At 51.4% G+C, this 144,179-nt stretch overlaps 5 protein-coding genes and 2 long non-coding RNA genes across 9 annotated transcripts in view; 4 read left to right on the top strand and 3 right to left on the bottom strand.

Moving 5' to 3' along the window:
- Positions 1–18,870, top strand: part of LOC144729797 (homeobox protein six1b-like) — a 19,600-nt gene extending 730 nt beyond the window's left edge. Inside the window, exons 1-2 of the mRNA XM_078610300.1 lie at positions 1–463; positions 18,264–18,870. The exon at positions 1–463 is cut by the window's left edge and continues 730 nt beyond it. Of these exons, the coding sequence (XP_078466426.1) occupies positions 1–463; positions 18,264–18,816 (1,016 nt within the window). The 3' untranslated portion in view covers positions 18,817–18,870. The remainder of the gene's footprint in view (positions 464–18,263) is intronic.
- Positions 18,871–59,311: 40,441 nt separating this feature from the next.
- Positions 59,312–75,623, bottom strand: LOC144729799 (homeobox protein SIX6-like). The gene is made up of 2 exons (XM_078610302.1): positions 75,052–75,623; positions 59,312–59,558 (listed from the first exon to the last, which is right to left on the bottom strand). The coding sequence occupies exons 1-2, from the start codon at positions 75,621–75,623 to the stop codon at positions 59,312–59,314; spliced, it is 819 nt and encodes a 272-aa protein (XP_078466428.1).
- Positions 75,624–80,936: 5,313 nt separating this feature from the next.
- LOC144729535 (uncharacterized) lies at positions 80,937–86,086 on the top strand. Its single transcript, XR_013587720.1, has 9 exons — positions 80,937–81,059; positions 81,985–82,107; positions 82,724–82,780; positions 83,852–83,978; positions 84,097–84,186; positions 84,508–84,689; positions 84,840–84,873; positions 85,720–85,819; positions 85,946–86,086. It is a non-coding gene; the product is annotated as an uncharacterized LOC144729535 (long non-coding RNA).
- A 1,030-nt stretch (positions 86,087–87,116) lies between these two features.
- LOC144729792 (uncharacterized) lies at positions 87,117–93,754 on the top strand. Its single transcript, XR_013587765.1, has 9 exons — positions 87,117–87,233; positions 87,936–88,036; positions 88,287–88,411; positions 89,546–89,598; positions 89,829–89,896; positions 90,734–90,843; positions 91,205–91,355; positions 92,414–92,465; positions 93,178–93,754. It is a non-coding gene; the product is annotated as an uncharacterized LOC144729792 (long non-coding RNA).
- A 4,029-nt stretch (positions 93,755–97,783) lies between these two features.
- On the bottom strand, positions 97,784–117,479 carry CAMKMT (calmodulin-lysine N-methyltransferase). Its single transcript, XM_078610294.1, has 11 exons — positions 117,360–117,479; positions 114,684–114,859; positions 111,670–111,734; positions 104,612–104,672; positions 102,549–102,603; positions 101,810–101,873; positions 101,477–101,543; positions 101,221–101,295; positions 99,137–99,200; positions 98,511–98,642; positions 97,784–98,341 (listed from the first exon to the last, which is right to left on the bottom strand). Exons 1-11 carry the CDS (start codon positions 117,417–117,419, stop codon positions 98,264–98,266), a joined length of 897 nt encoding a protein of 298 aa, XP_078466420.1. The 5' UTR covers positions 117,420–117,479; the 3' UTR covers positions 97,784–98,263.
- A 97-nt stretch (positions 117,480–117,576) lies between these two features.
- On the top strand, positions 117,577–134,858 carry LOC144729788 (prolyl endopeptidase-like). 3 transcript variants are annotated; one of them, XM_078610291.1, is made up of 14 exons: positions 117,577–118,457; positions 120,853–120,990; positions 121,908–121,971; positions 122,492–122,752; positions 123,184–123,313; positions 123,439–123,658; positions 125,578–125,769; positions 126,398–126,643; positions 126,845–127,026; positions 127,639–127,855; positions 128,055–128,204; positions 129,686–129,821; positions 133,093–133,193; positions 133,657–134,858. In XM_078610291.1, the coding sequence occupies exons 1-14, from the start codon at positions 118,347–118,349 to the stop codon at positions 133,705–133,707; spliced, it is 2,199 nt and encodes a 732-aa protein (XP_078466417.1). In that variant the 5' UTR covers positions 117,577–118,346; the 3' UTR covers positions 133,708–134,858. The 3 variants fall into 3 exon arrangements, with proteins under 3 accessions (XP_078466417.1, XP_078466418.1, XP_078466416.1); XM_078610292.1 differs by having other exon boundaries at positions 120,850–120,990; positions 133,105–133,193; XM_078610290.1 differs by having other exon boundaries at positions 120,850–120,990.
- On the bottom strand, positions 134,144–141,590 carry SLC3A2 (solute carrier family 3 member 2). Its single transcript, XM_078610293.1, has 9 exons — positions 140,957–141,590; positions 137,873–138,046; positions 137,177–137,262; positions 136,978–137,052; positions 136,039–136,109; positions 135,415–135,598; positions 135,071–135,202; positions 134,884–134,937; positions 134,144–134,722 (listed from the first exon to the last, which is right to left on the bottom strand). Exons 1-9 carry the CDS (start codon positions 141,405–141,407, stop codon positions 134,378–134,380), a joined length of 1,572 nt encoding a protein of 523 aa, XP_078466419.1. The 5' UTR covers positions 141,408–141,590; the 3' UTR covers positions 134,144–134,377.
- Positions 141,591–144,179: the final 2,589 nt, after the last annotated feature.

Here is a 144,179-nt window from a genome sequence, read left to right as displayed (position 1 = left end):
TCCTGTGGTCGCTGCCCGCGTGCGAGCACCTGCACAAGAACGAGAGCGTGCTCAAGGCGAAGGCCGTGGTGGCCTTCCACCGGGGCAACTTCCGCGAGCTCTACAAGACGCTGGAGAGTCACCAGTTCTCGCCGCACAACCACCCCAAGCTGCAGCAGCTGTGGCTCAAGGCGCACTACACGGAGGCGGAGAAGCTGCGCGGGAGGCCCCTGGGCGCCGTGGGCAAGTACCGGGTGCGGCGCAAGTTCCCGCTGCCGAGGACCATCTGGGACGGCGAGGAGACGAGCTACTGCTTCAAGGAGAAGTCGCGGGGCGTGCTGCGCGAGTGGTACGCGCACAACCCGTACCCGTCCCCGCGCGAGAAGCGCGAGTTGGCCGAGGCCACGGGGCTGACCACGACGCAGGTCAGCAACTGGTTCAAGAACCGGCGACAGCGCGACCGCGCCGCGGAGGCCAAGGACAGGTAGGGCTAGGGTGGGGGTCAGGGGTTAGGGTCCAGGGTCGGGGTCAGGGGTTAGGGTCCCGGGTCGGGGTGAGGGTTGTTGGGGGGGGGGGGTTGCGGGTAAGGGGGGTGAGGGTTTGGGGTGAGGGCTGTGCCGAGGGGAACAGGGAGTATGGGTGAGGGGGGTTTTGGTGGAGTGGGGGTCGTGGTTCGTTTTGGTGTTCGGGGTTTGGGGATATTCGAGAGAGGGAAGCGAGCGGCGGACAGGTCACGAACACGACTCCCTGAACAGGTCACGAACACGACTCCCTGAACAGGTCACGAACACGACTCCCTGTGCAGGTCACGAACACGACTCCCTGAACAGGTCACGAACACGACTCCCTGAACAGGTCACGAACACGACTCCCTGTGCAGGTCACGAACACGACTCCCTGAACAGGTCACGAACACGACTCCCTGAACAGGTCACGAACATGACTCCCTGAACAGGTCACGAACACGACTCCCTGAACAGGTCACGAACATGACTCCCTGAACAGGTCACGAACACGACTCCCTGAACAGGTCACGAACACGACTCCCTGAACAGGTCACGAACACGACTCCCTGAACAGGTCACGAACACGACTCCCTGTGCAGGTCACGAACACGACTCCCTGAACAGGTCACGAACACGACTCCCTGAACAGGTCACGAACATGACTCCCTGAACAGGTCACGAACACGACTCCCTGAACAGGTCACGAACATGACTCCCTGAACAGGTCACGAACACGACTCCCTGAACAGGTCACGAACATGACTCCCTGAACAGGTCACGAACACGACTCCCTGAACAGGTCACGAACACGACTCCCTGGACTCGTCTCGTGACGCGCCAGTCCACGTGAGCCATCTTCGAGAGCTCCGCGCCGTTGGCTTGAGCCGCGATGGACGTTCACGCCGATGAGCAGGAGTCGAACTTGGCCCTTTCGGGTCGAGCGGCCGCGATGCCCGGCAAAAACCCCAACACGGCCATTCGTCAACAACACCGTAGCCATGAATATGATACACGTGCAAGAGGCGACGTTTCGGGAAACTGTCCTTCTTCCGAGTAGATATCTCTTCTACGAAGGGGCATTGCCCGAAACGTCGCCTGCTATATTATATAAACACGTCCTCTGCTGAAGGCGGCGTTGAGGGCTGTCGCAGCAGCCGCACCGAGGGTCGATGCTAGATGACGGGGGCCACGCACACTCCCCCCTCTGTTCCACCACCGTCTCTCTCTCTCTGTCTCTCTGTCTCTCTCTGTCTCTCCCTGTCTCTCTGTCTCTCTCTGTCTCTCTTTGTCTCTCTGTGTCTCTCTCTCTCTGTCTCTCTGTGTCTCTCTGTCTCTTTATGTCTGTCTCTGTCTATCTGTCTCTCTCTGTCTCTAGCTCTCTCTGTCTCTCCCTGTCTCTCTGTCTCTCTCTCTGTCTCTCTGTGTCTCTCTGTGTCTCTCTGTGTCTCTCTGTCTCTCTGTGTCTCTATGTCTGTCTCTGTGTCTCTCTGTCTCTCTCTGTCTCTAGCTCTCTCTGTCTCTCCCTGTCTCTCTGTCTCCCTCTGTGTCTCTGTGTCTCTCTGTCTCTCTCTGTCTATCTGTCTATCTCTGACTCTGTCTGCCTCTCCCTGTCTGTCTTTCTGTTTCTCTCTGTCTCTCTCTGTCTCTCTTTGTCTCTCTGTCTCTCTCTGTCTCTATCTGTCTCTCTGTGTCTCTCTGTCTGTCTCTGTCTCTCTCTGTCTCTCTGTCTATTTGTCTCTCTCTCTCTGTCTCTTTGTCTCTCTCTCTCTGTCTCTCGCTCCCAGCTGGAACATCCGCGGTCACGCATGCGCGCATTTTCAACACGAACTTGTTGTCACTCGCACATATTCTGAATCTGATCTGTAGAATTCCGTGTATTTGTAAACACACAAAAACGCCATCATCACAACCATCACCACCACCACCAACTATCATCAGCCATGGTCAATCCACCGCTGGATGGAGACCTCCCCCAATGAAGGCGCAAGTCCCTGTTGGTAAACAACAACAACAACAGCAGCAGCACTACCACCACCACAGAGGTCTGAACGCCACCGCGTCCCAGGTCCGCTGCTCGACGAGGATTCTCGCTTGCGAGCACCGCCAACGAGGTGGGCCTCCCCCCCCTCGCCCGTCAACCCCTGGCCCGTCAACCCCGCCGCGAGTCGTGGCCGCGCGGGTCTCGGGCGATGGGCCCGAGTGGTCAGCTGCGACGCAGACGCCACCTCGGTGTGTGCCTGGCGAGAGTGCCGATGCTGCTGCTGATGCTGCTGCTGCGCATTGTGAGTTCGATTGATTGAATCGCTCAATGTATCCGGTACTTTAAACAAACATAAATACACACACACAGAGACATGTGGGGAGCGGTGGTGTAGCGGTTAGCGCGCTGCGCTGTGAACCCGGCGACCCGAGTTCGAATTCCCGCTCACGGCCAACACCAGTGGTGACGATTATTTGAACGAGTCCTAGGCCTCCCCTAGGTCGACTCGGCCTCAAATGAATACCTGGCGAGGTGTGTAAACATCGCCATTGGGGAGACAAAGGTGGTCGCGCGTGGTGCTGGCCACTCACCCGTTCCGGCATTCGTCGGTGCTTGCGAACAGCGCTTGCCCCAACAGTCTGTCAAGGTTATACGGGGCATCTTGATTTGAAGTTTTCGTAACTGCAGGAATCCATACTCGTTGGTTCTTTCGGGAAAGTCACGTAGGTAGAAACTAAAAGAAATCACGACGTTACGGGCGCAACACAAGCGCCCATCATCAGGTGGGAAAACGTGGTCCGCTGCTGCTGCTGCTGCCGAGGCAGACTGTTTTAAAACAGTGATTTATTTTCTTTTATACCTATACGTGAATTTACCGAGAGAACCATGGTTGTGTTTGTATCGGGGAGCGATTGCGTCGTGGTGAGCACAATGCGATGCGAAGCCGGCGAGCCGAGTTCAAGTGATGCGGCTCTGCTCAGGGCACGGCGGATCTGCCGTGAGAAGTTTGACGCTGTCCTGGGCCTCCGCTGGTCGACTCAGCCTTAAAATTGAGTACCTGGTGAGGTGTGTACGAGAAATATCAGTAATGGGGAGACAAAGGCGGCCGGGCGTGGTGCTGGAAACCCGCCCCCTCGTGTGCCCTACCGCACATCATAGGTTGGGTGCTACTCGCTAACAGCACTTGCCCCAACAGTCTGTTAAGACGACACGTGTGGTGTCTGTGTGGGTTATTCTATATCTGTGTTGTAAATATGTGTCACTCTGTGCCCACGTGATAGCATGTGTTTAGTATGTGTGTGTCTTACTGTGCGCGTATGTGTTTACGTGTTGTGTGTTGTTATTATATATGTCTGTGTTGTATATGCTACTGTGTGTATGTGTTTTATATATATATATATGTGTTGTGTATATATATGTATGAAATTAATGTGTGGACATGTGATATATTTGTGATTATCGGTACGTGTTGTGTGTGTGTGTATGTGGGTAACTCTGTGTGATTATGTTATATCTGTGTTGTGTGTACATTATCGTATCTGCTATATATCTGTGTTTTGTGTGTCTGTGTTAGTGAATGCGTTTATGTTATTACACATCTGTGTTGTATGTGTATATATATACACATCTGTTGTTATGCGTGCATATGTTCGTGGTTACGTGTGTGAGTAGTAGTATTATCTGATGCTATAGAGGCCTCCTGTATGTGTGTGAATGTCGTTGTTGTTGCTACGTGCAATGTGTCGTTATTGTTGTTGTGTGTGCGTGTCAGTGTGTTGTTGTGGTGTGTGCGTGTCAGTGTGTTGTTGTGGTGTGTGCGTGTCAGTGTATATGGGGAGCGGTAGTGTAGTGGTTAGCGCTACGCTGCGCTACGAACCCGGCGACCCAAGTTTAATTCCCGCTCACGGCCAACACCAGTGACGATTATCTGAACCGTTCCTGGGTCGCCTCTAGGTCGACTCAGCCTCAAATTAGTTCCTGTGTAAACATCGCCACTGCTGGAGACAAAGGCGGCCGGGCGTGGTGTTGGCCACCCACCCCCACGTGTGCCGTGCCGGCCTTCATAGGTGCTACTCGCTAACAGCACTTGCCCCAACAGTCTGTTCAGGCTATACCGGTGATCTTTGTCTTAGTGTGTATTTGCAGTGGTGAGCGGTGCTCGCAAACAGCACTTGCCCCAACAGTCTGCGCAAGGCTACACGGGGGAGCTTTGTCTTTGTGTGTTGGTGTGTGATGTGCGTGGTAATCGATATGATGATGCCGGACACCCAAGTTCGATCCCACCCACCCCCTCGTGCCGCGGCGTCGATACTCGATAGAAGAGCTCTTCTGAGTCTATGAACAAGAGAGATACAAAGTCGTGGGCAACGTGAATGAGAGTGAGCAGGGGGTGTTTATGTGTGTGCGTGTGTGTGCGACAGACGGTGTGTGTGGATATAGTTGCCGTTAACGAGCACCTATTAAGGCAACCGTGGCGAGGGGGGGGTGACCAGCACCACGCCCGGCCACCTTCGTCTCCCCAATGCTGATATTTACCCGCCCCCTTCTGGTATTGTACTCATTTAAGGTTGAGTCGACCTAGGTGAAGACCCGAGACCGGCAAGGATTTCACTCGCCGCTGATTGCCGCGGCCGGAAATCGAAATCAGCGGATGCAGTGCGCTAACCACTGCGCCACCGTTCCACATCTCGCTAGCAGCACTTGCCCCAACAGTCTGTTGAGGCTATTACGGGGGTGTCTTCTTTGTCTTTGTTGCGTGTCGATGTCTCTTCACGATGGCCCACTCGGTGGGCAACTTCAGAAGTGCAACTTGAACCCTCGACGACGACGACGGCTCAGCGCTCATTATATACATTTAGGGGAGACAAAGGCGGCCGTGCGGGTCTCTCATCGGTGCTCGCGAACGGCACTTGCCCCAGCAGTCTGCTAAATGCTATACGGGGGATCTTCGTCTTTATGTCTGGGGTGCGTTGTGGGCAGAACGACTCTCGTGGTTTAGCGCGCTGCGCCACGAACCCGGCCACCCGAGTTCGATTCCCGCTCACGGCCAACATCGGTGACAATTACCTCCACCTGTCCTGGGCCTCCCCCTAGGTCGACTCAGCCTTAAAATGAGTACCTGCTGCGGTGTGTAAACATCATCACTGGGGAGACAAAGGGGGCCGGGCGTGGTGCTGGCCACCCAATCCCCTCTTGTGCAGTTCCAGCCTTAATAGGTGCTCGCTAACAGCGCTTGCCACAACAGTGGGTTGAAGGCTACACGGGGAGGATTTTGTTATTGAGTCCGGTGTATATACACACATACACACACATATATGTATATGTGTGTGTATGTGTGTATATATGTGTGTAGATACAAAGACAAAGATTCCCCCGTATAGCCTTAACAGACTGTTGGGGCAAGTGCTGTTAGCGAGAACTTGTGAAGGACGGCACGGCGCGTGAGGGGGTGAGAGGCCAGCACCACGCCCGGCCGCCTTTGTCTCCCCAGTGGCGATGTTTTACACACCACACTAGGTACTCATTTAAGGCTGAGTCGACCTAGGGGGATGCCCAGGACCGACTCAGACCATCGTCGCTGGTGTACACATAGAGACACGGGTCACTGTCGCGGGCAACATGGCTCGGTTCACTTCTGATGGAGCGCGAATATCGAAGTGCTTCAAACGCGATGTCTCCATCGGGAGGGTCGCCCCTGCCCCCCCCACCCCACGAGTGAAGCCCATCAACATCGCAGCAATTTCTGTGGCCCAGATCGGAAAACCCCGTGCCTCTGAATTGTTCTCGTCAAATGAACACCGGCACGCAGCTCTCTCTCTCTCTCTCGCTCTCTCTCGCCCTTGCAGAACATCCCTGGCGATTCATCTTCTTGGTTCTGTCGGTAAAGTCTACGTGACTTTACCGACAGAGCCAAGAAGATGCATCCCTGCAGTCACGAAAGCTTCACATCGAAATCCCTGGCGATGTACAGCACTCACAATATGGACAGCGTATGAAGCTGTCATACAAGAAACAAAATAATGGGCCCCCCTTCATGGGCCCCCCTTCATGGCAATGGCCATTGCCCGAAACGTCGCCTATTGTATATTTGTTTTCTCCTTAAGCGCGCAGTTTGTTGTTGTTGTTGTTGTTAACCGACGTGTTGGGTGTTGGTGCTGAAGTGTTCTTGTGCACCGCTGCCAACGCAGCAGCAGCAGCAGCAGAGCATCTGTTGAGTCTCCCGTGCGGCATGGCGCTGCCGCGCTCACGTGTGGAGCTGTGCGGTGCGCGGCTCATGTCGACGGTGTGGCAGACGCGCTGCCAACCTCGCCACCCGAGTTCGATTCCCGCTCACGGCCAGTACCAGTGACGATTATCTGAACCGTTCCCGGGCCTCCTCCCCTAGGTCGACTCATCCTCACATGAGTACCTGGTTGCGGTGTGTAAACATCGCCACTAGGGAGACAAAGGCGGTCGGGCGTGGTGCTGGCCACCCACCCCCTCGTGTGCCGTGCCGGCCTTCATAGGTGCTCGCTAACAGCACTTGCCCCAACAGTCTGCGTAGGCTATACGAGATATCTTTATATGTGTACGAGTGTGTAATCCGAATGCGTATAAGTGCGTGTGGGTTTAGTACTGCATGGTGATGTTTAGTATACACACACATACCACGACTGAGGCTCAAGCGATGCCTGCTTGTGTGGGTGGTGCTAGTGTGCACAGGTATGTGTGTATACACGAGTGGCGTGTGCGATTAGAGACGTATGTGTGTATACACGAGTGTCGTGCGTTTGTGGGTCGGCATGCGTATTCGTAAGCGTGCGCTTGTAATTACTCAATAATAATAACAGCCTTCATCTATCCACTGCTGGCTTGCCCGAGCCACCACCATCTCAAGCGACCGGGCTGCAGCCATCCACACGCACCCATCAGAGAGCTGCGTCACTCACAGCTGCTGGACACGTTGAAACATTACGGCCGCTTGGGGAGGCCTATATCCAGCAGAGGACCGAGCTTGGCTGAAGAGGATTCACATATTTAGGGCGTTTATAGTTTTGCTCCGCCCTCCTACCGCGGTTGCGTCATCCCTGGATCCCTATAATCATCATCTTTAGCCATGATCAATCCACTGCGGGATGAATGCATTGCGGTCATCCTTGCAGCGGCTTTTGGTTGAGCATCGAACAAAGACGGTCACTGCATCGCGCGCTTTCAGATGCGCCTCTGCGGCCGTCTGGAACGCTCTTCCTTCCGATATTAGGAGGCCACTGGAGCTATGCACGTTTCAATCATCTCGATTGAAAGCTCTTTTCTTGAGAACTGCTTTTTGCGTTTAGTTTGTTGTCCTTCCCCCGCACCTCCGAGTAGCACGGTTGACTACGTAAGGTGCGAAAGAAGTTCAACACACGTACATTCCCAAACCGTCGTCATTTCTCAGTTTCAACAATCCATCTCGCTCCTGCTCCATCTCCCCCACCATTGGCTGCCACTCCGTCCATCAGTCTCGAGCCCACTTCGCCAGCCCGTCTGAGCGGTCCGTGCGATCAACCCTCGTCTCTTCTCACATCCACGTCCTCCCCTTGCCTTTATCTCCCGAGAGAAAATTCCAACCGCGCATCTCACTCCACGCTCATCCGGGCCACGTCTTCATCCGCCGTTCCATTCTCTTCGGCAATGTCCCCCCACTCCCTTCCCCCCTCCCCCTACGTTTCTGTTCCGTGGTGTCACGGCAAGTAGCAGGACGCTGATTATCAACGCCGATTATCAGAGCGCATTTCTTTTACCGTCGGGGGCTTCTTTTGCAACAGCGAGGCCGGCCGAACCGAACTTTACATTCTGAACACCCCAACAAAGACCTCCGGACCCACGGGGCTTGCCGCATCGCCGTGGTCTCTTGAAAGCGGCCGAATGTGAATGCGGATAGGAGTCGTGTAAGGGGGTGCGGTGCAGACCCTCAACGATATCGCGAGATGGGGTCGACTTTGAGTTTTTTTTAAACCAGGAATTGTATAGCAGTGGACGTGTAAACGATACTTGGAGACACAACAAGAAACCGCTCTACCTGCCCGCGTCGGACGTGCCGAGCACGGGGTCATCTCGGCGACCAGCGGACCTTCAGCAAGGGGCTCGGAGGTCGAAGGGAACGGAGGGATGCGAGGTGGGGGGCTCGCGAACGTCACCGCGTTAGTGCACACGCATTCTTATAATCAGTCGTGTGCTGTGTGTATGCACACACACCGACACGCAATGTCGGTCTCACGATAACCGTGAGCAAGGCGTGAGAGCGCGGTGATCGTGCGTGCTCGCACTCACGTGAGCGCACGCACGATAACCACACGCGCGAGCAGGTGTGTGAGCACACACACAACAACAGTCTGCCGAGGCGACACGCGGTGTCGCGGTGTCTTGGCTCACTGCGGCAGTGCGACGGGGAGCGCTGCGACACGAATTCGGTTGCGACCCGAGTTCGATTCCCGCTCACGGCCAAAAAACAGTGACGATCATTTGAACCGTTCCTGGGCCTCCTCCCCTAGGTCGGCTCGGCCTCAAATGAGTAGCTGGTGCGGTGTATAGACATCGCCACTAGGGATACAAAGGCGGTCGGCCACGCACCCCCGATTCTACCGTGCCGGCCTTCATAGGTGTTACTCGCTAACAGCACTTGCCCCAACAGTCCGTTCAGGCTACACGAGGGTTCTTTGTCTTTGTGTTCATACAGAATCCACGAGGCCTGCTGCATTGTATCCGTGTGTACGTCGTGCTGTTATATACAATGTAATATATACCACAAGGGTTGTTAAAATTGGTAACCGCATGGAAAACCGGTAAAACCCGGTAAAAACCGGTTTACCACACAAAATCTCCCGCAACAAACGTGACTTTCGAACCGCTTTACTTGAGCAAGCTGTCAGCAGCGGGCTCGACTCGCCATGCAGAGGCCACCGGTCCGATCCCATCTCCCTCGCGCGGCAGTTGAGCCCAGTGCAGGCGGGTTTCTCAAACTCCCCACCACGCCTCTGTCCACCCAGCCGCGATGTTCACCTGCAGATTCCGTCGTGGGGGTAGAGTGCGGAGCACGCCCACCACAGCGTTGGTGTACGGCGCTTTTTTCTGGAAGACTTTGCAGTTTTTTCCTGGATTTTTTTTCTGTTTGCGCATAGTCACTTTAAGATGTTTCTTGTTCATGTTTTTAGTTTTTGGTTTTGTTGCGGTTGCACCCGATTCAGGAACCGAATGGCTCGCAGAGCTATACCTAATAAATGAAAATTTAAAACTGAAACTCTTGCAAGATGTCCATGCGAGCGCGGAAGAGAAGGCCAAATTCCCTCTAGAGCGGCCCTCTAGTGGAGGCCCCCTTCTGGCAGCGGTGGCGCGAGCGCAGCACTTGCAGGTGCTGTGCCTTCAACATTTCAACTGAGAGGCGATGGGCGAATGTTGAACCCCGCGGTGACTTTGGCCGCCGTGCGGTTTGTACGTTCCCGCGTCCAATCAGTGCGTTCGTGACGAAGATTGCACTGGCATCGGTTACCGGTTCGCGACTTTCGGAAACCGGTAACCGGCTCTGAACACGGTTATCGTTGAGCAGTCTTAGTTAGTAGGCGTACTGTGTGTGTGTGTGTCTGGGTTCGATTCTCTGTGTCTGCGGTTGTGTAGCTGCGCTATGAACCCGGCGAACCGGGTTCGATTCCCGCTCACGGCCAACAGCAATGACGATTATCTGAACCGGCAATGAGCCTCCCCTAGGTCGACTCAGCCTCAAATGGGTACCTGGTGCGGTTTGTAAACATCGTCACCGGGGGAGACAAAAGCGGTCGGGCGTGGTGCTGGCCACCCACCCCATCGTGTACCGTTCCGGCCTTCATCGGTGTTTGCTAACAGCACTTGCCCCTACAGTCTGTTAAGGCCTTACGGGGGATCTTTTCCTTTTGTGTCTTTATGTCTGTACAAATAACAAATACAAACTCACCACATCCATCGAGAACACTGTGGCCCTGGATGTGGGAAAATACACATATATATCTATCCGGCGACGTTTCGGGCAACGGCCCTTCTTCGTAGTTGTCTGTGCGTACGTGTACGTCTGAGTAACATACTGGATGCAAGTGTGTTCATAGTGTACGCATGCAACTACGTGCGTGTGCACATTTCGTGTGTCTTGTTATTGCATTAGGCTGCATGTGCATGTTTGTGCATGCGCGTGTCTGTATGCCTGTGGGAAGCGGTGGTCTCGAGGTTGGCGCACTGCGCTACCAACTCTGCCTACCCGAGTTCGAATCCTGCTCACGACCAACATCGGTGGCGAATATTAGGCCCGGTGCTGTGCATTTGCTAGGTCCACTCAGCCTCAAATTAGTACCTGGTGCGGTGTATAAATATCAGCACTGGGGAGACAAAGGCCGCCGGGCGTGCTGCTGGCCACCCACCCCCTCGTGTGCCACAGTGCGCGCCTTCAAAGGTGCTCGCTAACAGCACTTGCCCCAACAGTCTGTTGAGGCTATAGGGGGGATCTTTGTCTTTAGTGAGTGTTAATAACACGTGGGCTGCCGCTGTATTATCTCATGATAGTGTCCTTGACACATCACATCTCATCGTGGGATGTTGTGATTTGCTGTGCTGCCCGTGTTGCATAGTCCCCCCCCCTCCCCCCGTGGTTTACTCCACGGGAGGGGGCGGGGGGGGGGGTGAGATCGTGATTGACGTGGCAGCCTGTGTGCATGTTGTCAGTTACACAAACATGCTGTCAGCTATTATTATTGTAATTATCTCGGATTATTCAAAATTAACAATTACAAAAACGTAATTGCATGCGATTCGTTGTTGTGTTTGTCGGGTGAGGCCACGTACACAACGATCGAGCCAATGTGTATGTCGTATGCCCCTCCATCATCACTCGATATAGCTAAACAAATACAGTTAGCACGTGGTGTAGAGTCAACTACGACAATGATGAGGCCATACACTCACAACTGCCAATGCCTGGGGCAAGGCGTATTGCAAAGCACGAAGTTCATTGCTGTTGTGATTTCAGAACATATATCTGCAAATATATTGTGCAGAGAGTAAAGTAAGAAATTACATTTCGCAAGGTTACGTCGGGATGTGACGATACCCTGATGAGAATGTTTGCGATTATCGTGAACCCCCAAATCGTGGTGACGTCACATCGCGGCCACCTCAGCATTAGGATTGGTAGCGCGTTGGCCGGGTGGTGCGTACACACAACCACACAACAACCAGACACACAACACCATACACAACAACCAGACGCACACACACACAGCCAACACACACACAGCCAACACAACAACCAGACACACAACAACCAGACACAACCACCACACACACAACCCCAGACACACACACAGACAACACAACAACCAGACACACAACAACCAGATACACAACAACCAGACACACAACCACACGACACACAACCACCAGATACACAACAACCAGATACACAACCACCACACACACAACCCCAGACACACACACAGACACACAACCACCAGACACACAACCACAGGCACACACACAGACACACAACCACCACACACACAACCACAGGCACACACACAGACACACAACCACCACACACACAACCACAGACACACAACCACCAGACACACAACCACCAGATACACAACTCCCACAATAAACTATTTCCCTACGTTTACAACTCCCCCCCCCCCCGCCACTCTGGCATTGACCAGCGCGGTGAAGTATGGTCACCTCCATGACGCCAATACGACACGGGGGAAGGTGTTTGCTTAGTTTAACCCACGCAGCAGCGGATAGAGCAAGGCGCTGTGAGTGATCCGCTATTATCCACGTGCGCGCGTGTGTGGATATAAAGACAAAGGGGAGCGGTGGTGTAGTGGTTAGCGCGTCGCGGCGCTGCCACTCGGGTTCGATTCCCGCTCACGGCCAACACCGATGACGATTATTTGAACCGGTCCTGGAGCCTCCCCTAGGTCGACTCAGCCTCAAACGAGTACCTGCTGCGGCCGGCGGTGGTGTTGACCCCCCGCCGCCTCGTGTGCCGTGTCGGTCTTCACAGGTGCTCGCTAACAGCACTTGCCCAACAGTCTGTTCAGGCTACAGGAGAGGGGGGGGGGAGTCCCGTGTTAGATATTAAGTCGGGAATGCTGCTGGGAATGTCTCGAATCGGGTGCTCACGCCGAGTCGCAAGCGATCCTCACGCGCTCCGTGGCGCGTGGACCACCGGGGCCCAGCGACGACGCGCTCGGGATCAGGGAACGAAACGTGCGCTCGGGGTGAGAGCCATCGCGTCGACTTTCACGAGACGCGGACACGCGCGCAGGACGCGTGGTGACCGTCGATGGATGAGACTGGCGACGGAATGGCAGTCACAAGGAGTGGGGGGGAGGAGGTAGCGGTGAGGCGCACGCCCCTCGAGAGGACGGGGCCCCGGCGGCAGCGGCGCGGCCTCCATCCAGCAGTGGATAGACCATAGCTGATGGTGGTGGAGGCTTGGGGGGGGGGCTTCATCCAGCAGTGGATAGACCATATCTCGCGTCAAATGGACTCGACGGAGGCAGACGCACGCTCCCGCCTCATCAACACGACGGTAGCAATGCCACGCTGCACACTCACTCCGTGCCGGACACGTTTGAAGCACTGTGCACAACACACACGTGCAGTGTACAACACACACGTGCAGTGTACAACACTCACGTGCAGTGTACAACACTCACGTGAAGTGTACAACACTCACGTGCAGTGTGCAACACTCACGTGCAGTGTGCAACACTCACGTGCAGTGTACAACACTCACGTGCAGTGTACAACACTCACGTGAAGTGTACAACACTCACGTGCAGTGTGCAACACTCACGTGCAGTGTGCAACACTCACGTGCAGTGTGCAACACTCACGTGCAGTGTACAACACTCACGTGCAGTGTGCAACACTCACGTGCAGTGTACAACACTCACGTGCAGTGTGCAACACTCACGTGCAGTGTGCAACACTCACGTGCAGTGTACAACACTCACGTGCAGTGTACAACACTCACGTGCAGCGTGCAACACTCACGTGCAGCGTGCAACACTCACGTGCAGTGTGCAACACTCACGTGCAGTGTGCAACACTCACGTGAAGTGTACAACACTCACGTGCAGTGTGCAACACTCACGTGCAGTGAGCAACACTCACGTGCAGTGTACAACACTCACGTGAAGTGTACAACACTCACGTGAAGTGTACAACACTCACGTGCAGTGTGCAACACTCACGTGCAGTGAGCAACACTCACGTGCAGCGTACAACACTCACGTGCAGTGTGCAACACTCACGTGCAGTGTGCAACACTCACGTGCAGCGTACAACACTCACGTGCAGTGTACAACACACACGTGCAGCGTGCAACACTCACGTGCAGTGTACAACACTCACGTGAAGTGTACAACACTCACGTGCAGTGTACAACACTCACGTGCAGTGTACAACACTCACGTGCAGTGTACAACACTCACGTGCAGTGTACAACACTCACGTGCAGCGTGCAACACTCACGTGCAGGGTACAACACTCACGTGCAGCGTGCAACACTCACGTGCAGTGTACAACACTCACGTGCAGTGTACAACACTCACGTGCAGTGTACAACACTCACGTGCAGTGTACAACACTCACGTGCAGTGCACAACACACACGTGCAGTGTACAACACTCACGTGCAGTGTACAACACTCACGTGCAGTGTACAACACTCACGTGCAGCGTACAACACTCACGTGCAGTGTACAACACTCACGTGCAGTGTACAACACTCACGTGCAGCGTACAACACACACGTGCAGTGTACAACACTCACGTGCAGTGTACAACACTCACGTGCAGTGCACAACACACACGTGCAGTGTACAACACTCACGTGCAGTGTACAACACTCACGTGCAGTGTGGAACACTCACGTGCAATGTGGAACACTCACGTGCAGTGTGCAACACTCACGTGCAGTGTGCAACACACACGTGCAGTGTGGAACACTCACGTGCAATGTGGAACACTCACGTGCAATGTGGAACACTCACGTGCAGTGTACAACACACACGTGCAGTGTGCAACACTCACGTGCAGTGGAGTGGCCAGGACCACGCCCGGCCGCCTTTGTCTTTCCAGTACCAATGTTTGAGGTTGAGTCGACCTAGAAGGGGGGGGCATTCAACAGACCCTTGGGGCTAACCACTGCGCCACCGCTCCCCATTTAAGAAAACAGCCACACACGCACCCACACACCCTCACACACACCCACATACACACACCCACACACACCCACACACACACACCCACACACACACACCCACATACACACACACCCACATACACCCACACACACACACACCCACACATCCACACACACACACCCACACACACACATACACACACCCACACACACCCATACACCCACACCCACATACACCCACACACACACATGCACCCACACACCCACATACACACACCGACACGCACGCACCCACAACGGCAACCGCCATTTGCCACTAAGTGGCGGTGACGTCACCACGGCGCTTGTGCCAGGCTATGTGCACCTTGAGGCCACGTGGAGTGTCGAACGCCCGCTGGCAGGAGGTCACGGGGCAGACCCAGGTGCCACGGGTCGACTCACTGAGATGACCGAGATGACTGGCTGATGCACCACCTGTGCCCCCTACTGTATCAACTTGCTGTGCTTTACTCACCCGGCGCTCCGCTCGTTGTTGTGAGCGTCGCTCCTCTGCCCTCCGTTGTTGTTGGAGGGCGACTGCCTCCAACTGCCCAGTAGCGTCCTTCACGAGCCTCCTCCACAGAGGCCGATCTTGACACCGCTGGTACCAGTCATCGGCAAGTCCACTCAGCTCCACGTCCTCCTGTACCACATCACTCCATCTCTTCTCTAGCCCGTGCCGCGCCCGTTTAGCCCCCTCGATCCGGCCGAACAAAAGCTGTTTAGGCATGCGGTGGCTGGGCATGCGGGTTACATGACCCAGCCAACGCAGCCTTGCCTGCCGGAGGAGCTCACGCACCCACACATACGCACCCACACACACGCACACACACACACAAACACGTACCCACACACACACACGCACCTACATATACCCACACACACTCACACACACACACACGCACCCACACACACACACACGCACACACACACACGCACACACACACAAACACGTACCCACACACACACACACGCACCTACATATACCCACACACACGCACACACACACACACGCACCCACACACACACGCACACACACACACGCACCCACACACACACGCACACACACACGCACCCACACACACACACGCACCTACACACACCCACACACACGCACACACACACACACACGCACCCACACACACACACGCACCTATACACACCCACACGCACGCACGCACGCACACTCCCAAAAACACACACCCACACGTACGCACCCACCCACACACACGCACCCACACACACGCACCTACACACGCACCCACACACACACGCACCCACACACACACGAACCCACACAGACTGCTGAGGCGAGTGTTGTTAGCGAGCACATGTGAAGGGCGGCACGGGACGTGCACCACGCCCGACCGCCTTTGTATCTCCAGTGGCGATGTTTACACACCGTACCAGGTATTCGTTTGAGGCTGAATCGACCTAGGGGAGCCCCCAGAACCGGTCCAGATAATCGTCATTGGTGTTGGCCGAGATCGGGAATCGAACTCGGGTCGCCACGGGGTTCGTAGCGCAGGGCACGAATCGTGACACTTCCGCTGCCCACATACACTCAATCCACAAAGACAAAGATCCCCCTATAGCCTTAACAGACTGTTGGGGCAAGTGCTGTTAACGAGGACCTGTGAAGGCCGGAACGGAACACGAGGGGGCGGGTGGAGAGCACCACGGCCGACCGCCTTTGTCTTCCTAGTGGCGACGTTTACACACCACACCAGGTACTTATTTAACGCTGAGTCGACCTAGGGGAGGCTCCAGGACCGGTTCAGATCATGGTCACTGGTGTTGGTGGCCGTGAGCGGCAATCGAACTCGGGTCGCCGCCGGGTTCGTAGCGCGTCGCGGCGCTGGCCGCCGCTGCCGCTCCGCACAGCGCGGCGAGCCGCGACCCTGCGGGCCCTGCCGTGGAGGAGGGAGATGGAGGAGACGGGCACCTCGCGTCCCTCGCGTCCGCGTTTAACCCCCCCCCCGCCCCCTCCCCCGCGCCCCGTGTGTACGCGCTTGAATGGGGGAGCGGTGGCGCAGCGGTGAGCGCACTCAACCACAATACCGGTGAAACCCGAGTTCGACCGATGACGGGTGGCGGATATTCTGACCTGTCCCCCTCTTAGCCTTAAAAAACGAACGCGTCACCTGGTGCCGTGGGTGAACATCACCACTGGGGAGACAAAGGCGTCCGGGCGTGGCGTTGCCTTGCACCTCCCCCCCGAAAACCTCCCTGGTGTGCCGTTGCCGGCCTTCATCAGTGCTACTCGCGAAGAGCACCTTGCTCCAAGGGTGTGTGGTTGAAGGCGACACGGAGGAGATTTGTCTGCGTCTATAAACTCGGCGCGCACGCGTGTGCTCACCCCACGGTGAGCGTGTGTTCATCCACCGCGTGGGGCGTGTGTTCATGCACCACGTGTGTTCATGCACCACGTGTGTTCATACACCGCGTGGGGCGTGTGTTCATGCACCACGTGTGTTCATCCACCGCGTAAGCCACAGCGCGGTTCGCCGCTCTTTAAAGCAGAGGATCCGCGATGCGAATTCCAGTGGCAGCCCTGGTTAATACCGTGGGTGAATTTTTTACCTTTACAAAATAATACGTGGCACGTCACAGCGGCGTCATTCGCTAGAGCATTGTAGGCCACATTGATAAATTGCCCACAAATTACTCAATGAGGTTACCCCCCACCCCCCCCCCCCCCGAACTGCGAAAACCGGGGCACCATCCTCCTGAAAACCGAGCCATGAGGTCCAGCGAGGATTTCCTCGGCTGAAGCGTAACTTGAGCAATGGGTCAAATAGAACCGATGAGAGACGGGTTTGTCCAGGTGTGTGGTGGGGGTTTCGTGTGGGTGGGGTGTGAGTTGTTAGATCTAGGGGTGGTGTGCGGTGCATGTTGGTGGGGCGTGATTCGTCTCGGTGGGTAATGTGTTGTGTGTGGTGTGTAGTGTGGAGTGTGTGGTGTGTTGTGTGTGGTGTGGTGTGACTTGGTGGGGAGTTTGTGGTGTGGTAGGAGCGGCTAGAAAGCGGGAAGCGCGTTTCGCTACGAACCCGGCCAACATCGCCAGTGACGATTATCTCAACCGATCCTGGGCCTCCATTAGGTCGACTCAGCCTCAAATGAGTAGCTAGTGCGGGGTGCAAACATCGCCACTGGGGAGACAAAGGCGTCCGGGCGTGGCGTTGGCCACCCACCCCCTCGTGCGCTACTCGCTCACGGCACTTGCCCCAACAGTCTGTTGAGGCTACACGGGGGAAATTTGTCTTTGTGGTGCGGCGCGTCACGGCGCGATGCATTCGACGGAGGAGTGCGATTTGTGTGCATTTGTATCGATTTGAGTCGATTTTTAATCGATTTGTATAGATTGTTATCGATTTGTGTCATCGCTTTTTATCGATTTTTATCGATTTGCGTCGATTTATATAGATTTTTTAATCGATTTGTGTCGATTTTTATCGATTTGTATCGATTTGTATCGAGGTAGAATGAGGACCGGGCCCCTCCGTGACGAATCCCGTTCCATCTCCTCCCTTCCCACCTCTCCCCCAACTCCCCTTGCCTCCCCGCAGAGAGAACAGCGAGAACGCGCACCACCACCACTCCAACGCGGGAGGGGGCGCGGGCGGTGGGGGGCCGGGGGGCGGGGGGGGGCTGCTGCTCTCCCCCCTCCACGGGGGCCGCGGCCTCCTGAGCTCGGACGACGACGAGAGGAGTCCGGGCCCCTCCCCCGCGCACTCCACCCCCGACGACACCCCGCCGCGCCTCCTGGGACATCACCCCGCAGCAGCAGCAGCAGCATCGGCAGCAGCAGCAGCAGGGCACGGCGAGCACCACCAACATCATCACCATCAGCAGCATCAGCATCATCAGCATCATCATCATCATCAGCAGCAGCAGCATCACGCCAGCGCGTACCAGCAGCAGTACGTGGGGGGCACCCTGATGCCTCTGCCGGCTTTGGCCTCTAACTCTGCGGGGGGCGCCCTGGCCGGGCCGGGCCCCCTACTGCAGCAGCAGCAGCAGCAGCTGCAGCTGCAGCAGCAGCAGCAGCAGGCGGCACACGCCCTGCAGGACTCGTCGCTGCTGCAGCCGCTCTCCTCCAGCCTCGTGAACATCGGGTAGCGAGCTGGGGGCGCGGGGGGAGGGGCGTTCCCCCACCTCCTCCTCCCCTGCCCAGCTGGGTGAAACACTGCGGGGGGTGGGGGGGGGGGTCCCGGGGGGGGGGGGGGTCCTGGGGGGGGGGGTCCCAGGAACGGGGTCAGGGAAGCGGGGAGACCCGGCCCCGTTGGGGTCAAGACGCCCCGCGTCACTCTGCCCCCCCCCCCCTTGCACAAGGGGGCCCCCCACCCCGTCCTTCGTCCCCATACTTCACCACCCCTGGGCCCGAAGGTGCGGCTCGCGCCGGCTCAGCTCAGCAAGCAGAGACGTCCTCAGGGGCCCCGAAATTCAACCCGAACCTCACCACAACCTCGCCACAACCTCGCCACAACCTCGCCACAACCTCACCACAACCTCGCCACAACCTCGCCACAACCTCACCACAACTTCGCCACAACCTCGCCACAACCTCACCACAACCTCGCCACAACCTCGCCACAACCTCACCACAACCTCATCACAGCCTCACCACAACCTCGCCACAACCTCACCACAACCTCGCCACAACCTCGCCACAACCTCACCACAACCTCGCCACAACCTCACCACAACCTCGCCACAACCTCACCACAACCTCACCACAACCTCACCACAACCTAGCCACAACCTCGCTACAACCTCACCACAACCTCACCACAACCTCGCCACAACCTCACCACAACCTCGCCACAACCTCGCCACAACCTCATCCCTGGCGCGAGACGCGGCAGGACTCGCAACCGACGATGTCACAGCCTCGCGTTTCAATGTTGCGACGTCTGATAGACGAAACCTCCCACGCGTACAGAACCTCACCGCACATGCCCCCCCCCCTGCACCCCCAACAACTCTCCCAGACCCCCACCCCTCCCCCCGCTCGCTTCTTCACTGAACCCTCGCGGCGCCTCGCGATCATCCGCGGCTCAGCCCCTCGGCTGGGACCGCGGCAAGGGTCACGGTTCAACACCGGGGCCCGTTCCGGCGTTCCGGCTCCGCGGCAATAAACGAACTCAAATCGTGAAACTACAAGCGGATCGATTGCGCAACGTGAGCCGCGGCGGGGAGAGGTCACAGAGGTCGAGTCACGGTCCGGGGGTGGGGGGGAGAGGTGGGGGTGGAGGTGGGGGGTGGAGGTGGGGGGTGGAGGTGGGGGGGTGGAGGTGGGGGGGTGGAGGTGGGGGGGGTGGAGGTGGGGGGGGAGAGGTGGGGGGTGGAGGTGGGGGGTGGAGGTGGGGGGTGGAGGTGGGGGGGTGGAGGTGGGGGGGGTGGAAGTGGGGGGGGGTGGAGGTGGGGGGGGAGAGGTGGGGGGTGGAGGTGGGGGGGGTGGCGGTGGGGGGGTGGAGGTGGGGGGGGGGTAGAGGTGGGGGGAGAGGTGGGGGGTGGAGGTGGGGGAGAGAGGTGGGGGGTGGAGGTGGGGGGGTGGAGGTGGGGGGCGGTGTTACTCCGCTCTCCGTGTGCAGTCAAAGAGCCGCGCTCCTGCCGCCTGCTGAGAGGCGCGTCCAGCTCCCTGCTCCAGGCCCCCAGCCCGTGTCTCCCAGCCCATGTCTTCCAGCCCATGTCTCCCAGCCCGTGTCCCCCACCCAGCCCGTTTCTCCCAGCCCGTGTCTCCCAGCTCCTGTCTCCCAGCCCGTGTCTCCCAGCCCGTGTCTCCCAGCCCGTGTCTCCCAGCCCGTGTCTCCCAGCCCGTGTATCCCAGCCCGTGTCTCCCAGCCCGTGTCTCCCAGCCCGTGTCTCCACGTAGCGTGACCAACACTCCCGCTACGTTTGCTGCCGCCGCTCTTCTCGAGTGCTGCGCGCTGCGGTGCTGGCAGCGGTGGGCGCCATGGTTAGCGCACCGCGCACGGGCGAGCCGACTTTGCCATGAGCGGCGAGCGATATCCAAACCGGTTTCCGCACCACCACGCGCCCTTCCACTTCACATATCCGCATTGAGAACGAGTGGTGAAGTATGGTTAAACAGGCGCCATGGTGGCCGACACGGTGTGGTGGGTGTGTGGTTTCTCTCCAGCGCCGGGCTGTGATGCACAGTGCACGACTCAGATTGTGGTTGGTGTTGTTGTTATTTATTGCGGATTTCGTGACTGCCGATGAGGGTGTTACAGCAAACTCGTCGCGACACAAACAGCGCCACGGGGCTTGGATCGTGGTGCTCGCCTCGATTGTACATCCCGCAGTGACGGTCCCTCCCGGTGAGCCGAGTGCGTGACAGCGTCAGACGTGGAGGGACGAGACGTGGAAGGGTGAGTGGTGGAGTGGTGGAGGTGGAGGGGCGAGAGGTGGAGGGGTGAGTGGTGGAGTGGTGGAGGTGGAGGGGCGAGAGGTGGAGGGGTGAGTGGTGGAGTGGTGGAGGTGGACGTGTGAGTGGTGGAGTTGGCCACTCCCCGCGTGACTCGTGACAAGAAGCAAGAGAAGACGTCTCGAGCCGACATCGCGAGCAGCTTCGCTCGGCTCCTTCCTGAGACCGGCTGCGTCCGCTCTGCACATCACGAGCACTGTGGCTGACGTCATCACTCGTCATCACCACCATCATCATCATCATCACTATCGACATCAATCACGCACCGTCATCATCATCATCACATCCTCATCCCAGCCACCGTCTTTGCGGGAGGCACTTCATTTCTCCACCCGGGCTCTCGGGAAGCCGTGGAGTGGATCGCACAAATCGGACATCGAATCGTCGGCTAGTCCCTCGCCATCGCCACGATCGCCACCCCGGCGCATTCATCATCAAGCGAACTGCGGTCATCCTCACAGCAGCGACCTTTGCCTGACAGCCATCGAACACAGACGGCGGTCACCGCATCGCGCGCTCGCAAATGCGCTTCTGCGGCCGTCTGGAACTCTCTTCTTCCGAAGCTTTGCACTTTTTAAATCATCTCGATTGAAAACTCATTTCTCGAGAACTGCTTTTTGTGATTATGTTGTTGCCCATCCCCCGCACCTCGGATGAGGACGGGTTAGCTCCGTACGGCGCCAAAGACGTTCAACGTACATACATGATCACAACCTCGCAGTCATCACCCATGTGCTATGAATGAAGGGCCATTGCTGGAAACGTCTCCTGTTTTAAGACCGCTGACGCAGTGTTGTTGTTGCTTGTGCACCACTGCCAACGCAGCAGCAGCATCGCCAACACAATCTACCTGTGCTCAAAACGTACCGACAGACCACGTGCTCACCTGAGATGATGTTTTAGTCGTGGACTCACTCGGTGATGTGGGGCGCAAAGGTGAGTGTCGGTGGCCGTGCAACCCAAACGACGACCCGTGCAGTCATCCCACTGCGGATTGCGCTGCTTTAACGAAGCAACAGCAGAGCGACACGAACTTTCTCTCTCTGCTGCTGCTGAAGCCCTCTCGTCATGGCCAGCAGCAGCAGCAGACCTCAACGTCGGCGTCTGGCTCCTGAGCCAGGTTGAGCCGCGGGGCGCCCGGGGCTCGCTCGACTCCACGCTTCGAGTGGAACCCGAACCATCGTCACCATGAATTGGGTCGATAAAGTGTCCAACAATCTCGACATCTCGTCGCAGTGAGAGCGCCTGTAGTGAGTGAGCAACTGGCGTCAAGACACCATGATGCTGATGATGATGGAGACAATGGTGATGATTATGGTCATGACAGTGACGATGACATTCTTTGAGGTTGATGGATGGATGACGAAAAGTGTATCATTTGATGACGATGGCTGGATTAATGGAAAAATGAAGGATGGATTTGTGATGGACGTATTGACGGTGGTCGATGTATTGATGGTGGATGTATTGATCGTGATGGATGATCGATGTATATTTGATGGAATGATGTTGATGGATGACGGATGTATAAATGATGGTCGGATGATTGATGAATTAATTATGGATATATTTTATTTCATGTAAGGTTTGATGAATGATGCGTGGATGGATTGATGTATTTATATAAGCATGGATGATATAATGGAAGACGCATGGATGGATGGATCATGCAATGGATGGATGGATGATGCATGGAGTGATGGACAATGCATGGATTGATAGATTTATATATATACATTGATCGATGTATGCATATATGTATTGATTAATCGATGGATTGATGGATGGATGGATTCATCTTCTTGGTTCTTTCGGTAAAGTCACGTAGAAGGGAAATAATAAAATAATAAAAATTAAACATAATAAAATAATTCTCACGACGTTTCGGCCACAACGCAAGCAGCCGTCCTCAGGTGAAGAATAGGTCTGTCGGAAAGACGCTGTCCCTTCTACGTGACTTTACCGAAAGAACCAAGAAGATGAATCCCTGCAGTCACGAAAGCTTTAAATCGAGATGGATGGATTGTTGAACGGACGAGAGAGATAGTGCATGGGGGAAGGTATGGGTGGATGGTGAAGCCGCCCTGCCACTGGTTTCCAGGCGAGACGCCGACGTGACAGCTACCGAGAAGCAGCAGCAGTAGCAGCAGCGGCAGTAGCAGCAGCGGCAGCAGCAGTAGCAGCAGCGGCAGCAGCAGCAGCAGTAGCAGCAGCAGCGGTAGCAGCAGCGGCAGCGGCAGCAGCAGTAGCAGCAGCGGCAGCAGCAGTAGCAGCAGCGGCAGTAGCGGCAGCAGCGGCAGTAGCGGCAGCGGCAGCAGCAGTAGCAGCGGCAACGGCAGCAGCAGCAGTAGCAGCAGCGGCAGCAGCAGCAGTAGCAGCAGTAGCGGCAGCAGCGGCAGCAGCAGCGGCAGCAGCAGGGATCGTGCCTGGGCTTGGGGGTCAGGTGAGCGGCGTGACCGCTTTTCCGTCCCGTCCACGGCAAGTGACCTCCAACCCGGGGTCATACCGCGCCGCCAACACCAACCCTTCCCCCCCCCCTACTGGACATCTGTGAAAAAGAGCTTTAGAGCTCATCGGATTCCTCCAGCATATATATAAATGTTCTGATTCTGAACCCCTACACCAGCGTGAGGAAGTATATTCATTCGGTCACGTGCGTGTACATATAAACACACTGTATTGTATATAACTGCGTCGTAAAAATTAACTGTACACATGCGTGCATGTCCTGCGACCATTCGCGCAGCGAGTTTCACCTAGCCTCAAAAGTGCACCTAGCCTGGCACAAGCTCCCGTGGGGTGAAGTTACCGCCACGAGTGTCAATCCACTGCTGGATGAAGGCCTCGCCGCGCTGTGTCGGTCGCGGGCGTTGTTTGACCATACTTCACCACGCCGGTCAGAGCGAGTTGGTGACATCAGGGAGTCCATAACCTGTTAAGATATTCTTCGCCGATGTTAGCCATGGCCGGGAATCGAACTCAGGTCTCCGGGTTCACTAACCGCTGTGCCACTTTGTTTACGTGTGTATAGACGGAGTAAGGCAGGGTGTCACAAACTCGCTCCACGGTCAACGTGCCCGCTGATTTTGGAACACATTTCACGCGACGCACACAGCAAATTAACGCTGTCTCCGTGAATAGATCGGATTCATGTTAAGAGTGAGGTCTCAGTGTGCGTGTGTACACGTGTTCCCCGTGACGCAGAGAGCGTTAATTGCTGAGCCTATCATGTGATACGAGTTTTAAAAATGTGCAGCGTGAGTAAAATTGGTAAAAAAAATTGGCAAACAAAGGCGTAGGTAGCGGTGGCGCGTCGGGCGGACTCGAGTCGTGGACACCCTGGAGCGAGGTCGGTGCGAGTCCGTGTTCAAGCCCCAAGAGACACTGACGGCACTCTTCACTACCCACGTGTGCCTGTGTCCACGTTTGTACGGGGAGCGGTGGCGAGGCGGTTAGCGCACAGCGCTATGAACCCGGCCAGCCGAGTTCGATTTCCGCAAACAGCAGCGGAATATTTGAACCGGTCCTGGGCACCCCCTAGGTCGACTCAGCCTCAAATGAGTACCTGATGCGGTGTGTAAACATCGCCACTGGGGAGACAAAGGTGGCCGGGCATGGGGCTGACCACCCGACCCCCTCGTGTGCCGTGCCGGTTCTCATAGGTGCTACCCTCAACAAGTCTGTTCAAGGCGAGACGAGGGATCCCACGCACCCACACACCCACGCACGCATCCACGCACGCAACCACGCGCCCACACACCCATGCACGCACCCACACACCCACACACCCACACACCCACGCACGCACGCACCCACGCACACACCCACGCACAATGTTAATTAGCCGGACACGTTTGATGCGCGTGGCACAATAATTGAGCGTAATTAGCGCGCGTGCACGGCGAGCCGCGTGTGCGCGTGACAGCCACGCAGCCCGGGCACATCAAGGGGTCACCAAAGGTGGGGGGGGGAGTCAGGTACCCCCACACATCCTCCTCAACATCCCCCCCCCCCCTTACAAAGACCCCCGTGTGGCCTACACAGTCCTCTGCTAGGCAGTAGCACCCAAGCCGTCGGCCGGCACGGCGCACGAGGGCGGTGGAGCGGCCAGCACCACGCCCAGCCGCCTTTGTCTCCCCAGTGGCGATGTTTACATATACATACACGCTCACTCAAACACAGGCACCGCGTACGTGAAGACACATGTTCACACGTCATGAAGACTTCACACTACAATCCATACTTCACAGGGACCGGCGTGGGGAAGTATGGCCACATTCACGACCCGCACGGCGTAGGGGCGGGCGAGGGAGGGAGGCCTTCGTCCAGCAAAGGGCCAAATGGGCATGGACTCGTCGACCTCTCTAGCATCTAAAGCCTCTGAACGTCCTTCCCAAGTTCCATTAAAACAATAGACACATCACTGACACAATAGACACATGACTAACACAATAGACACACCACTAACACAATATACATAATACTAACGCAATAGACACACCACTAACACAATAGACACACCACTAACACAATAGACACACAACTAACACAATAGACACACCACTAACACAATAGACACATCACTAACACAATAGACACACCACTAACACAATAGACACACCACTAACACAATAGACACACCACTAACACAATAGACATAATACTAACACAATAGACACACCACTAACACAATAGACACATCACTAACACAATAGACACACCACTAACACAATAGACACACCACTAACACAATAGACACACCACTAACACAATAGACATAATACTAACACAATAGACACATCACTAACACAATAGACACACCACTAACACAATAGACATAATACTAACACAATAGACACATCACTAACACAATAGACACACCACTAACACAATAGACACAATACTAACACAATAGACACACCACTAACACAATAGACACACCACTAACACAATAGACATAATACTAACACAATAGACACACCACTAACACAATAGACACATCACTAACACAATAGACACACCACTAACACAATAGACACACCACTAACACAATAGACATAATACTAACACAATAGACACACCACTAACACAATAGACACACCACTAACACAATAGACACATCACTAACACAATAGACACATCACTAACACAATAGACACACCACTAACACAATAGACATAATACTAACACAATAGACACATCACTAACACAATAGACACACCACTAACACAATAGACACAATACTAACACAATAGACACACCACTAACACAATAGACACAATACTAACACAATAGACATACTACTAACACAATAGACACATCACTAACACAATAGACACACCACTAACACAATAGACACAATACTAACACAATAGACACACCACTAACACAATAGACATAATACTAACACAATAGACACATCACTAACACAATAGACACATCACTAACACAATAGACACACCACTAACACAATAGACACAATACTAACACAATAGACATACTACTAACACAATAGACACACCACTAACACAATAGACACAATACTAACACAATAGACACACCACTAACACAATAGACACAATACTAACACAATAGACACATCACTAACACAATAGACACACCACTAACACAATAGACACACCACTAACACAATAGACACACCACTAACACAATAGACACACCACTAACACAATAGACACACCACTAACACAATAGACACATCACTAACACAATAGACACACCACTAACACAATAGACACACCACTAACACAATAGACACATCACTAACACAATAGACACACCACTAACACAATAGACACATCACTAACACAATAGACACACCACTAACACAATAGACACATCACTAACACAATAGACAAACCACTAACACAATAGACACATCACTAACACAATAGACACACCACTAACACAATAGACACACCACTAACACAATAGACACACCACTAACACAATAGACACATCACTAACACAATAGACACCACTAACACAATAGATACACCACTAACACAATAGACACACCACTAACACAATAGACACATCACTAACACAATAGACACACTACTAACACAATAGACACACCACTAACACAATAGACACATCACTAACACAATAGACACACCACTAACACAATAGACACATCACTAACACAATAGACACCACTAACACAATAGACACACCACTAACACAATAGACACACCACTAACACAATAGACACATCACAAACACAATAGACACATCACTAACACAATAAACACATCACTAACACAATAGACATACCACTGATACAATAGGCATAGTTAATTAAATAGACATGCCATTAATAAAATAGACAAACCCATAAATACAATACAATAGGCCAATATACCTACACACATACAATGTATACGTACCACTGATACAACATACATAGTAATAAAACAAGACACATCGTTATTGAAATCGTGGAGATAAACGCATGCATACCACTCATTACTGCTGCACGTTGCCACTGCCGTGGCCTCATATTGATACCTGCACTGCTGCAACTACAAAGACAAAGATCCCCCCCGTGTAGCCTTAACAGACTGTAGGGGCAAGTGCTGTTAGCGAGCACCTATAAAGGCCGGCACGGCACTCGAGGGGATGGGTGGCCAACAACCACGCCCGGCCGGTGTTGACACACATCGCACCAGGTACTAATTTGAGGCTGAGTCAACCTACGGGAGGCCCAGGCCCGTTTCAGATAATCGTCACTGGTGTTGGCCGTGAACGGGAATCGAACCCGGGTCGCCAGGTTTGTAGCGCAGCGCGTTAACCGCAACACTACCGCTCCCCATATTGCTGCTGCAACTACCCACACCTGCACACCGCTCCTGCTGCTGCTGCTGCAGCTGCTGCACACAGACTGTTGGGGCAAGGCGCTGCGGTTGTGTTTGATGGTGTGGCCTCTCATGTGTCCGTCCACTGCGCGTAGAACAACACGAGCGTCGTCTTGACGCATCCCATCAGAGTGCCGAGCGCAGGCGGTGCGTGCCTATTGTCCGCCTCTCTGCTTTGTATCCGACTCGAAACGCTCACGTCCTTTGATCGTGACCGTCTGACCAAGCCAGTCAGCCAGCCAGACAAACTAAAAAAACTATAATAATAATAAGCTAGTATGGTATCTGCACATAACGACGCGTAATGGCGATCTGCTGTTACCGATTCTTTACACGACTGCTGCCACTGCTACTTACGACTGCAAATACTGCACTCACCTACTCACCTACTCACCTACTCACCTACTCACTCACCTACTCACCTACTCACCTACTCACCTACTCACCCACCCACTCACCTACTCACTCACCTACTCACCCACCCACTCACTCACTCACCCACCCACTCACCTACTCACCCACTCACCCACCCACTCACCTACTCACCCACTCACTCACCTACTCACCCACCCACTCACCTACTCACCCACCCACTCACCTACTCACCCACCCACTCACCTACTCACCCACCCACTCACCTACTCACCCACCCACTCACCTACTCACCCACTCACCCACCCACTCACCTACTCACCCACTCACTCACCTACTCACCCACCCACTCACCTACTCACCTACTCACTCACCTACTCACCTACTCACCTACTCACCTACTCACTCACCTACTCACCTACTCACCTACTCACCCACCCACTCACCTACTCACTCACCTACTCACCCACCCACTCACTCACTCACCTACTCACCCACCCACTCACCTACTCACCCACCCACTCACCTACTCACCCACTCACCCACCCACTCACCTACTCACCCACTCACTCACCTACTCACCCACCCACTCACCTACTCACCCACCCACTCACCTACTCACCCACCCACTCACCTACTCACCCACCCACTCACCTACTCACCCACCCACTCACCTACTCACCCACTCACCCACCCACTCACCTACTCACCCACTCACTCACCTACTCACCCACCCACTCACCTACTCACCCACCCACTCACCTACTCACCCACTCACTCACCTACTCACCCACTCACTCACCTACTCACCCACTCACTCACCTACTCACCCACCCACTCACCTACTCACCCACCCACTCACCTACTCACCCACCCACTCACCTACTCACCCACTCACCCACCCACTCACCTACTCACCCACTCACTCACCTACTCACCCACCCACTCACCTACTCACCCACCCACTCACCTACTCACCCACTCACTCACCTACTCACCCACTCACTCACCTGCTCACCCACTCACTCACCTACTCACCCACTCACTCACCTACTCACCCACCCACTCACCTACTCACCCACTCACTCACCTACTCACCCACTCACTCACCTACTCACCCACTCACTCACCTACTCACCCACTCACTCACCTACTCACCCACCCACTCACCTACTCACCCACTCACTCACCTACTCACCCACTCACTCACCTACTCACCCACTCACTCACCTACTCACCCACCCACTCACCTACTCACCCACTCACTCACCTACTCACCCACTCACTCACCTACTCACCCACTCACTCACCTACTCACCCACTCACTCACCTACTCACCCACTCACTCACCTACTCAACCCACCCACTCACCGCAACTACTTACCCAACCACTTACTCATTCACTCACCTACTCACCTACCCACTCACCTACTCACCCACCCACTCACCTACTCAACCCACCCACTCACCACACTACAGGTCCCCCCCCCCACCTGCTCCACTTGGAAATCCCCTCCTCCCATTGTCACCCTCATCACCACCATCCCCTCCGCTCATCGTCACCATCACCACCATCATCGCCCCCCCCTCATACAAAAATAGCCTCGCTCAATTCGAGACACGCTCTACACTCCGACAAGAGTGCTGCTTGTTGCTGGCCGCTTGACGTGTTGCTGTGTAAAGCAAATAGCGATTGAACTTCGCCAAACACATTCGCTTCCTGCTTGCGAACCCCACAATGAACGCATCGGCCATGGTCCATCCACAGCTGGTTTGAAGGCCTCTCCCGACGCCGTTGCCCCCCCACCCCCACGCGAGCCGTCTCCTCTCGCCAGAACCAACGCAGATGAAGGCGCAGCCCTGCAAGTGCCCACTCACGCCAACAGCTACGGCGGAAGTGCGTCCACTGGTCGACTCTTGTCACGCTGACCGGGCGTGTTGGGAGAGGCGTGGGTGGACCCACGTGTTGGGAGAGGCGTGGGTGGACCCATTTAAACTGCTGGGGTGGACAGAGGCAGAAGGTGGAGGGAGATTTGGATTTGAGAGACTCGCTCCATTGTTTAAAGTCCAGTGCGCTGCTGTTGACCATCACACCCACTGTGGCGGCAGCCCCCGACTACCAATGGTTCTATATGTATAGATATTACGACATGATTGTGAAGAAAGTCGCTAAATGTCATCGGTGACACTTCACTAAACACAAATGTTAAGCGTAAAGAGGAGCAGTTCTGCTCAGGCGACGGATGCACGTGTCGCGAACAGAGACTCCCCCACCGGGTTAAAGTGTCGCGAACATAGACCCCCCCCCCCTTGGTTACACGTGTCGCGAACACAGACACTACCCCCTTGGATACACGTGTCACGAACAAAGACCCCCCCCCGGTTAAATGTGTCGCGAATACAGACCCCCCCTTGGGTACAAGTGTCACGAACAAAGACCCCTCCCCCTGGCTACATGTGTCGCGAATACAGCCCCCCCCCATTGAGTCACACATGTCGCGAACAGAGACCCCCCCTCCCTGGTAACATAACGTGTCGCAAACAGAGACACCCCGCCCCCGCACTAAAGTTACACCACGTGTCGCGAACAGAGACTCCCCCGGTCACAACACGTGTCGCGAACAGAGACTCCCCCTGTCACACCACGTGTCGCGAACAGAGACTACCCCTGTTACACCACGTGTCGCGAACAGAGACTCCCCCTGTTACACCACGTGTCGCGAACAGAGACTCCCCCGGTCATACCACGTGTCGCGAACAGAGACTCCCCCGGTCATACCACGTGTCGCGAACAGAGACTCCCCCTGTCACACCACGTGTCGCGAACAGAGACCCGTGCGCAGTTGCGCGCGTCACGCGGTCGCGGCCCGTAACGCGGGGGTCGCGCGTTTGCGATGACAGGAGGGGCGGTGGGGGTGGGGGGTGAGGCGGTGGGGGGTGAGGCGGTGAGGGTGGGGGGTGAGGCGGTGAGGGTGGGGGGTGAGGCGGTGAGGGTGGGGCGGGGGGGTGAGGGGGGGGCGGGGTGGAGTGAGCGCGGCAGCGTCACAGGTGAGAGATCGCGACCGGCGGAGTCGCGGCGCAGGTAACTCGAGCCGTGCCGGCGAAACCCGAAGGCATCCGGACCGCTCACCTCATCCCTCCTCACCCGCACTGCTCCCCACCCCTCACCCCCATCGTCACCCCCCCCCCCCACTGCCCCCCCCCCCCTCAGCTTCCCGCGACACAGAAACCCGAGACGCGTCCATTGTGAACCGCGCCGCAGGGGGGCGCGGGAGGGGGGTCGGGGGTCTGAGGGGGGGGGGTGAAGAGGTGGGGGGCGCGCACACCGAGACGAACGGAGAGAAAACTGTTTTGAAATTACTCGGTAACGCACAAATAATTACACGGGGCCTGGGGGTGGAGCGGTGGCGCAGTGAGCGCACTCGAATCTGGCGAGCCGAGTCCCAAACATTCCGGGCCTCTTCTCGAGCCCCAGCGGGGGGCGACATCCGAAGCGCACCACAGGATCTGGTGATGGTGCACCACAGGCGCTGGTGATGGTGCAGGATCTGGCCATGATGCACCACAACGATCTCGCGGTGCATTGGCAGCAGGCCACAAGCACAACCGAAAAAGACTCGTCCGTCAGCCACGACACGGTGTGGCTTTACAAGAACAAAAACATCTAAAATCCGAGTATTTATTTCAAACTGGAGGAGGAATTCTAAGAGCTTTGATGATTTTTTTCACGGCATGGCAGGAAGTTACAGTGGGTGACGTTACGGGAAATGTGATGTGAAGAAGGGTCAATGCCCGAAACGTCACATTGTATATATTTTTTTATCCTAAGTCCCCCGGTATTTCCCTCCACATTTAGAATCAACGTGCGTTTAGAGGAGTTGGCTGCTCGACATTTCTGCGTGATGAGCCACTTCGTTGAGCTGTCTTTCGTTCCCAGGTCGCTTTTGAAAAAAAGCGAAAGAGTTCAGTGGGTCTTAGCTGGTAAAATAAAATAAACAAAATTGGTTTCAAACTCTTTGGTTCTTTCGATAAAATCACGTAGAAATTTAAATAAATTAAATAATAGAGTACGACGTTTCGATTGCAACACAAGCAACCGTCATCAGGTAGAACAAAATTTGAGAGACAAAACACAGACACGGAGACACACAGACAGACACAAGCAGAGACAACACAGAGACACACAGAGAGAAACACACAACATAGACACACATACAGACACACAAGGAGAGAGAGACAACACAGAGACACACAGAGAGGGAGAGAGACACAACATAGACACACAGAGACCCAACGCCTATGTGTCGAGACCTTAAATAGAGAGAGGGGGCAGAGAGAGAGGTGGATCTGCTGGGGCAGTCACGAAAGCTTCAAATCAAGATGAAAATTGGTTTCGATTCACTCAGCCAGCATTGTGACGTCACTACGTGCCGAGCTCTTCCCGGCAGCCAGCGAGTTCCAAGTCCTGCCCTCGGCTTCTCTCGAAACGTCGGGCTTCCACGGACTCCTCCTCCTCCTCGCCCCGATTGCAGCTGCGTGAGCGCTTTTCACACCGAGTCGGAGAGCGGTGATGACATCAATCGCCCACGCCACGCGGAGGAGGGAGCAGGGAGGCGGAGGGATGAGGAGGAGGGGGCAGGAGGAGGAGGGAGGAGGGAGGAGTGAGAAGGAAAGAAGAGGGAGGAGGAGGGAGGAGGGAGGAGAAGCAGCCGCCTCCCATCTCGTCCCCGGCCTGGAGTTGTGGCGCCCCCCCACGACGCGGAGCCGCCAATGCAGCGGCGCCGCCGTGAGGATGGTGGAGGCGCCGCCGTGACGATGGTGGAGGCGGCGTGATGATGGTGGAGGCGCCGTGACGACGGTGGAGGCACCGCGGTTCTCGTCCCAATCATCATCGTCGTAGCTCATCCCCATCACCTTGTCATCTCGTCCTCCATCTTCTGATCGGTGCATCAAGGAACCACGGTCGCGCCAAGGTCCCGCTGTTGGCCGGATGAGTGCCACTGGAGTCAAAAAGTCTCTCGCGGTGCCACCAACCCCACGACCAGAAGCTTTTGAGAACGTCTGGATTGTGTCGCCAGTTTACAACTTCACGCTCACCTCGTGACGCAGTGGATCGGTGGGGGGGGGGGGGTTGCTGGAGAACGTTCTTGCAAATGTAAAGGGAAGCGAGACTCTTACGGGGAAAAAATTAAAGATCAAGATCGCATAGGTGACACACACAGGTGACACATACACAGGTGACACATACATACGACAAAGACAGAGATCCCCCATATAGCCTTAACAGGCTGTTGGGGCAAGTGCTGTTAGCGAGCGCCGACGAAGGCCGGCACGGCACACGAGGGGGTGGGTGGACAGCACCAGGCCCGGCCGCCTTTGTCTCCCCAGTGGCGATGTTACACACCGCACCAGGTACTCATTTGAGGCTGAGTCGACCGAGGGGAGGCCCATGACCGGTTCAGATAATCGCCACGAGTATTGGCCGTGAGCGGGAATCGAATTCGGGTCACCGAGTTCGTAGCGCAGCGCGCTAACCGCTACGCTACCGGGTGAGGTGACGCACACACACACAGGTGACATACACACACGGGTGACAATAACAACCGCCTTCGCCACTAAGTGGCGGTGACGTCACCACGACTCTTGTGCCAGGCTATGTTTACGTTGAGGCCACGTGAAGTGTCGAACGCCCGCTGGCAGGATGTCACGGGGCAGACCCAGGTGCCACGGGTCGACTGACTGAGATGACTGAGATGACTGGCTGATGCACCACCTGTGCCCGCGATGATGAAATTCTCACTTGCAACTTTCATCAGATAGCTGAGTTCAGCCAGTGTGGGTTTGAATGGGGTCCTGGGTATACACCCACCACCGGAATGGAAGAATGGCAGGCACATCTTACAGATGACAAGTCGATGGTCATGGGCAGATCAGCTCCACGGTCCAGCATGATGTCGTGTGGATGTGCCGATGCCGGAAGAGCGTGTTGGTAATTACAAGCCCATGGGCTGCACAAAAGTCTAGCAGCCTCCTACCGTTGTTATTGAGCTGATCTGACCCATGCCTTCAAATCACTCCAGACTAGGTTCCAGCATCATGACCAACTAGGGCATAAAAGTCACCCACCAGGATGAATCTCAAGGGGCCACTTTAGCTGGCATCTGTGACAGGAGGTCATAGAAGGCATCTGAATCATCGGCCTTTCCTACATCCCTCCACTGATGTCCATCTGTAAACCCCGGGCCCAAAGCAGCCCGGGGCTGACAGCTTCCCACACCTCACTGCCACGCCCCCACGCTCCTTCATTATTTTGATCAGAAGAAAAGCCACCGCCTGTTGTTTGGCAGTCTCCTGCCTCTAGTACAGGACTGTTCACCCCATCGTGGTGGCAGGAGCCAGAGCTGGTCCACCAGACCTCCTGAATACCGCAGAGATCCAGACGGTACCAGTCCAGCTCCCGACAGAGGAGTGGCAGCCTCACCTCCACAGTGAGCGTTCGAACATTCCACGTCGCCACCCGCAGTGGCTTTTTGTTGTTTCTGGAGGAACCCCAAGGGTAATAATTCAGTCTCCTGGCTCCGCCAAATGGGGTTTGGCCAGGAGACATCATAGACGCCTGTCCCCCGAGGCTTCCGGCACAAGCTTAGCTGCATATTTTTTCCGTGGTTTTCTGGTAATTAATTGAAGGTGGAGGGGTTACTAGCCCCTCGCACCCATCCAGAGCCCCCTTTGGCTGCTGTGGTGGCTACAAACGCCATGAGGGGAATGGCCAATTGAAATTGGCCCTCCTCCCATGGCACTGCTCACCACAGTGTTGCCGTCCGGCGGCAATGAGGAGACACGCACAGAGACCCAGAGACGGAGCGAAGCTCCTCCTCAGATCTAGTGGGGGTGGGGGGAATCAGTTATGAGTTCCCCCAGTAATTTATTCTAATTTCCAGCACTGGATGTAGTTCATGTTACACCACCAACAGCATCTTCTATGTAACCATGGGATTCCAGTTCACCATGGAAGTCCAGTTCACCATGGAACTACAGTTTACCATGGAAGTCCAGTTCACCATGGAAGTCCAGTTTACCATGAAAGTCGAGTTCACTATGGAAGTCCAATTCACTATGGAAGTCCAGTTCACCATGGGAGTCCACTTTGCCATGGAAGTACAGTTTACCATAGAAGTCCAGTTTATCATGGGAGTCCAGTTTACCATGGAAGTCCACTGTGCAATGGAAGTTCAGTTCACCATGGGAGTCCAGTTTACCATGGAAGTCCAGTTTACCATGGAAGTTAACTTTGCCATGGAAGTACCGCTTACATGGAAGTCTACTTTACCATGGAAATCCAGTTTACCGTTGGAAGTACAGTTTAGCATCGAAGCCATATTTGTTTGTTGTTGTACAGAATTTGACTGTTAACTTGAATCTAAATTGTCTTATGGTTGTTATTGTTTGACTTGCATCCCACTGGGATTTTGCGCAAAGCATTGATATACGGTGCTTTTTCTGGAAGACTTTGCTGTTTTTTCCTGGATTTTTCTGTGGCGCACAGTCACTTTAAGATGTTTCTTGTTCTTGTTTTTGTTTGTTGCGGTTGCATCCGATTCAAGAGCGGAATGGCTCACAGGGCTATACCTAATAAATAAACTGAACTGAAATGAAGTCCAGTTTACCGTTGGAAATCCAGTTTACCATGGAAGTCCAGTTAACCATCCGCAGGAGTCGGCAACCTGCGGCTCTGGAGCCGCATGCGGCTCTTTAAGCACGGCATTGCGTAGTCTTCTGAGTGTTTAATCGGATTCGAAATAAAATGTCTCTTCTAGTGATTACGGTGGCCGACCCCCACTCGATCCCGTACACGGCGAGTCGGGGTTACGGCTCTTGACGCACACGAGAAGGGAGTTTCGCAACGTCCGTGCGGTCGATCGCAGGCAAGCCACGTGCTGTCAAGACACGATCCGCGCGGAGGCCTTCATCCAGCAGTGGAGTGACACGGAGCAGAGCTGCGTCCCGAAAGCGACAAGACGACGTGTCACGTGGTGTCAAAAGGGAGCTCGAAATGTCTCAAGATCTCTGCGCCTCCGTTCAGACAACACGACACGCGTGGCCACGTGGTCACGACGTGGGGAGCGGTAGCGTGGCCACGGTTAGCGCGCTGCTGCCGTAGCTACACATGTAGCTACAAATGCAGCTACGGGTCCCGCACTTTCAAGAGCCCCGCGCTAAATACATTCAATCAATTCCGGTTCAGTGATTCTGCACTTGCTCGATTACCATAGTACTATACTGCCTTCAACTTTTATGAACGACTGTATATTTAAGGGTAGCGATGTGTTGTATTATCTGGCTGTATATCAAATTTAACATACAATGACTTTACTATGCAAGTTAAAAAGGTGTGTTGTACTATTTACGTATTTATTTTTATTTAGGACCCCTTTACAACATATGCTACAGGCCCCGTGATGAGTATCTGAACCGGTCCTGGTCCTCCCCTAGGTCGACACAGCCTCAAACGAGCACCCGGTGCGGTGTGTAACCATCAGCGCCGGAGAGACAAAGGGCGTCCGTCCGGGCGTGGTGTTGGTCACCCACCCCCGCGTGTGCCGTGCCGGCCATCATAAAGGCACTCGTCCAAGTAGTCTGTTACAGGCTACACGGAGGGTGGAGGAGGTCTTCGTCCACGCGGTGCCAGTGTCGACCCGGTACAGGGCGGCCTCTGGGCGGGGTCGACCAATAAATTCACTGAATCGAAGCGATTCGACCGCTCACGATGCGCGTGGTGGAATGGCGTGCGAGGCTGCTTTGTGGCGTGGTTGGTTCACGCGACTGCATCCGTCAGACTGACGGTACGGCAGCTACTGAGCGAAGGAGAGAGAGAGGATTGATGTTGCACCAATCTCAGTCCTAACCTTGACCCCATCACCACAGCCTGGCACTACTCACCACCATAACCCTGACCCCATCACCACGGCCTGGGCCACTCGCAACCATAACCCTGACCCCATCACCACGGTCTGGGCCACTCGCAACCATAACCCTGACTAAAACAATTTTAACTCCATAGGTGGCGCCGCCAGTTGTAAACCAGGGGGCTAAACTCCGCGACTGGCAGCTGGAGTAGGTGGGGGGGGGGTCGAGGGAGCTGCGTTCTGTGCGCGCACGAGAGGGGGCGCTGTCGGCGAGGGGATCGGGGAGACGGCGGAGGACGCGCGCCTCGTGGTGGTGGTCACCGCTCCGTGTGCCGATCTCCCTCCGCTGTCGGTACAATGACGTCGGTTGGCTTCTTCTACCCCGACGTGCACGGCGACGTTGTGTGTGTTCGTGTGTGAGGGGGGGGCTGCTGCTTCAGTCTCATACTTGCCCCTCAAGGCTGCCAAGTGGGGGTGGGGTGGGGGGCGATGACTCCCCGTGCCCCCCCCCCCCCCACTGGGTCCACAATGCGAGTCGCAGTTCATTAGCGCGACCTGCGCGTCTGGAGTGGCCTGCGCTGGGCCGCCAACAGCCACGGCGCGTCCCCTCCTCCTCCTCGTCTCCCCTCGTTCTCTTCACTTCTCCCCCTCACCCCCCTCTCCACTTCTCTCCCTTCCTCTCTCCCCACCACCCCTGCCACCCAACGCCCTCACCATCCTCCCGTCTCCCCTCCACTCTGCTCCCGCTACTGCTCTCACCACCGCCACCACCCACGATTCTCCCTCTTTGACATCGTCATCACCACCACCTTCAGGAAGGACGTTCACAGGACGGGGCCCAGGACGGTCACGCCTGGCTGGCGAGCAGCAAATCCCGGAGCGCGGATCTCCACGCTCCGGATCCGGACTCCGCGCCGCCGCTTCAACTAATTGGCGATCGCCGCTAATTAATGATGAAGACCCCCTCCCCCCGCACCACGTGATGGCCGACAAGGTCTCCCTTGCCCCTGAAGCGCCTGTTCACAATGCCCCCCCCCCCCCTGCTCTTCGCGGACCCCGGGTCGGGACAAAGATTCGTGTGTGGGGGGTGGTGGGGGGGGATTAGGAGCGCGGGACGAGGGGGGCCCCCATTGAGGCCCCTTAAGGACAAAGGCCCGCGCGCCGCGCCCAGTAATGACCCCGCGGTAATGAGGCCCCCACAATGGCGCTTTGTGAGCGAGTGGCCTCGGCCGCGCCGAGAGGGGCGCTCAGGGGGGACCCCGGGCCCCTAATGGCTTCCTCTGCGCGCGGGAGGCCCGCGGGGGGCGGCTACTCGGTGACATCTGCTCGAGGTGCAGAGGTGGCGCGGTGAGTTCCCCGGCGAGTCCTGGGGTGGTCCGGTGCGGCCTAGGGCGGTGCACGGGCCTGCTGGTGGCTCCTGTGGGTGATCTGGTGAGTCGTGGCGAGTCCTGGGGTCGGGTTGGCCCTAGCGGTGCGGTGGGTCCCGCCGAGTGTTGGGTGGGTGGTCTGGTGGGCGCTGGCTGGCTTGGTGGCTGCCCGTCTCTTTGTGAGGTCATCCTGAGGTCACCTTTGAGGTCACCCACGTGGATGCTGGTTGTTGAGGATGGGGTCGTCTGCCGGGAACTCGGGGAGCACATTGGAGCAGCTCGTTCTTCCACGGTGACCGCGGTCAAATTCAGCACGGACGCCTCCTCCGTGATCGCGTGTGTGCTTCTCTCTCTCCTTCCAAACACGACCTCGGACCGTAAGCAAGTTGCAACCATCTCCTGCGTGAAGTATAAGCGCGACGCCGTGCGAGGTGTCTCCGTGCTGTCGATCAAAGTTCATTGTCGAGTAAAGTTAACTCGACGAATACGAATTCGACACCGTCTCCATGGCTCCCGTGTGCGCGCCACGTGTCCCCCTGCCCCGTGTGTATTAGTATTGTTCTCCAGGGTGCACCACGTGGCTCGTGATGATGATGATGAGTGTCATCGTGACACCGCTGGGCGCGTGACACCACCAGTGGTGTCCCGGTTGTGCCACGTGCTGTTCGGCACGATGTCCGACGGTCCGGGGACTTCTTCAAAAAAATACACAGACTACAGTGGAGTTTTACAAAGACAGTTTGCACATGTCAAAGCCATCATTATTGGTGTAGTAGAATCGCTGAGAACCGTGCGGTTTTGAAGACAAACAGCCGGTTTAAAACGCATTAAAGTTAGGTTGTTACTGATGCTCGTGTTGATAAAGGTGTGGAATGGTGGCTCACCCGTTGGTGCACCGCGCGCAATGAACCCAGCGACTCGAGTTCGACTCCCGGTCACGGCTGGCATCAGTGACGAGTGGTCGCATGAACCGGTCCCGTTCCTCGAGTCCGACTTCGCTTCAAATGAATTTGTGGTGGTGGTTACACATTAGCAACGGTGGGTTGCCCAAAGGGATATAAATGATTATGTTTATCTTATGCGTAAATCGTTACCGCAAAATGACTGTTATTTGGGCCGTTTGTAGCTGGCACATTTAACAACACATGTTACGTGTGTGTACATATTTATGTGTTTACATGTTTACTTTGCTGCGTCTGTGTCCTGTTGTATTTGTGTGTGTGCACAGTAACGAATGTGTGGATTCCTTGGGGTTCCTTATTGTCTGTCCACACGCACGTTTTACTTGTGTGTAGGTTGTGTAGGGATACATTTGTAATGTGTTTAATTCATACGTTAGTGTATACACACTAATGATTTGTGGTTCATACGAGTTCAATTCCCGCTCACGGCCAACACCAGTTTACGATTCTCTGAGCCTCCCCTATGTCGACTCAGCCTCATATGAGTACCTGGTGCGGTGTGCAAACATCGCTCTTGGGGAGACAAAGGCGGCCGGGCGTGGTGCTGGCCACACCCCCCATCGTGTGCCGTTCCGGCCTTCATAGGCGCTTGCTAAAACCACTTGCCCCAATATTTTGTAAAGGCTATACGGGGGATCTTTGTCTTTCTATATATGTACAAAGTCATTTATTTTGTTAGTATTGTATCGTTCGTGTTTTTTTATTTGTATCCATTTTGTGTTAATTTAAGAACATGGATTGTGTGTAAATGTTTTCGTACACGGCGCAATACATTCACGAATTGTGTACGCAGAGTTAATTTGGTGGAGCGGTGGCGCAGCGGTTAGCGCACCGCGCCACAAATACCCGGCGCCCCCATGATTCACGAAACCGGCGTGGTGAAGTATGGTCAAGCAACCCACAAGCCTTCATCCAGCAGTCTTCGACGAAGCTCTTACACATTGTACTAGTCATCATCATACAGTAAAGTCCTCTCTCTGCGTTGATGGACTCCAAAATGCCGTCTCGTTTAGCGTGGCGTGTGACAAGCCGTATCCTCCGAATTGTTCAGCGACGCACGATTGGTTAAAATGATTAGACACGTGAACCGTCGACTATTTGATGTCATTTTAAATGCGCGATTTTATCCGCCCGCGTGGTCGGCACTTGATTGTGAGGCCGATTGTTACGGCGAGTGGTGAACCCCGCTTGCACTGCGCAGTACTGTTGACTGTGCAGTTATTATTGTTAGAATACAAAGTACGTCCTATCCAGTAATGTATTCTACAAGTACGTCCTATCTGTGCAGTACGCAGCACTGTGTCTGCTGTGTGTAGTAGTGTGTACTTGCACGCAGCACTGGGCAAGTACACAGTACTGTGAATCAACAGCGGGTTGGTTCGAAAGCGAGGTCAGTCAACGGAGCGAGATCATTCAACAGCGAGTTGCAGCAACAGAACGAGTTAAAATATAGCGAGTTGATTCAACAGTGCGAGTTGAATCAACGGAGCGAGTTGGTTCAACAGAGCGAGTTGAATCAACAAAGCCAGTTGAATCAACAGAGCGAGTTGAATCAACAGAGCGAGTTGAATCAACAGAGCGAGTTGAATCAACAGCGAGTTGAATCAACATAGCCAGTTGAATCAACATAACGAGTTAAAATAGAGCGAGTTGAATCAACAAAGCGAGTTGGTTCAACAGAGCGAGTTGGTTCAACAGAGCGAGTTGAATCAACAGAGCGAGTTGATTCAACCGCGCGATTTGAATCAACAGAGCGAGTTGAATCAACAAAGCCAGTTGAATCAACATAACGAGTTCAAATAGAGCGAGGTGAATCAACTGAGCGAGTTGAATCAACAAAGCCAGTTGAATCAACAAAGCCAGTTGAATCAACAGAGCGAGTTGAATCAACAAATCCAGTTGAATCAACAGAGCGAGTTGAATCAACAGAGCGAGTTGAATCAATAGCGAGTTGAATCAACAGCCCTTCTATCGGCACGCATTGACAAGAGCGAACGGCATGAACCACTTCTAGTAGATGCAGTCCACAGACAGTCTGTGCAGCAGACAGGATACAAACATGATAACACTTCACACGGCTGAGTCTCGCTCAGCTGCTCGGTGTAGGGAATTATCGGCGTAAAGCACTACCACTCGATTACAAAGTACGTCCTGTCCATAATAATCCCATATTAGTGTATCCTACAATCATATAATAATGAACAGTTAACAATGATGTACTATATATATACCCATATATAAAATATAAGTCGAGATGGATGTTTGCTGGATACTAAAGTGAATCGGGTAACATCGTGTCGGACTATTCTCGCTGACACTAAACACGGGCCTTACACCACCCCGCCACTCGCTGCGCAGTGTACTGCCCTTGCTCGATCCACTGCTCGATGAAGGCCTCTCCACACAATCGCCATCCCTCGCGACTCGGCGATGTCACCATCCACCCGACGAGTTTGTAGTCCACGTGCATGGACATGCGTACACGCGCGTGTGTGTGTGCGCATAATCTAGACGCGGAGTGCAGGTGCTGTACTGCATATGCACGGACGCAGATGTTGTGCATTGCCAAATATTCTAATGGATTTTATATGAGGGCTAAAACTAAACACATTTTGTATTTTACTCGGTAAGGCCCATTGAGCTCTACAGCTGTTTTCAAAAAGCGACCTGGCCACGGATGGTTTGCCCAAATTAAGTGGCTTATCGCGTGAAAATGCTAAGCAGCCAAACAGTCTAAACAGCAGGATGATTCTAAATGTAGAGGGGGACATGACCGGAGGAAGCTTTTCTGCTTTTCGTGTTTAGTTTTGGTTGTGACTCCCCGCAACTCCGATGAGCACGGTTGGTTACGTACGGCGCGAAAGAAGTTCAACACGCGCGCAGGCAACACGTACGTGGGGGAGCACGCGACCGCTGTGGGAGCACGCGAACTCCAAATGTCACCGGCGTTCGTGTCGAGGGTCAGGGCCACGACCTCCTTGCCACCACACCAGCGCGAGGGAGTTGACGGCCTCGCCACCGCGGCGAGCTAGCGATGTTGCGATGACGTTCCTCGAACAAGTTCACGCTGCACCGCAAACACGAACGTATTTCAGTCTTGAGTTCATCCGACGGCAAGATGATGATCGGACCAAAACTGAACGTTGAACAATCAACACATTGTGCTCGGGGTGTCGATGGGTGGCGCGGCTTAGCCGAGCGTCCCACGGCCGCGGCCCCACGCGGCCCCCGTCCTCTGCCCCCCGGCTAACCGAGCAGTAGGCACCGCCGTGCAGAGTGTGACGCCGACGCCGATAAAGAGCGGGGCGAGGGCCTTCGATTGAGGAGGAGCCCCGGGGGATCTGACGCACAGCTTGACGAGCTTGAGCGCCGAACTGCATTCCTGGATGCAATCCCGGCACGCACGTGTTCTGTGTGCACATTCGAATTAATACACCGCTGCGGTAGAGCTAACCAGAGCATACTGACACATACACACACGTGTCAAATAGTTTCAGTATCGATAGATAATTATTGAATCTATCTGTGCGGAGGTTTGAGTGTCACCCCGTCGTATGTAGCAATAGCACGGTGCTGGGTAGTGTACGGTATGCAGAACTTCCTTCGCACCGTACGTAGCCTCCGGGGTTACCACAAAGCCGAACTCCCCGTGAAAATAATTCCTGGCCAAACATCCCGATGTAGCAGCAATCCTCTTGAAAATGAAGCTCAGTGAGACTCAGTGAGGCTTTCCTGGGTATATAATGGGTATATAATGGGTGTATAATGGGTATATAATGGGTATATAATGGGTATATAATGGGTATATAATGGGTATATAATGGGTATATAATGGGTATATAATGGGTATATAATGGGTGTATAATGGGTATATAATGGGTATATAATGGGTATATAATAGGGTATATACTGGGTATATAATGGGTATATAATGGGTGTATAATGGGTATATAATGGGTATATAATGGGTATATAATGGGTATTTATTAGGGTATATAATGGGTATATAATGGGTATATAATGGGTTTATACTGGGTATATAATGGGTATATAATGGGTATATAATGGATTTATAATGGGTATATAATGGGTGTATAATGGGTATATAATGGGTATATAATGGGTATATATTAGGGTATATAATTGGTATATAATGGGTATATAATGGGTTTATAATGGGTATATAATGGGTGTTATTATTGTTTGACTATATAATAATAACACACACATGAACTCACGCAAGCACGCAAGCACATGAACACACAGCGGTGTTGTAAATACACAAAGACAAAGATCCCGTATAGCCTTAACAGACTGTTGGGGCAAGTGCTGTTAGCCGGAATGGTACACAAGGGGGTGGGTGGCCAGCTCCACTCCCGGCCACCTTTGTCTCCCCAGTGGCGATGTTTACAGATCGCGCCAGGTACTCATTTGAGGCCGAGTCGACCTAGGGGAGGCCCAGAACCCATTCAGATAATCATCGCTGGTGTTGGCCGTGAACGGAAATCGAACTCGGGTCGCTGGGTTCGTAGCGCAGCGGACGAACCGCTCCACCGCCGCTCCCCACACACAGCCGCTCCCCACACACACAGCACGATATCAGAATATTTATTGATACTGCAGGAGGAATCCGATGAGCTATAAAGCTCATCGGGTAAGAACGTTACAACAAACAACAACAAAAAACACGACAGGAGTGTAAAGTACAAGAACGGTAAACACATCACCCACACGCATACAAATAGAACAAAACCATCCCCACCCTACCAGACAAAGCCCACTGAGCTCTGGACTTATTTGTTTCAAAAGCGACCTGGCCGCAACTCCAGGGGCGGTTTCTTCATTAGGGCGATTGGGCGACGCACCACCAATGTCATTCAACCACAGAGTCACGCTAGCCGTCACTGTGCCTCTGGATCTAGTCCAATCAGCGTCATGTCACGTTCTGTGGAGTACCGCCTCTTTTTGGGCGATTTCACTCCGGCTGAGAATCGCCCCGAGTGGCCCCATAGACTTACATTCAAAGATGTTTTTTTTCGAACGGGGGGCGCTGCAATGCATTCTCTATGGCTTCCGGGAGGGCTCGCACTAACGTGCTTACGTCATCATACGTAAGCACGTTTCAGTCATCAATATTTGTCGCCACCTAGTGGAATCTTTAATAAAAGAAACTTGAGTGGATTGTATTAATAGTGAGAATATAAACAAACAAGATGTATTGTAAGAGTCACTTTATTTTTCATTAATATTAAAGAAGTGAAGTTGCCTTTACATGCTTAAGCTGTTAATTTATCCTTTGCATGGGTGGACCTTATCCTTATAAATCATCCAGACATTTGCCCCCCCTGAGAGATTTTGCAGGAGCCGCCACTGCGCAACTCATAGGCCGACGATGCACGCTCGACAACAAGCGCCGTTCACCACGAAGCGGCGGCGCTTGTGACACGCTCGGTGCACTTTGAGGCCACGTGAAGTGTCGCTTCGCTGGCCGGAGATCACGACACAGACCTGGGTTTGACTGAGACGACCGGCAGATGCCCCAACTGTGCTCCTTGCTGTGCCAGCCTGCCTCGTGTTAGCCACCCGGCGCTCCGCTTGGTTTTTTTTGCGAGCGTTGCTCCTTCGCCCTCCGTTGTTGTTGGACGTCGACTGCCTCCAACTGCCCGGTAGCAGCGTCCTTCACGAGCCTCCTCCACAGAGGCCGATCTTGACACATCAGTCCATTTATTTTCTAGCCCGTGCCGCGCCCGTTTAGCCCTCTCGATCCGGACACTGGGGGAGACAAAGGCGGTCGGGCGTGGATGCTGGCCACCTACCCCCTCGTATACCGGTTCCGGCTTTCATAGGTGCTCGCTACCAGCACTTTCCCCAAAAAGTCTGTGAAGTCGACATTGGGGGGGATCTTTGTCTTGTATTGCAGCACCGACACAGCATCATAACACGATGTAACACAATTATTGTTCCTGAGTACGAAGTGTTATTTTTTCATCGCTTATGCCTAACAATTACAGAAAACGGCTATTATTCCCCACAAACTTTGCTTGTGTGACCACGTGAACGAAAGACACAAATGCACACCGAGTTTTTTCATTGAAAATGGGGAATTGTTTTTATCCATCACTGTCCTGATCACGAAAGCAAAGTTTGTGGGGAATAATAGCCGTTTTCTGTACTTTTGAGGCATAAGCAATTAGGAAATAACACTTACTACCCAGGAACAATTTTTTTTGTTACACAATGATCAGCCGTGATCAATCTGCTTCTGGATTAAGTGTACAGTGTGTATGTGTGTCACGTCCTTTGTGTGCGCAAACGTTGTTTCAGCCAGGCGAGACCCCGAGACACCCGCGTCTCCAATTAGCACGGCTGGCTCCGAACGGTGCGGACGAATTTCGACAACACCCACAGCCGCGGTGACGTCACCGCGGCGCCTGTGCCAGGCTAGGTGCACTTTGAGGCCCCACGTGAAGTGTCGAAGCCTCGCTGACAGCAATCTCACGGGACAGACCTTAGGTCCCGTGAGTTGACCGACTGAGACGACTGGCAGATGCACTTTAGCTGTGCCAACTTGCTGCATTTTATCCGCCCGGCGCTCCGCCCGTTGTTGTGAGCGATGTTCAACACGCACACACAAAGCATACAGGACGAGTCTCGCTTGCAAAAGTGACCCCGTGACCCCATGAGTAAGGGGGCGTTGCCCGCCATGCACGTATTCGTTCGGGCACATTTGTAATTAGACAACTGTGGACCCTGACGCCTGCACGCAGTGGCCCCACTCTTTGTTAATCGCCCGCTGTGAGTGACGCAGACGTCGCGCGTTGCTGTCGTGGTTATCGTACCCGCCGTAATGACCGGGGCGTCCGCTAGAATTCGAACCGCGGGCCTCTCCATCAACAAGCAGCGAGCGGTGGAAGGCGGCGGTCGCCAGCCCGCGTCGTCGTCGTCGTCCCAGAAGCGACGACCTCCATTCTCCTTCGCACCGCGGTTCACAATGGCCGAGACACCCCCCCCCATCCCACACTCTCTCCCAGCCGTCGCCATCCCTCGTGTTGCATCTCTAGCACTTGCACACACACCCCCACACACACACACATCACACACATCCCACACACACCACGCACACAGGCTCCATACACTGACCCCACACAGACACACACCCCACACAGACACACACCCCACACACAACACACATACACCCTACACACACACACCCCACACACACACCCCACACACACTAGACACACACACCCCACACACACCCCCCACACAGATACCCCACACACAACGTACACACACCCCTCCCCACACACACACCCCACACGCACTACACACGCCCCACACACAACACACACATAGACTCCACACACAGACACACACGCAACACACACGCACCACACATACACCCCACACACAACACACAGACTCCATACACTGACCCCACACACCCCACATACACCCCCACACAGACACACACCCCACACACAACAGACATACACCCCACACCAAAGGTGTGGACTCGAGTCATGTGACTTGGACTCGAGTCAGACTCGAGTCATGAATTTGATGACTTGCGACTCGACTTGGACTTGCATAACAATGACTTTGTCCCACCTATGAGATGTGGACTCGAGTCATGTGACTTGGACTCGAGTCAGACTCGAGTCATGAATTTGATGACTTGCGACTCGACTTGGACTTGCATAACAATGACTTTGTCCCACCTCTGCCCCACACACAACGCACGCACCACACACGCACCACACATACACCCCCCACACACACTCCACACACTGACTCCACACACACACCCCACATACATACCCAACACGCACACCCCACGAACACACCCCACACACCACACACATCACCCCCACACGCATGCACACCAATTCAATCGCTCCATCTCCGCAGGGAATGTCCTCTCGGGCGCGTTCCCAAGCTAAGCGTGGTGCGGCATTGTCGCTCTGGAAGAGAGATGGATGGGGATTCTATCATCGATAATAATGATAATCATCACAATCATGTACTGATTTATCTCGAAAGACACGCTGAGTCGGATGACTATTGTTTTTTCTCAAGAGGGTCCTGCTGCTGCCACATTGGGTGTTTATTTTAAGATGATTTCACCCAATCTTGATGAGCGTTCATTATGATTCACCCCGAGAAACCCCACGGCCTGCGCGAGGGAGGCGGCAACGCTCAATCCCCGTGCAGATGGACACAGATGGCGATCAGTCCACTCTGCCTTATCCTGGCGAGCCATGTGTGTTTGGCTCTCTCCCATCCTCGCGGTGACCCACCAACCCTCACCGCAGGCAGCAGTCACGTGCGTGGCTGCCCCGCTTGGCAGGCGAAACTCGCTCGCGGGCTGGTCGCGCACAACGCCACGCGCACGGCAACTGGGACGTCGCGATCGTTTGTGTTCATGCAAAACCCATTTGATGAGTTGACGGGAGCCCTTCTCTGCCAATGTCAAGAAGATGGAGGGGAAATTATGAATCGACTTGGAGAGAATGGAGGAGGTGTTTTGATGTTTAAACGCCAACTAGCCATCCACGACCACCACAAGCCTGCATCGAAAGCCGTGCTTGCGGTAAAGCATGCAAGCAAACATGCCGCGGTACTAATGTTTTACATTTTCCTGGAAACCTATTGGCCTACACCGGCGGTCGGCGGCCTGCGGCTTTGGAGCCGCATGCGGTCCCATTATGGGCGGCTTCGTCACGTCACTTATTAAGGAACCGCCGAGTCGTGTTCTCCACATGCATCGCGCCTCTTGAAATATTGAGTGTTTTTTTTTCTTCCGAATTCGAACAAAAATGGCACTACACCAGAGACACAGCCTCCTTTATATGGCCTTGTCTGGCCCGTGGTAGAGCAGAGAACGCGCACAAGGCGAATGCCAATAACGTGATGAAGATAGTTGGGTAAAAGCGAAGGTGTTACGTGTGTGTGTGATTTGTACGATTCGTGTCCATCTGCACGCACGGATGTTCACGACGGACTCGTTGCGCAGCCGTGGCTGCTGTCTGGCTGTGCGTGCCGAGTGCCGGGAGTCACACGAGTGGTGGTTGGACTCGAATGTCAAGAATCGGAAGAACGCGTGGACCAGGGGGTCGGTGTGTGAAGTGTAGGGAGCGGTGGTGCAGCGGTTAGCGCGCTGCGCTATGAACCCGGCGACCCGGGTTCGATTCCTGCCCACGGCCGACACCGGTGACGATTATCTGAACCGGTCCTGGGCCTCCTCTAGGTCGACTCAGCTTCGAATGAGTACCTGGTGAGGTGCGTAAACATCGCCACTGGGGAGACAAAGGCGGCCGGGCGTGGTGCTGGCCATCCACCCCCTCGTGTGCCGTGCAAGTCTTGATAGGTGCTCGCTAACAGCACTTGCCCCAACAGTCTGTCCTGGCTATACGGGGGAGCTTTGTCTTCGTCTCGGGTTCCCGACGTAGTTCCGATCGCCTCCGCGCGTGCCCTCGTTCCCATTCCCCGTCATCATCAGCCGTGGTCTGTCCACTGCCAGATGGATTATGGGGTATGGTGATGCTGCTGCCGTTGGCAGCGGTGCACAAGCACAAATAACCACAACAACAAAGAGTGCAACACGCTCGTCAATGGCCCTTCTTCATAGCACATGGATGTTGGCCTCGCTTCCATTGTTTGGGCGTTAAAGGATTCTCCCCTCTCGGCGATTCGATGAATCTGTCACTATTCGATGTTCCGATGCGACTGCTGCGCCGAGGGTTGACCGACCCTCTCTGTGCGTCTTGTTTGTCCTCTAGCTGTCTGTCCTGTTCGAGCTCCATTGCTCAGTGATCTCAACAGCAGTAAACACAAACACTTTTTTAAACTATATTTTTATTTTACCAGGCAAGGCCCACTGAGCCGTACAGCTCTTTTTCAGAAGCAACTTGGCCACAAATGATAGCACAACGAAGTGGCTTATCACGTGGTCATTTATATCAGCCAAATACAGCACTCTGAATGCATGTTACTAGACATGTTGCTAGACATGTTATTAGACATGTTACTAGACATGTTAATATACATGTTAATAGACATGTTACTAGACATGTTACTAGACATGTTACTAGACATGTTAATAGACATGTTACTAGACATGTTTATAGACATGTTACTAGACATGTTACTAGACATGTTAATAGCCATGTTAATAGACATGTTACTAGACATGTTACTAGACATGTTAATATACATGTTAATAGACATGTTACTAGACATGTTACTAGACATGTTACTAGACATGTTTATAGACATGTTACTAGACATGTTACTAGACATGTTAATAGCCATGTTAATAGACATGTTACTAGACATGTTACTAGACATGTTAATAGAAATGTTACTAGACATGTTACTAGACATGTTACTAGACATGTTAATAGACATGTTACTAGACATGTTAATAGACATGTTAATAGACATGTTAATATACATGTTAATAGACATGTTACTAGACATGTTACTAGACATGTTAATAGACATGTTACTAGACATGTTACTAGACATGTTAATAGACATGTTACTAGACATGTTACTAGACATGTTTATAGACATGTTAATAGACATGTTACTAGACATGTTTATAGACGTGTTTATAGACATGTTACTAGACATGTTACTAGACATGTTAATAGACATGTTACTAGACATGTTACTAGACATGTTTATAGAAATGTTACTAGACATGTTACTAGACATGTTACTAGACATGTTAATATACATGTTAATAGACATGTTACTAGACATGTTACTAGACATGTTAATAGACATGTTACTAGACATGTTAATAGACATGTTAATAGACATGTTACTAGACATGTTAATAGAAATGTTACTAGACATGTTACTAGACATGTTGCTAGACATGTTAATAGACATGTTACTAGACATGTTACTAGACATGTTACTAGACATGTTAATAGACATGTTACTAGACATGTTACTAGACATGTTAATAGACATGTTACTAGACATGTTAATAGACATGTTAATAGACATGTTACTAGACATGTTAATAGAAATGTTACTAGACATGTTACTAGACATGTTGCTAGACATGTTATTAGACATGTTACTAGACATGTTACTAGACATGTTACTAGACATGTTTATAGACATGTTACTAGACATGTTACTAGACATGTTAATAGCCATGTTAATAGACATGTTACTAGACATGTTAATAGAAATGTTACTAGACATGTTAATATACATGTTACTAGACATGTTACTAGACATGTTACTAGACATGTTTATAGACAGGTTAATAGACATGTTACTAGACATGTTTATAGACGTGTTTATAGACATGTTAATAGACATGTTACTAGACATGTTACTAGACATGTTAATAGACATGTTACTAGACATGTTAATAGACATGTTAATAGACATGTTAATAGACATGTTACTAGACATGTTACTAGACATGTTAATAGACATGTTACTAGACATGTTAATAGAAATGTTACTAGACATGTTACTAGACATGTTACTAGACATGTTATTAGACATGTTACTAGACATGTTAATAGACATGTTAATAGACATGTTACTAGACATGTTTATATACATGTTTATAGACATGTTACTAGACAATCTTAATTTTAGAACTTTCGTGACTGCAGGAATTATTATTTGTTTCTTTCGGTTAAGTCACGTCTAAAGATAAAATAATAAATTAAATTAAATAATAGAATACGACGTTTCGATTGCAACACAAGCAATCATCATCAGGTATAATGAAATAGCGACATAAAATCTAACCAGAAAACTATAGACAGACATATTAGCAGACAGATATCACCAAGATACATAGCGAGAGCAACACAGGTAACAGAGAGGGGTGATCGTCTCTGTGTGGTGGCCTTAAATAGACAGATGGGGGGGGGCGGAGGCAGAGAGAGGGAGGGGGGTTAGAGAAAAATTAGCATATCAATTGGTGCTGCAAGAACGATTACACGGCAAGCAAGCCTGAAAATCAGGAGAAAGACACACTAAAATTAAATAACCTAGTAAAATATCGAAATGTAATGTAATACCGACCCTCTGTGTTGTATTACATTACATTTCGATATTTTACTAGGTTATTTAATTTTAGTGTGTCTTTCTCCTGATTTTCAGGCTTGCTTGCCGTGTAATCGTTCTTGCAGCACCAATTGATATGCTAATTTTTCTCTAACCCCCCCTCCCTCTCTCTGCCTCCGCCCCCCCCCCCTCTGTCTATTTAAGGCCACCACACAGAGACGATCACCCCTCTCTGTTACCTGTGTTGCTCTCGCTATGTATCTTGGTGATATCTGTCTGCTAATATGTCTGTCTATAGTTTTCTGGTTAGATTTTATGTCGCTATTTCATTATACCTGATGATGATTGCTTGTGTTGCAATCCAAACGTCGTATTCTATTATTTAATTTAATTTATTATTTTATCTTTAGACGTGACTTAACCGAAAGAACCAAATAATATGTTACTAGACATGTTACTAGACATGTTTATAGACATGTTTATAGAAATGTTACTAGACATGTTAATAGACATGTTACTAGACATGTTACTAGACATGCGTTAAGAGAACAGTCCACGCGACCACGGGCAGAGGGACATGCACACTCCAAATGGGCAGGCGTCAGGGTCGGGATCGAGCCCACGACCTCCTAGACACCCAGGGGCGGCGCGTCCATAGAGGCGATGTTGGGCGGTCGCCTATGGCGCTAAGTTAAGTGGGACGCGAAACTCGAGGAAAAAATAAAATACAAATAAAATAACGAATATGTCAATTAAATTCACGTGCGCGTCGAGGCAATGTGAATACTAATTAATTTCTCAACATTTCTGAGAACGTCTTGGTTGGACAGACAGACGGACGGACAAACCGATTAATCATGACTCTGTTTAAACAAAAAATACGCTCTCAAAATGTTTCCCACAACAAAAGCCTCAGCCTAGATCTTGCCCTTTGGGTTCGGGGGGGCGGGGGGTTGCATGCTTCGCCTTCGGGCGCCAGTTGCTTGCAGCTCGTCTCGGGCCGCCCCTGAACAGAGCAGGCGAGGGAGTGAACAACTCGCCACCGCTGCGCTTGCCCAGCAGTCGCGTCGGGCAACAACCCCGATGTGCGTCTCCCCCTCTTACGTCGTATCGCAAATACGTCGTCACTTTATCATCACCACCACCACCACCTGATTTGCGTCGCCTCAACCCACACTTACGTCGCTATCCGTCGCCTCAACCTCCGTCCCCTCCACCTACCTCTGCACACGAGCCACTTTGCGTCGCGACTCTAGAAATGCACCGTAGAGTCGATTCGACTGGATTATTCACGTGCAGTGTAGTTGAGTGATTTGGGAGAGAAAACATCGCTTTGATTATACGTCGTTTCCATATTCATTGTCGCGCGTTGCTGGAACGCATCCCCGACGTTATCCGGGGTATTACTGGATGCATGTCATCGTCTCTTTCCCTCCGAGATCTTATAACTTTGCTCGATACATTTTAAAACTTCTAATCGTGATGTCTGTTGCTGGCCGCTTGGCGTTACGAGCCTTTGAGCCACTGCTCGGCAATAAAAACACATATATATATTACATATATACAGTACCTGGAGCTATATAGTAATCGATTGAAATAGAGGAAACGATTCATCGTTACGTGGTGTCTAATCATTACACAACCGGGAACGTGACGCATTGTTAATGACACGTGCCTCTATGACGAGTCAGTACCAGTACACGTGATGCATCGTTAATTACAGGCACCTCTATAAATAATTCATACCGCTACACTAATCAACTGTTAAATACAGGTACCTCTCTATTTAATTAGTAATGATGCAAGTTAATTACAGGTGCCTTTATAATTAGTACCTTATAGACGTGATGTACCGTTAATTACAGGTGCCTCTATAATTAATGAGTACCGGTACATGTGCTGCTAATTAATTCACAGGTGCCTTTGTAATTAGTAACCTGTGCACGTGATGTACCGTTAATTACAAGTGCCTCTATAATTAATGAGTACCGGTACATGTGCTGCTAATTAATTCACAGGTGCCTTTGTAATTAGTAACCTGTACACGTGATGTACCGTTAATTACAGACACGGGTGGTCCTCGGCTTACGAACGAGTTCCGTTCCTAAGTCCCCGTTCGTAAGTCGAACGGTTGATAAGTCGGGACTCACTGTTCTGTATTTAAATGCGCATAGAGGCAGTGTTCTAAAATGTGTTGCGGTTTAACAAAAAAGGAATGGAACGTCAAACTCATAAGACGAAATATTGTACATTTGCATGTAATACTGTAATACATACTGTATAGTAAATAAAACATTAAATAAAGTAACATAAATAGAAAATAGAGTTTTATTTTAATTTTACCTTGAATCCTCATGCTGGCTTGCTTATCGGAAGGGGCGTAATGAGCAAACAAAGATCCCCCGTATAGTCTTAGCAGACTGTTGGGGCAAGTGCTGTGAGCCAGCGCCTATGAAGGCCGGAACGGCACACGAGATGGTGGGTGGCCAGCATCCCGAGTGGCGATGTTTACACACCGCACCCGGTGTACAATGGAGGCTGAGTCGACCTAGGGGAGGCCCAGGACCGGTTCAGATAATCGTCACCGGTGTTGGCCGTGAACGGGAATCGAACTCGGATCGCCGGGTTCGTAGCGCGGCGCAAGGTTCCTCTACAGCCCCCCCCACTTCCACCACCACCACAACAACCATCGACACCACCACCACCATCAACACAACCACCACTACTTACACCGCCACCACCACCTTCAACAACAATACCACCACTTCCACCATGACCATCAACAACACCACCACGACGACAATCGATCGCCACGACCCCCATCACCACCGCCGTGGTGTCACGGCACCCCTCGCTGTGCCCATCGCATCTCAGTGCGCACGCGCGAACGGGCGGGCGGGGGAGGGATGGACACAGCTTAAACAAATAACACAGAGACACACAAACAAACATAAATAAACACAAACAAAATACACACACAAACAAAAATAAATAAACACAAACAAAATACACACACAAACACAGACCCCCCCCCCCCTCCAGGAAAGTAAATAAACCACACATCCCAGAAAGGTAAATTAACAAACGCCGTGACATCCAGTGCTGTGGGTTCCAGATAGGAGATCCATCCATCAATGAGTGCCCGTGTATCAATCAATCAATCGATCACTCGATCAGTCAATCCATCCACGATCAATGTGGTCTGATATCACTCATCCGTCGCCAGCCATCACCTTACCAACGCGCACATGAAGCAAGTGATGTATCCACCGACAATGTCGACCAATCCATCCAGCAATCGATTCATCCACCACCCATTCATCGATTCATAAACACGCGCATCCATCGACCGGTCAATCAGTGCACCGGCCGTGTCGCCACGGCCTGCTCGACTCGCAGTGATAATAATGCCACGTTGCAAGTTTATTTAACAAGTGGTTTGCAAATGACCGCTCTTAAGAATAATAATACTGTATTAATAGTATAGCAGTAGTCCTTGTAGGGGTAGTCGTGGTTGCCATAGTAGTTTAGTTGTAGAAGCCGTAGTAGTTGCAGCAGCAGCTGTAACAATGGAGCCGACGAGGTTAACAAGGACAGCCATCATCATCATCATCACCCCTGCCACTGGGGAGACAAAGGCGGGCGGGCGCGGTGTTAACCACCCACCCAACCACTCCCTCGTGTTGCCGTGCCGGCCTTTGTAGGCGCTGCTACTCGCTAACAGCACTTGCCCCAACAGTCTGTTAAGGCTACCCAGATGATATTTGTCTCTGTCATCCCAAATTGGATTGATAAAAAGGGCTGTTAAATATACACTTAATTATTAATTTACTTAGATTACGATTTACTTTATAAATATAGATAAAGATACCCCGTAGAGCCTTTAACAGGTAGCACTTGCCTCAAAAGTCTGTGAAGGCTATCAGGGGGATCTTTGTCTTGTGTTAACTATGTGTGTGTGTGCTAGCGCGTGTCTGGGTGCTTCTTCTGCCTGTCAACCAAATTGGTGTCCGCGTGTGTTTAACCCGTGTCACCTACAGGGTGTGTATGCCTCTCTATGTCTGTCTGTATGTCACCTGTGTGTGTTTATGCGTGTGTGTTACCTGCGCATGTCACCCGTGTCTCTGCCGTGTCTCTGCCGTGTCTCAACCGCGTCTCTCTCGTGTCTCTCTCATGTCTCTCCCGTGTCTCAACCGCGTCTCTCCCGTGTCTCCGTGTACCTCACCTACCGCGAGCTACGCGTGTATACGCGGCCTCCTTCGCGAGCTGCGAGCGAGGAGCCCTCCACGCGACGATAACTCAGTGGCACGGGGGGGGGGGCGCTGACACCGCGAGCCTCACCCCGGTCTGCGCGCGCTCGGCATCGACCTTCACCCCCGTCACGAGCCGCACTCTCGCCTCCCCACGTGTCCCTCCGCGTCGATGTGCATCTTCAAGGCAAAGTGGGGGGCGGTGGAGGGAAGGGGGGGTGGGTGAGTTGCAGGTGACGTCATGCGTGCGTTGGAAAGGTGGGGGTGAGGGGGAGGGTGCAGGAAGGTCAGCGCAATTGGCCGGGTCATTCGCTCCATTCGGTCGTCTGCTCGTCCGTTCACTCCTCGGTTGGTGGTTTCGCTCCACTCGCACTGTCGCCGTCGGGAGGGAGCAGCTTGGTCGGAACCTGCGCTGGGCGCCCCGGGAGTTTGGCTACGAAGGAGGAGGGTTCGGGGTGGGGGCCTTCTGCGCACCACGTGGTACAAAGGAAGGGATGGAGACCGATGATGTCTCGTTGGGTGCCATCGCCTCGCGAAGGAGACGACGAGAGGAGAAGGAGGAGACGAGGAGAGCCCCTGCCGAGTGGCGTTCGGCTCAGGCCACAGACAAACTCCGGCAACGAACATCGCCTGGATCCCAGCGACAGTCGCTCGCAATCAGCGAGAGACGCGCGACCCGACAATGGATCCAGGCGCGCAAGAGGCACCTCGTGTTGACGAGAGGCGCTCTCGGGCGCCGTCAGGAGCTGCCGTGAAGCCGGTCCCGACACCCGAGCGAGCGGTTGCACGCAACTTGGTCGCGTGCAACTGACTCGCTTATTATACGGACGTGTCTGCAACCGGATTGGGGGGGGGGAAGTCGTGCAATCGGTTGATGGTCACAGTCGAGAAAAAAAACCCACGACTTTTACGCGTTGGTCTATTCGGCGATTTGTAGCGACACGATTAACAACGTGCTACGCGAATTGGTGATTGGTTGTTTTACAATGCTGAATGTGGCTCTTAACAACAACAACAAAAGTGTTGCTCGACTACTCGCTCAGATGTGGACAAAGCAGTCGCGGGCAATGAAGTTGCGCAACTGATCGCTCCAGGATTGTGGCGTTCTGTGATCCAGAGCAGGGGAAGTCGATCATCTCGCCTCTGTCGCGCTTCCACCCGATTCCACTTCCTCAATTCGTACCGCGGCCCTGGCCAACTGCGGGAGCCTCCCAGGGCCCCTGACCCAGGAAGAGAAGTTTGAGTGACACAGGAAGGGGTCACGGGAGGATGGAATTGTCACCGGACGCGAAAACGGTGACCAGTCCCGCAGATGTGAAATGCCAAAGATGAATTAGGAGCGTGATTCATAATAATTCATTCGGGGGGTGAGGCCCACCTGACGATCTCACCAAATTAAAGTCGTAAGACCCCCCCCCCACCGTCACCTGACACAGCCGAACAAATTAAATCGCCCGTGAGTTGAAGAACGATCTTCACGAACGATGTTCACGAACGATGTTCACGAACGATCTTCACGAACGATGTTCAGCAGCAATGCGGTGGGAAGTAAACCGCGGATCTGTCACTGGGCCTAACCCAACACCGGCTGCCGTACGTGATGAGTTCAATCCTAGCTCACGTAAGCGCCGTCGCTCGGTCTGTTCGTCCCGTACGTTGCTATAGAATTGACCAAACATCTTAACTCGGGGATGTCTTAGATAGCGAGGGCATTGTTTCTGCTCTATGTTTTATGTTTCTGCCTTGTGTTTTATGTTTACAATGCTTCTGCAATGGACAGGTGCGTCCGGGCCAGTGTCGAAACTCCGAGAGGACGGCGCTGTATTCGTAAATATGTAGAACCACAGCGAGCGCACGTCGATTCGACGTCAACGCATCGCACGCCCGTTCGTGACTTCGAAATTAAAAAAAGTGCATCTCGAAATTCACGGAGCTTCGAACTCGCGACTGAGCGAGGGTCCCCTCGGCACGGAGCCGCGGGATGAGAGCCACCACCTCAGTTCGATTCCCGCTCGCGACCAATGGCAGTGGTGAATAACGGCACCGGGTCCTGGACCTCTCCTGGGTCGACTCAGCCTCAAATGAGTACCGAGTGCAATGTGTAAACATCGCCACGAGGGAGACAAAGGCGACCGAGCGTGGTGTTGGCCACCCACCCCCTCGTGTGCCGTGCCCACCTTCATAGGCGCTCGCTAACAGCACTTGCCCCAACAGTCCGTAAGGGGATCTTTGTATTTTTTTGTTTGACCTGTGCGTGTCACCTATGTGTGTGTGTATGCCTGCCAATATGTGTCACGTATGTATTTACATGTGCCACCTGCGTGTACACCTGCGTGTACACCTGTGCATGTATTACCTATGTTTGGGGAGGGGTCGTGTGGTGGTGAGCGGGCGACACGCGGCCTCGTCCCCTGCCATTGGGGGGGTGGCTGCCGCGGATTTCTGAAGCCCGAATCCCCCTCTTAGTGGAGGCAGCGCCCCGACATCACGGGATAGAGATGATGGTGGTGGTGATGTTGGTGGTGGTGGTGATAATGGTGGTGGTGATGATGGTGTTGCTTGTGATAGTGGTGATGGTGTTGGATGTGATAGTGGTGATGGTGTTGGATGTGATAGTGATGGTGGTGTGATGATGATAATGGTGGTGGTGATGATGATGATGGTGTTGCTTGTGATAGTGGTGGTAGTGATGATGGTGGTGGTGATGATTATGGTGGTGATGGTAATGGTGGTGGTGATGATGGTGTTGCTTGTGATAGTGGTGATGGTGTTGGATGTGATAGTGGTGATGGTGTTGGTGGTGTGATGATGATAATGGTGGTGGTGATGATGATGATGGTGTTGCTTATGATAGTGGTGGTAGTGATGATGGTGGTGATGATAATGGTGGTGATGGTAATGGTGGTGGTGATGATGGTGTTGCTTGTGATAGTGGTGGTGGTCATTACAGACATTTCACTTCAGTACCAGCAGACGCTGCTAAGTGCTCATTGTGACGAAACTACAGCGAGGTGAAGCCCCGTTTTGCTCTACTTTTTGGGTCGTGGTAGATGTATATACACGGATACTGTATAGACTGTAAGTTTATACTGTATGTGTTAGGTGGGTGGGAGATGCGATGACATCGATCGGTGCTACGCGCACGACGCACGCGCGAGCAAAACTGTTTCAGGAATCACGATCATCATCATCATCATCTACTCGCGATGGTCACGAGGATCTGGTGAAGGGTGGCGCAAGCGATGACATCGCCTCGTCCTCCTCCTCCTCGTCGGTCCCTCGTGGTCGTCTCCTCCTGCTCCCCCTCGTCCCACCTTCCTCCTCCTCTCCTTCTCGCCTCATTATCATAACCATCAGCACCCCCCCCGCCGCCGCCACTCCCGCTGGCTCCCGCTGGCTCACGCCTCCGAGTCGGAGCCGTCGCTGGACGCGGGGTGCGCCGGCGGCTCCCCGAGGCTCGAGAGGCTCGCGGCTCCGGGGCTCCCGGCGGCGGCTCCCGAGGAGCTCCGCAGGCCTCGCCCGGGTCCCGCACCCGCCTCCTCCTCCTCCTCTTCGTCATCATCGTCGTCGTCGTCGTCATCGTCGTCGTCTTCTTCATCCTCCCGCAAGCCCACGGCTCCGGGAGAGAGCGACGGCTGATGGAGCCTGCAGCCAGGAGCGCGCACACGGGCACGTGTGAGAGTGGGTGGGTGAGTGGTTGAGTGAATGGATAAGTGTGTGGGTAAATGTGTGAGTGAGTGGGTGAGTTGGTGGGTGAGTGAATGAGTGAGTTTGTGGGTAATCGGGCTATGAGTGAGTGGGTGAGTGTGCGGTTGTGTGCGCGGGTAGGTGGGTGAGTGGGTGGTTGTGAGCCATGGGTGGGTGGTTGACTAAGTGGGTGAGTGAGCTGGTGTGTCAACGCGTCTATGTTGTGAGTGGCGTGTGTGTGTGTGAGTGCGTGTGTGTGGTGTAGCAGTGACGTCACGTATGATTGACATCAGCTATATTCACAGAGCTAATGCATTAGGTGATTAGGACGACGTTTGACGCGTTCGCTGGAAGGGACACGATTGATTAAAAAAAATCTGCGCAGTAAACTAAATAAATAAATCGGCGGCACTGGCGTGGGAGCTTCCGCGAGCTTCTCCCCTCCCCACATCCCGGCGAGGTCAAGGGGGGCGGCGGGGGAGGGGGCTAAAAATCTGCGCAGCACGGAGCCTCAGAATCTACGGTGACCCAACCCTGACCCCGTTATGACCTCACCCCGACCTCACTCCCAGTTATCTCACACTCAAGCCAGACTTAAACTCTCACTGGCCTCACACCTATCAACTAAACTTTTTTTATTTTACCAGTTAATGCCCCCTGAGCTAAATATCTCTTTTTCAGAGGCGACCTGGCCACAAATGATAGCTGAACGAAGTGGCTTATCATGTGGAAATGTATATCAGCCAAAATATCTAAGCGTACGTTGATTCTAAATGTGCAGGGCCGGCCCGAGGCATAAGCGAACTAAGCGGCTGCTTGGGGCCCCCTGGCCACCAGGGGGCCCCCGAATCGTTTTTTTTTTTTTTTTTTTTTTTTTTTTACAATTAAATAACTTAAACAAGTGAAAACCTCACTGTATTCGTTTATAATATTCGCTATAACATTATAGTGTGACATTTGTGTCAATAATCTTCTAGCACAGATGAGTCTGCGTGGTGGGAGGGGGGCCCCCAAATCAAATTCTGCTTAGGGCCCCCAAGAGGCTCGGGCCAGCACTGTAAATGTGGAGAGGAAAACCGGAGTACCCGGAAAAAAATCCACACCACCACGAGGAGAGAGAGAAACACGCAAACTCAAATTATACAGCAGGCGTCAGGGTCAGGATCGAACCCACGACCTCCTGCATACCAGGCGAGGTAGTTAACATCTCACCACCACCGCTACCCTGACGTCAGCGTGACCTCAACTCACACCGACCTCACCTGACCTCTTCCCCACTTAAACTCCGCCCCTAACCCTGACCTCGCGCTGACCTCAGCTCGCCTCTGCTGCCGCGCGACGAGCAGGAGCGTGTGATCGCGTCACGTGCACGGCAGAGGAATGTGTCAAATCGCTGACGTGGTGGGTCATTGATTGAAGGCTTCATAATCAGAGGGAGGCGCCACGAGGAGGAAGCAGACGAGCGGGGAGGCAGCAGCAACAGCCACGCGGTGAGGAACCTCCCCCCCCCCCCTGCAAGCTCTGCGGTTCTCTATATATGAAGGTGTTATCGGCCAACCCTTTCCCGAGATGCCTGCAAGTTGTAGGGAGGGTGCCGTTCATCCGGTGAATCTCGGAACGCGCAAGCGGTTAGCGTGACTTTTATTTAGAGCGGCGTAGTAGTGCCGCTGTTGTTCCAGACATTGTAATCACCAACAAGACAGCACTAGATGACAGCTGGCGCCAAACTGTGCCACACGCCATCCCGCGGGGACCTTTTACTTCCGATTCCGTTCAGATTCGAGTCCGTTCCAATGACGTAAACATACGTAATCGGAACAGAATCAGAAAAAGAACGTATGACGTACGTGTCCGATGACGGAACGGGAAAGGGTGTTAATGAGCGTTTGAATGTGGCAGGAAATCGGAACGCCCAGAGAAAACCCACACGTGCGAGCGAGGGGCCAACACTATCTTTAATGGAACAGGTGGAGTCCACATTTGCTGTTACCGCCTTCTCCTGGCGAGCCAGGGTACGGGCTCCTCCTCGACGCCCACCCACGGGAAGGTAGTTTCACAACGCGCGTGTGTGCGGCGGTGATCCACCAACCCTCGCGGCTGACCTCCACAGCTCCAGGCAGCGACGTGCAGTGTAAACACCGCCACCACATCGATTGAACAATCATCGCTCGTGCCTTCGAGCGAGCTCGTTGCAGAGATGGGTGTCGGACGAACGGCACAAACCCAACTCGCCACGAACCACGCGAGCCCAACGAGGGGGCAGCCTCAATTACGCAGAGACGGAGCGGTGGCGGAGTGGTTAGCGCGCGCTGCGCCGCGTCGTTAACCAGGCCATCGGGGTTCGCGATCACGGCTAACGTGCGATGTGGTTTATAGTTTAGAACCCATTGGCAACTCGTACCGACGAGCGAGGTGAAGTATATTTAAACAACATCCACGAGGGACGTGGTATGGGGAGGGAAAGAGCCTTCGTCCAGCAGGCGATTGACAGAGGGCTCGTCGTTATATTCATTTTGCTATCCACACTCACAAGCTGTAAGCGCAGCGAGTGATGATGCTTCTCCGTGGGCTGAGCAATCGGAGTGAACGCGAGCTCCTGAGGATCGAGTGAACATTGAGGCGTTGGTGTCCATCCCCTGTTCTTTACAGCCCTGCACCGCCAGTGGTGGACATTCCACGTTCTTACGGCGGGGGAGGGCGAATCAGCAAAGGCCAACCACCGTTGACTTCCCTCCACTCAAAAGTGATAACTATTTTATCGACCCCCAGTGGGATGATGGCCTGAGTCACCCCCTTCCCCCTAAGCAGGACTTGAACCCCGTTGACTTTCCAACTGCGAGCCGCTCGGACGCTGCTCCCGAGCGGTTGATCCGCATCATCCCACGGAGCCACGCCTACCCCGCGGTGGGGGCGGGGGGGGGAGTTAGCCAATCAGATTCCCGAACAGGCGATGTCTTCATCGCTGTTGTGATCATTAGGGCACCGTTGTTGTTGTGGTTGTGTTGGTTATTGTGGTGGTTGTTGTGGTGGTTGCGTGGTTGTCGTTGTTTGTGATTGTGGTGGTTATTGTGGTGGTGATTATTGTGGTGGTTGCTGTTGTAGTTATTGTGGTGGTTGTGGTTATTATGGTGATGGTTGTTGTGGTGGTTATTGTGGGGTAGTTGTTGTGGTGGTTATTGTGGTGGTAGTGGTTATTGTGGTGGTGATTGTTTTGGTGGTTATTGTGGTGGTTGTTGTGGTGGTTATTGTGGTGGTGGTTTTGGTGGTTATTGTGGTGGTTGTTTTGGTGGTGATTGTGGTAGTTGTTGTGGTGGTTATTGTGGTGGTGATTGTGGTGGTTGTTTTGGTGGTGATTGTGGTGGTTATTGTGGTGGTGGTTGTTTTGGTGGTTATTGTGGTAGTTGTTTTGGTGGTTATTGTGGTGGTTAATTCTAGATTTGAAGCTTTCGTGACTGCAAGGAATCATATTCTTAGGTTTTTTCGGTAAAGTCACGTAGGTAAAACATCAAAATTAATGAAAATAAAATAAAACAAAAATCACGACGTTTCGGAGGCAACACAAGTCTCCGTCATCAGGTGGGACTGTCACAGCCGAATTAGCTGCATCAAGTGAGGCAATGATTCAAGAAGTAATCCCTTATAAGCAAGTTGAAGGGGGGGGGAGCTCATCAGAATGTGGTAGCCAATGAAAAAACAATGGACTACGGCTTGGACGAGGTTGCTGCTGTACACGCCAACACAATGGACAGAGAGGGGGGAGGGGAGGTCTGATACACATGATAGACAAAAGAACGAAAATGCCCATGTTTATACCAATGCTGGCTGAACAATGAAGAGAGCACTGCCAAAAAATAACTGGGGATGTTAACACTCGGTAAAGTAAAGTAAAATAGTGCCTGTCAGATAAGATGGTCCAAAAAAGTGTAATTAAGTCTTTTTTGCGTGGTTGATAACATCTTTCCAATGATCACGGTTGAAAAAAAATATATACAAACACAGACATAATTTCAACCGTGATGATGGGTACAAACTTAGTAATCATTGGAAAGATGTTATCAACCACGCAAAAAAGACTTAATTACACTTTTTTGGACCATCTTATCTGACAGGCACTATTTTACTTTACTTTACCGAGTGTTAACATCCCCAGTTATTTTTTGGCAGTGCTCTCTTCATTGTTCAGCCAGCATTGGTATAAACATGGGCATTTTCGTTCTTTTGTCTATCATGTGTATCAGACCTCCCCTCCCCCCTCTCTGTCCATTGTGTTGGCGTGTACAGCAGCAACCTCGTCCAAGCCGTAGTCCATTGTTTTTTCATTGGCTACCACATTCTGATGAGCTCCCCCCCCCTCTCCTCCCCCCTTCAACTTGCTTATAAGGGATTACTTCTTGAATCATTGCCTCACTTGATTCAGCTAATTCGGCTGTGACGGTCCCACCTGATGACGGAGACTTGTGTTGCCTCCGAAACGTCGTGATTTTTTGTTTTATTTTATTTTCATAAATTTTGATGTTTTACCTACGTGACTTTACCGAAAAAACCTAAGAATATTGTGGTGGTTGTTTTGGTGGTTATTGTGGTGGTGGTTATTGTGGTGGTGGTTATTGTGGTGGTGGTGATTATTGTGGTGGTGGTTGTTTTGGTGGTTATTGTGGTGGTGGTGGTGGTGGTTGTTTTGGTGGTTATTGTGGTGGTTGTGTGATATCCCTAGAGATGCATATGGGGCAGTGGCGATGGCTGAGCGATGGACGCGACCCATCAGAGGGTTTCTCATCACTCATTGACCCAGGCCAGATGTGACGGTGGGCGATGATTGTGACGATGTGTGATGATTGTGACGATGTGTGATGATTGTGACGGTGTGTGATGATTGTGACGATGTGTGATGATTGTGACGGTGTGTGACGTGATACCCAATGAACGAATCAACCCGCCAAGCGCCCGCTCTCGCCAGACTACGCAAGCTAAGCAGGCTTTGAGCCTGCTTAGCCCTGTTCGGTGTCCACAAAGACACCATCGGCTACTGATGCTGCTACGGGGCTACGTGGTGAGCAGCGAAACAATCCACTGTTGTTGCGCACGCCCGGGATCCCACGTCTCGGGTGCCGCTCCATCGTCACCAACCGTGAGACTCCTGCGTGCCCCCCCCCCCACTCGGAACCCCTCCCCTTTCCCCGCCCCCTTTGAAAACGCACGCCGCTCTGTGCAGCAGCGTCGAGGTCTCGTGCCCGATTCTCCGTTCCTTTTCCATCCCTCTCCTCTCATCCTCCCCGCCCTCCATTCCTTCTCTTATATCTTCTCTCTCCCGTCTCGTTACCCATTCATTACACCCTTGACTCTACTCCCCTCCCCGCGGTGGTGTAGTCTCGGGTACACAGTTGATAGTGACGATAACTTCACTTCCGAAGAGAGAGAGAGAGGACGACTCAGAAGCACCAGGAGGAGGAACCGCAGACGAGCGGGGAAGGCAGCAGCCACGCGACGAGGAGCCGGCGCCACCAACAATTGGCCCAAGCTCTGCGATCCTCTGTATATATTAAGGTCATGAGTGTTTACGTGTGCATGGAAATGGGAGTGCCCGGGAAAAATAAAATCGCACGCGGAAACCCTCGCAGTCAAGTCCTGCAGCCTCCAGCAGGCGTGCTAATAATGATTACAGACATCCGCCACTGGGACACAATTCTTAAACACAGCAGATTATAATAGTATGTATGCATGAGAATGGTTATTGAATGCACAGCGGGATCAAAATCCTCAAATAAAGAGGCAAATGAGAGTGGGGTGCAGCACTTTTAGAAAATGGATCTTGATTACTGAGAAGACACACGCACGCGCGTATATGCACACATACAAAGAAACCCCGTATAGCCTTAACAGACTGTTGGGCCAAGTGCTGTTAGCGAGCACGGCACACGCGCAAGTGGGTGGCCAGCACCACGCCCGGCCGCCTTTGTCTCCGCAGTGGCGATGTTTACACTTTGCACCAGGTACTCATTTGAGGCTTAGTTGACCTAGGGGAGGACCAGAACCGATTCAGATAATCGTCACCGGTGTTAGCCATGAGCGGGAATCGAACTCTGGTCTCCGGGTTGCACACATACACACACATACAGATACACACACGTGTACATAACTTATACTACACATGAACCAATCAATACGTGCTCGAACATGAATACGTATCGGAGGCGTGGCGCAGTGGCCCAAATACCGCGCTACGAATTCGGAGACATGAGTTCGATTCCTGGCGGCGGCCAATATCGGAGGCGAGCGAAAATCCCGAAGTTGATTTTGACTTGATGGATTTCCCTGCGGATGCTTGGTGAGGTCCGAAGCGAAACGTCGCCGGGATCCAACCGCTGATAGACGTGGCCGTGAGGATCGCTCTCTGGCCGTAGCCGGTGACACGAGCCGCACCAGTCAGACACGCGTGTCACACGCGTGGCAACGGCGCCTGTTTGGCGATGTCGGGTCGTGGAGTGTCTCACGACAACAACAAAAACCACTCGCTCAGATCGTTACGTGGCCTAAGCCTAATAGTGAATTGTGGAAGAGAATAACAACGGCTACGGATAATGACGACGACGTGTCAAGTTTATAGACACCGAGAGCACACAAACACAAAACATTGTAGACATTCGCTCATTAACACACCTTTACACACACGTAGAATAACAATTCTAATAATCCAGTTATTTATCCAGCAGGGTCCTGCTACTGCTACATTGGGTTTTGATTTTGATGTTTTCAGCCATTTAATGATTAATTGTGTTTATAAACGAATTAATATATACACCTATATATACATGGATAACAATAGCATTTAACATAGGGTATTAATACACATTAATTAACACATTGGTATAGAAATATAACGCATAACTCTTTCAATATCTTCTTAGAACTGTAATGTATGTACGTTGAACTTCCAACCGCCTTAATCGGTGGTGCGTGGGGAAGGACAAAAAACTAAATACAAATAAAATAGTGCTGTTTGTTGCTGGTCGCTGCTGTGCTGTGCCCTGTACTCAGCAACCATGATAATAGCGTGTATACATGTACACACGTGTACACACACGAGCATATACACGCACATACGAGCACATACGGACCACTTAAAAAAGACAAAGCTCCCCCGTCTAGATCACCGCACATAAGTTGTGAGCGCAAGTGCTGTTAGCGAGCACCTATCGCGGTCGGCACATCGCACAAGGCCAGTGTGCGGTGTGGTCAGTTCCACGCCCGGCCGCCTTTGTCTCCCCAGTGCTGATGTTTACACACCGCCCCAGGTGCTCGTTCATGTTTGAGTCGGCTCAGAAATGACTCGCCGCTGATGCGGTTGGCCTTGAACCAGGAGTCGAACTCAGGGTCCGCCGGGTTTGTAGCGCAGTGCGCTGACCGGCGACAGCGCCGCTCCACACAACGACACACACAACACGGCCCTTATCTACTGCTGGATGAAAGTCGACCCATTCAGGCGCACATATATACATCATACAGTATACACAAGTACGAGCGCTATGGGGAAAGGCCCATTGCGCGAAACGTCGCCCGTTGTATTTTAAGGCCGCTGTTTCGTGCCGTGGCCTTTGATACTGGCAAAAGTTATCCCGTGCTATAGCTGCTGCTCACCCCGAGGTCTAGATGCTCTGATACGCGTGGCATTGCCCTTGTGCTGTCCGCCTTTTGGCGTCCTTCTCTGGTCTGACACTGGCGGTGAGACCAGGCCCTGAAGAAGGCTGGTGCAGGCCAATCAGTTTCAAAGGCAATGCAATCTATTATCAAAGCATGTTTTGTTTATCTCTTTGGTTCTTTCAGTAAAGTCACGTAGGTATAAATAAAAAAAATATATTATGCCGTTTCAATCGCAACACAAGCGGTCGTCCTCAAGAGGAATTTTTTTTACATTTTATTTTTATACCTACGTGACTTTACCGAAAGAACCAAAGAGTATGGATTACTGCAGTCACGAAAACTTCTAATCAAGATTCATTTTGATTTAATGCTGTGTTTTTCACATCAGATGATGATTGCTTGTGTTGCAGTCGAAACGTCGTGATAATTGTATTGTTTAATATTTTTATTATTTTATTGTTTCACTTCTCCGTGACTTTACCGAAAGAACCAAGAATATGAAGATTCATGTTTTGTTTGCGTGTCCACCACAAGTCATGTGTGTGGTCAATGCAGACTTGAGTCTTTGCAACAATATACATATTTGGCGTTTGAACACCTTAACGCTTGTTCTTTAATTGCCAGAAAGGGGCAAAACCTATTCTTATATATATTTTTCCATTATTTGATGCTGGCAAATGGGTCCCCGTGACATGGTTGGTGATTGCTGTGCCCCCCCCCCCCCCCCCCCTGTCTGTTCCAAGTCGCAGTGAGCGCGCGACTCTCTCCCTCTGCCTCTCCTCGCACGGCCCAGTCGCGAATTCATCTTCACAGGGCCACGGTCCAGCCACGAGAGAATTCCGCGTCTTCATTTCTCCCATCCTATAGACGTAGTTGTTGTTGTTGTCGTTGTTATTGTTGTTGGACAACAAAAACGATTCCTCTCGAACACCGCTGCGAGTCACTGCCTCGGGTGAGAGCGAGTGAACCTAGACCCAGACTCCATCTCCCCATTGCTCTCTCGTCGTCCCCAATCTCACGCGATCTCTGCCTGCTCGCCGTTCAGTCGTCAATGTGCACGTCGTGGCGTGTGTGTGTGTGTTGATTAAGGCCGAGCTGCGTCTGAGCTTCGATGACTCCATCAGTTCCCACTGCACTAAACGCATGTTCATCGTCGACACGCACCGATGTGTGTTCTCTGTGTGTATGTTCGTGTGTGTACACGTGTGTATAGGTTTGTCTCTACACGTGTATGTGTTCGTGTGTGCACACGTGTGTATAGGTTCGTGTGTGTACACGTGTCGATATGGTCGTGTGTGTACACGTGTTTATATGTTCGTGTGGGTATGTTCGTGTGTGCACACGTATGGTCGTGTGTGTACACATGTGTAATGTTCGTTTGTGTCCACGTATGTATATGTTCATGTATGTGCACATGTGTTTATGTTCGTGTGTGTGTGCACGTGTTTATATGTTCTTTGTGTGTACACGTGTGTATATTTTCGTGTGTGTACACGTATGTTTGGGTTCGTGTGTATACACGTATACATGTTCGTGTGTTCACACGTGTATATGTTCGTGTGTACACGTGTATATATGTTCATGTGTGTGCACGTGTGTATAAGTTATTGTGTGTGTACACGTGTGTATAGGTTCGTGTGTGTGCACGTGTGTATATGTTCGTGGGTGTACACGTGTGTATATGTTCGTGTGTACACGTGTGTATAGGTTCGTGTGTTTACACGTGTGTATATGTTCGTGTGTGCACACGTGTGTACAATTTCGTATGTGCACGTGTGTGTATGTTCGTTTCTATGCAATTTAATACGGCTACGTCCCATATAGAATCTTCCCACAATGCAATGTCTCCGAAACAGTTTATAATTCTACCTTTAACATAAATTAGTTTATTTAGTAGCGATACTTTTGTCTGTTACTTGATAGCTACTCATAGTGTAACTATTCATACACATTTAAAAGCTGGCAATCAGGAAACGTTTAAAAAATGTCATTCTCACCAGGTCTTCCCATAGTGTAAACAAACGGAGTGTCTCATCACCCACTCTGTCTCTCAACTACCCTCTCGATTTATGTTGCTATGAAGAAGGGCTCTTGCCTGAAACGTCGCCTATTATATATATATTTTACTTTTAAGGCCGCACACAATGTTGTTATGGGCGAACGTGTTGAGTGTTGTTGTTATTGTGCTTGTGCATCACTGCCAATGCCGCATCATCATCAGCATCATCACACGATGATGATGATGTGCTATAGAATCGGATTGACAGCGCATGGCCTATGCTGGAAGCCCATGCTTTAGATTCCACTTGGTTCTCGTAGTGACTTGCAGGCGTCTTTGAATGTCGTCAATACTTCACGTACCTGTGAGGATAAGAGGCTAATGGGCGTGCAATTTCTTTAAATCAGTCGTGTCTCCCTTTTTAAATATACATACATGTGGATATGTGTGTGTACATGTCTGTGGGAGTGGTGGGGTAGCGGTTAGCGCGCTGCGTTTACGAACCTGGCGACCCGGGTTCGGTTCCCGCTCACGGGCCAACACCAGTGACGATTTTCTGAACTGGTCCTGGATCTCCCCTAAGTCGACTCAGCCTCAAATGAGTACCTGGTGCGGTGTGTAAACATCGCCACCGGGGAGACAAAGGCGGTCGGGCGTGGTGCTGGCCACCCATCCCCTCGCGCCCCGTTCCGGCCTTCACAGGTGCTCGCTAACAGCACTTGCCCCAACAGTCTGTTGAGGCTCTACGGGGGAGGATCTTTGTTGTTTGTGTATATGTATATATATTTGTGGATGAGGAATCAGTCTACGATGGAGATTATCAATGTCTGCGCATAACATGTCCTACATAGCTCTGCGTCGAAATGTTTTTTTTTATCCGACAGCTGATCCCCGATTCTATATATGGTGAGGATGTCCACCGTTACTCCATCTGTTCCCGGGAGTTTTCCCGTTCTTTATTTCCCTCCCCATACTGCCAAGGACAGTTGTAACAACAACAATACTAATTACATCTCCATATATATAAAAGGCAAAGTTGTGATTATGTGTGTCTGTTCAAAATGTTTAGCGTACTTCCCGACATGCAACAAACTTGAAATGTGCCATGTGGGTACTTTCCAGACTGTACACCGTGCAACAATTATAAAAAATACACTTTTTTGGGGGGGGGGGAGCTCAATAATGCATAGATTTTTTGCACGGCAAGTGAGCTGTGACGTCACAACTGTCACGTGACCCGCGCATGTGGAAGCGTAACGCATTAATTCTAGATTTGAAGCTTTCGTGACTGCAATGATTCATATTCTTAGGTTTTTTCGGTAAAGTCACGAAGGTAAAAACATTAAAAAGTAAAATAAAATAACGCATTGTAGTGTAGCGGTTAGCGCGCTGCGCTACGAACCCGGCGACCCGAGTTCGAATCCCGCTCACGGCCACCACCGGTGACGATTATTTCAACCGGTCCTGGATCTCCCCTAAGTCGACACAGCCTCAAACGAGTAACTGCTGTGGTGTGTGAACATCGTCACTGGGGAGACAAAGGCGGCCGGGCGTGGTTGATCCAAGTCCCAGCAGCAGCAGCAGGATGTGCGGTCGTTGTTGTGCTGCGGAGATCTGGAGTGAACCCGTTCACTTGTTTGTTCACGATTCTGTCTGACACGTGGATATCGGATAATCGTGCCGTCTGAGCGCTGCCCCATCTGCTATTTACGAATCGTCGCCTTCATTTTTTGCCGTTCCCACGTCTTGCTGCGACTTTGTTAACAAATATGTCGTTAAATTTCGATTTAAAGCTTTCGTGACTGCAGGGATTCATTTTCTTGGTTCTTTCGGTAAAGTCACGTAGAATGGAAATAATAACTTTACCGAAAGAACCAAGAAGAAAAAGACGTTGTTTTTTTACGTTGCGGTATCAATCTGCTTTCCATGTTCTTTTCATAATGGGTTTACACTCCTGAACCTTTTATATTCACTTCAACACGTTCGTCAATAACACTGTGGCCTTCAAAAATAGATAGAATTGGCGACGTTTCAGGGAATGGCCCTTGTTCATGTAATTTTTAAAAATGTTTTCGTGCTGTTAAGAAGTGTCAAAAAGTGCCATTGCCCGAAATCTCGCCTCTTAGTATATATAGATATATGTGTGTGTGTATATATATTTATGTTTTCCTTTTAAGGCCACACATTCAGTGCTACTGTTGGTGGCGAACGCGTTGAGCGCTGTTGTTAAACTCGCCTTGTCCACCGCTGCCAAGTGCAGCATCAGAAGCAGCATCGCCAACAGCATTTGTTTAAGAAGAGAAACAAAAACGTGTCAACTTCATCCGTGTCACGTCCTCTCCTCCTTCTTGTTGCGAGCGGTGACCTCCGCACGACACTGCTGCTTCTCTCCCACACATTCGCATCCTGGTTGTTTGGAATCGATCACGTTGCCCTTCTTCCACTGAACATCTGTCCGCTGTTGCCTGTAGCTCCTGGGAATGATGATCATTCGCTTCGCATCCCCCCCACCCCCAACCCCGTTGGCTCTGTTGAATCAGAATATGTATTTATACTGGAGGAATCCGATGAGCTATGAAGCTCTGTGTTTTGTTACAGATGTCTAGCAGGGGCGGGTACACCAACAAAGAATGCAAAACACGATAGGAGTGAAAAGTATAGGAAAGGTAAATAAATCATTTTAAAACAAATATACAAATGAAACGACATTATTTTCTTTGTCTCGCCAGGTGAAGGCCACGGAGCTTTCGAGCTCTTTTTCAGAAGCGACCTGGCCACGAACGATAGCTCACCAAAGCGGCTTATCACGTGGAAATGTACAGCAGCGAAATAATCTCAATAATCTCAATGCATGTTTCTAAATGTGTGTGGGGGGAGGAACCCAGAGGAGCCGGAGGAAAAATAATCTACGCGATTACGGGGAGAGAGACACACAAACTCCAAATATATACAAGCCGGCGTCAGGGTCGGGATCGAACCCCCAAACTCCTTGCATATCAGGCGTGGAAGATAACGTCACGCCGCTTGCATAAATGAATAAAGTATGTAAGTTCTAATTGCACCATCAATTCCCCACGTTGCAAAGCGCGACTGTGGCCACCACCCAGAAGAGACCACGGGACAAACAGCAACAACAACCAGATTCACAGACACGAATCAGGAGGATGCATCCTCGTCATCACCACCACAGCGATGATGAGGATAATGATGATGTTGTTGCTGCACCACTCCGCTACACTCCTGGCGCAAATCGTGTGGCCCATTCACCTCCTCGACGTAAGAGATCGCGGCTGTTGCTCTGCATCAACGAAAGCCCCACACAGACCTGCCCCACACAGACCTGCCCCACACAGACCTGCCCCACACAGACCTGCCCCACACAGACCTGCCCCGTGCTGGATGTTCCGCCGACAGAGAAGATGGCTCTGAGATTCGATGTTTTCGCTTATTTATTCCCTGAGAGTGAATTCAATTTCACATCTCGCCTTATCTGTTTTCGCTCCTCCGTATTCATTGTTTTTCGCGGAGGTGGTGACCTGCATAACATCTGCTGCATATACTCAAGTCTAAAATCACGTCTATAATCACCATGATGATGATAAACACATATATACACACCGACAGTCAGACAAAGACCTCTCGTATAGCCTTTACAGAATGTTGGGGCAAGTGCTGTTAGCGAGCACCTATGAAGATCGGCACGGCACACGAGGGGGTGGGTGGCCATCACCACGCCCGACCGCCTTTGTCTCCCTAGTGGCGGCGTTTACACACCGCACCAGGTACTCATTAGAGGCTGAGTCGACCTAGGGGAGATCCAGGACCGGTTCAAATAATCGTCACCGGTGTTGGCCGTGAGCGGGAATCGATCTCCGATCGCAAACAACGACTTTAAATATACATTTTTAGAGAACTTGTATAAATTATATTCGAGTGTTGTTTTTTAAACACAACAACAAAATTCGTGAGTACACGCTGGAGAAGGCGGCTGGCCCGAAACGTCGTGTACCACCGTCGATCCCATTGATGCAATATTAATGTACGTACAAGTTTTACAGTATATACAGATATATATAGTACACGTGTACAACACATACACACACCATACACGCGATATATGCCCACATGTACATGCGTACAAGATGAATACACGAGAACACACACACACAAATACTGTGTGTATATATAGACATGTATGGGTGTTGCACTTCTTTCGCACCGTACGTAGCCAACCGTGCTAATAGGCTTGACACGTAGTAGGCTGTCGCGACAAATATTATATTCATAATAAAGGGCTTTGGGTGCGATCGCGTAAGTGTAAATGTGTCGTTCACCCGCTGTGGATTTACTCTCCAACACAACGGTGGCCTCAAGTAGTAACGAATTGCCACGTTTTGTACACGTGACCACGCCGTACGTGTTGGCCGTGTCGGGTTACGACACATTTATCCTTACGCGATATAACCCAAACACCTTTATTAGGTGCTTAATCGGCTTGTTAAAATTGGTATTTTGTAATACCGGTAACCGCATGAAAAAACTATGAATAAAAAACCGGTTACCGGTTTGCCGCACATCTAGAAATGTCTCGCAACAACAAAGGTGACCAACTCTTCACTGCCCTTCACTGGGACACGGAGGGAGGCCTCCACAGAGGTCGTCTCTGCGATTCCGACTCCAGTAGCGGTCGTTGGAGCGATCTTGATTTGAAGCTTTCGTGACTGCAGGAATCCATACTCTTTGGTTCTTTCGATAATGTCACGTAGGTAGAAATAAAACAAATCACGGCGTTTCGATCGCAACACAAGCATGAGGATTGCTTGCGTTGCGATAGAAACGTCGTGATTTGTTCAATTTTATTTCTACCTACGCGACTTTACCGAAAGAACCAAAGGGTACGATGGAGCGAGTTTCTCAAATCTCACACCACCGCCACCACCGCCGCCGTCTGCCCACTCAGCCGCGGTGAGGAACGATGTTCAGCGCGGTGACTCAATCGGCGGCTCTCGTACGGCGGAGTAACGCGTGGCAGCTCTTCCACGGCGTCTGGAAGAGTAGGCCAAAGCCCCCCCCCCCCCCCGAGTGGGGGGGCGAACCACGAACCACGCCGTGACCTCGGCCCGCCGTGCCAATCGATGCGTTCAGCGTCGCAATGGGAGCGATAACCGTTTCCCAATTTTCGGTTCGGTAAAGGGTTACCGGTTTACCGGTCGTGTCGAGTCGCCACCGTAATGCGTGCAATTACGCGCACTGTATACACACAAATCACACAAACACACATGTATTGTACTGACTCGGGTCTATAAACGCACATGTAAAGGCAACATACTATATACACAATTACACGCATGCATCCATAATACACACATGTATACACACACATATATACACACATATATACACGCGTACAATATATATACACATACACAATTACTATCAAACGCACAGATTTACACATACACACGAGAGATGAACGATCACATAAAATAGGCGACGTTTCGAGTAATGACCCATCTCCGTAACTCTAATTATTTTATGGTGATGATGCTGCTGCCGATGGCAGTGGTGCACAATTAACAACAACAACAACACTCACCACGTTCGTTCAACATCAACACCGCCGATTCGCGGCATGTCCCACGAAGAATGGGTCATTGTCCGAAACGTCGCCTATTACACGCACACGTCTCATGTAAAGCCCACACAGGCGCGCTGTTATTGACGGACGTGTGTGTGTGTTGGCGGCGGCCTCTCTGCTCTGAAGAAGGGTGCCTCGCCGCTGGCCGAAACGTCGCCTCTCTCACAAGGACGCACCTGTTCTTGGCGGCGGCGGCGCGGTCCCTCTGCCGGCGGTTCTTGAACCAGTTGCCGACCTGCGTGGGGGTGAGTCCCGTGGCCTGCGCCAGCTCCCGCTTCTTGGCCGGGTTGGGGTACGGGTCCTGCAGGTACCACTCCCGCAGCACGCGGCGCGTCCGTTCCTTGAAGCAGTGCGTCTTGGGCTCGCCGTCCCAGATCGTGGGCGGCAGCGGGAACTTCTTACGCACGCGGTATTTGTCTACGGGCCCCAGCGGGCGGCCGCGGAGCCTCTCGGCCTCCTGGTAGCGCGCCTCGAGCCACATGGCCTGCAGCTTGGCGTGCGACGCCTTGGAGAAGCGGTGGCCCTCCAGGATGGCGTACAGGTCGCGGTAGTTGCCCGCGTGGAACGCGACGACGGCGCGGGCGCGCAGCACGGCCTCGTTCTTGTTGAGCGTCTCCCAGGCGCCCGGGGCCACGGGCAGCGACCAGAGAAAGCGGGCGAGGCGCTCCACGTCGCCGCTCTCCTCCAGCGTCTCGCAGACGCTCGCCACCTGCTGCGGGCTGAAGCTGAGCACGGGGAGATGGAACATTGGGCACCGCCTTCGCTGGCACCGGGGCGAGGGCGGCGGCCGGCCGGCCGGCGAGCGGGTCCAGCCGAGCGGCCCGTGGCGCTGCGCGCGGGCGCGCCGCTCGATGCTGACTCGCCCGGGGCTGCCGCAGCCGCCGCTGCTGCTGCTGCCGCCGCTGCTGCTGCTGAGACGACGGCGTGCGCAGGCAGCGTCTTCTGCACTAAGCCTCCGCGTCTAATCAGCCGCGTCTGCTCGCTGTCTCCGCCGCCGCCAGCCCCCGGCCGCCTCAGCGCTGCGCTACGCCGAGGATCATCATGGACGACGCCGCCACCGCCGCCGCGCGGTCCCCTTGCGCTCGGACCACGGAGCGCGCCGCGCTGATTGGCCGCGCACGGCGCCCATCGCCCCCCGTGTCCATGGCAACAGCGGTGAGCCCAACGTGCCGAGAGCCCCCCCCTCCCAACAAACCCCAACCCCCCCTCCTCCTCCCCGTCTTCTTCAACGCAGGACCCGAACTGCAGGACGCATTGTTCCACCCGTACGGAACGAGGAGGAGTGTTCGTCTCACGCACCCGCTCCCATCATCACGCGGCGCGTAACCCTCCCACAATGTCCTTTGTGGTGGCCGTGGTGGTGGTGGGGGGTCCTTGAAGACCCCCAGCCATTTGGGGGGCGAGGAGGAGGTGGTGGTGATGGAGAGGCTTTGCCACGCACGAGGGAAGGGGTCGCACCTCGGTGTCGGGAGAATCCCGGGGCCCGAGATGAGAGGGGACACCACCCGACTGCCCGGTGCAGGCCGCGCGCCGCGCCTCCTTTACAAATGAGGACGCGGCGCAGCCCACGGATGACAGCAATTTGCGTGATGGCTCTGAGCTCAATCTCCCTTGTCGCTTCACGGGAGAATTGAAGGCGCGAATCGCTCTGCTTTGAGCCGACAAATAGTGGCGAATAAAGGAGTCATCACATCACGCTCGCTGCGAATTCATTCCGCGCAAAACACGCGCGACGCGTTTTGTTTGCGCCGTGGTGTGATACCACCGGTGATGGGGGGGGGGGTCTTGAAGACCGCCCCCCCACTCAGCATTTGAGATCCCCCAGGGCTTTCCCCTGCCCCACGGCGCCTACCCAGCCCCTCTGGGGTAGGAGAACTGCGTTGTCACCGTTCCCATGCCGGGAACGCCGCACGCGCGGTGTTCGACATCCGCTGCACGCCGCTTCAATATTCCCACACACTGCTAGGACAGGGCCATTGTCTGAAACGTCAGAGCAATGTCATTACATGTTAATCATCAGCAGCAATGATCAATCCGCTGCTGGATGAAGGCTTCCTCCAAGCCGCCACCATCTTCTCGCGGTCCCACAACGACAAGTCACCACCCAGCTCCTGCAAACGGGCTCATCTCATCGTTGCTCCGTCTTTGTTTGTCGCACATGTATAGCCCTTTCTCAATCCACTGCTGGATGAAGCCCCCGGTCATGTTTGGAGGGCGGTGGGGGGGTAGCAGAGTGAATGGAGGAGGCGGTGGTGACGTTCGCTTGGGTTGATTGGATTCTCGGTTTTGTTCTTGTCCGCATTAACGCGAAATTTGTCGGCCACGCTCGCGCAGGGGAGGGCATCGCTCTGGCGATTTGTGGTCCATGCCGAGCATCATGTAATCCAGATGAATTCCACAGACTCCTCTCCCTCCACACCTATCTCCCCCCTACCACCCCCCACTCTCGCGCTGGAATTTAAACGCGCGCCCCGTGACCTCCACGGTCGCCATCCCCGCGCTCCCTCGCACAGCGGATTGCAGAGGCCCCTTTGCACATTGCTGCCCGCTTTGTTTCGGCCCACGCTCAGCAACAGTGGCCGATACACATTGCACGCGTGTGTACATAGATGTGGATGCCGTCTCTGTGTGTGTGTGTGGACACGGCTCGCATAGAGGCCAAACCGCTGAGATGCAGCGGTGTTTGACGAGCGCGCGCGCTCTGGGTGGAGGGCAGCGAGGGATGGCGGCGTCAAGGAGAGGATTGACGTAACATTCTGAGATGTTTTCTCAAGCGCCGATGGGAGGGTCCTTGCCTGAAACGTTGGCCCACTGTATATTTTTATTTGTTGGAAATCGGTGTAAAATGGCGAACCTTGTAGGTGGTAGATGTTTGTTGTTTAGTCTGTTCATATATTTATCAAGGCCGTAGCCATGGAGTGAAAATTGGGGGGGACCAAATCTTCCAGGGGGTCTAGGGGTCCCCCCCAGAAAAAAATCTAAATTTGAATACTAATTTCCTGCCTAAATATTCAAAAATTTACTTACACATGGGATGGACTTTTTATTTATTTTTTACAATAATGTCTAATAGTGTATTGTTTCCATTGCTCTGTTTTTTTATTTTTACCTTTTCTTGTTTCATTGTATGTAATGGCAGAGATTAGGGATTAATAAAGTACAACCATAACCACAATCATGTAAACAGAATTCTGTGGCCAAGGTTTAGCAAATTGTTGTTTTTATTTACATAGCATAGCAATTTTTTTTAATATTGTTTATAGCAATATATTGGGGGGGGGGGGGACATTTTGAGCATATTTTAATATATATTATAATTACGGCCTTGATATTTATTATATAACGCGTTGTCTGTGTTCCTGTTCATTGTGATTATTATTGCAATTAATGCGTTATTGTGATGTTGCTGTGTTAGATATGTTAGAATCATGAATTCAACTGTAGCATAATATCACACGGTAACTGCTGACATAGATGAAAGTCGGGTATACACAAACCTGTTGCGTTAAATCACGGATTCAGATTAGCACGGTATGGCTTACGTACGCACATCAACCAATAATCAAATAACAATTCTCCACCACGACGGTAATGATTATTTAGTGTTGTGTATTATATAGTTCTGCGTCCAACCAATATCCATATCTTATACTCAAATTAAACTCTTTTTTATTTGACTAGATAAGGCCCATTAAGCTATATAGCTCTTTTTCAGAATCAATCTGACCACAAATGATAGCTCAACATCACGTGGAAAGATATAGCAGCCAAATACTCTAAACGCATCTTTCTAAATGTGGAGGGAAAACCCGGAGAACCTGGAGAAAATCCACGCAACCACGGGGAGAGAGGACACGCAGACTCCAAATATATAGGCGTCAAGATCGGGATCGAATCTACAGCCTCCTGTATACCAGGCGAGGGAGTGAACATCTCGCCACCGGGCCACTATCGATAACATCTCTCAGTTGATCAGAATTAGTTCAAGCAAGCCTGGCTCTGCCGATGAAACACACTGAAGTTTTTTTTTATATATATTTGACCGATTGGTTTAAGGGGTGGGGAACGTCCGGCCCGCAGGCGTATAAGGTCCGCGAAATCATTTGGTGTGGCCCTGCCAAGGCAACCGCTGGCGGGACTCGAAATTCAATAAATCTAGGAGCAAACCTGAAAAAGCAGTTGCGAGTAGCAACATCATCATCAATACCAGCTAACGTCACACGCCTCGCCTAAGAGAAGCAGTTCCAGCCCATCACATTAGGGGTGAGTTAATTAAATGTTTGACCAAATATAACAGGCACATTTTTAAGTTGATAATTTTGTATGGCCCGCGAATGATGTTATAAATATCCAAATCGCCCTTGGCAGAAAAAAAGGTTCCCCACCCCTGGTCTAAATGAACGTTTTGGCCACTCCACCGCCCCTCGTGGGAAGGCTTCCTGGCTGCTCGTGCGAGTAGTTCGGATTGTGATCTGGGATGTCGACTTCATGGAGACATTTCTCTGCTCTCTGATAACTTATTGTTGCTGCTGCTGCTGCTGCTCGGACTTTTGCTTTCATGACATTTCATTAGTTGCTTATTCACGTTTTATTTTATGAGGGTTTTAATTTGCTTGATAGTTATTATAAATAGGATTGGGCCCTAATATATATAATTGATATACAGCGTTGTGGGATGCAATTAGCATGAATTACGTGATATAAAATCGAAGTATTATTGTCGAAACCGGTCCGAAACCGGTCAACCTGGAAGATGAACACAGGATTTAGCAGTCTTTTGAAATACGTGTTCAACCAGGTTAGTGTCCAACTGTGTTGTTGGCCGACTGGTTTGCATCGCATGACATTTCTAAGGTTGGCTGATTTCGCGTCTCTCATCTTCTTGATGTATTTGCCTCCGTGCAGTTTGCCGTTCTCTGTGTGCTCTGTGTGTGATGTCCCTCTGTGTGCTCTGTGTGTGATGTCCCTCTGTGTGCTCTGTGTGTGATGTCCCTCTGTGTGCTCTGTGTGTGATGTCTCTGTGTGCTCTGTGTGTGATGTCCCTCTGTGTGCTCTGTGTGTGATGTCCCTCTGTGTGCTCTGTGTGTGATGTCCCTCTGTGTGCTCTGTGTGTGATGTCCCTCTGTGTGCTCTGTGTGTGATGTCTCTCTGTGTGCTCTGTGTGTGATGTCTCTCTGTGTGCTCTGTGTGTGATGTCCCTCTGTGTGCTCTGTGTGTGATGTCCCTCTGTGTGCTCTGTGTGTGATGTCTCTCTGTGTGCTCTGTGTGTGATGTCCCTCTGTGTGCTGTGTGTGATGTCTCTCTGTGTGCTGTGTGTGATGTCTCTCTGTGTGCTCTGTGTGTGATGTCCCTCTGTGTGCTCTGTGTGTGATGTCCCTCTGTGTGCTCTGTGTGTGATGTCTCTCTGTGTGCTCTGTGTGTGATGTCTCTCTGTGTGCTCTGTGTGTGATGTCTCTCTGTGTGCTCTGTGTGTGATGTCTCTCTGTGTGCTGTGTGTGATGTCCCTCTGTGTGCTCTGTGTGTGATGTCTCTCTGTGTGCTCTGTGTGTGATGTCTCTCTGTGTGCTGTGTGTGATGTCCCTCTGTGTGCTCTGTGTGTGATGTCTCTCTGTGTGCTCTGTGTGTGATGTCCCTCTGTGTGCTCTGTGTGTGATGTCCCTCTGTGTGCTCTGTGTGTGATGTCCCTCTGCGTGTTCCCTCGCTGTGTGGTTTGCGCCATTTTCACCTGAGGACGAGCGCTTGTGTTGCGTTCGAAACGTCGTGATCTATTTTAATTGTATTTCTACATACGTGACTTTACCGAAAGAACCAATTAGTATAGCTACTACTATATTTGGTTAAAAGCTGGTTATCAGAATATTTTAATATATAATACTTATCAGGCCCCATGGTGTAAACAAGGGAAATCTCCAACAATTTTTTCTCTCTCTGGCCTCTCCTAGTTTATACCATGAAGGGGCATTGCCCGGAACGTCGACCCTGTTATAATGGGGGGGAGGGGGGGTTGGTCACGTGGTCGCCGCGGGTCACGTGGCGTTGACCACGTGCCGCGTTAGAAAAGAGCGGGAAATTTTAACCTGCGTGCGCGCGCTCAAAGTCGTAATTTCAGCAAATAACAAAAATAACGTTATCGTTGTAATTATCATCATCGACAACAACACCAGAGCCTTCTCGCTCACAAACGGTAACGTTATGCTGCAATCAGTTTGTCAGATGTACAATTGTGCATCGACTCGGGTTCCCTCAGCTTAAAAACAAAACAATTTGGGTAGGCCGCAAGCCTCACACAATCACAAACTAAAGCATCGGGCACACAACAACAAACATACACAAAGCCGCCTACGTTTTAAGTGACCTCAAATCTCGTAATGCCACCTTTTTTGTCGTGTATATATTGTTTAAAGCGTGTGGTAATTAGCGTCGGTTTTTAAACCATTTAAAGAGGAACGCATCCTCTTCCACCGCCACCACCAACGTCACCACCTTCACCACCACGAACGTGGCCACGACCCATGAGAGGATTGTTCACTGCGTGTCTCGCTGTGTGCAAGTTGTGCCCAAGCGTTGTGGTTGGTTGGTGGTGGTTGTTGTTGAAGTGGGGAGCGGTGGCGCAGTGGTTAGCGCACTGCGCTACGAACCCGGCATCACGAGTTCGATTCACGCTCAAGGTTACCAACACCAGTGACGATTGTCAGACCCGGTCCTGGGCCTTCTCTAGGTCGACTCGGCATCAAATGAGTATCTGGTGCGTTGTGTAAAACATCGCCACTGGTGAGACAAAGGCGGTCGGGCGTGGTGCTGACCACCCACCCCCTCGTGTACCGTTCAGGCCTTCACATGTGCTCGCTAACAGCACTTGCCCCTTCAGTCTGTTACAAGGCTCTACATCTTGTTGTTTTGTGTGTATATATATCTGTATATATATTTGTGCATGAGGAATCCGTCTACGATGGAGATTATCAAAGTCTGCGCACAGCATGTCCTACATAGCTCTGCGTCTAAATGTGTGTTTTTTATATCCGACAGCTCGCTTAAGAGTGTTACAAGGCTATAGAGAGATAATGTTTGGTGTTGTGTTGTGAGCAATGTCCGTCTCCCCTCTCTGATAGTGGTGTTGGTGCTGGAGAGGCGGGAGGACCATAGTTGAGGCGAGATGTCGTCGGTAGCAGCGGCGGAGAGGGACTTGGACTGCCCAGACCTGAACAAGATCGTTTTGATGATCGCTCAACTTCGTAACAACGACCTCCCTACACCCCTTGAAACCCTCTCGTTCCCATCGAGAAACGAAACAAACTCCTGGCTGAAGCCTGCTTAAAGCATCGCAGATCTGACAGGATCAGTTGCATTCCCGTTGACTTTAACTGGGCGTAGATGATGAGTTATTATTGTTATCATTGCGCATCTCTAAATGTGTAGTGAGAAGCTCATACCCTGTCAACCTGTACGGCTTACTCGTATTCTTGTGCAGAGAAATTTAGTTTTCAGGCCGTTTCAATACGGGGAAAACAATCATATTTTTGTCTTATTTATTTGTGTTTCTCCCTTGTGATGGAATGAACGTTGAGATTTGTAAGGGCCACGTGGTGACCAATTAGGTCTGAATTGGTCTGTAATAAGGTAGGGCACTGATAAGGGGTTGACAGGTATGCAGATTTGACAGGATCACTTGCATTCCTATTGACTTAACTGGCTGTAGATGATTTGTTATTATTATAATGCCTCTCTAAATGTAGTAAGACGCTTCTAAACACCCATCAGCTCTATGTGGTAATTGCACTTAACTCCATATATGATTGTACGTTATGATACGTTTTCTGAGATTGCATATTTTCTTACATTCCACAACAGAATACGAGGAAAATAAACTGGTCAATACCATGGCTGAGGAAAAAGAAAAGGCGAGATGTAAGCGCTGAGTAGTGCGTGTAAGATAGTGAATCTATCTTCAGATATAAGGGTGGTATCATGAAGATACATCATCTATTTTTACGCCTAATGAAAGTGCGCCAGACAAAATGTATCGTTTTTTTGTTTCCTGAAGAAAGCTAATTGACCGACACATCCACATCTCCCTTTTCCTCCCAGTGATAGAATACAATTCATAATAAAAGATTTTGGGTTAGATCGCGTAAGTATAAATGTGTCATAACCCTCCACCACCCGACACAGCCAGGAAGGTTTAGAATACAAATATGTATGTACAGTATGTTTAATTAATCTGTTTAATAACTGGTTTATTGAAGGTGATGGCTGTTCTCCATATCTGGAAATGGAGATGTAATGATCAGATTTTATGTTCAATTATATGATTTATGTAGAGGAAAGGCTCACAAGAAAGCACCACTTTTACTGTTGTGTAGAATCACAGTCAGAAGAACCAAAAGTTATTTTATATTGTCTTTATGCTGTAAGTTCTAACATATAATTCACTCGCGTCGTCACGTGTACAATTACGCCTGTCACCGCTTATTAGCAATGCTCAACAATATACTCTTCAGGCGAAATGTCATTTCCACCAAGAACGAATCCTGTGGGAGGCTTTTGGGAGTTTAGCCAAAGCGAATTGTTAACCAAGGGTTCTCCGTAAAACAAGTTTAATTTTAAGGCTGAGATTTTTTAAATGAAAAAAACCCCCAACATTTGTGAATTATAATAACAATGATGACTGAGTGTCAGCCAAGGAATGAAATACGTCATAGAGGACACGTTCCCAGAAGATGGAGCGATGAAATCAGCTCAAGCGCAGGTGTTGGGTGGATTATTACATTGCAGCTTGGGTTGTCTTTATCCAGCAGTGGGTGATTACAGTTCCATAGGGTTGAACTGCTAAATGCTTCTCAAAAATATGGTGAAACAGCTCTTAAACATTTTTTCTGTTGGAATGTCATTTCCCCTGATTTAAAGGATTAATGACAATAATTAGTGCCGCATTGTACGATGATCATAATTGTATAATTGCTATGTTCATTGTTAAAGTCAATGCAGATGAATTAAAGGAGACACAGGAAAAAATAAAAGAGATTGGAGTGAAAACCAGGGAACTTGATGAGCAGTGTGTACAGCTTGAGCATAAATTGGAGCGCAAAAAGACTGCTTGTGAAACGTAAGAGCATCAAACACGAGCCATTGCATGTGTCTGATATAATGCCACTGAAACCAATATTTTTTGCACAATGACCAATGGAAAGCATTATTCGTGCCTCTTCATTTCATTCTTACAGCTTAAAATTGCCTCTGACAATATTAGTGCAACATGAGTTGACTCAAAAGTCCAAATTGGAAGATGCCAAGGAAAACATGGCAAAGGAAGCGTAAGTATCGTGTAATGTTACAGATGTTAATTTGTCTCGCCATTCATGTTGCTTAAATTCACCCATGTAGTGTATTCTTCATTCACGGAATTCCAACCGCAACCTAATCCTTACAAATAAATGTACAATTTATCAGCCGTGGGACACAACACCTGCTCAATAATGCCTTCTTTTGATTATATCACACACAGGCTGATAAATAACAAGGACAGTGTTATCACCATATGGCAATGTTTTCAACTATGATAATTATATCGCGGGGAGTAGAAATATTACATGCCATTACTGGAGCTTGTTACCTTTGGTTTGTCACACACCCAGGAACTATTATGATGAACTCAGGCAACATTACTTGACGATTTGGAATAAATACCAAGAAGAATACAAGAAGCTGCCACATTTTATACATTTCCACAAGCAGAAGGAGGAAATGGAGGCCAACAAACAGAGACACGACGACCTGGCCATGGAAGTGGAGGATTCGCAAGGGGGCACCTTGCAAAGTAACAACTGACGCGTCGATGAGAGTCAATACGTTTCTGTTTTTGTTGTTGCCTGCGAAGTTTTTGTCTAAATTGTCATTCATGTTGTGTTGAACATGTTCATAATCACAAACAGGACTGAACAGCATCTGTAATGTTGTCTTTTTTTAGGTCGGTTAAAGACGAATGAATTGGTGGTGGGGACGTATCCTTTCAGCTCTGCTGGGTTTGTGAAGTAGAGGTAACTTGTGAGTGCTGATTTAATTCCGACATGACTCCAGCACTTTAAAATCGGTCAGTTTTTTTAAATCAGTGTACAGACAGTCCTCGACTTACGAACACCGTCAGACGTTTTGAGTCAGCCTTGAGCTCGGAGTTAGTATTGGTGTGTGTGCGCATATGTGTGTGATGGAGACAAAGGTCGCCGGGCGTGGTGCTGGCCACCCACCCCCTCGTGTGCCGTGCTGGCCTTCATCGCCGCTGCCTTGAACAGCACTTGTCCCAACAGTCTGGTAAGGCTACACAGGAAATTGTCGTTATTGTGTGCGTGCGTGCAAGTTCCCCCGTTTGTGTGTGCGTGTGTGCCATTGTTACCGCACAAGCAAGCCAGCATCGGGACTCAAGGTAAGTCAAAAGAAAACTGATATATTTTTTTCTAGTTATGTTACTTTATACGATTTTTTATTAACTATACAATATTTATTACAGTATTATATGCAAATGTAAAATAGTTCTTATTTAGGAGTTTAACAATGCTTCACTTTGTCGACCTGTAACACATTTTATAACATTGACCGTATGTGCATTCAAATACAGATTTACGAATGGGTCTCAGGATCGGAACGCGTTTGTAATTCGAGGACTGCCTGTACACATGCAGCGATACGGGCATTCACAGAGTCAGTATCATTACCACGTTGTACCTCCTAACTGGTCACATCATCGGAGTTGTTCACTTGCACATACACGTGTAGGATCTGATTTTGAAAACAAACATAGTTTTAAACACTCATTTATGTGCATCGGAAGAAATCCTCAAGTGCACATTCAGGGTCCAGACGCAGGAAGATACATTGGAATCTGAAGCATTGGCTGCGGCTAAGCAGCAGTCATCTCTGCACGTCCTGGAAAATGAAAGTGAAATACTCAAGGTACAATTCCTGGCATTTGGGTTAACAGAGAATGTAAAACAAAATTATAATGGTGACCCTCATTTGAAGTAAAGTCCAAGTTCTTCATGAAAGAAAGATATAACCTGATGCTGTTTTACTCGGTAGTTTCAGAAACATCACGTCTCTAGTGGAGCCGTCATCAGGGACTGTGTGGACAGTACTGACAGTCAAACAGACACGGATGTACGCCACGGAGGCCCAGTCTCCTTATGTCTGCCACGAGCACAAAACCGCGACGACTTGCAGCACAGGCTAGTAAAGTTACATTTGAGCAGTTCTTGTACACATGTGTAGTGGCATAGAATAAGTAATGTAGCAGCATAGCGCTGGCTGCTGGCGGGGAAGGGGATCTGCAGCTTACAGCAGCCTTGACGTCAGCAGGCCAGGTGATACCTGGTGTAATATGGCCAAACAATCCAAGATTTATAATGTGTCATATTCAGCAAAAAGATGAGACGGAAGAGAGGGTGGCATTGAGAAAATGAAGCTCAATGGACCTAAACAATACAAAAAGAAACGTTTTTAGTTTGGTCTTGAAAGCACGGATTGTAACAGATGACCGGATTTCAGAAGGCAGACAGGTGTACATGCAACAGCTATCTGAAAAAGATTATTACATAAGGAGAGTGTGATGGAAGGACAAGTAAGGGAAGGCTTTGGAGGACAGCATTAAATACAAGACAGTAGAGGGTGGCCAGATGGTTGAGGTATGAGCTAGCATCAGTACCTGGGTTCGAATCCAGGTCTGTGAATAAACGGGGTTCTTTAGTGTAGCAAGCTGACAGTCACAGCCCAGTCTCCAATGACTGCACAAAATAACCATCACTTTAACTTTGGTTCTGCACTTAATTCGATGAAATTCCAGTTTTTAGAATTAAATATATGGGTTTGACTGTCATGTGATGAATATTACTTAGTGGCAGAGTGGGTGGAAAAGTGCTGCCCCCTGCTGTGTGAAGGTCATTTGAAGGGATCTCTTAAGTAGCTCTGTGATGTCTGCATTTTGTGGGCTGTTCCCCAACATGAATTGTTGCACTGCCCTGCATGAGATACGGATGGATGACGTCGATAGTACAATCGAGATAAATCTGAGTAAAACGATTTTTCGAAGAGAAAAAATATGAATTAATGTTGCAGCTGCAGGAAGTGGAGGATACTAACCAGTGAATGCCACAACGTTCCACAGGGGATCTTCCAAGTGACTGAAAGTGTTCATAGAGCTGCATTTATAAAGTCATGGACCAGTTGGCAATTGGTTATGTAACCCACAACTGCATGCATTACAGGGAAAGGGGACAGTTCCCACAAGTGGCTCTTTCACCAAATCAAGTGGAGGTCGTGATGCAAATTCCTGCAGAAAAAGCTCAACCATCACTCAGCTTTAAAGAGTTCGGTGGGTTTTGTTATTAATAATTATCCGGCTCGGTGGCTCTGCGTTAGAACGGTCGGCTCAGATAAAAGTCGTCCCACGTTTGTGGGGAAATCAACAGTGGTTGTCCGATGGATAAATTTATACCTGCCATAGGAACGTGGAATTCCCACCACTGACTCAGGGCTATAATTGGCTATTAATAGTAGCTACAGTTTAGTAACCAGTTTTTTTTCTCAAAGTTTTTGTAAAATATTCAAATAGATATTTTCTTGAGCCAATTTATACAGAATATTAAATTTAATTTGGAGCTTTCGTGACTGCAGGAATTACTCTTTGGTTCTTTCGGTAAAGTCACGTATAAAGATCAAATAATAAATTAAATACTAGCATACGACGTTTCGATTACAGCACAAGCAATCATCATCAGGTATAAATGAAATAGAAATACAAATCTAGTATACTTAGAAATGTAATGTAATACAACAGAGAGTCGGATAATATAACAGTCAACACCCTACCTGGTTGATTACGTTCTTCCTGAGAATGCGAAATTTGAGAGAGCGATAAAACACAGAACCAGAGACATATAGACAGACATATCACAGAGATACATAGAGAGAGACAAACATGTGCCTATGTTTGTGCTTTCAAAGCACATTTTAATCATGGACATGCATGTGATTTATTCAACTCCGTTATTTTTCTTTTTATCTCATTTACAAGCATGGAATGTACGTCCGCCAAAAATAAACACCAAGTCCAGTCAACCGCCGCGCATGCCTGAACTTCAGATCCATCTTCAAACCGACAAAACATGTGGTCAGGTAATTATTACAATTGAAAAAATGTATCGCTTCTACGAAAAAAAGCACATCATATTCTCATTCTAAGACCCTCAGGGAAAATAAGACGTACCTTAAACTTGTGCCCGTGTCAGTGAAGTTATCTAAATCTGGTCACGCACACAATGGATTCATTACAAGATGCACCCCAAAATTTTGCTTATCTATAATAAAAACTGAGAAAATAGGTGCATCTTATAATCCGGGGATCACGGTATTTATCTTTTCCTAGGGAAATACAGGAGACGCCGCTGCAGATGGCAGCAGAATTGCTCTTGCGTCTAAAGCTGCGCAGGGTTCGAGAAAAAACATCTTCAAGGTTGTACAGCTGCCTGCGTCACTTCAAGATCGTATGAGGTGAGTCAGTCTTCATTCGACTGGCAGTTATTTAAATTTACCAGGAGATGAAATTTTGCACCTTTCGCGAGGGTGGCCTGGGTTGCGTCATTTTAGTGATGAAAACAATTTCCTTGGAAACTCGCTTCATCCCGTTTGCAAGGGTGTGCATATGAACCTTATGGCGGATACCCCGAGGAACAACAGTATCACGGCTCTCGCATAATGTCCGTGATGCAGTCATTTTTAATCTGTTGATGGTCGGCGATGCAGCAATCGACTCATCTCGACGAGCCGTAGACGATCCACTATTTAAATCTTGACTTAAAGCTTTCGTGACTGCAGGAATTCATATGCTTGGGTCTTTCGGTAAAGTCACGTAGATAGGTTCAAAGAAAATAACCAAAAACTACGACGTTTCGATCGCAACACAAGCGGTCGTCTTCAGGAAAACAACCGCTTGTGTTGCGATCGAAACGTCGTAGTTTTTTGTTAAGTTTTGTTATTTTCTTTGAACCTATCTACGTGACTTTACCGAAAGACCCAAGAATATGCACTATTCAAAGTTGAATTTTTGGATAACGGATTTTTGATGCTAATGTTTGGCGTTTCAACATCGCGGAGTAGCACTGATTTTGGATTGATTGGTACCCCAGTCGCAGAGTGAAGTACACCCCTGGACAAAATCGTGTCCCAGAAATTAAATATTTAATTGCCTCAAAACCATTTTGTATTATTTGGTACCCCGGGGTACCGCCATGAGGATCATATTTCACAGCAAGTCATTTTAAATACACACAATGTCTAAAAACTTTAAATTTAGAAAATCTCGACAACTTAATACACAAATGAAACAAAGCTAAGGTGAATTGCACGAATTTTTTTTATTGTGTACACAAGAAATAAGATGCCAGTTATGGTAATGAAAGTAGACCAATTCGGCAAGTAGAGCCAATGCAAGAAAATGCACGGAATATACATTTCAAACAAATTGGCTCAAGGTGGCCAAAAACACTAAAACGACGCAGTCAAATCAAGAGAACAACGCAGCACTGGACTACTGGGGTCGAGCACCTCACAGTGTGCGGTAACAACCAAGTGCAGCTTCTTTAGAATGAACTTCAGTAACAGCGACCGTGCATGCTGTTTTTACAGACTTCAACGAGAAGACGTGCCTAAAGAGAAGGACAAAGCACTACAAGACAAGGGTACGCTGGAGTGGATGGGAGTTGTGTTTTACGGGAGCATGGGATACAGGGAAAACTTGACCACAGTTGCCAAAATTTGTGAAAGTTAATTTTGATATTTTTGTTCGCGACACCCAAAATCTTCTTGACCTCCACATACCAACCATCAGTGCAGCATCAGCAGTTGATCATGTACTGAATGATTTATTTCGGTCAGTTGTACATTTCTGACACTCCCTTATATCTTTAAGATGAAGAAACTGACATCAAACAAATGGAATGTGAGAGCAGAAGGTGCAGTCAACGATCTCTGAGTCAGGTACCCCACAATTGCGTTACAGCTGGTTACTGATCTTGTGGAAATGCCAACACAAGAACAAACTTACGAGCATTGCTCTTCTGTAAACTTTATTCCAAACTAAAACAGTCAAAGTTATTTGCTGCTCAAATGAGCATGGGGGGGGGGGGGGTGGTGCTTACCTATTTACACCCTGAGCCGGTGGTGGAAATTCCACGTTCCTATGGTGAGGGTGACTATCCATTGGACAACAGTTGTTCACTTCCCCACAGGGTGCTGTCCATTGCATAAACCCTGGAGGGATGATGGGCTGAGTTAACCCCCAACCAGGATTTGAACTTGTCACCTTCCGATTGCGAGCAGCTTACTCTATCGTTGAATCACCTGGCCGGTTCCTGTTTTAAAATAGCCTCGTAAATGTTATAGGCTATTGTAAAATCACCTCCCACTTGCAAACCAGTGCTCTGTATACCTTGTTCTGCAGAGGGACAGCTGCTCCTGGGGTCTTCCCTTGGCTCCACTGCCAGTAGGGCAGCATTTCAGTGGTTAAGATGAGATGTGATGCATGGTGCTTTGAGTTTCTGAGCTATATAAGCACCATATAAATAAAACACCTTACATCTTACATCTTTAGATGTGAACGTTATAAAAAGGTTGCCTATTGCATCATTGAAAAGGGAGACCTGGGATACACAATCTACAAAGAATTTAGGACATCAAATATGTATGTACAAGCAAAATGACTTAACAATCACAAAATAACCTTTGCCACACAGTTTTTCCAGACACATTTCAAAACAATAAACTGTCAATAGCAACCGCGTATAATTGTGTTGTCATATTGTTGTTAATATACAGGAATCAATTGGATATGCCGAGTTGTCCACGGTCTTTGAAGAAGATGAAACTCCTTCCCAAACCTCGCCGACCACTCTGGCGAGACAAGGAGATGCCATTGTTCCCGCGAGGTACATATTTCCCAAAATAATAAAACGATGCCAACAGCAATGCCATATCCATCACCATAATAGTTAATATGTAATTGCATTATTTGAAGGCAAGTATGGAATGTAAATTTCCATTTTAGGAACTAGTAATCAGAAACTAAAAAAAAATGTAATTTCCATCAGGCCCCATGGTGTAAAGTGCAGTCTCCATCTCTTATTTACTCTCTCTAGCTTCTCTATATGCTATAAAGAATAGCCATTGCCCAAAATGTCACTCATTTTATATATATATATTTCATTTTAAGACTCATGTATTTCATTTTAAGACTGTTATTGATGAATGTGTTTTGAAAAATATAACTTCTGTGTATTCCTTTGGCAGCAACGCAAGTTCACTCAAAGCACCGCACTCAACTGAAGCCAATGAGAGTGGTGAAACTTCAATGGAAAATTTTTTTGATATGTTTCTGCCAAAATCTCCAGGCTTCATTTTTACCTGCAGACCAATGTTTAACACCAGAACCTCAGCACAGGTGACATTACACAATACACTGTATAAGCACGACAAAGACGAAGGATCCCCCGTATAGCCTCAACAGACTATTAGGGCAAGTGCTATTAGCAGGCACCTATGAAGGCCGGCATGGCACTCGAGGGGGTGGGTGCCCAGCACCACGCCTGACAACCTTTATCTCCCTACACACCGCATTATGTACCCATTTGAGGCTGAGTCGACCTAGGGGAAGCCCAGGACCGGTTCAGATAATCGTCACTGGTTTTGGCCTTGAGCAGGAATCGAACTTGGGTCGTCAGTTTCGTTGCGCAGCGCACTAACCGCAACACTACCGCTCCCAATATAAGGACTACACACGTATAGTTATACTGGTAGGAACTTCCTGGTTACACCAGCCCACAGGGGATTATTGTGTCCGTCCGTCGTGCATCCAAAAATGGGAGGGGTGGGGCTGGGTGGTGAAGGGAGGGTGATGAGGGGCAGGGTGGGGATGGGCTGGGTGGGGAGGGTGGGGCTGGGTAGGCGGTGGGAGGGGTGGAGCTGGGTGGGGAGGCGCTGGTCACCCCGTGGTGCCCTTATAAAACTCAACGTTTAACCTACTCACGCCGGCTTGTGCCCGCCCTCACAGTCGGGCATATTTGCGGAATACACCACGCCGCCGTTGACCCTGGCCACTGACCGAGGAACCCAACGTTCCTACCAGCTCCCTCCACAGGAATGTGTTAGACGCGAGTAAAATTGAGAGTGACACACCGTGTGAACAGCATGCTGCACGTATTAATACAAAATATGTGTTCCCGGAGTTCGAAACACATGCAGACAAATCAGCAATAAGAACTATTTTAAATACCATTCTTTGATACCACAGTATGTTTTGAATTATCACGCTCTTTGTTCAACACGTACTGATGTTTCCACGAATGGATAATAAACTTCTAATTTCCCCAGGGGACGTGTTTTAGTTGTATCAATATGCAAATCTGGCCCAAACAGTAGTGAAAGTAGCACTTTAGTCATAGAATGCTTTTATAACAATACGTTGCAGCTAAAAGTGAAATGTATCGTCTTGTTTTTCAGAATCAATTTGGAGGCGCTTCAGAGGAGACATCTCATGAAATGTTTAAAGCAGGTATGCACTGACACAATCATGGTCCTATATTTTATATTGACTAGGTAAGAAAATATTTATAACTTGCTTAGGAAATTGAATAGATTCGTAAAAATAAGCCTCAGCGATAATGAATACAACCATATTCGGTCAAACATTAACATAAAGTGTATACACGTGTACAACACACGCCTGTTTAAGTGCTTCAGCAGAGCACCCCAGATAGTGAAACATGCGCCTTCATTTGTCTTCACATCCCCCAAAACAATGTGAAAGGTTACAGTATTTATATTTAATTTTGATACGGTACTCAAAATAACAGTAATGCCCACATTCAAATACGTTTTTTTTGCAGTCTTATGCCGTAAACATGTAGATGATTTCATATTATATGGTTATTTCGGTAAAGTGAATAAAAAGTAAGTTTTAAGTCAAAATGTAGATGATTTGTCGTAGTTGTGTATCGCACAAACGACTTAAAGTAAAAGAAAATGTCAAGCAAAGGACATCTTACATGGCAAAAACTGAACATGAATGCTACATCAAATCCACTTAGTGTGACACCATTACTCATTGCTGCCATCACAAATTAACACAAAGCACTTCTTCGATGCTAATGGATTTTGTGTTCATACATCCCTGATAATGCGTCTGCATTAAGATAAATTAATACATTAACAAGCCCAGGCCAAGCTCTCCTGTTTTTCTTGCCCTTTCACTTTATTGAATGCAGCAGCTTCGACTGAAGCCACTGGAAATGGCAGTGAACTCCCGCAAGGATTTACTTTGTTTAATGCTCCAAACTCGGATCGGAACGAAGGGTCCAGCTTTCCACTTGACTGCTGGGGCAGCAATAGCTCCTCGACTGGTCTTAATGATCTTAACATGCCGGAAATTTTGGGTGGGCGCACTGGATTTAATTTGTTTTAATGAATAGTATCATAACGTTAATGCCATTTTAAAATCTATGTATTTTTCGATAAATGGACCACTGACATACACTGCTTTTAAACAAAAAAGAAGCAAGTTTATCAGTACAAAAAATGAATCGCCAGGGATGAAAGATATGTTACAAAGGTAATACTTTACTAGTTATGAGCTACATCAGTGTCCACACCATGAGCATCAGTTTAACACGTAGTAGGCTTTCACGACCAATATCATCCATAGTACAGGTTTTTTGGATTCAATCGCGTAAATGTGTCGTTAAACCCACCACTACCCGACACAGCCAATTAATAAGGTTTGTCACGTTAAACAGAACATGCCAATTTGTTACCAGTACAGTACATTGGTGTGTTGGAGAGCAAAGCCACAACATTAATTTTTTTGTGTAAATGTTGTGGCATTCTTTTTTGTAAATGTTGTGACTTTGCTCTCCAACACACCAATGTGCTGGACTGGTAACAAATTGGCACGTTCTGTTTACGTGACAAACCTTACTAATTGGCTGTGTCGGGTGGTGGCGGGTGTAACGGCACATTTATATATTAACGAAATCTAACCCAAAAAACCTGTATTATGGACCATACGCATCAGCCACAATGAATCCATAGTCGAAGTGACCTGGAGCGCGAGTCTGTACGTAAGGGGCAGTCATTTCTGCTGTGCCTGCGATCCCAATTGAGAAATTTAGGGGGAATTTTCAAAGTTGCCAGATTTGGAAACCGACGCCGGCACACAATGACCGACTCTTGTGAATGACGTCAGGGAATCTTTTAACGTCCACTGTACGGTGATGACGCGCGCAGTGATAAACAGGGCGGCCGTTGGATTCAAACTGATAATCTCTGCCATGGCCACCTCTCCGTGATTCTGCAATGCATCAGTCCACCTGCACAAGCTGTTTGTATCGCTTCCATGTAATCCCAGTGTAGCTGTTCCATTTTTGTTCATGGTTATGATTCCTAAATATATATTCAATGTAGGATTTTGGATAGTGACGGCTTTGATGACTGCATACATTTCCAATCATTTGAGTGCCTTTTCAGTCTAAGAGGAATAGTCTGCCAAATACCATAGTCTACAATGGAAATCTTAAATTATCAGTATAACAGTTAGCAGTGTGACAAAATAAAAAGTGAAATACTAAATAAAGATCCCATTTAACTGTAACATTACCACAGCATATGAGGAACTGGAAATACGTAGCAACTTGCCACTACTTTAAGGCATGCGGTAGCAGGATCTTACAAGCACGGCTCCAAACCATGAATAAAAACCAACAAATTGTCAAATGTTATGCTGAGTTGCCATGTAGCTGTCCCACGTGGGCGCTGAGACACAGACCCTGGGACTTCCCACATTGTGTCAGTCTCCTGTCTGTCATTATTACAGTCCTTACAGCCCTGTGGATGTAATCAATAAGAATATGGCTGTACGATGTGTTTTTGGGTTTGACGTGAAGTCTGATTTCGATTTAAAGCTTTCGTGACTGCAAGGATTCATATTTCTGGTTCTTTCGGTAAAGTCACGTAGAAGTGAAATAATGAAAATAAAATTCTCACGACGTTTCGATTGCAACACAAGCAATCATCATCAGGTGTGAACACCACAGCAAGAAAATTTGAAAAGTGCCGTTTTTTTCAAATTTCCTTGCTGTGTATTCTTAGGTTTTTTCGGTAAAGTCACGTAGGTAAAACATCAAAATTAATGAAAATAAAATAAAACAAAAATCACGACGTTTCGGAGGCAACACAAGTCTCCGTCATCAGGTGGGACCGTCACAGCCGAATTAGCTGCATCAAATGAGGCAATGATTCAAGATGTAATCCCTTATAAGCAAGTTGAAGGGGGGAAGAGAGGGGGGGGGAGCTCATCAGAATGTGGTAGCCAATGAATGGAACGTATCGGGAGGGAGGGGGGCGGGGCTCAAAGACAGCACGGAGTGCTAAGTACAACGCATCGGGAGGGGGGGGGGGCCAAAAAATGGACGACGGCTTGGACGCGGTTGCTGCTGCACACGCCAACACAATGGACAGAGAGGGGAGGGGAGGCCTGATACACATGATAGACAAAAGAACGAAAATGCCCATGTTTATACCAATGCTGGCTGAACAATGAAGAGAGTACTGTTAAAAAATAACTGGGGATGTTAACACTCGGTGAAGTAAAGTAAAATAGTGCCTGTCAGATAAGATGGTCCAAAAAAGTGTAATTAAGTCTTTTTTGCGTGGTTGATAACATCTTTCCAATGATTACTAAGTTTGTACCCATCATCACGGTTGAAATTATGTGTGTTTGTATATATGTATGGCTTCGTGTACAAACCTTTGATGGTAGCCGGGAGGTTTGCAGAGAACCTTGGTCTCGGAAAAGACAATTTCATGAGAGCCCACCGAGTTGTAGCAATGATCGGCAACGGCAGAAGAATCAGTTCTGCCGTGTTTCAGATCTGACTTGTGCTCGCGAACACGATCAGAAACATGACGTTTCGTTTCTCCAATGTAGCAATCACCACAAATGCAACTCAATTTGTAGACTCCAGGATACTGTAAGTCAGGAACGACATCCTTCACAGATGGAATCAGATCACAAATTTTATGCACTGTACTGAATCGGACTTGGATCTTATGTTTGTTTAGAATTTTGGAGATCTTTTTGGTCACGCCTGCTATGTATGGTAACGTGATGGTTTTGGTCGGAGTTTCATGTGGCTGTTTCTGTGTGGTGGGAGAGACAGCTTGGCGGATAGTACGGTCAGAGTATCCGTTCATCGGGCCCTCAGGATGAACGGATACTCTGACCGTACTATCCGCCAAGCTGTCTCTCCCACCACACAGAAACAGCCACATGAAACTCTGACCAAAACCATCACGTTACCATACATAGCAGGCGTGACCAAAAAGATCTCCAAAATTCTAAACAAACATAAGATCCAAGTCCGATTCAGTACAGTGCATAAAATTCGTGATCTGATTCCATCTGTGAAGGATGTCGTTCCTGACTTACAGTATCCTGGAGTCTACAAATTGAGTTGCATTTTTGGTGATTGCTACATTGGAGAAACGAAACGTCATGTTTCTGATCGTGTCCGCGAGCACAAGTCAGATCTGAAACACGGCAGAACTGATTCTTCTGCCGTTGCCGATCATTGCTACAACTCGGTGGGCTCTCATGAAATTGTCTTTTCCGAGACCAAGGTTCTCTGCAAACCTCCCGGCTACCATCAAAGGTTTGTACACGAAGCCATACAAATATACAAACACAGACATAATTTCAACCGTGATGATGGGTACAAACTTAGTAATCATTGGAAAGATGTTATCAACCACGCAAAAAAGACTTAATTACACTTTTTTGGACCATCTTATCTGACAGGCACTATTTTACTTTACTTCACCGAGTGTTAACATCCCCAGTTATTTTTTAACAGTACTCTCTTCATTGTTCAGCCAGCATTGGTATAAACATGGGCATTTTCGATCTTTTGTCTATCATGTGTATCAGGCCTCCCCTCCCCCTCTCTGTCCATTGTTGGCGTGTGCAGCAGCAACCGCGTCCAAGCCGTCGTCCATTTTTTTGGCCCCGCCCCCCCGATGCGTTGTACTTAGCACTCCGTGCTGTCTTTGAGCCCCGCCCCCCTCCCTCCCGATACGTTCCATTCATTGGCTACCACATTCTGATGAGCTCCCCCCCCCTCTCCTCCCCCCTTCAACTTGCTTATAAGGGATTACATCTTGAATCATTGCCTCACTTGATGCAGCTAATTCGGCTGTGACGGTCCCACCTGATGACAGAGACTTGTGTTGCCTCCGAAACGTCGTGATTTTTGTTTTATTTTATTTTCATTAATTTTGATGTTTTACCTACGTGACTTTACCGAAAAAACCTAAGAATATGAATCCTTGCAGTCACGAAAGCTTCAAATCTAGAATTCCTTGCTGTGGTTTTCACACCTGATGATTGCTTTTGTGTTACAATTGAAACGTCGTGCTAATTTTATTTGATTTTTATTATTTTATTACTTCCCTTCTACGTGACTTTACCGAAAGAACCAAGAATATGTGATGTTTCGCTGGGAGCCAAACGTGAATCACCATACCGAACAACACGCAGTAGAACCCAAAAAGACATCGGAAAACCTGCTCAAGAATGTGTTTGTTGAAGTTTATGCTTACCTTTTTTTAAGTTGTACTTTTGAAGTTTATGTTTGTCAAGTTAATTGTTCTGCAAATGTATGCTGTTCAGAGTTTAATAAAAAAGATACTAATGCATAATGACACGTGAAGAGGACTCATCATTGTGTTGCGGTGCAGGTGAATACGTATTCCCTGGGGTTCCCGACACTTCTGACACAAGGAAGTAGTTGGTATTGCGAGGTATTGATAAATGACAGATTAAGTAAGAATAAGTTTAATGTACAGAGTGCATACCGTACAATGATTTAAACAAGTTGAAAGCTTATGATGGATCGGGGAACACGACACAGTCTAGGTCTCTCAAGTATCGTACGATAATTCGATTTACGTAGACAAAACAATGGCAGTTCGAATCCGATTAAGGTATACAGAAAACTTCAATAATTGTAATTACATGACTGCAAGAAAAGCTCAATTGGCTTGTTAATAAACAAGTCTGTCAAAGCTGTGCATCACATTTTAGCGCAATTACAATCTGTGACCTTAAGTACAGCGATGGTATTCGACCGACGGCTCCTGTGCAAAGATCATCCACATAGCTGCCTATGATCCTGCATTGGAGGGCTAACCCAGAATACCTGCCACCAGTAGTACCCTCGCAGAATACAAAAACAAAGGCTTCTGGGTCGTCAATTAAAGCAACGCTTTGTTAGGCCAGAGCAGTAATCCAGCGACAGCCTACAGGCAGCGCGTCAGAGTTAGCAAAATCGGGAAGTGCAGGTTCTCATCATATGCGTTCTTTCCCTCCGTCTTCACCTAAAAACATGCAGACAACAGTTGGCACAATAAAAAAAACACATCAGTAAGAGTAATTCATCAGCACTAATCACTGAAATGCAACGCAGTAATTGTCAGCACATTGAAATGCAGCAGGTGCAGTCGTGTTCATTATTAGCAGAGGAATGGAGACGTCAACACTTCTCACCGCAGAATGGATCGCCCAAACCTGCTGGTCGTACGCTTCCGTTTTCTCAATTTTAAACCCCGATCGCTCGGCGAGGACGCAGAACTTGTCCAGCGTGTTTCCTCTTTGCGGAGCAAACACCAGCACGGTCCCCTTGGACAAAGACCGGCAGAGACACGCAAAACCCTTTGTAGCTCAGTGTGCAAATTCAAACTAACTTAAAACTTTTTATTTTACCAGGTAAGGCCCGCTAAGCAAAATAGATTTTTTTCCAGAAACGACCTGGCCACAAATGACAGGTCAACGAAGTGGCTTATCACGTGGAAATTTATAGCAGCCAAATACTCTAATAAACTCGTCTTGATTTTAAACGCGGAGGGGAAAAACCAGAGGACCCGGAGAAAAATCCACGTGACCACGGGGGAGTACATGCAAACTACAAATATACAGCAGGAGTCAGGGTCGGGATTGAATCCACGACCTCCTGTACACCAGGCGAGGCAGTTAACATCTCGCCACCGTGGCCCCCTTAATGCCCCATCTGAAGACAAGAACTCCACTGTCCCACCACACGAAAATGCCCACGGCGCTCTTGACGGCGTAGCACTCACCCCTGGGGGCAGCAGCCTGTGCAGCGTAGCACTCACCCCTGGGCGCAGCAGCCTGTGCAGCGTGTCCACGAGGGAGGCCCGATAATCATCCACAAAGAGGCTGCAAGGTCACAGAGTCCGTCAGTACATTGCCCCCACAGAAGAACCACTTCCCCCCCGCCCCTCCCCCCTCAGTTGCAATTTACCCTGCAAACAACGGCCTCTAATGAACCGCATCAGAACATCGCACGACAGACGCCGCCATCTCCTCCTCTACCGATGGACAATCAGGAAAGGCCCAGAGTGACTGGTCACCAATCGAAAACCATGGATCACGAATTGTATTGTAATGTCACTTCCCACTTTAATCATTCACCTGTGGGTCTCTATGCATATACGAGCCTCTGCATAACTCTATGCGGCTCTGTGTGAGTAAGAGGGTCTCTAAAAGCCTGCGGATTTTTATACAAATTTAAATTATTAATCTTCACGTGAGTGTCCATCTCAAAACCATGGACCGCACACAAACATTACTGCCCGCTTCGATCATTTACCCATGGGTGTTATGAGTCTGTGGAAGTCTATGGGTTTCTCTGTGATTCTATAGGTCTTTTTACACGTCTATGGCTCTCTATGTAAATGCATTAGTCTCTATGCGAGTCTATGGTCATGTGAGTCTACGGCTCTCTATGTGAGCCTATGTTACGCTAGTGAGTCTATGAATCTCCATGTCGGCCCATGGCCCGCACAGAAACACCACTGCCCACAGTAACACAACGCTGGCAGCGTTTCCGTCGCTCGCCACGAGGCTTCTAAGGCCGTCTTCTGGCTCACCCACCAGCCTCCACATGAACGTGTAAACACTGCTCATCAACTCCCCGCCGTCCAAAACAACCCAAATACATTACGACATGCTTACACTGCTGATCTCGTCAAGGAGCATAAAACCATCACGCAAACTACGGTCATCCTCGCGGTGGTTTTTTGCTAACCATCGAACAATGACGGTCAATGCATCGCATATTCTTAGGTTTTTTCGGTAAAGTCACGTAGGTAAAACATTAAAATTAATAAAAGTAAAATAAAATAAAAATCACGACGTTTCGGAGGCAACACAAGCCTACGTCTTCAGGTGGAACCGTCACAGCCACGACAGCTGTATCAAGTAAATGAGAGATTGCAGGAGTTACCACTCCGTTTATATAATGGTTGGAGAGGGGGGAAGGGGCAAGTGCAGCACACTTTTTATTCATATGATAAGGTGAGGCTTAAAGTGTGCTGCACTTGTGTGCTGCACTTGCCCCTTCCCCCCTCTCCAACCATTATATAAACGGAGTGGTAGCTCTTGCAATCTCTCATTTACTTGATACAGCTGTCGTGGCTGTGACGGTTCCACCTGAAGACGGAGGCTTGTGTTGCCTCCGAAACGTCGTGATTTTTATTTTATTTTACTTTTATGAATTTTAATGTTTTACCTACGTGACTTTACCGAAAAAACCTAAGAATATGAATCCTTGCAGTCACGAAAGCTTCAAATCTAGAATTAATGCATCGCATGCTTTCAGATGCGCTTCTGCGGCCGTCTAGAACAATCTCCCTTCCGATGTTAGGAAGCCACTGGAGCTATGCACTTTGTTGGCTACGTGCGGTGCGAAAGAAGTTCAACGTACATACGTACGTAGAGACCCACAGACACCCATACCTACAGAGACCCATAGAGACCCACAGACACCCATACCTACAGAGACCCATAGTCTCTGTAGGTATATAGAGAACGGTTGGGTACGTACTGTAAAAAAAAAGTTCTAAATACGCACGAGACACTACAGTATTGGCCACACTACTTTCCACTGACAAAAAGACTCCAGTCACAAACTCACACACACGTGGCAGGCAACATTATAGCCACCACCACCACGACCCCGACTGCTACACAGTGGCCGTGTGTGCAGAAACACCGCACCGTGTGCACGTCTCCACTCCGGTCCACGCGACACCCCCCCGCCGCCCCACCATCCTCATTTTCACGAATGCCAATCTTGGCTGATGTATAATAGGCAAATTGAGCTCCTGCGCACTTCACGCACCTGATAGTTGGCGAGCATGGAAAGCTGTGCCGTGCGGTGTGTGTGCCGACTCACCAGTCTGCACAAAGCAAGATGTCAAATTTTCCTTCAAGTGGAAAAATGTCCTCCTCGTTATCCCACCGTAGTACTCTAAACAGAAAAATACAGTTACCACTGTTAATTGAAGAAAAAAAAAATCACGTTCATCTAACAGCTTTATTCACGATTCATCAGTCCCCTTTATTGCAAAATGAAACCTTTCGGATGACAGAGCAACCTTCCCAAAACCTTAATTATACAAGAAGTGTATCTGTAATTACTGTCAACTTACCGGCTTGTGACATCTGCGGCAGTAATTAAGCCAGAGGATGTATTTCTTTCCAAAATCGTGCTTACATCCATTAAATAAAACGTTAAGGGCTTTTCCTTCCAATTCAGCAGGACAGTTCAATGGATGTATTGTACGTTGTGAACTTCTTTCGCGCCGTACGTAGCCAACCATGCTAATTGGAGGTTGCGATGCACGCAATAAACCATGTTAACATCGTGCTCAAAATCATCATTTGCAATTTCTAGCCGAGCCATGCGTGACAAGACGTAGAAAAAAACACCACCAATTCTCGCAGACGCACGCTTCCACTCAGGAATCATTCACAAAGGATACTTTTGACGGCCTTGTCATTTCCATCCGTTAATAAAACATCCTTAGCCTCCGATGTGATGGCAACCTGCACGGGGGTAGAAACGTAGCCACAGTTTTAAGGCCCCCCCCCCCCCCATGATATCATTATTCACTCCGCAGATTCGGCGTGACGCTTTTATTTCCAACAAGCGTATCTTGCCACGGCGATGACGACGGCGGGCACATTAGCGCTTCGTTTTAATAAGACCTCCGCGCCTGGCGACGGCAAAATTGCCGCGAGGAGCGCTCGCGTTTCCCCGACGCCCCTACGGACGACTGCCTGTCCATCACGACTGCCCCGCGCCGTGGCGCTTTTATAAACGATTCTCGAGCCGAGCGGGGTCCGTGAGCGGTCGTTCACGGCACTCCCGAAGGGAGGAGGAGAGTGGTGTCACGACGCCACTTACCCACGGAGGCCGTCGCCCCCGTGAACCCCGCGTCCCTCGCTTCGAACAATGCAGTGACGCACGCGGGTCAAATCTCGGCATTAAAAATATCTATATAAATGGAGACGCGATTCCTTTAATACGCCTCTACATTCAAGGCACCCAGCGTCGATATCCCTTTGTGAATGCAAGCTACATTTAGCAATTTGCGTTTTGCGAGCGGCGATAAGTGACGATGACATTGAAGTCTCTCTCCAGTTGACAACATCCTTTGTTGTGCGGCGCAACAGAGATGTTCGAAAATGTGCTCAAATTGCTCCCATGTAGGTTCTTACCATGAGCCCGGCCAGGCACGTCATCCCTCCTCCCAGCTCGCAGACCGAGAGCCCTCTGTTTAACGAGAAGCAGGAGGGCAACAACGAGCTCTCGACGGGACCCTCCACGGCTCAAACTGACGCTGGAGCCGCTCTCCTCCGCTACGGAAATGGTTGAGAACAGTGGTTCTTAACCAGATCAGTGGTTCTTAACCAGATCAGTGGTTCTTAACCAGATCAGTGGTTCTTAACCAGATCAGTGGTTCTTAACCAGATCAGTGGTTCTTAACCAGATCAGTGGTTCTTAACCAAATCAATGGTTCTTAACCAGATCAGCGGTTCTTAACCAAATCAGCGGTTCTTAACCAGATCAGTGGTTCTTAACCAGAACAGTGGTTCTTAACCAGATCAGTGGTTCTTAACCAGAACAGTGGTTCTTAACCAGATCAGTGGTTCTTAACCGGATCAACGGTTCTTAACCAGATCAGCGGTTCTCAACCAGATCAGCGGTTCTTAACCAGATCAGCGGTTCTTAACCAGAACAGTGGTTCTTAACCAGATCAGTGGTTCTTAACCAGATCAGTGGTTTTTAACCAGATCAGTGGTTCTTAACCAGATCAGTGGTTCTTAACCAGAACAGTGGTTCTTAACCAGATCAGTGGTTCTTAACCAGATCAGCGGTTCTTAACCAGAACAGTGGTTCTTAACCAGATCAGTGGTTCTTAACCAGATCAGTGGTTCTTAACCAGAACAGTGGTTCTTAACCAGATCAGCGGTTCTTAACCAGAACAGTGGTTCTTAGCCAGATCAGTGGTTCTTAACCAGATCAGCGGTTCTTAACCAGAACAGTGGTTCTTAACCAGATCAGTGGTTCTTAACCAGATCAGCGGTTCTTAACCAGAACAGTGGTTCTTAACCAGATCAGTGGTTCTTAACCAGATCAGCGGTTCTTAACCAGAACAGTGGTTCTTAACCAGATCAGTGGTTCTTAACCAGATCAGTGGTTCTTAACCAGATCAGCGGTTCTTAACCAGAACAGTGGTTCTTAACCAGATCAGTGGTTCTTAACCAGATCAGCGGTTCTTAACCAGAACAGTGGTTCTTAACCAGATCAGTGGTTCTTAACCAGATCAGCGGTTCTTAACCAGAACAGTGGTTCTTAACCAGATCAGTGGTTCTTAACCAGATCAGTGGTTCTTAACCAGAACAGTGGTTCTTAACCAGAACAGTGGTTCTTAACCAGAACAGTGGTTCTTAACCAGATCAGTGGTTCTTAACCAGATCAGCGGTTCTTAACCAGAACAGTGGTTCTTAACCAGATCAGTGGTTCTTAACCAGATCAGCGGTTCTTAACCAGAACAGTGGTTCTTAACCAGATCAGTGGTTCTTAACCAGATCAGCGGTTCTTAACCAGAACAGTGGTTCTTAACCAGATCAGTGGTTCTTAACCAGATCAGTGGTTCTTAACCAGATCAGCGGTTCTTAACCAGAACAGTGGTTCTTAACCAGATCAGTGGTTCTTAACCAGATCAGTGGTTCTTAACCAGATCAGCGGTTCTCAACCAAATCAGCGGTTCTTAACCAGATCAGTGGTTCTTAACCAGATCAGTGGTTCTTAACCAGATCAGTGGTTCTTAACCAGATCAGTGGTTCTTATCCAGAACAGTGGTTCTTAACCAGAACAGTGGTTCTTAACCAGATCAGTGGTTCTTAACCAGAACAGTGGTTCTTAACCAGATCAGTGGTTCTTAACCAGATCAGTGGTTCTTAACCAGATCAGTGGTTCTTAACCAGATCAGTGGTTCTTAACCAGAACAGTGGTTCTTAAGCTCAGGTGCACACAAACTCCTGGAGGTGCGAGATGCCCTTTCTGGGGCTGCGAGACACGGCCAGATTTTTTTTCGAAGGTAAATCGTCGAAACACAAATTAAGCACAGGGACGTAAGCACAACTTACTATGTTTCATGCAACCTACGTATTTATTAACATTATAGCTTTTTTACGATTGAGAACCAAAGAGGTGCAAGGCTGACGTAAACGTTCAGAACCACTGGTTTAGAAGCACAACCCGCACGTTTCCTTACCTGAACATGTGCCTGTGTTTAATGCAGTAGAATGCCATGACCTCTTCTGCAGGCCACACACCTGGATCGATGGACATAGGAGGGGGCAAGGGGGACATACGCGTTCAGTTGAACAGAGAACTCGGAACAGAGAAGCCCAAACAGCAGAACAATGCAGGCATGAACATTTGTTAACCCGTCAAATATGTGCAAAGCCGTATGAATGCAAAACCAATTTATATTCCGATGAAAATAAATAAATTCTGTTTTGAATATGCACAGCACTTTTATAAATCCACTGGATGAGGTCCTCCCCACGTCATGTCGATTATGGTGTTTAACCATACTTCACCACACTGGGAATAGGACCAGTTCAGACATCATTCGCCAACTATGATAGCCGTGGCTGGAAATTTAATTCAGGTCGGCGGGTTCATAGTGTAATGTGTTAACCACTAAACTACTGCTCCATCCCCATTTGTATTTCAGCTATCGAAATTCTGGAACCCTTTCAACTTTCTAATTCTCATCACAAGAGCCCCTTATGCACATGCCACTGGGCTGTCCGATGCTCAAGGTAAGGGCTCTCCCTGACTACGACAAGGCCCATTCATTGCAGTGCAGCAATTGCATGAAGTTCATGCCCGTGTTTCCTTGGTGGGCTGTGGGTAATACCATCACTGACGATGTTCCGTTTCATCTCAAGTGCGCGTTTACAGCGCTTTGTCCACCCACTGCTGGATGATGCTGTATCTATCACGGGGGGATTGTTTCACCATACTTTACACCATGTTGGTCGGTGTGGGTTGTGGAAGGGGCGGGGGGACCTTGGACAGCATCAGATGTCACTGGCCACTGTCAGTTATCCATAGCTGAGAATCAAACGCGGGTCGATGGGTTTATGGCGCAGACCTCTAACCGCTGCAGCACCGCTCCAGCCTTTTGTATAAATCCCCGGTGGTTATCCCTCCGATATGAGGCTGCGCCGCTGGCGATAGCGGCCTTTTATTTATTTGTGCCCGCACATCATTACCGACGCAGGCCCTTCAATGTTGTTGTGTCCATCCAGCAAACGAGTTTCTTGCCCAAACTGGAAACAAACGTAAACGCTCGCTTGCACCGTCGCAGGCAATCGCCTTCCTTACGTGCACAGCGCCCCCCCCCCCCCCATGATAGTGGAGAGAGAGCGAGAGAGCGGCTGTGGGAAACACAACGCTGGCCGAGACAGCCTGACCTCCAGGCCCGGCTACGGTCACCCCGCTCCTCCGCGCCGGTGGAGGGGGTTGAAGGACTGCCCTCTAATTGGTCGCACTCTTCCTGCGACAAACCCGCGGATTGAAAGGCTCTACCTTTTTAATAGCGGCCCTTACGGCGCTAATGACATGCGGCTTGACTGTCCGTCACGCACGCGTGAGATGCAAATTTGCAAAGGGGGGGGGGGGGGGGTCTCCGTTCGGTGCCTTCCATTCCATTCCTCAGTGACATTCACAACTACCCTAAGTACAAAGTGTCACGCAAGCTAATGGCATTAAACTCATACATTACGCCGCCGCACACCATTAATTACCTCGCAGGTCAGGATCGGAGAGGTACGAAACTACCCCCCCCTCCCCATCCAGCCCCCCCCCCCCCCCAGGGCCACGGTAATTGAATTCGTCGTGACGTGAAAAATCGCCGGTTAGAAAGCGTATATTCATCCAGTCCCAGCAGGGGAAGTTCACAGAGAAGTGTCTGCTGCCGAAAAAAATATTAAGTCAAACTTTTGGAAGTTGTGCAATTGCCATCCACACACACACACACACGCGTGCATGATGGTACAAGCTACTTTGTCCTTTTGAGCGTTTGTAACATTCCACACCTTCCAAGCACTAAATGATCCGACAAGAGTTGATTCTGCTAAGTACATCTCTACACAGGCTGGCTTAGCAGCATTAGGGGGGGCCAAAAGCCTCTTGAAATGGCGAGCAGCCGCACTGCTGCTCAACGAGGCAGGCGCGAGCCACGGCGCTTCAGCGAGCCACGGCGCTCGGGGAGAACGGCTCCGCGAGGTCGCGGCGAGGAGAAGCGCGCTCTGGCCGCTCTTCATAAAGAACTCCACCGTTAAGTTGTTCTCCCCCGCCTCCCTCATTTCACACTCCACTGCGCGCCTTTGTCCACCGGCTTTGCGCTGCTGGTAACAGGGTTGCCGGGGGATTAGGACTCCCGCGCCACCCCTCCCCCGTCCCTCTGTCGTTGTTTGTAGGACATGGCCGACCTGCACTCCCCGACCCTGCATTGCCCCCCCCCCACCTTACTCCCCACACACAGCCGGCGGTGGCCGGAGGCGGCGGCTGGGCACGGGGGCGGAAGAGACGGCGTGCGACAGCGGGGGATTAGCGGCAGCTCCCCGCGGCGCTCCGCTCCGCCAGCGCCGAGAACACCCGCGCGGCTCCACGATCCGGAGAGAAAGCGCAACGCTGCCAGAACGAAGCGGGCGGACAGAGAGGGGGGGGGGGCGCGAGCGCCACTCTGCGCGCGCTTCGATGCGGCGTACGACGTTTTAGCTCTACGCGCCGGCAAGCTTCTTGTTGAATTCGGCGCTCGAAGAATGTTCCGCCGCGTAGAGCGAAACGTCGTGCGCCGTGTCGAACAACACACTTGAGAACACGCGGGAAGACCGTGAGACACGGCCGCGAAAAGCTACGCGCAGGGCGGGGAGGTCGGCTCCGCGACAAGCGAGGGTCACCGGCGGGGAGAGAGAGAGAGAGGGAGAGAGAGAGAGAGGGAGGGAACTCCGCGGCTCTGGCTCCGTGGCTCCTTCAGTGGCAGCCTCTCAAGAGCCGCAGGGTTACGGGAAGCGACCCGCTGCAGGACCGACGTGTCTGCTGCGAGCGTGGCTGCCGTGTGACGCGCTCACGGGGCGCAGAGTTCTCACCGGCCTCTGGGAAATCTCCGTGGACTCGAGTCGAAATTAAAAAGCCTTCCAACGCGAAAGTCGGCAAATTCCATTTCCGTGAGTTTTAACAAGCTTACGACAAAAGGGACGCGACTGTTGTGCACCCCCTTTTGAGAAGAACATTTCCCGACGTCAAAGGCAACTTGGTGGAAACAGTGCAGAGGGGGGGGGGCGATGGCGCAGTGCGAGCGCCGGGCTGCGGCTCGGCAGTGCTTCAGATCGCACGCACGCGGCGCGGGGAGACGACACGGGATCTTCCGTGATCTTGAAAGCTTAATTATACATCACGCCTGCAGGCCTGAAGGGTCTAATCAAATGCAATATCCCGCGTCCGTGTCACGACGGCTCTAATTTCATCTCAATCACCAACGAGGGGGTTTTACACCGAGATGCCGAACAAATCCTCGTGCGGCTTTACGGCCTTACTTAAGATACAAATTGTGTTACACCCGCCAATTTAAAAGTGTTCTTCGGATCCGTAGCGGCCCCGGAGTGTTTGCGGAGAGCGGCCGTGGCGCTTCCCACCGCGCTCGCTGAGAGCGGGCGCTCCGTGTGCGCCAGCGCTCGCTCGACCCCCCCCCCTCGCGCGCCCAGACGCGGCGAGAAAGGTTCAAATTAGCGGCGGCAGGCGGGTCATGGGCCGGCGCCGTTGCCTGGAGACTAAAAGGGTCCCCTCCGGCGAGTGTCCGAGAGTTAACATTAGCGAGGAGGTAATGAGCGGGCGCGAGGCGTTAGCGGAGGCATGACGGGGGGGGGGGGTGCCACCCGCAGCTTCATTAGCTCATCTGAGGGGGCCCCCCCCCCCATTGCCAACACTCTGTGCGCTCCTCACCCCACTTTGCCGACACCGCTACATTCCTCCGATACTTTTGAGTGGAACCTGGTGAGGGGGCAACGCTGGCCGCCGAGACAGCGGTGGGCCGTGAGGGCACGGCGGGGGTGGGGTAGCTCGTGCTGCGGGGTGGCGGGGCACCATTACACCCCCCCCCCCACGCCCACGTGGACATTTGCTTGTTCATCCAGGAGAGCCACGCTGAGTCGTACGACTCTATGTCGTACAACTCTTTGTCGTACGACTCTTTGTCCAGAGGGCACCTTCATTGGGTTTTTATTTTCAGATGCGTTCGGCCAATTAATGGCGGGATCTGTTTATGATTTGTGTATGAGGCTGTACTTGGCCTACTCCCTGCATATCTTTGTTTCACAGCTCACAAAAACATCACGAAAACATCACAACGCTACAGCCTTCGTTCTCAGTCAGTGCTCTCTTCAACAGTACCTAGGGCAAGCACTCAAATGGGGAAACAATAATTTTCCCATCATTCTCCTGTTATGAATTACAAACGATTTTCAAGCTGGAGAAGGGGGTATCACTGTCTGAATTCAAAGCTCTGATAGAAGAAAATGTCATTGACCACTGCAATTGTTTTTAATGTTTTGCACTGTACTATTTCGTGTTGTGCTTGTGGTGATTTCTTTTTGCTGACTTCTTGCCAGGTCCCCCTCGCAAAAGAGGTGATTAACCTCAAGGTTTTTTTTACCTGGCTAAATAACGGTGAATCAAATAAATTAATTACACAACAAGTGGGAGGAGGAAACCAGAGGACCCGGAGAAAACCGACGCCTTGTGCGAGGGGGCAATGCTCCATCGCCTTACAGATGGAAACCGCTGGCGATTAGTCCACTTGCTGTAGCGCCATCTCCTGGCGAGCCAGGGCGTGGCACCTCCTCGACGCCCACAGGAGGGGAGTTTCACAACGTCTTTGTGTGATCCACCAACCCCTGATGCCTCCACAGTGCTAGCTTACAGGCCACGTGCATACCCACCGCTGCCCGGAAGTGGTGATTCAAACACAAAACAACTTCATCCAGCGCCCTCTTCCTGTGTTTGTGGTGTGCAGATGCAAACCCGGGTGCTCGCGTAAAGCGCCATGGGAAAACGGGTCTCCAATTGTCCGCGTGTCTAAAAACCGAAGCGTTTGGTATTCAAAAAATACGAAAGAAAAACCCTTGAAGGAGAGGTGGCCGGGTGGCTCAGAGGTGAGAGCGATCAGCTTGCACCGCTGAGATCCGCGGTTGGAATCCGGTTGCGATTCAACTGGGTTCTCCAATGTCGTGAGCCGATGGTCTCAGCTCATTCATCGATGACTGCACAAGTAAAATTCGGTTTGGCACTAAATTTGGCTGAATTCCAGCTCCAAGAATAAAAAATGTTGCCTGTCATGTGATGAAGACGACTCTGAGTGGCAGAGCGATTGGGAAAGTGCTGCCTCCCCTACTTTGCGAATCACAGGTCATTTGAAGGGATCTCAGAAGTAGTTCTGCGACATGTACTTCAGCGGACCTGTCCTCTAACACGAAGGGTTGTACTGCCATGTGAGAGATCCAAATGTGTTCTTCACATCAGGACTGGACACTGATAGCACAATCAGGACAAGGGTGGAGAATTTTTGCTTAAACAATAAAAAAATTAACAAGACACCTTCCATATAAAAATAGCCGTGAACATAACCGTGTACTAAAAGAACAAGTAAAATAATCGTTGATTTAAAATCATTTCACTATCACCGAAATCTCTGCTCAGAGGATGGAACATCACACGAAGTCAAAGGCCGCTCAAATGGGAATGTATCCCTTCACGTAACCACGTAAACCATTTAATTGCCGACGCGGGACAAACAACCCGGACCCCCACGGCCGTCCTTTGTACGCTCACGACAATGAGGACACAGAGCCCCCCGCGGGGGTTACGGGGCGGCGGTCAAAGCCGGGCCGGCGCTGGGCGGCACCGAGCGGCGTGCCCCCCCGCCGATGAGGCCGCGGTCCGGGAGCCGCGGTGCTGAAGCAGCAGCGGCCACACGCCGCCACGGCCCCCTGCCGTGAGTGACAGCAGAGGTGATTAGAGTAATGGGTGGACGAGGTTGTTGCCCCGCCCACCCGCTCGGATCCCACGCAGTGGAAGATCGAACGGAGTCGCCGGTGGGCAAGCGGAACGTAAACTAGCAGAAGTCTGTGCCTATAGCTCATCGGATCCGTCCAGTACGATAAATATTCTGAAGTGGGCGTGTGGATCCGCTTGGGCCCGTGCGTCGATCGTGCCGTGGCTCGCTCCGAAGAGAGCGCGGGGAGATTGGCACGAGGTCGCAGTGCCACCGTGTATCGGGTTGTCACAAGCGTCCCACTTGGAAAACGTTCCGGCAGTCACACGAGCGACAGAGTGCGCAGGCTGCGCAACTGCACCAGGTCCTGCAGGGTACAAAGAGGTAGGCGGGAGGGGCAGGGCGCACGGGGGGGGCCCCATTTCGACTCCTCGCGCCGGGGACCGTGCCCGAGCGCGCTGCAGGAAGCAGGGGCTCCAGAAACGATGCCTGGAGGGGCATCTTTTATAATCCGCCAGAAGGCTATTTAATTAAAACGTCTCTGGAACTCGTCTAATGCAAAGTGGCGCATCACATGAGCGACGCTGGTGTCGGCAGAATTAAGCCACCGGTACAAAAGTCCGAGACGCTTTGCCGCTCCAATGGGCGTGCGGCGCTCCCCTGCAGCCCTGGGCCAGCGGCGGACAATCCCACACTTGGACGGCGGTGGCGAGCCATCGCAGGGCACCACATTGCACGGAAACAGCGCCACTTTGCACGAGGAGGACTCCCGACGGTTAGATGAACTTGCGAACTTCCCATCGGAAGCCACGTCAGCCACCCAGGCCTTTTGTCGCAGCCTCCGGTCAACCTTCCCCGGTGGGGGTGTCGCTCATTCCCCTCTGCAGCTCCCTTCCCCCAGCCATCTGTGCTGTTGACTCCTTGCCCCTGTTCAAGTCCAGATTTCAAGACCTTCCTTTTTACCTTTTTATCTCTGCCTATGACCGACGACCGCCTCGAAGTAGGAAATAAACACCTTGAGACGAGGCTGCATTCACACGCAGCACATTCTAGACATTCACACGCCGCACATCTCGGACACAAACGCACGCCGCACCGTGCGTTTGTGTCTGGGATGTGCGGCGTGTGAATTGACGCCGCCCACCGACCGTCTGCGAGTGTGTGTAGGCCCATAATTGCTTGTGCACGTGCGTGTAGATAGGTGCGTCGGTGCGTGGATTTGTGAGCCTGGGATGTGTCGTGCCGCGTCGTGAGCGCGTACTCACACACGTTGCCCGTGTTGTCGAAGCTGTTGAGGACGTCTTTGAGATTGACGGCGCCCACCGACTGTCTGCGAACACACAAATCAAGCGGCGGCGCTAATGTTCCACCTCATTATTCCAATTACCTTCACGAGTAACAACCTTGCCAGTGTACACATCGGCACTTAATGGGGCTCTCAGGCTGCCGAGTAACGCGAGGGCAATTTGACTGTCGCCCGCGACGTTGTTATGAAGATGAGCCGCCGGCGATGATGAGCTGCGAGGAGGAGGAATTGGCTCCGTAGCCAAGGGGGCTCACGGGGATAATTCGGGCCCTAATTTAGAGGCGAAGCCCGCGAATGCCTGCGTGACAAATTCACAAATAGTAAAAGGTACAACAAGGAAACTGAGTATTCTTGGTTCTTTCGGTAAAGTCACGTAGAAGGGATATAATAAATAAATTAAACAATAAAATTATCACGACGTTTCGATTGCAACACAATCAATCATCATCAGGTGTGAAAACCACAGCAAGACAATTTGAAAAAAGTGGCGGTTTTTCTTGCTGTGGTTTAACACCTGATGATGATTGCTTGTGTTGCAATCGAAACGTCGTGAGAATTTTATTGTTTTACTTTAATTATTTTATTATTTCCCTTTTACGTGACTTTACCGAAAGAACCAAGAAAATGAATCCCTGCAGTCAAGAAAGCTTTAAATCGAAATTTAAAGGAAACTGAGATTTGGACCACATCTGGGAAGTTAGTTCTGGGTGCATTTGGTTCGTGTGCGAGTGGCTATGTGGGTGTGTGTGCAGGTGAGTGGCAGTGTAGCGGCTAGCGCGCTGCACTACGATCCCAGCGACCCCAGTTCAAATCCTGCTCATGACCGATAACAGTGACGATTATCTGTACTGGTTCTGGGTCTCCCCGAGGTCGGACTCAGCCTCAAATGAGTACCTGGTGCGGTGTGTAAACATCAGCACCAGGGAGACAAAGGCGGCTGGCCATGGTGCTGGCCACCCACCCCCTCGTGTCTCATTCCGGCCTTCATAGGTGCTCGCTAACAGCACTTGCCCCAATGGTCTGTTCAGGCTATACGGGAGATCTTTGTCTTTGTAGGTTGTGCGTGGGAGTGTGTGCGTGTAGGTGCTTTCGTGTGACTGAATGGGTGCATGGGTTTGTGAGTGCATGTGTCAGTCGGTTGTGTGTGGTAGGGTGTGTGCGTGGAAAGGTGTGTGCAAGTGTGTGGATGCATGGGTGTGCGAGCACGGGTGAGTGGGTTGTGTTGGTGCGTGGATGTCATAATTTATACCGCGCCTCCCATGCAAGCACATCCAATCACCAGGACAAAGGGGTATTTGAAATAATTACTCAGTGATAAAGTGATTACAGCTAAAACACAATGTTCAGTAACAATTAAGTGTAGACGATATACACGGCAAATGAAAATAAACTAAATTGAAAAGTAAAAATGTTCTTGAGCCTACTCTCTGCGAGTGTGTGTAGCTTCATAATTGCTTGTGGACGTGCGTGTAGCAAGGTGCGTGAGTGCGCAGATTTGTGAGTCTGGGATGTGTATATGCATGAGTGTTGTGTGCGATTGGATTCATCAAGTGTGTTCATAATTACACGTGTGGGTTTGTGAGTGTAGTTTGTGCTTCGGATGGCTAAAACGCAGCTATTTGCTACAGTGGGGAACACAGGTGGTGCATCTGCCAGTCATCTGTTAGTCAACCCACGGCACTTGGGTCTGTCCTGTGACCTCCTGTCAGCAACGAGCCTTCGATACTTCACATGACCTCAAAGTGGACCTCGTCTGGCATCAGCGCCATAGTGATGTCACTGCCACTTAGTGGCGAATGGCAGCCGTTGTTGTTGTTGGAACCAGAAATGATTGTGCGAGGAGCACACAGATCTTTAAAAGGTCTAGACACAGTCCCATCAGTGAGCTCCTCCGGCAAGTGAGGCTGCATTGGCTGGGTCATGTAGATCACATGCCCAGCCAGCACATGCGCAAGCAGCTTCTGCTTGGCTGGATAGATGGGGCTAAGCGGGCACGGCATGGGCTAATAGAAGGACTGATGTGGTACACAAATATGTGGAGTTGTTTGGACTTGTAGATGACTCGTACCAACAGTGTCAAGATCGACCTCTGTGGAGCAAGCACCTACAGTGGAGAGCAGAGAAGCGATGCTCACATGAATGAACAGAGCACCGGGTGGCTAAAACGCAGCAAGTTGGCACAGTAAGGAGCACAATCAGTTAATCCATTGCACGTGGGTCTGTCCCGTGACCTCCTGTCAACGGGCCTTCGACACTTCACGTTCCCTCAAAGTGCACCTAGTGTGGCACCAACGCTGCAGTGACCTTAAGCACAAAGTGCTTGTTACAAATGAGCCACAATACCTTGTTGATCTCGCCAAGGAGCATAAACCATCACGCAAACTCCGGTTATCCTCGCAGAAGCTTTTGACTAACCATCGAACAAAGACGATCATTTTATCGCGTGCTTTCAGATGGGCTTCTGCGGCCATCTGGAATGCTCTTCCTTCCGATATTAAGAAGCCACTGGAGCTATGGACTATTAAATCTAGATTTAAAACTAATTTCTCTCGTACTGCCTTTTGTGCTGAGTTTGTTGTCCTTCCAATGAGTACGGTTGGCTACGTACGATGTGAAAGAAGTTCAACATACATACGCAGTGGCGAATGGCAGTTGTTGTTGTAGTATCCAATGCGGTAGTCCAGCGGTTAGCGCGAGCGCTAGGAACTCGGTAAATCCTAGTTCGATTTGCGATATGAACTAGGCCCAGGCCTGCCCAAGGTCTATTCGGCTTCAAATGAGTACCTACTGTGATGTTTAAACATCGCCACTTGGGTGACAAAGCCAGCCACGCGTGGTGCTGGCCACCCACCCCCTCGTGTGCCGTGCCAGCCCTCATAGGTGCTCGCAAACAGCACTTGCCCCAACAGTCAGTCACAGCCTACGTGGGGGGGGTCTGTCGTGTAGCATGTGGCAGTGGCAGGATCCCCTCACCGGATGAGCGCATGGCGCGGCAGCATCTGTGAGCAGGAGAATCGGAGCCACTCGGCTCCACCCGGGGCCTCCTCGTCCTCCCCGTGCCGCTCCACCCTGAAGAGCCCAAACGAAGCGAAGCGACGCACGGAGGCGGAGGAGGCAGCCCTCGGCTCCACGCAGCCAGAGCGCAACGCCTGTGGAGGGGAGGGAGAGACCATCGCGGACCACCCCCCAAGTCACGGTCAGCAACGGAGTTCTGCGTGGGGGTCCCCGACGACTGTGGACCCCGATAGAAGCAGCCTGTGGAGGCTTTCATCCGGCAGGGAATTGACTGACGATGATGACGTTTTCATGTTTGTGCGTGATTTTGTTTTATCGCTCCCGTAGCGTAACACACAGCTGCAAATTACCAATTTGAAAGGCGCTTTATGAAAAATGAGTTTATTATTCTAATATTATTTCATTGCAAATTGTCGTTTTAGTGACCCAGGTGAATGTTGCAAATTAAACTACCCCGGTCTCTTGAGTTCTAGGTAAACAAATACTCCTGACTTGATCATATATCATCATTCATTCACTGCTTGACGTGGGCACCACGCACAAGTCCTAAGCAGTTGACACTGCATTCATTTCACGACATTCTAATAAATGTCGGAGTCTATTTTGAAACCAGAATCAGCCAGTTGGTTCGGTAGAGCGAGCGGCTCGCAATCGGATGGTTGCGAGGTCAAATCCCGGTTAGGGGCGGTTGACGAAGCTCATCATCCCTTCGGGGTGTATAAAATGACTCCCGCTTTGTGGGGAAGTCACCTGCCATAGGAGCGTTGAATTCCACCACAAGCTCTGCAGAGCTGTGAATAGGAGATAAGCAACAATACCTCACTCTGACATAGGTAGGAGCACACGTGACATGATAATCAGCCAAAGTTTCCGAGACAACCAATTACATTGCGCAACACTCCAGTGTAACAACAACCAACACGCTTCGATGGCATAATTGTTGTACGCTTAAAATATACCGATGATGATTGGTGCAAAGTAAAACAAAATTGGAGTTTTCAACCCTCTTGCCAAATGGCGATACAATTTCTGAGAATATGATGATCAGGTAGCAGATTGCTGGGGCTGTGGTTGCTGGTAATTATCACACGGAAAGTTGCTTGCCACAAATGAACCACAGCACCTTTGCTGATCTCGTCAACGAACATAAACCATCATCGCGTGAACTCCGCTCATTTGCGCAGTATCAGCGGCTTTTGCCGAGCTATCCAACAAAGATGGTCAACATCATCGCACGCTTTCAGATGCGCTTCTGCGGCCGTCTGGAACGCTCTTCCTTTCGATATTACGAAGCCACTAAAGCTTTGCACTTTTAAGTAATCTTGATTGAAAACGAATTTCTTTAGAATTATTTTTATGTGTTTCGTTTGTTGTCCTTTCCCGCACCTCCAATTAGCGTGGTTAGCTACGTATTGTGCAAAAGAAGATCAACATACACCTCCTCATGCATCCTCTGCTGATGCTCTATAGGCAGCCGTGGTTACTGAGAGTGGCATGTAGTCTGAGTCTTTACCCGGCTCATTGAGCCACGAGATTCTCCCCGGCTCTGCCATAGTCTGGCTCACTGAGCCGCGAGATTCTCCCCGGCTCTGCCATAGTCTGGCTCACTGAGCCGTGAGTCTCTCCCCGGCTCTGCCATAGTCTGGCTCAATGAGCCGCAGTCTCTCCCCGGCTCTGTCATAGTCTGGCTCAATGAGCCTCAGTCTCTACCCGGCTCTGCTATAGTCTGGCTCAATGAGCCACGAGATTCTCACCGGCTCTGCCATAGTCTGGCTCACTGAGCCGTGAGTCTCTCCCCGGCTCTGCCATAGTCTGGCTCACTGAGCCGCGAGTCTCTACCCCGCTCTGCCATAGTCTGGCTCACTGAACCGCAGTCTCTCCCTGGCTCTGCCATAGTCTGGCTCACTGAGCCGCAGTCTCTCCCCGGCTCTGTCATAGTCTGGCTCACTGAGCCGCAGTCTCTCCCTGGCTCTGCCATAGTCTGGCTCACTGAGCCGCAGTCTCTCCCTGGCTCTGCTATAGTCTGGCTCACTGAGCCGCAGTCTCTCCCTGGCTCTGCCAAAGTCTGGCTCAATGAGCCAGTCTCTCCCCAGCTCTGCCATAGTCTGGCTCAATGAGCCACGAGTCTCTACCCGGCTCTAGCATAGTCTGGCTCACTGAGCCTCAGTCTCTACCCGGCTCTGCCATAGTCTGGCTCAATTAGCCGTCTCTACCCAGCTCTGCCATAGTCTGGCTCAATGAGCCGTGAGTCTCTACCCGGCTCTGCCATAGTCTGGCTCAATGAGCCGTGAGTCTCTACCCGGCTCTGCCATAGTCTGGCTCACTGAGCCGCGAGATTCTCCCCGGCTCTGCCATAGTCTGGCTCACTGAGCCGGTCTCTCCCCGGCTCTGCCATAGTCTGGCTCACTGAGCCACAGTCTCTACCCGGCTCTGTCATAGTCTGGCTCAATGAGCCACAGTCTCTACCCGGCTCTGTCATAGTCTGGCTCACTGAGCCGCAGTCTCTCCCCGGCTCTGCCATAATCTGGCTCACTGAGCCGTGAGTCTCTCACGGCTCTGCCATAGTCTGGCTCACTGAGCCGCAGTCTCTACCCGGCTCTGCCATAGTCTGGCTCAATGAGCCGCAGTCTCTACCTGACGCAGGATTTCCCACCGCTGCGCCGCCTTCGCGTCTCCTCTCGCTTCCGTGGCCATCTTGGTACGGGAAAAGCCGTTGCCACGGAGACGCTGCCTGACGTCACAGCGCAAGCCGCGACAGCCAATGGGAGGAGACACCGCCCCCACCCACCAACCCACAAGCCCCCTACCCAACACGACCCACCCACCCCCCATCACCCCCACCCAACATGGCCAACCGTCAACTCCCACGCGGTCCCGTACGCAACCTCCGGGAGCAACTCGGAAATCCGTCGCCGTTAATAGTTCCGGAGCCCATTTTATTTTAGTTCCGACTTCCTCCAGCCAGCTGCACGACGACAACAACATTGCGCGTTACCCGTGATGCCCCGCGCCGGTCAACATGGCGGCGCGCACGCGGCGCTTCCGGCACGTGTTGGTCCAGCGTGGACGGGCTTGAGGCTGGAGGTGCGCGGGCTTGAACGATCCACAAAGTCCATAACGTCCCACCTCCCCTCGCCCGCACGCCTTCGTTATCCAGTCTTGCAGGGTGCGGGGGCGCTGTTGGCATCTTTAACGAACGTCGTGAACACCGCACTCGCCAACGCCCCCCCGCCCCCCCCTGAAGAAGCGTGTTCAACCGACAGCACCGATGTCACCGGCGTGACCATAATCATGATCATTGTGGCCATAGGCGTTACCAACTAGTAACCACGAAGTGAATCAAACACCTAAATAATAATTAAAAACGTACAATCTACGTCAATAGCTTGCGCCTTAGTCCCATCGGCGGAATCGTTAAGTCCTCGCCATTCCGCTCCAGCCGCTGCTTGCAGCATCACCCGACCGTCCGCGTGCCCGCGGCAACCGGGGAGCGCTCCCGCCTCGATTCGCGAACCTCGCCTCCGCCCGCCTGGCTAAATCGAAGAACATCGCCGCAAAACACACAAAGACACGCGACTCGGTACAGAAGCGACTCTGTGCGGTGGCAGCAGCGGGGGCGCCATGGTGCCCCTGCACGTCGCCCGGGCCACGTTCCCCGCACTTCGCCTCCGACTCGGCGGCTTCGTGGGCCGCGCGCTCTCCGCTGCCGCCGGCCGCGGCGGCGATTCGCCGGTAAACGTTCGGAAAGTGGACGCGGTGCGCCGAGGGCGATGGGAGAGAAACGCTTTGACAATGCGACGGAGCGACAAATGGGGAGGAAGGACTCTAAACTTGTTTTTTTCAAGATAATAGTTGGTTTTAACCTTTTCTGGCAATTAAACAGGTCTTACGATGTTAAAGCACCAAACAGCAACCGTTTTGTACTGAATCATGTCTGCATTAACCACACGTACTTGTGGTGAACATGCAAACAACATACTCTTAGGTTTTTTTCGGTAAAGTCACCGAAGAAAAAAAATCTAAGAGTATGCATCCTTGCAGTCACGAAAGCTTCAAATCTAGAATGCAAACAACAAACATGCTCCGGCAATATATGCAATGCGTATTAATGCAGACAGGATTGCTTGCAAAATGTTTCTGTTTGGTGTTTAAACATTTTAACACCTTGATTTGAAGCTTTCGTGACTGCAGGGATCCAGACTCTTTGGTTCTTTCGATAAAGTCACGTAGGTAGAAAAATAATAATAGATCACGACGTTTCGATCGCCACACAAGCAACCATCTTCAGGTGGGAGTGAGAAACAGGCTGCTGAAACAACAAGTCCTTAGATATAAGTGACTCTACCGAAATAATAAAAAAAAGTATCTTAACACCTGTTTTATTGCCAGAAAGGGTCAAACCAATTCTTACATTTTGATACTGCCAATAAATGTCCCATGATATAAACACGTTTTATTACATTTTACCAGGTAAGGCCCACAGCTATTTCAGCTCTTTTTTCAGAAGCGACCTGTCAATACAAATGATAGCTCAACGAAGTGGCTTATCACGTGGAAATTTAGAGCAGACAAATACTAAAGTCATGTTGATTTTAAATGTAGAGGGGGAAAACCGGAGGGCCGGGAGAAAAATCCACGCGACCACGGGGGAGAACATGCAAACTCAAAATATACAGTAGGCGTCAGGATCGAACCCACGACCTCCTGTACACCAGGCGAGGCAGTTAACATCTCACCAACGAGCGAACCAGCCACGGAGAAGTGGTGACCATTGGACTGCTGTCCACTTGTGGCACAAATTTATATTCGTGGTTGATAAAACAAAGTTTGCGACCGCATTTTTAGATGAGTGGGTTAATGCTATGTTGGCCTTCTGGTTATGTTCATCCAATTGTCGTAAAAAGTATGACATTACTGCAGTGACGTGCGGTGAGGTCAATGGCTGGGGAGGAACTGGCTCGTGTCAGAGCCAGATTCACACACTGAGGGGGCGTGGTCTCACGGAGGGGGCGTGGCCTCACAGAGGGGGCGTGGCCTCACTGGGGGGGGCATGTTAGACACGCCCGACTCAGTGAGGCAGATGTGATGGCTGCCTCCCCTGGTGCTTTTTCATTCCAGAAACCAGCAGGACTAAATATCTTTATACACATAGTGAAATAAGTTACCTGGAGTATGGAAGCCGAGGACATGAAATGAAGGGGTCTACAAACATTGCATTGGTGACATACTGAGATAGTAACAGGCACGCGCTTATTGCCCGCGCTCCATCCAGTTACTGAGGGGTCGCTCAATCAGAGGGGAGGCAGAGCTCGTCGCTGCCTCACCTCTCGTCTCTTCCTGTATTTGCAGCGGAGCTCCGCATTGGCGATTTTGACTATAAAAATGATTGGAATCGTACAGAAATGACATTTATAACAGATCAGTGGAAAAATCTAAATATTTATTTAGTTTGATTATTCTTTTTTTTACTTTTCGTAACAGCTATTTTCATTGGAATATGACAGGTGAGGCTCTGCCTCCCCTGCCTCCCCTGCCTCCCCTGACCGCACATCCATGCATTACTGTACACTTTTACTTTGTCCGACACAATCAAATTATTCTCTCATCCATGAGCCAATGATGTTAGTTTTGTGTATGAAATTACGTCCTTTTGGTGTCACATCATGAGACGGAAGTTTTCATTTGGATCTCTCGGAGATTACTGTGACCCTGCGTGTTGAAGAACAGTTCTCGGAAGTGGATATTGCAGAACGACCTCTGAGATCCTTTCAATTGACACTTTGTTTCCACACGATAGAGGGCAGCACTTTCTCATTCGCCCTGCTACGGAGTAATGTTCGTTATATGGCAGCCAAACCGATATTTAATTGTAACATAATTAAACTCAGATTAATATATTACGTAATGGGTGTTTTGTGCAGTCATTGGTGAACGGACGGAGAGCATCAGCTCTCTGCGCTTGAGAATATGATGTAACCACAGGCGGCTGAAACCCCAGAATCTCAGTGGTCCGGCTCACCGTCTTTGACCTCCGAGCCACGCGGCCGCCTCTGAATGGGTCACGTGAACACGCGGTGCGGGCAAATGTGACTCGCGGGCGTTTCGTGCCGCGCACACGTGGCAGCAGGAGTACGCCGCTCTGCTCGAGAGCGAGGCGCGGAACTGCAAGCGAGCGTTCGACAGGGACCGGAGCAGGAGCCGCAGGATCCGGCAGAAGCTGCAGGACGCCTACGCACGGTTCACTACCGAGCACGACGACGCGACGGTGAGAGTGCCTCGATCGATCGCGACGCAACTCGGAGCGCGGTGACGCAACGCGGCGTCTCGATGCGACCGCATCCCGAGACGCTGCCGATCCCAGATTGCATTGGGAGCCAGGGAAGAGATCGGAGCGCTGGGATCTCACTTATGGGTGCGGGTGGGAAGTACGAGGTATGTGTGGAGGTGAGGGATGCGGGGAGGTGATGGATGTGTGGAGGTGAGGGATGTGAGGAGGTGAGGGATGTGGGGAGGTGAGGGATGTGGGGAGGTGAGGGATGTGGGGAGGTGAGGGATGTGAGGAGGTGAGGGATGTGGGGAGGTGAGGGATGTGGGGAGGTGAGGTATGTGTGGAGGTGAGGGATGCGGGGAGGTGATGGATGTGTGGAGGTGAGGGATGTGAGGAGGTGAGGGATGTGGGGAGGTGAGGGATGTGGGGAGGTGAGGGATGCGGGTAGGTGAGGGATGCGGAGAGGTAAGGGATGTGGGGAGGTGAGGGATGTGGAGAGGCTGTAGAGGAGACAGTTGCAATATGGCAAAGGCAACTTGCGATTAGTGAGCGCACATTATTTTGCACTATATACACAGTGCTGCATGAAGATGTTTGCCAGGTTATGCATTGAGACGTGTGTTGGGAGTTGTGCATTATAAATAAATATGACTGGTGATGACAATGGTGACGACGATGGTGACGACGACGGTGACGATGGTGACGACAATGGTAATGACAGTGACGACAATGGTGACGACGACGGTGACGACCATGGTGATGACGGTGACGACGGTGATGACTACGGTAACGACGATGTTGACGACGATGGTGACGATGGAAAGCCACGATCGGCTCACGTTTTTTTCCGAAGCGGACGATTCGCGCGCGTCGCTGCTCGCATCTCTGTCCAAATGAAAGTCTCAACTGTGCAGGTGGTGGGCGACCACGTCTACTACGAGGTGCAGGGCCGCGTCTACCGACGAGCGCTCCAAGCAGGTGACCACCACGCAGCCCGCACGCAGTCACAACGGCAGCGCCGAGTTTAGCGGTGAAACGACTCGGGGGCGTTTTCTTCCGTTTTGTTCGTTCGTAATCGACACCTCTCCATGGCGGGGTGGGGGGTGGCACAGTGGTAACGCTTGCGCCTCACAGCTGGAAGTTCCTGGGTTGATTCCCGACTAAGGCGCCTCTCAGTGTGTTGCGTTTGTATGTTCTCCGCTGTTCTGCGTGGATTTCCTCCTGCTTTCTCCATTTCCTCCCATAGCTCAATCAAAACAAAACAACCCTGCAAAATGTAATCGGTGTTGGCAAACATCCCACTGCTGAGAAACAACTGGAAAATACTCGATCGAAATAATGCATTGGCAACATCGCCGCCCCCCCCCTCCCCCTGTGAAGGCTTGGCATGACCCTCCTAAGAACGAGAGGCTTGTAAGGCTTTTCTGTATAAAGGCGCAGCAGCAACAGCAGCAACAGCAGCAGCATCAAGTAACGATATCGTCGTGTCGTGCGGCAGCGTCGCGCGTGGGGGCCGGGCCGGAGGAGTTCCTCGTCGATCTGCACCGCACCCCGCCAGGCGCGACGTCGCGCGACGCTCGGCTCCGAGGCCTCCGCCTCTCCCCCGGACGCTCGCTCCTCGCCCTCACCGTCTCCTGCGGCAGCGGCAGCGCCGCGCTCGCGTGCCTCGTGCTGGCGCTGCCGGGGCCCGGCCTTGCCGGCCGCCGCCGCTCGCCCGGCGCTGCCCTCCTGTGCTGCCTGCCAAGCGTCACGGCCGTCGGTGCGCCGTTCGTCCCGAGCACGGGGGAAGCGTCCGGGATGCGACGGGGATTTGTGTGGCGGGGTCGAAACGCGGCCCGCGTGGTCGCGAGTGGCCGTGTTTGTTGTTTAAGGGGCAAAGAGGTGGTGAGTCATCGGCAGAGGAAGAATGTTAGGCCTTGAGCTTGGACACGGGTACGCACGCTGACGCAAACGCAAAGATAAACATCCCCCGTGTAGCCTTTAACAGACAGTGCCGTTGGCGAGCACCTGTGACAGCTGGCACGGCACACAGATGTGCACGCACTTCCACAAACGCACGAACGCGCGCGGACACGCACCAAGCGCACCGACGCACGAGAATCGCCGCTTCCTCCGCCCGGGACGTACACAGACATGGCCGGCGTCGCCGCCACCGTGAGCGCTGACGCAGTGCCTCCCTCTGTGCGTCAGAGTGGGCCACCGACTCGGTGCTCTACTACACGGAGGTGGCGGAGGAGCTGATCCCCCGGGCGGTGTGCGCGCTGCAGCTGGGAGACGCCGGCGCCGTGACGCGCCGGCTATTCCAGGAGCACGACGAGAGGTGACCCCGCCGCCCACGCCGCCACCCGGCGCACCCCGGATCTGACCCCGTGACCCCCCCCCCCCACCCCCTCGTCCCTCGTTCGCCGGCGCCGCGTGACCCTCGGCGCCGCCCGTGTCGCGCAGCTGCTTCGTGGAGCTGGCGCGCACGCGCGACGGCCGGTTCGTGACGGTGAACCGCAGCTGGCGAGGCCACAGCTCCGAGGTGCTGCTGCTGGACACGGCGGCGCCGCTGTGTCCCCCGCGCGTCGTGCAGGAGCGGGCGCCGGGGCTCACGTACCACGTGGAGCGAGCGGGGGGGCGCCTCCACGTGCTGGCGGCGCTGGCGGAGAGCGACGAGTACCAGGTGGGAGCGGCGGTGGCCGAGTGGTCGGAGAGCCGAGTCGGCACCGTTGAGGTCGTGGGCTAGAGTCCGGGTTTCGTTGCCTGCGAATTAAACCAGGTTCTCAAATGTCGCGGGTGATGGTCTCAGCCCTGTCACTTCTGACTCGCTCAGAGACGCATAGACTCACACAGAGACCCATAGACTCACACAGAGACCCATAGACTCACACAGAGACCCATAGACTCACACAGAGACCCATAGACTCACACAGAAACCCATAGACTCGCACAGAGACACATAGACTCACACAGAGACCCATAGACTCACACAGAGACCCATAGACTCACACAGAGACCCATAGATTCACACAGAGACCCATAGACTCACACAGAGACCCATAGACTCACACAGAGACCCATAGACTCACACAGAGATGCATAGACTCACACAGAGATGCATAGACTCACACATAGACCCATAGACTCACACAGAGACCTAAGACTCACACAGAGACCCATAGACTCACACAGAGACCCATAGACTCACACAGAGACCCATAGACTCACACAGAGATGCATAGACTCACACAGAGACGCATAGACTCACACAGAGACCCATAGACTCACACAGAGACCCATAGACTCACACATAGACCCATAGACTCACACAGAGACCCATAGACTCACACAGAGACCCATAGACTCACACAGATTCCCATAGACCCACACAGAGACCCATAGACCCACACAGAGATGCATAGACTCACACAGAGACCCATAGACTCACACAGAGACCCATAGACTCACACAGAGACGCATAGACTCACACAGAGACCCATAGACTCACACAGAGACCCATAGACTCACACAGAGACGCATAGACTCACACAGAGACCCATAGACTCACACAGAGACCCATAGACTCACACAGAGACGCTTAGACTCACACAGAGACCCATAGACTCACACAGAGACGCATAGACTCACACAGAGACCCATAGACTCACACAGAGACCCATAGACTCACACAGAGACGCATAGACTCACACAGAGACCCATAGACTCACACAGATTCCCATAGACTCACACAGAGACCCATAGACTCACACAGAGACGCATAGACTCACACAGAGACCCATAGACTCACACAGAGACCCATAGACTCACACAGAGACGCATAGACTCACACAGAGACCCATAGACTCACGCAGAGACCCATAGACTCACACAGAGACCCATAGACTCACACAGATTCCCATAGACTCACACAGAGACCCATAGACTCACACAGAGACCCATAGACTCACACAGAGACCCATAGACTCACGCAGAGACCCATAGACTCACACAGATTCCCATAGACCCACACAGAGACCCATAGACCCACACAGAGACCCATAGACCCACACAGAGACACATAGACTAACAGCGACCCATAGACACACAGAGAGACCCATAAACAAACACAGATTGACTTGTGATTAAACCGGGTAGTGATGTGAGTTGATGGCTGCAGAGGAAAACCCACGACATTAAATTCGTTCTGAACTTAACTTGGCTGAATTCTGGCTTTAAGAATGAAAAGATCGGTTTGACTACTGTCACGTGACTGAACCTCGCCTTGATGTGCAGAGCGAGTGGGAAAGTGCTGCCCTCTACCGTGCGTGTGTGCCAGAGTGTCACTTGGAGAAGGGTCCTCAGAGGCAGCACTGTGATGTCCACTTCCGCGGGCCATTCTCCCACACAAAAATGAGTCGCAGATAATACGGTGGAGACATTTATTTTTTAAATCGTAAAAATAAAGCAAAGCAATTTTACATCGGGTCTAGTACTCCCGCACTTCCGATTAGCACGGTTGGCTATATACGGTGCGAAAGAAGTTCAACGTCCACTCGTACGGCACGTGTCAGAGGTCGCGCTGCGTGGGTGCGTGCGGGCCAGGTGCTGCAGGCGAGCGAGTCGGCCCCGGGCCAGGAGGGCTGGCGGCCGCTGTGGCGCCCCCCGCGGGGCTCGCGGCTGCTCGACGTCGACTTCCTCGACTCGTGCCTCGTCGCGTCGCTGACGACGGAGCGCGGCGCTCTGGCGCTGTCCGTGGTTCCGTACGATCGTCCGGACCGCGCCGCCACCGTGCAGGTGGATGCGGCGCTCCTCCTGCACCGAGCGATCGCTCGCTCGCTATGACGTGGGCGCGACGGACCGGTCGTCCCCACCACCGCCACCACCACCGCAGCCACCACTTCCACCACTGCCACCGCCACTACTACCACCGCCACCACTGCCGCCACCACCACCGCCGTCACCACCGGCGCCACCACCACCGCCACCACCGCCGCCACCACTGCCGCCACCACCACCGCCGCCACTGCTGATCTCACATCATTGAACCACAAAATGAAATCGTGAGAGAACCACCAAATACCCTCCCACGCAGATTCACAGCCAGCGGTAGGGGCTCATAACTGATCTTTGGGTCACCTAACTCCAAAGTGTGTTATTGACTGAATTCCCATCGCAAACCATAGCCCAAATTCTGGTGCCACTCCCACCCAAGGAATGTCGAGGTGTTCTTGTAATGTAACAGTCGGGGTTAACCTCACCGGCGTTTGTCAATCCACTGCTGGATGAAGTCCTCCCCGCATCGATTATGGGGTCCTTGTTTGACCATACTCCGTACTCAGCCACGCCGGTCGCTGTAACCCTTCAATGTCTGCGCTCCTTGCCGCGCCGTTGCGATGTCTCCGTGCGTGTGCGCGAGGAGCAGTTGGCCCCGTGGGCCTGCGTCCTGGAGCCGGACGCGAGCGCAGAGCGGGGGCCGGAGGAGTTTGGGTTCCGCCTCTCGTCTCCCGTCCTCCCGGGCGAGCGCCGCGTGCTGGACGTGGCGAGCGCACGAGTCCGGGGGGACGCGGGAGACGGGGACCCCGGGGGGGACGCGACGGCGAAACGGGACGCCGCGCGGAGCGTCGAGCGGGACGGTTACTCCGTCCACAGGCTACACGCCGTCAGCCAGGTGCCGCTCGGGAGAGAGCCCCGGCCGACGGGAGGGTTCAGGGAATTTTAACGAGGGACATCGCGCGGAATGTATATTTTCGCTCGGCCAGAATGCTCGTGGGCGATCCGGTTCACTTTGAGACGCGAAATTCATCCGACTCGTGCGGCTCACGGGAACGCGCCGTGACTCGGTGGCGCCGTCGTTCCGCTCGTACCGCAGGACGGGACGGCGGTGCCGCTGACCGTGCTGCACTCGCGCGACCCCCCCGGCGGCGACCTCTCCGGGCGACCGCTGCTGGCGCACGTTTACGGCGCGTACGGCGTGGACGTTGCCATGGGCTTCAGGCCCGAGCTGCGCGTGCTGGCCGACGCCGGCTGGGTGCTCGCGTTCTGCCACGTGCGGTGAGGCCTCCCCCACCACCCCACCCTACTCTGCACCGCTCGTGGTACGTCGGGCTCGCATTTTGTTGTAGAGATAAAAAAGAACAATGCCGCAATCGTGCGGTGGCAAGTAACGGACCCCCCCCACAATTGGATTCCCGGCCGTGGCGAGCGTCGGTGGCCGTGGCGAGCGTCGGTGGCGCGTGTCCTGAACCAGCCCTCTGTCGACCCGCCGCTGCACGGTCGCCGGTGCCATTGAGAGCAGTGCTTCTCGGCCTCCGTCACTCGGCGGCGCTCAGCAATTTGGAGCCGGCTCCATCTCCGCGGCACCCAACTGCGCCGTCGTGCGCCGACCGAGGGAGTCGAGAGAGGGCCGGGGGGTGGCGGCTGCGGGGTCGCCTGCTGCTGCTGCCGTGCCTGCGTGTGCGACCAATGGAGAGGGGATGGGCGGGGGGCGGGGGGTGGAGCAGCCGCTGATCGGCGAGGCGAGTTCGTTCGTCCTAGCTTGTGGACAGTGAGGTTCTTATGTTTCCAAAAATACTGCGGCGCCCTGGTCGCCAAGCACTGGTTTGGAGGATGCTTATAGGATCGCCGCTGAAAGAGAGTGAGCGGCTTCGACCGTGCGGCGCGCAGGGGCGGTGGCGAGCGCGGCCGCTGGTGGCACGCGGCGGGACGCGGGGCGCAGAAGCGCGCCGGCCTGCACGACCTGCGCTCGTGCCTGGCGGAGCTCCACACTCGAGGACTCTCCCGCCCGGGCCTCACCGCCCTCGCCGCCTCCAGCGCTGGCGCCGTGCTGGCCGGCGCTCTGTGCAACGAGTCTCCCGGCCTGGTGCGCGCCGTCGTCCTGCAGGTCGGCCTGCACCGCACCGCAGCGCCGAGCTGCGTTTAGCCGCGGGGGGCCCCGTTCGTACTCGCGGTGCGGAAATTGACCGAATCCTTCTCCGCGGGGAGTTGTGAGCGCGGTGGGTTTTATCGTGGGTGAAACGACGACCTCGGTAGAACAGCGGCTCCCGACGATCTCGCGTGCGTTCTCCGCGTGCCCTCCGCAGGCTCCCTTCCTGGACGTGCTGGGTACGATGCACCGCCCGGAGCTGCCCCTCACGCCGCAGGAGCGGGGCGAGTGGGGCGACCCGCTGAGCGACGCCGCCGCCCTCCGCCACATCGGCAGTTACTGCCCCTACACCAACGTGCGGCCGCAGGTGCCAGTGCGGCAGAGAGTGATGGGATGCCGGGTGCGACGGGGGGGAGGGGGGGGTCACTCCATCTCACGAGCGCGAGCCTCGTTCGGATTCGCCAGGCCCGAGACAGGTTATGGCGCCAACGTAGTCTGGGCCAGCGCTGGGGAACACGCGACTTTGTTAATAACGGCCTACTTGCGGCCTACCACTTGGACATTCATCCGTCGCCGTGAGCATCTTAGCTGGTCTTCGCACCTCATGGGCTCACCGTGATGACATCACCGTGATGACATCACCGTGATGACATCACCGTGATGACATCACCGTGATGACATCACCGTGATGACATCACCGTGATGACATCACCGTGATGACATCACCGTGATGACATCACCGTGATGACATCACCGTGATGACATCACCGTGATGACATCACCGTGATGACATCACCGTGATGACATCACCGTGATGACATCACCATTACTCTATTTAAGACCTAAACCGACCAGCGTGGTGAAACAGGAAGACTTCATAATTCTGGCTAATCGCCTGATGAGACTGGTTGTAATCACTAGCGAAATGTCACAGTACTTGAATTGTAAATGTTGTGGGTTTAATCTCCAACACACCAGTGTGCTGAAGTAGTAACTAATTTACACGTTTTGTTTACGTGCAAAACCTTACTAATTGGCTGTTTTGGGTGGTGTTGGGTTTAACGACACATTTATATTGACACAGTCTAACCCAAAATCCCTTTCTTATGCACTAATTGGGTTTTGGGTTAATGCTGTGCTTCTGTCACTGCAAGGGTTTCTACTAATAATGATTCACAGATCTTGGCCAATCCACCACGGCTGGTTCAAGGTCTCCCCAACGCCGTGCTGGTCACGGTGGTTCTTGACCAAACTTCACCACGCTGGTCGGTGCGGGTTGGTGAAGGCTGGGGCGTGACCGAGACTCAAACTCGCGTCGCCGGTACCGTAGCACGGCGTGCTCACCACCGGGCCACCGCTCCCCCAGTTTGTACGCAACGATATTTTTTTTAACACTGCTCAGGTGTGGAATGTTGCTCTTGAATCACCTTTTTTTTACACGAATCCAAAGAGTCCAAGTGAGAGTGTCGCTTTAGCAACACATTACCAGCGACTTAAGTGAGCGTGGAGCAGCTGGGAGCTGCATGTGCGTGCGTGTGGGCACCGGTCGTGTAGCGGTTCACGCACTGCATTACGAACTCGATGACCCGAGTTGATTCCTGCTCATGGCCAACACCCGCGACGATTATCTGAACCGATTCTGGGCCTTAAATGAGTACCTGGTGTAGAGCGATGTGTAGTAAATATCTTACCTGGGCAGACAAAGGCAGCCGGGCGTGGTGCTGCCCACCAAACCCCAACAGCACTTGCCCCAGCAGCCTGTTAAAGTCAACACGGGGTAGGGGGATCTTTGCCTGTGTGTGCGCCGTGCCCTGCCTGTGTGTGCGCCGTGGTGCCCCGCTTGCACAGGCGTACCCGGCCATGTACATCAGCTGCTCGCTTGGGGACCGCCTGGTGCCGGCGGCCGGGGTGCTGCGCTACGTCTCGCGTCTGCGCCAGGCGATGGCCGAGCACCGTGCGTCGCGGCCGCCCCTCGCCGGCGCCGGTGAGGTTTGGCGGAAGCGCGACGGGGGGGGGGGGGGGGGGGAGACGGTGCTCGGAAATCACGGTGCGCAGCACACTGCCATCTGTGAATCGATCCGAAGAACCGGCCAGAAAAAAATATCTTAACTTTTTCCTTAAAAATGCCTAAATTGTTTTAAATCTGAAACCCCAAACTGTACCTATCCATCCACGCTCCACACACCCCCTTACCTGTCCACCAGGTGGCGCGTGGCTGATTACCGAGAGGGTTTCAAGGTCTCCTCGTGGATTCTTAGTAAATTATTCGAGCTCAGTAGATGACTGAGAATGCTGCTTATTTTGGCACGTTTGCCTTCTGCTTTACGCGATGGGTTCGTCTTTAGCTGTTGTTGTTTTGCAAGTAAAGTATGTGCTGTTTAACACGTAGGCTTTCACGACCAATTTCATCCATAATATCTATTTTTTTGGTTAGATCGTGTAAATATAAATGTGTCGTTAAACCCGCCACCACCCTACACAGCCAATTAGTAAGGTTTGTCACGTGAACAGAACATGCCAATTCGTTACTTGTTCAGCACATCAGTGTGTTGGAGAGCAAATCCACAACATTGCAATGTTTGTTGTGGATTATTAGCGTACGAGCTATTCCATTATTTTCTCAAAGCAAAATAGCTTTTAACTTTTTCCCCGTTCCGAGACGTGTGCGAGTTGCTCGTGGCTCAGCGTAAGTTTTATTTACAAAGGTGTACTATCGCCGCTGTTTTTAAAGACATTTTACTACGATAGCTAGCGCCAAACTGTGCCACACGTCATCCCGCGTGGCCTGTTACTGCCGATGCCGTCCAAAATCGATTCCGTTCCGTCGACTTGAACGTACGGAATCGGAACGGAATCGGAAGGAAAACTGATGACGTGCACGTACATCACCAGAACGGGAAAGAGTTGTAACAAATTTCTGTTTCGACACCATGGGTGGAGGAGCCTGGTCCCCCCCCTACCTTATGCGTGGCTTGTTGGTGTTGGCAGGGTGAGCGACGATGTCCCGTGTCTTGCCATGGGCATTGCGACTGGAGTCGCTGTGTTAAAACAGAGAGCCGGAAGGCCTCACTCGCTGCAGAATAACGGCCGCCCGAGGTTCAACGGCATGGCGTGGGCCATGAAATCACGCTTGGGATTGGTTTCCCCTTATTGAAACTCCAGTGCGTTATTCCGGAGGTCCCGAGTATTTCACGAAGATTCGACACGCCGCTCGACAACGCCGTGCGGCTTCAAAAGGCAAAAGGAAATTGGTAACGGGCGATGTTTCTGGCAACGGCCCTTTATTACAGCACAGAGAGGCGCCAAGAGAGATAGAATTGATAATAATCAGAGATAGTGGATAATAGTGGTCGGAGACTGCACTTTACACCATGGGGCATGAAGTCTAACCACGTATTATCGATCAGAATTTTTTTTGCTGCACGTGCATCCGATTGTGTGTTGCCAGGGCGGAGTAGGAGTCGTGCGGATTGCGTCCGATCGGGTTCGTGAAGCGTGTACAAGTACTAGTGAAAGAGACAATCTGAGAAACAATGCGACAGAAATGGGTGCAGATAACGAGTGGAGAATCCTCCCCTTGTTCTCGCCGCGGATTGTGGTCATTTGTGGGATTTCCGTTGGGGGCAAGGCCGGGGATTTGAGCAGTGGACTGAAAAATGCCTCGCTCCACGCTGCATTCCACGTCAGCAATAATCGATGCCTCGAGTCTCCTGGCTGGCTGCTGGCTGGGCTGCTGTCGACCCCAACAATCGCTCTGTTGCTGTCAGTGGCTGCTGCGGGGCCAGTTGTTACCTCAACTAGCTCGGCGACTGGCCACATGGGTTTTTCCGGGTAACAAAATAAAGTTTGAGGTGAGCTGAAATGGCGGAAGTCCGGAAAACGTTTATGAGTAAGAATAGTGACACTGAGGAGGTGGGACTAACAAATACCGAAGACTGACCACGATTCATTTAAAATCGCTCAAAGTTTTCAATGCGTGCTCCTTCCAATGTAATTATTTCGCCAGAATATTCTTTCAATTCTAGAGAATATAGCAACAAAAAAAACCTCTACATATCACCTCGCGATTTCATTTTCTTATCGAAATGTATCTATGGTGCCTTTCCCAAAGCGCTGTACAGAAGTTTATTAAATCGTACATGAAGATGAGTGGGTTTTACATGATGAATGGGGTTATTCAAAGTCGTGGTGCAGTTTTATTGACAGTAGGGCAGGCGGGACTGTTCAGGCGGGAATCGTGTCAGCCCGGTCGTAGCTGGGAGCGCTCGGCGAACAGATGACGGTGAAAGGAGCTGTCTCTCGTTTTCCTTCCACAGAGCGACGGCTTCTTTGCTCGGCCTGTTCTCGATTTAAAATAGAAACCCTTGTTAGTGTCCATCAGGACGCTGCACGATCCACTGTTGGGAGCTTTTATTTAAATCAGTGGTCTCGCTTTGGACTTAATAGGTAACTTTTTTTTCATCCATTTAATCAGCAGCCTCAGGGTGATCAGGCTTTTGCAGGGCGCCCTCTCAACTCGAGGAGTCACTCTGCTGGGCGGGTTGTGGGGGGTGTTCCACAGTCTTGGAGGGTTTGAAGGAGGCCGCCCGATGAATGCTGCTGTGTAGAATCACAATTGAAGTAACTTGCGGCTCATTTTTCAACTTTGGCCCGTGACGCCTGTGCACGATGGCCTACTCTTGCGAATGAAGTCACGGGATCGCTAACATGCACCGGGAAACACTTGTATTATTTTTACAGTTAGTTTTACCGTTGGTACAGTATTAATCAGGGCGGCTGCTGGATTCAAACCACGAGCCTCTTTCCTGAGCGGCGAACGCCGGGGTCACCGTCAGGTTCTGGCCACTTGTCGTTTGGCACGGTGGTGTCCATCGTTGCGCTCCAGGGGAGCGGCAGGTTGTGCACGGTGTTGAGATGTTAACACTACCTCGCCTGGTATGCAGGAGGTTAGTGGGTTCAATCCCGATGCCCGTATATTTTGAGTTTGCACGTTCTTGCCGTGGTCGGGTGGATTTTTCTCCGGGCCCTTCGGTTTTTCCCTCCACATTTCGAAACGCGCGTTTAAAGTGTTTGGCTGCTGCTGCTATCAATTTACAGGTGAAAAGCCACTTTTTGTCGAGCCGTCATTCGCGATAGCCAGATCACTTCTGAAAAAGAACCCGTACATAGCTCGGTGGGTCTTACAGCTGGTAAAATAAAACATTGTTTATAGTTGTTGTAACGACTCCGTAAAACGTGGATTTGTGACTCCACAGAGGCCGCCACAGAGGCCGCCGCCGAGGCGCCGCTGGTGGTCAGCGTGCACGAGGGGGGCGGCCACTGCGGCCCAGACGACCTGGACGGCCACGTGCGCGAGGTGAGAACGCGTTTTCTCAAGCGACGGCGATACGCGCTTACCCTGCACCGTCAAAACAGTGATTTTAAGGGCGGTTACAAGCGCATTTTCACTGATCGACACCCGGCCAGTTAACCTATGGCCACGCACGATCCAGTGCGGTGTTTGTGCATGGGTGCAAATATGTTGATCGATGTTCACACATCTGACCACCTCGCACGCAGTATTGACCTCGCGTATGATGGCTCGCCCCTAAAGCGCAGTGAAGCGTCGTCACACACCTAAAGCAGTTAGTGCTTTAGTTTCGTCCAGTGACCTGTTTTTGCAGTGCGACCACCATTTTCTACAGATGGTCACACACCCGCACTTGTTTTACTCGTCTGCTAACAGTTCAGTCCCCACGAGTCAAATGTTCGGCACCGTAGTCATTAGCTTGGCCTTTAAAAATACTGACTGACTCAGCCAATCACCGTCTTCATTGCAGGTTGCCCAACAGTACACCTTCCTGTGGCAGGCCCTTGGACTCCCCGACTGATTAACCAGCTCTCGCCTTGATAGCAGAAACGTAAAACGCTCACAGCCGACGCATGGTGGGACAAGGTACAGGTTATGCAAGAGAGTACCGCCACCATGCCTGCGTGGCACTGCCAACATCGCAGAAACACTGCCAACATCGCAGAAACACTTCCAACATCGCAGAAACACTGCCAATGTATGTGGAGATACAAGAATTACCACTGCATAGGTTTTCACCAATGTGCTGCTGTATGTTGAAATTCTGTCGCACTGTACGTATCCCAACCGTGCTAATCGGAGGTGCGCTTTTGTTAGGCACAAAGTCCGACGTTTAAAATCTCGTGCTGGGAGCTTCTTGAAGTAACCGGATTTAATTGCACCCAACTACAAACTGAAAACATTGGGTCGGTAACGCACGACTACCTCCATGAAACACGACAAAATGAGGACCGTGGTTAGGCTTTGTAACATTTATTTTCTCACAAGCAATCGAGGTTCAAGCAAAATGGTAAAATCTTGTCGCAATGGAATACAGCGAGATCCAAATTGGACTGCTAACAAACACAACAAGAAATGTATTTGTTCCCATATCAGTGCAACTACACCACCACCACCACCTTCGTTCGCCCGCCAAGTGGCTCCGCTAACTGGGGGCGAGAGCCCCCTTCACACCGTGCCCATGCTCGACTTTAGGCCACGTAGTTGTACTTGAGCACCAGTGCCTCCATGGGCTCCAGCTCCAACTTGGAGAGGTCCACGTCGTCCAAACGGTTGAGCGTCGAGCTGCCCACCACGCTGGCCGTCGGCGGGAGATTGTGCTCCTTCACCAGGTCCAGCGTTTGCTGCGTGGACCCCAGGTTGAAGAGGATCATGAGGCGAGGACTCTGGTCCCACACCAGTCGGAACGCGAACACGCCGTCCTTGCTCAATGTATAATTCAAGTCGCCAAACTTGGCCGCCGACTCGGACCACTTGAGCTTTGCGAGATTGCGGTAGAGAAGCAACGTTGAGTTATGCTTGTGAGTCTCCTGGCTCTGCGCGCACACAAATTCGGTGAAGGGGGGGGGGACAAGATGGGACATGGTCATGTATTAAAGAACCATACAGACCCTGTATCATATTATAGAGAACCCAATATTGTTTGTTTTTTGTAATAAATTTAAACTCGGTGTTGTTCGCATGCTGTCCACCATACCTTCACGTTGACGATGCCACTGGAGTCGTTCCACGGCATTGGGATTTCCGCACCCTGACAAGACCAGACAACTACAATTACTGCGATGCTCGCTAACTACTCGGGCGAAAGTCCGACCACAAGCAGTGAAAGCACAGGTGCGGCCGCAGCAATTTAGTCCATGTGGTGTGAGTGGCGGGGGACCGACCTCGAAGTCTCTCAAACCGATCTCGTCGCCGTAGTAGATGAACGGCGTGCCCGGTAGGGTGAGCAGCAGGACGCCGAGGGCCCTGTTCAATTCCGGATTCTTGGTGGCCAAGTAGCCGTTGCGACCTCCGATCTGCAAAATGTGCGGCCACCCCATCAAATGTAATCCTCTCCCCCTCCCTGCTGCGCAACAATCACAGCTTCAACTGTCATGCAACTCAAGCGCGTCGAGAGATGTAGGTCAATCTGATTGTGCACCTTAGAATCGTACAATTCGCACAGTGCGGCGCGCGGGTGTGCGTAACGCACAAATGCCAGCGGCACTGTAATCACGGCGGTACTGACCGCCAATCCAATGGACTTGTTCGCTGCCTTCGTGAGGACGGATTCGACCAGCTTGTGGACATCTTTTTCCGTGGAGCTGGCAGACAACTTGCGTAGGTCATAGATAACGGGCAGGTCAGCATTGCCGTTCTGCACCAGATACTCCGCCAGATCCGAATCCTGCCGAGCGTCGGCGATGAGCACCCTGCACAGCCACACACGCACACGTCCTTCAGAGTCACTCTGGCAGCTACTGCTATTTTTACGTTAGCGACAAGCGGTGTTGATTTAGTCAACGTTTTTTAGACTGGTCAAGGACGAGCCTTGGTCTGTAGATTCAATGCAGTCATTTAAATAAATGCCGAATAACCAGTGGTAATTTAACCACTAAATCCCACACAGACTTAAGACTTTGACAAACATTCCACAGCTTGTCCTCCCACTTGCTTTTATTTTAACTTTTTATTATTTGAAATTTTCTATCTACGCGACTTTACCGAAGGAACCAAGAATTTTGTCCTCCACGAGTCTAATACTAAACAAATTCTGACTGAATTAAACACCGGCGTCACCAATTAAAGTCACCACGCATCAAATGCACGACCGAGTGGCCACGGCACTGTCGTTGTTGTTGTGCTCACTCACCGACGCTCCTTGTCCTCAGTGCTGTAGGCGGACGTCACGTTGTGCCACTCCTCAAAGAGATCATTGACCTCCTGCAAAGAAAATGACCCCAGGTAAATTGGTTACAGGTGTAGATTTGAAGTTTTCGTGACTGCAGGGATCCATACTCTTTAGTTCTTTCGGTAAAGTCACGTAGGTATAAAATAAATTAAATCACGACGTTTCGATCTCAACACAAGCAATCATCAGGAGGGAAAACCACAGCAATAAATTTTTTTTTGCAATTTTCTTGCTGTGGTTTTTCCCACCTGATGACGATTGCTTGTGTTGCGATCGAAACATCGTGATTTATTGAATACCTACGTGACTTTACCGAAAGAACCAAAGAGTATGGTTACAGGTGCATCGCATACTGGGTGGCGGGGGCTGCCAGGGGAGATTAGAACTACAGGAAAATCTCCAACTGGGACTTTACCATCCAGAATGCTGCGTTAACCGGCATCTGTCAAATGGAAATACAAATATGCTGCTGAGTGGCGTCGCCCGTGGCAGTCTCAATTGTTAACGTCCGCCATTGTGATGGCATTGTGCTTTATCGTTGCATTGTATACTGCACTCTAAGCTGCCCCACTGCTTCTCTAGAATGAACTTAGGAGGCTCTAGACAGCAGACTGGTGAGTACCTCTGTAAAGAGATTATATTATTGAGTATAGCAGTTCAAATGTAGGCTTATTGTCTTTCTTGAAAAGTTTTATGAAATTTGATGAGCCGTAAGTATAACTTAGATAATCGGCATCTTTGATGAACCGGCACCCTCTATTCCCCATGGATGTTGGATAACAGCTTTTCCTGTACACCGTCTCCTCGGTGATGTGAAAATAAAAGCTGAACTTTTTCCGAATACACAAACATTTACTAAAATAACGCATCTCGCCAAGGGTTAGGAGAGCAAGGAATTACCTCCTTTTTACCCAGGCCCTCCACACTGATGCGGAATCCCGCGATGCCTTGCTCCATCCAGAACTTCAAGGCTTTCTGTGAAATCCACAAACGGGCACAGTCATTATGAGGCAACCACACCATTGGGCAAGTGTACCATGAGACAACCACACCAAAATGCGATGCCAGGGGCACGGTCCACTACATTGAGTCGCCTCACCTTCATCTCTTCACGCATCTTCGTGGTGCCACCCGTGTCGTTGCTGAACCACTTGGCAGGGAACATGTCCAGTATGATCTTGATGTCTAGACGATGAAACGCAAACCACAACGGTCACATTTGCTACACGCCTGGTAGCCCACCCCCCGGTCTGGAACGTGGGGCTTATGGAACTTGTATACAGTGTTCCCTCATTATTCACGAACTTGCTATCCGCGATTTTGGCTATCTGCGAATCACGCCTGGAACTCTGCACGACTGCCTCGAGAGGGACAGAGAGAAAGACAGTGATGAGACAAAGTTATGACAGAGTAATGAGAAAAAGTGATGAGAGTGATGAGAGAGAGTGATGAGACAAAGATGATAGAACTTCTTGAAGCTATAGAAGCATCTGCAGACGCTGTACGATATTAGTAGGCCAATAGCCGCAGAATGTGCTATTGACGAGCATCTCCGGAACGTATATCCATCGCGAATAACGAGGTTAATGGCTGGAGTTGCGAGCGCTGGGCGGAATTAATTGGGAATCTAATGTAACGACACTGCCCTCCACCGGGAGACCAAAGCCCAATTTCACACGTTCGCTCTGCCTCACAGGGACAGCTGCTACTGGGGGGGGGGGGGTCGTCCCCCGGCACAGCGCGTCTTCCAAGATGTACCGCTGCGAGCGAGGTGCAGTATAAATACGAGACCCACCTTTCCTCCGAGCCTCTGTCATCAGCTTCTGGAGTTCGTCCAGCCGGCCGTAGCGAACGTCCACGTTTGTGAAGTTAACCTCCTGGCGGGTCGTGGCGGCGTCCTCTGGAATCAGCTGCATCACCATCGCCCTCACGTTGAGCTGCTTGAGGTAATCCAGCCGGCCCTGCACGCCTGGTAACCAGCAAGGACGGGTCAACAGGTGCGCGCACGAGGGGCTCGTGAGGATAACAGGAGAATCTGGCACGGTTACCCATCAACGCTTCGTGGCGCCATTAGAGGTGGATAAACTTTAACTCTCATCTGTTTCGTACACGTACGGCCTCTTGCGTTAATCCACTGCTGGATGAGGGCCTTCCCCACGCCGTGTGGGTCATGTGGTTTATTTGACCTTACTTCACCATGCTCGTCAGCGCAGTTTGGTGAAGGCGGGGGAGGGATGGGTGTTGGAGCAAAGGCAATGGATTTTGTTGCAAATGTGTTCGAATATCAAGCACAGAATCCCAATACTTTTTTTCAGGAGGGTTTGTTTGGCCAACAATGATGACATTGTACGAGTTTAGCTATGGGAGGAAACTGGAGGAAACCCACGTAGATCAGGGAGAAAACAAACTCACATTGGATGGGTAACAGTTACTCATTGCCACGAGGATCACTGGTTTCCACTGCGCCATGGTCTAATAACCCTCTGAAGGTGACTTGGCAAAAAGGGGCTCACACGTTTCAAACGTGTCGTCTTGAATATTAATAGTGTAGTTGTACCCAGCCAGCCTGCATGCCTTCAGAGCCGACACGCTACATTATATAACATTACATTTTGTGACGATTCACTTTCCCTAAGCCTTGTTTTCCCTATTTAAAAAGCATTGCCATCATTTGAATAGCCAAGAAAAAGTGAACCCTGCAGATACGCTGTTGCAACAAACATTCAAGCAATGGGACAAACCCGTCAACCCCCTTATCAGTGCCGAGCTGATCACAGACCAATTCAGACCTTATTGGTCACCCCGTGCCCCTTATACAGCTCAACGTTCATCCTACAAAGCCCCATCCATCACAAGGGAGAAACACAAAAAATAGACAATAAAAAAACTAATTTTGCCCGTGTTGAAACGGCTGTATGCCTTACGGACCCGAAAACGCGATTTCCCTGTACAAGAATAAGGGATAAACCGTATGGGTTTGACAACTATGCAATGAGGAGTAAATGATTAAATATTCCGCGTTAACAATGCGGAGCTTGCAGCGTCAGCCGGGGGCGACGCTGCGCCATGGCCGCGCATGACGCAACCTCCAACTCAAATTTCGCTTCTCCCCCACTCACCACCCACCTCACCCCCACCCCTCACCACACCACCCACCTCACCCCCCCCTCACCCCCACCCCTCACCACCCACCTCACCACCCACCTCACCACCCACCTCACCACCCACCTCACCACCCACCTCACCCCCACCCCTCACCACCCACCTCACCACCCACCTCACCCCCCCCACTCACCCCCACCCCTCACCACCCACCTCACCACCCACTCACCCCCCCACTCACCACCCACCTCACCCCCACCCCTCACCACCCACCTCACCACAACCACGCCCAGCTCCTCACCAAACCCCCCTCACCACCCACCTCACCACCCACCCACCCCCCCACTCACCCCCCCACTCACCCCCACCCCTCACCACCCACCTCACCACAACCACGCCCAGCTCCTCACCAAACCCCCCTCACCACCCACCTCACCACCCACCTCACCACCCACTCACCCCCCCACTCACCACCCACCTCACCCCCACCCCTCACCACCCACCTCACCACAACCACGCCCAGCTCCTCACCAAACCCCCCTCACCACCCACCTCACCACCCACCTCACCAGAGCCACGCCCGGCTCCTCACCCCCCACCTCACCACCCACCTCACCACAGCCACGTCGGCTCCTCACCAAGCCCCCCTCGTCACCGAACAGACCTCGTCAGTGCCCACCAACCACGCCAGATCCTCACCAACCACACCGCCTCACCGCCACATCTCCTCGTGTGTGCCCAGAGTGACCTCGCAATGACAGAACGAATCTCGGTTGTCGCCTCTCTGCCTGGGTCTCACTGCCCCGCGAATAAAAAAAACAATTTATAGACGTCGTGCGGTGAGAGAACCGTCACCTCGCCTTCCACTCGCGCCATCGACCGCCTCCATCTCCCCTCTACCTCCTCCTCCTCCATCTCCTCCTCTAGCTCCTCCATCTCCTCCTCTACCTCATCCATCTCCTATTCTTCCTCCATCTCCTCCTCCCTCTACCTCCCACCCACCGCCTCTCCCTCCATCTCACGCTTCGCAATGTCGCACCTCGCTCTACATCCACTTGTCGCGCAGAGGAGCCATCTCAAGAGCTCTAATTAAACTCGTGACAAATCGTGCGAGATGGCCGGGTCGGGCTGTATGGGGGGAGGAGGCGACCTTCACATCTTGTTACACAGCGGGCGGCCTCGTTCACGATGGTTAATTACGACGATTCACGTCGTTGTCTAGACGAGGAAGGCGGCAATGTGACAATGTTGAAGGGTAACGTTGTAAGGCGACGAGGGGTGGTGTGTGGGGTAACGAATGAATGAATGGATGATGCAATCAAGGCCGGGCCTTGCGATGCCGACGACGAAGCCGGCGGCGTCGCAACAAGTGGCGAGTCAGGGGCAACCACCACCACGATGGTGGTGGTCGTGGTGTCGACGATTTGGGTGTTGGCGCTCGACTAACAACACGAAGCCGGCGGACAAAATGCCGGGGCGACGCACTCTGTCACTCACCACTCACTCGCTACTCACCCACCACCCACTCGCCACTTTCTCTCCACTCACCCACTCACTCACCCACTCGCCACTTACTCTCCACTCACTCACCACGTACGCCACACTCACCACTCACCCGCACACCACTGACTCACCACTCACCCCGTACACCAGGGCGCCACGCACACCACTCACCACCACTAACCCACCGCTCACTCACCGCTCACCACTCACTCGCACACCGCTCGCTCACTCACCACTCACCCACCACTCACACCGCTCCCCGCACACCACTCACCCCTTACGTCCCCTTTGCCGGCGCCGTTATTGTCGGCGAACGCCGCGGTCGAGACGTCGTAGACGGCCGTCAGCTGCCACCAATCCCGCGGCGGCTCGGGCTTGCACCGCGGAGCCTGCACGATGATGGCCACGGCCCCGGCGAGCATGGCGAGCCAGCCGAGCCAGAATAAGACGAGCAGAGCGAGGCGGGTCCGGATCCAGAATGGCTGCGTCGAGATCTTGAGCAGCTCCTCCTTGGTGAGGCCCGTGAAGCGAGCCGCGGGCGACGCGCCGTCGTCGAGTTTGGCCGCAGCTCCGTTCGCGTCGCCCGGCGTGTTCATGAGCACCTTCTCAGCATCGCCCTCCTCCTCCTCCTGCTGCCGATGCTGCTGCTCCTCCTGCTCCTCCGGGGAGCCGTCTCGCAGCTCCACGTCCTTCAAGTCGATCGACGTGACGTCTCGGTCGGCCATCTCCGGCGGTCGATGGCAGCTGCGTTGCTTGCTTTGTACAACAACAACAACAAGCCCTTGGTGGCGTGGAAGGAGTGTGGAGTGGCTGATGGTGTCAGGGGCTGGAGTGTGGTTCTGTGGGTGGAGTGGAGGTGGTGGTGACGCTTCTCGCGGCCGATGCGGCAGTTTGAGGAACCTCCTCCCTGTGAATGCGCCTCTTATAGACACGCGCCGCCACCACCAACCAATCACCGCCCACTACCACCACCAACCAATCACCGCCCACTACCACCACCAACCAATCACCTCCCACTACCACCACCAACCAATCAGGGGAGTCAGTGGAGGTGGGCACGAAGAGAATCTCGGCCAATCAGGGTCGGCGCTGACGTCGTGGGGCAGACCAACGGCAGCGAGCGGCGCTGCTGCTGTTGCTGAGCCGGCGATTTGTGTTGCGGGTTTACTCCACAACCCCCCCCACTCCACAACCCCCCCCACTCCACAACCCCCCCCACTCCACAACCCCCCCACTCCCCCCCACTCCACTTCCCCCCCTCTACTCCCCCCCCACTCCCCCACCCAACTCCACAACCCCCCCTCCACCCCCCCCCACAACTCCCCCCCCCTCACTCCACACCCCCCCCCCACAACTCCCCCCCCCACAACTCCCCCCCCCTCACTCCACACCCCCCCCACTCCACACCCCCCCCACAACCCCCCCCCCCCACTCCACGTTACTATGATGGGGGTTAAGTCTATCCAAAGGACAACCGCTGTTCAATTCCCCACAAAGGTCGTACACATTTTATCAACCCAAAAGGATGGTCTGAGTCTAAGTCAGCCCCCCCCCCAACTCACGATTTTGTACCCCCCCCTCGTCACACAAAGTCAGACCCCCCCCCTCAAATATGACGTCACAAAGCTCTGCCCCCCCCCAAACCATATTTCCATTTTTAAAATAAAACATGCTTCAAATCGCTTTAAACTATTGTCATTGTAGTGCGTATTTAATGTGGCGCTGCACTGATGTTATATGAGAAAACATTTATTAATAAGTATATTTAATTAACTAGAACGTGTTGTCTATATTTATTTAAAGTTGCGCATTTTGATGTGACGTCACATTTCTCAACCCCCCCCCCATCGTCACACATCGTCACAAATGTCTGACCCCCACCCCCAGGTGCGTGACGTCATTTATGGACGGCCCCTGATGACGCTGGGCAATTACCCCAAAACTTTGCCTTATACATTGCATATTTGCACGGTATAGATATGTCCTCTTAGGCCAGTGTTATTGAGGAATGTGTCTCGTTGTCGTAAGCTTTGCACGGATGTTTGTGCACCGTGCCCATACTCAAAGGACAGAAGCTGATCATGGGTGCCAGTCGAGGGCCAGGGAACGAGTTGGCAGGGCCCTACAGGGGCCTACAGGCACGCGTGCAATGAACACCACCAGGTGCCAGGAGGAAATATTTTCCGACCGTCAGTTTAATCATCACAATGTTTTGTTGTTGACGTGGGCATTGTATGTCAACCAACTAGAGCCGTAGTTCAGAGATGACCCATTTGCCCACCGTTGTTGATGAGGGAGACATGCCCATGAAACGCCGGTGTCAAGACACACTCAGACGACACGGCGTCTTCATCCACGAGGGAATGGTCGTGTGAAAACCATCGATTGACTCTGTAAATGAGACACTGATTCCCCTCAAACTATAATAACAGTACATTCGAATTGACATTGTACGTATTATTTTAGAAATTTTGACTGAGGGTTTATAATTAGTGGAACTGCCCCAAATGAGAATACAAAAAGTAACGTTTCAAGCAATACCTCTTCTTCAGTCAAGATTATCTAGCTCTTCTTTAAGTAAAGGGGCTTAATTATTTTGTAAATATCTAATTTGTATTGACACATGGGCATTGGTGGAATGAGAGCAACCATTAAAAGTGTGTAAACATAACGAGGTACAGGCTTGAAATCACTGTAGACCGCATGTTCGACACATGAAGGCGAGTGTGGCTTGGGCGGGACGTGTCACGAGACTGGTGGTCGAGGCTAATGACGGAGTGGCAGCCAAGAGAGAGAATAAACCACTCCCGCGAGGGTGTCCTCCGCAGAATTGCAGCGACGACATCAGCTTGCGTGTCGCAGCGAGGTGCAGGACTCCACCGCATGGCTGATGGAGCAACGGTTTGGGGGGGAAACCTTCATCCACACAGCCCCGGATCGACCACAGCTGATGAAGAGTTTTGATGGGGCCAAGTGCTTGTAACCTTTGCTCTTAGCGGATTAGTGGACGACATCTCTACACTTGGTTAGTCCTTATCGACTGAAGAGGACATGGCAGCGTCATCATTCACATCACAACTGTTTAGGGCCCCTGCTGGCTTGGACCACGTAGACAAACCAGGTGAGGGTCCGTCTTCAGTGGAGACCCGACTCACCAGCATAGTACGGTATTTTATGTACAGCCAAACAGAAGCAGAGGGTGACTTCTTCGATCAAAGTAAAGCCCTTTGAGCCAAGAATCTATTTTTCCAAGGGCGACTCAGCAACTGCTTACACAGCAGTAAGGTTCCACGCCAAAAAAGCACGTGAAGCAAATATAACCACGTGTTTACATTTTGAATTAAGATTTAACGTTTCAGCGAGATACATTGAGAGGGTTGAGGTGGGGGAGGGGACCGTAGCTCAGTGTACTGCATGTCCGTGCTGAGAACCCCGCAAAGAGAGTTCGATTCCCAGCCGCGGCTGACTTTAGTCACTGTGTGTGACATCTGAAGTGG

This window comes from Lampetra planeri, chromosome 33 (assembly GCF_965212315.1).
Source record: "Lampetra planeri chromosome 33, kcLamPlan1.2.h2, whole genome shotgun sequence".
Lineage (NCBI taxonomy): Eukaryota > Metazoa > Chordata > Hyperoartia > Petromyzontiformes > Petromyzontidae > Lampetra > Lampetra planeri.
This window is presented reverse-complemented; position numbering and strand designations above follow the sequence as displayed.

Excerpts from the sequence above, each read along its gene's own strand:
- LOC144729799 (XM_078610302.1), bottom strand. The coding sequence starts at position 75,623 with ATGTTCCATCTCCCCGTGCTCAGCTTCAGCCCGCAGCAGGTGGCGAGC. Across the intron at positions 59,559-75,051 it reads GCCGCCGCCGCCAAGAACAG|GCTCCATCAGCCGTCGCTCT; the intron begins GTGCGTCCTTGT and ends TCCTGGCTGCAG.
- CAMKMT (XM_078610294.1), bottom strand. The coding sequence starts at position 117,419 with ATGGCCACGGAAGCGAGAGGAGACGCGAAGGCGGCGCAGCGGTGGGAA. Across the intron at positions 101,874-102,548 it reads CGTGCCTGGCCGGGCTCATG|GTTGCCATCACATCGGAGGC; the intron begins GTAAGAACCTAC and ends ACCCCCGTGCAG. Across the intron at positions 101,296-101,476 it reads GCCGCAGATGTCACAAGCCG|AGTACTACGGTGGGATAACG; the intron begins GTAAGTTGACAG and ends TTTTCTGTTTAG.
- LOC144729788 (XM_078610290.1), top strand. The coding sequence starts at position 118,347 with ATGGTGCCCCTGCACGTCGCCCGGGCCACGTTCCCCGCACTTCGCCTC. Across the intron at positions 118,458-120,849 it reads GCCGCGGCGGCGATTCGCCG|CAGGAGTACGCCGCTCTGCT; the intron begins GTAAACGTTCGG and ends CACACGTGGCAG. Across the intron at positions 126,644-126,844 it reads GGCTACACGCCGTCAGCCAG|GACGGGACGGCGGTGCCGCT; the intron begins GTGCCGCTCGGG and ends CTCGTACCGCAG.
- SLC3A2 (XM_078610293.1), bottom strand. The coding sequence starts at position 141,407 with ATGGCCGACCGAGACGTCACGTCGATCGACTTGAAGGACGTGGAGCTG. Across the intron at positions 136,110-136,977 it reads AGGGCCTGGGTAAAAAGGAG|GAGGTCAATGATCTCTTTGA; the intron begins GTAATTCCTTGC and ends TTTTCTTTGCAG. Across the intron at positions 134,723-134,883 it reads GTGGCATCGTCAACGTGAAG|AGCCAGGAGACTCACAAGCA; the intron begins GTATGGTGGACA and ends GTGTGCGCGCAG.